Source organism: Haliotis asinina, chromosome 12 (genome assembly GCF_037392515.1).
Source record: "Haliotis asinina isolate JCU_RB_2024 chromosome 12, JCU_Hal_asi_v2, whole genome shotgun sequence".
Lineage (NCBI taxonomy): Eukaryota > Metazoa > Mollusca > Gastropoda > Lepetellida > Haliotidae > Haliotis > Haliotis asinina.
In genome coordinates, this window is record NC_090291.1 from 3,566,625 (window position 1) to 3,710,803 (window position 144,179).

At 40.3% G+C, this 144,179-nt stretch overlaps 1 protein-coding gene across 1 annotated transcript; it reads left to right on the top strand.

Annotated features, from left to right (window-relative positions):
* Positions 1–15,687: 15,687 nt before the first annotated feature.
* Positions 15,688–77,756, top strand: LOC137258147 (sodium- and chloride-dependent betaine transporter-like). The gene is made up of 15 exons (XM_067795714.1): positions 15,688–15,787; positions 59,332–59,595; positions 60,044–60,266; positions 61,435–61,566; positions 62,870–63,173; positions 64,232–64,364; positions 64,677–64,811; positions 65,157–65,260; positions 65,458–65,582; positions 65,767–65,879; positions 66,725–66,856; positions 67,623–67,722; positions 75,415–75,515; positions 76,242–76,409; positions 76,560–77,756. Exons 3-15 carry the CDS (start codon positions 60,044–60,046, stop codon positions 76,728–76,730), a joined length of 1,941 nt encoding a protein of 646 aa, XP_067651815.1. The 5' UTR covers positions 15,688–15,787; positions 59,332–59,595; the 3' UTR covers positions 76,731–77,756.
* Positions 77,757–144,179: the final 66,423 nt, after the last annotated feature.

Below are 144,179 nucleotides of genomic sequence, written 5' to 3' on the forward strand. Positions count from 1 at the left end.
AATTTAGGTACATAATTAGGACGTGTGTTTAGCAAGGGTTTCACCCAGTTTATTTGCAATATCTGACTTATCCGTAAGTAACTGATCTCCATGTTTAAGATGATGGGCACTAGATTTAGTACCTTTAACTTTAATTTCCTGGACCATATTCCGTACCTTTAATTTTCTGGACCATGTTCCATACCTTGTTCTGTTTAAAAGTACGCCGCGCTTTAGCATTTCAAATTTGAAATTTATTTAAATTATGCACGATAGGATGGCGACGGAAATAATGTTCTCCTTTTTTCCTTGCCTTCCTAACTTGTTTGCAGTCATCATTGAACCATGGTTTTCGAACATGTGGAACTGCAGAGGAATTTGGTATACACTCATCAGCTATGGAATTCAACTCATCAGAAAATGTATGTAATAGCATCAGGAACGTCAATTAAACGTTCCGGTTTAAGCTTTGCAGCACACAGTGTTTCATATAAAGCCCAGTTAGCCTTTTTAAAATTCCGCCTTGATGATGGAGGAACATCAGATGGAGTTACCGATTATAGCATAGTAGGAAAATGGTCACTTCCACAGAGGTCATCGTGGACTGACCATTCGAATTCATTGTGTAGTTCTGAATTTGTCAGTGACAGGTCGAGAGCAGAATAGGTCCCTGTACCAGGGTGTAAATATGTGTTGGAACTCATCATTGTAAATACATAAATCATTGTCAGAACAAAAGTCCCCCAACAATTTACCTTTAGCGTTTGTAGTTACACTACCCCAGAGTGGGTTGTGCCCATTTAAATCTCCCATTATAATACAGGGCTTCGGGAGTTGGTCATATAGAGCTTGAAGATCAGTTTTGGCAAACGGCGAAATATAAAGAGAGCATAGCGTAAACGCTACATGTAAAGTAATTCTCACTGCAACAGCTTGCATATTAGTAATAAGTGAAACAGGGCTTTGAATAACGTTTTGTCTGACTTGAATGGATGATCCGCCAGTGGCCCTATCACCCGGAGGGGAAAAACAATGATAAAATTATGCATTAAAATGACGAAGGTCAAATGTATCTGTTTGTTTTAAATGTGTCTCTTGCAGACATATCGCTGAAGGTGCAAAATCTTGGACTAATAGCTGTAATTCATATAAATTAGTCCTCAATCTTCTGCAATTCCACTGTACAATATTATTGGAATAACCTTTTGGGAGGATTTATTGGGGATCTACCCCGCACTCTTTTGGAGGGCGACAAGCTATGTGCCCTAGAATGGACGTTTTCAGAAACGCCCATGTCTTCAAGAGACCCGTATTTGTTGAACAATTGAATTTTATTTTGTGACCCTTTAGGAGCTCTGCCACTTTCTTGTTTTGAAGCATCAGGTTTAGGCTTAAGTTTACTTTTAACAGTTTGCTGACTATCAGCTGTCGACTGAGACTTTGAATGTGACTGAGATGATGCTGATTTGTGATCAGAAGAAGACTTTGATGTACTAGGAAGTGATTCGTCAGTCTGAGATGATATAGAAGGGTACAAAAGCTGTGGAGAATCGCAACTTACCCAAGTCAAGGTAGTTTGGCAGCCTGTGGATGATGTTTTATTTTAGAGCTAGACTCGGATGATGTTTTTCCTACCGTAGCATAACTTGTCGTAAGAGGCGACTAACGGGATCGGGTGGTCAGGCTTACTGACTTAGTTGGCACGGTTCCATGTCATCGGTTCCCAATTGCGCAGATCGATGCGCATGTTGTTGATCACTGGATTGTCTGGTCCAGACTCGATTATTTACAGACCGCCGCCATATAGCTGGAATATTGCTGAGTGCAGCGTAAAACCTAAACTCACTCACTCACTACTGTAGCATAACTTTCTGGAAGATCAGATCACTTTACCATTTTTTCTGCCTCCGAAAAAGAGATATTTTGAGTGAACTTTATTCTGTTTATCTCCATTTGCTCTTTCCAAATAGGACACTGTTTAGTAAATGAGGAATGGTCGCCTGAGCAGTTGGTACTGTCACAATCTTCTGTTGTGTGTGTTTTCTCACCACAGGGAGCACACACAACAGACAGTGTGTAAGTATTTACACCGTGTCCATATTTCTGACATTTAAAACACCTTCGCGGGTTGGGGATGTATGTATCAACTGGAATGTTACAGTAGCCTGCCTTCACTGATTTGGGTGCATTTGGAGACGGCAAAGTAAACAGATACGTATTTGTTTAGATGGTTTCGTTGTTTTTCCGAGTTGAAAAGCGCTTGACAGAGCACACCTTGATATCTCATTTCTGATACTATATCAAGGTCCGACATATCATCAAATAATCCATCCCGATCTCTCACAATACCTTTACTCGTGTTCAAGGTTTTGTGTGCTGGGACCGTGACCGGAATGCCCACGTAAGATTTCATGTTCATCAGGTTAGTTGATTTTTGTTTTTTCGCACACTCAACGAACAGCGCACCGGAACGTAAGCGTCTAATGTTTTTCACATCCAAAGCAATACCTTGAATACCCTTGGACACAGCAAAGGGGTTCAGTTTTAACGGTGTTTTGTCAGGAGGCTCAATCACAACGAAAGGCGGCCAATACTCAATCGATGCAGATGGTCTGTGCAGAAGGATACCCGGATGATATACTCCAGCAGAAGAATTATAAATAATTAGTCTACCAGATTGACCCATTAGCCATCGCTTTCTGACATAAGACTCTAGGCAAAGTTCATATGATCACAATTCACAATACAAAAAATTACAGATTAACAATAGTGCCAAGACCAAAATTCAAAACAATTCCAAATCAGATTTGCGCAATGACACATACGTAGTCCATTCATAGAGCTTGGCATGACCAGCCGATTGGTTGAATCGGGCCCATTCAACCACCCGCCAAGGTGAAGTAAGGGCCAAAAGAGTGTTTTGGGCAAATGGAACGCAAGTAAAATCCCAACTGCCCTCAACCACCAGGATCCCGTCCTCCACCGACACGGGACGCAACCCACGGCAAATAGGTTGCCCAATTTAGTCGCCTCTTACGACAAGTAGTGGGGTGCTGTGGACACATTCTGTCCCGGGTCCACACGGGAGAAGAGCACTTAGCGTTACCCAGCACCCACCACGAGGAGGTGGCTCTTCATGGGTGCCCCTAGCATCTGTAATTTCAGGAGGAACATCTTCATCCGAAGAAGTAGAGTCTACATGTCGGCGTTTAATTGTCTTGCCAAAAACAGAAGAATTTGTTTGAGACATGTTGTGATAATATAATTCAGCATCCCTGCTCCCCACCCGCCACGGGGTGTCAACAAGGACGGTGTCAAAGTGGAAGCCAACTTCAAACACCAGGGCTACCGGGATGCCATACTCCAGCAAAAGAGACAGAGGTAGCTACAATTGCCAAACAGAGAAAATGCAAAGCTGGTCCCGCCCTAGACACTCACCTGAAGACAAATAGAACCCGGAGGTCAATAATGCCAGATTGGCCCATGAGCCACCGCCTTCTGGCATAGGACTCTAGGTGAATACATTCGCTCGAACAGTTCATGGTAGAAACACATCATAAATCATTGGAAGTACTATAACGATATTTGGAATAGTAATATTTCCCATGCACAGGTCACGACGTGACCAGCCGATTGATAGAATCGGACCGATTCTTTCACCCGTCTAGGTGAAGTAAGGGTCAAAGTGGTGTGTTGAGCAAATAGGAACACGGCTCAGGCTCCTACTGCCCTCAAACACCAGACTACCGTCCTGCACTGACACGCGACGGAACCCACGGCAAACAGGTTGCCCAATTCGGTCGCTCCTCGCGACCAGCAATGGGCTGCTATGGACCTAGTTGACCCGGATCCACAAGGGGGTTGGCGAGCTCTTAGCGTTACCCAGCACCCACCACGAGGAGGAACATAATTGTAAGGCTTCTCTATGTTCAGGGTATGAAAATGCTAAGTTCAAAAGTATATGATATGTCAGTAATGTGTGGGCTCGCATGTAACGACATAGTCCTGGATTAGCGGATACTTTATGGGGACACATTTTTTCTTCATATTCATATGTTTTGTTTGTTTCCATTTGTGTTTTGGGGACATGAACCACTCTTTGAATAGGTATGTAAGTTATTTCTAAGATTGCATTTGCACAAGACAGAAAGAAGATCCCACAAATAGTTGATTTTCAGGGCGTGACAGCCATGGAGGCACGCAATATGTGTTTTATGAGATTGTCACTGCTAGTGTTACATAAACAGTCAAAGAACTGGTGTTTGCTTTGATCAGTGTAGCCAATCATGGTCCACAAACCTAAGTTTGCAATAGTGGATTCAGACGGAGATCTCTTACCTAGTCCCTGAACACTGCAGGCTAAGTGCCGCTGTATGTTTTCCAGCAAGCAAAGTTGCTTCCCTTTAATGCAAAACAATAGTTCACAGCTATAAAAACTGGTTTTCCAGATCAGTCCTTGCCATATTTTAACACTGGTAACTGGATGTAGGTCAGTATCATTAAGCCCCAAGCATTTAAGTAAATTTTCCACATTTTCCACATTTTGCAGTTAACGGCGTGCCTATTAGCTGTTAGTTGACCCCGGGGAATATTGGATGTCGAGGGAGTTAGCCTTCAAAACGAGAACAGCACATTCAGTTGAAGCAATGATGGAACTCTATTCATAACACATTGCTATCAATTTATAAACATCATAATGCTGAAACTGCATGCGATAATTGGTAATTGGAGATATCCGATTGATGAAATTATACTTATACATTCATTATTAATGTGTTCTTATAATCTTCTACATAAACACATACAACAATATGCATGGTTGGATACACATATATGACAATTATTATTCACATTCAGTCAACAATCAACAATCAATTAACAAATATTAGACTTCCACGATCTATTGTAAAATGTGAATATATAGCTTGTATAATAGCGGACGTATTTGAGGTACTAGTGAACGTTATTTATATTAGGTTGAATATGGTATGAACTTGACTGCTTATGTGTCTTAACTGGCGCTACCATTTGATTCCTAATTCGATACATTATTTGTCTGTGAAAGTTATGCCTAATATTACATAATGGAATATACTGGAACACGAGGTTATTGAACAGAAAACAATACATTCCAAATTAAATAATTCGGTGACATGGATGATTGGTTTTTATAGTTAGAAGAGACCAGTCACAACGTTATGTTTCACTTGTTGTACACGATAGTTAGCTTGCATGATAGTTAGAATCACAACAGGTGTAGATTTCGCTAGAATACCAAATTTTACTTGGGAACTAATGAATGCTGAATGGAAGCGCAACAACATACTAGGCTACTGACTAGTCTACCGACCAATCTACTGATGTAAACGTTTAGTTGGTCGTGATAATTACTGTCCCACAACCTCACTTCAGCTGTAGCTTCTGAAGTGTGCGGCAACCCAGTAAGCATAATACTAGGTACTTATAATTAGGTAGTAGTGCTTTATATGCTGAATCAGCATCGATAGGCACATGATAACCTAAGTATATTAATGCATTGGTTGATTGCTAAACGAATACATATCACAAATACAAGAATGAAATATAGGTATTACAACACTAGAATGTAGACACATGGAAATATGGTGCTTGTTATACGGTTACCTTGAGCAGTATTTTATATACACATATCAAATATTATCCATTTCCTTATCTAGGCATGTTCATGCATAATAAATTCACACACGTTACAATACAACAATACACTGAAATAACAAGAGAGTCCAAGAAACTACCATGACGCTGATATTCATTTTTGAGATAGAGGTTTAACAACCTTTATATAAGCCATGTTTCTAACCTAGCTGATGTACTGGAAAAGTGCCAAAGTCTAAAACGCTTTATCCTAAAGTTTCAAAGTTACAGTTAAAACTAAATATAGACCTGTAAAGTAGGCTTACCTTCAAAACGAGAACAGCACATTCAGTTGAAGTAGAGATGGAACTGCCTTCTTCCTGAACGAAGATAACTAGGTGTTCACAATCTGGAGTTGCAAACTAGTTTTGGCACTCGTAGTCTAAATTAGACGATAGTACTAAATTACTGTGGTCTGCAGCAAATTGTTTGAGGTTACGTGATGTGATGCTTTACTTAGCTTTTCAATAAGAGCCTGTGCGACAAGTTTCGAAAGTAGCGTCACTGGCCTATGAAGTAAATTATTATATATGCTTTCCGGCTTCGGCTGATGTCGAGTATATTTGCTGATATAGGTCGGTGATTTTCTAGCTGTAGGTACAAAAGCAGCATTTTATAGTAAAAGATTGACGTTGAAATAATGTGAACATTTTTTAACTGTATAACCAAAATGAAGAAATTCTAACACGTTGACAATACCAGTGAGCTCCTAGGAACTCTTGTCCTTAAAAGCGATGACAGTTATGCATGGCAAATAACATAGATGCATGGCAATTTACAGTCATACATGGAAAAGAATAATGAACGAATAGTAATGTATTGAAGGACGTACTGTCCGATTATCTCAATGAACTGCACAACAAAATAAATTACAATGTGATCACATGACGGAAGTGAGGTCGACAATGTTGACATAACCGTGGTGTGATAGGAGAATATAGGCGGTAAAAGGTTCCCTAAATTGGCGTTGGAGTTTTCAGGTGGCAAAGAAGGATGTGCAAGAGGAGTGTGGGACAGTGAAAGAGCGGTGAGTAAGCTTGTTTGTAAGGGTGAAATTGGGCCACTCAATGGTAAGGGCCGGAGAGAAAAGACCTGAGATTTGGAGATTATCAACATGAGATGGAGGACAGATATTCCAGGAAGAAGGACACATGCATGGAAGGTGAGGTGCATTATAGGCACAATGAGGCATTGAAAGCCAGTAGTGACCTGAAGCAGAAGACAGTTTCGGTTAGAAGATTGTAGTTTGAGCACCAGAAGAATGAGGGGAGTAATGAGAAGAATAGTGATAAAGCCTGTTAGTAATGAAACATGATGATCAACAAGATCTGAAATAACAAATGTAGGGGAAGACGTTGTGGTAGAGAATTGCTTGTCATAATTAAAAGAATGTACCTGAAGAGCTTTAGCGGGAATGGTATGGGGCATCATAACAAATGCAGCTGATCTTAATTTTGAAAAACATCCAAGTGGTGAATATATATATAGCAAGAACAGATAGACTAGTGCTGATAATGGCGATAATGGCGATAATGGCAGACATATCAGGCCAGGATTACTGGTGGTCTAAGAAGTGGCTCAGCTAAATCTTGAAAGATTTGCTGGTCTTTATTTGCATTAGTGACCATAATGTTTTAGACGTAAATGGCCATGGGTTTTGGTGTCTTGGGCAGTTACGTTGCTACGTTGTTGAAGAACGTGTGGAGAAATGAGAAGGAGAAAACTTACCCTGTATTAAATCTAAAATGCTGGTTTAGTTGATTTACCTCAAATTGTATGGCAGATGCCTCTTGGATCTGAGTGGTCAGGATAGTGGTTAGAGTGATAAAGTTTCATGGAGGATTTCAAGTTCATTTTGGAGAGATTTGGCCATTTTAGTGATAGCTTTGTGATTATCTTAAACGTCCTGAAGTGAATTACGGAACCTATTGTCAACAAATTTCATGAAAGAGAGATGTTCAGCGTGGTGCTTTAATGTATTGGCCACAGGCGTCACTGTGTCGAAAAGCGTTATTGAAAAGAAGCCTACAAATTAAAGATATGACATTTAGATCTAGATTTAACAGACAGTTTACACTATAGAATGACGTCGGAAATTTGATCATTGGTTTCATTGACACAGAAGATACATTTAGCTTTAATGAGATTGGGATGAGTTTGAATTTGTCTGAGGACTGTACAAGTTGCATTGCCCGAATTTCTTAATGTGAGATGAGGAAGGACTAGAAAATTAGGCAATTTGATTTCATATGTATGTACCCAATGTTCAGTTGCTAAATAGGTTGGAGGGGTGGGCATGAATTAAGTCGCTGCACGGAACCTTTGCCAAGAACAGGTGACAAGAACAAAAGTGTCAAATAATCATACTGCGCCAGGAGTGACCTATGAGAGGAGAAGGCAAAGGTGACAAGAACAAAAGTGTCAAATAATCATACTGCGCCAGGAGTGACCTATGAGAGGAGAAGGCAAAGGTGACAAGAACAAAAGTGTCAAATAATCATACTGCGCCAGGAGTGACCTATGAGAGGAGAAGGCAAAGGTGACAAGAACAAAAGTGTCAAATAATCATACTGCGCCAGGAGTGACCTATGAGAGGAGAAGGCAAAGGTGACAAGAACAAAAGTGTCAAATAATCATACTGCGCCAGGAGTGACCTATGAGAGGAGAAGGCAAAGGTGACAAGAACAAAAGTGTCAAATAATCATACTGCGCCAGGAGTGACCTATGAGAGGAGAAGGCAAAGGTGACAAGAACAAAAGTGTCAAATAATCATACTGCGCCAGGAGTGACCTATGAGAGGAGAAGGCAAAGGTGACAAGAACAAAAGTGTCAAATAATCATACTGCGCCAGGAGTGACCTATGAGAGGAGAAGGCAAAGGTGACAAGAACAAAAGTGTCAAATAATCATACTGCGCCAGGAGTGACCTATGAGAGGAGAAGGCAAAGGTGACAAGAACAAAAGTGTCAAATAATCATACTGCGCCAGGAGTGACCTATGAGAGGAGAAGGCAAAGGTGACAAGAACAAAAGTGTCAAATAATCATACTGCGCCAGGAGTGACCTATGAGAGGAGAAGGCAAAGGTGACAAGAACAAAAGTGTCAAATAATCATACTGCGCCAGGAGTGACCTATGAGAGGAGAAGGCAAAGGTGACAAGAACAAAAGTGTCAAATAATCATACTGCGCCAGGAGTGACCTATGAGAGGAGAAGGCAAAGGTGACAAGAACAAAAGTGTCAAATAATCATACTGCGCCAGGAGTGACCTATGAGAGGAGAAGGCAAAGGTGACAAGAACAAAAGTGTCAAATAATCATACTGCGCCAGGAGTGACCTATGAGAGGAGAAGGCAAAGGTGACAAGAACAAAAGTGTCAAATAATCATACTGCGCCAGGAGTGACCTATGAGAGGAGAAGGCAAAGGTGACAAGAACAAAAGTGTCAAATAATCATACTGCGCCAGGAGTGACCTATGAGAGGAGAAGGCAAAGGAATCTCAGGATGATGACTTGGAGATGAATCATGTTTTAGCCAACAACATTTTCCATATCCTCTAGCTAGCACTACATGACAAGGGGCATTTTATGCCCGTAAAAGGGTTGGCCACTGATATTCCAAAGCTTTTCTGTCACAAAGATTGATATGAGGCCAGCATGATATTATGACATTTTGAAAAATTTACGTTTGCGTTTACAACATTTTCTTTGGAATTTGTAGAAGTCAGTGCTGGGTTTAAGTTGGAAGCTGGTTCCCATGTTTGGTCACTGTACCCTATCCACTTTACACAGTACAATGGAGCACCCTTGATGGTTTTACCTTTGATGATTTTATCAATGTAGTAGGTTTCTTCATCCTCGATGGCATTGGAGGTGTTACGTGTACGGTCAGGCTTGGATACGTGGATGGGATTCTTATGAGGAGTGGACTTGTCCGAGTGACATTTTTGTTTTGACTGGGACTGTTTTTGCTTGGGCTGAAGTGTTGGGTGTGGGTGGCTGAAAACTGTCAGAGTCTGGCTGATTTACCTTTTTGCACTTCAGAATCACCAACTTGATGTGAAGTTTCTTTGGCAATCTTAATTTAATTCCTGCGCAAATGCCATGTTTTTTGATGCCACAGATTTGGCCATCCTAAGATTGTGAAGCAAAGCATTCAGATGACCCTCTGCAGTTTGGAAGGAGAATTGAGTCAAGGAGCATGTGGATTTCTCTGCCAAACAACAGATAATGTGGAGAGTAACCAGTGGACTGACATGTAGTATTTTGCATCGCCATCCTATTGCAAGGAATAAGTTCACCGGAGTTTTTTTGTTCAGGGTTGACTTAAGTGCGAAGTGCCTCTTCCGTTGAACTTTTCCTGCGGTCACACATACCATTAGTTTGTGAATGATAGCTGGAGGTATAGAAATGTTTGATATTCCGGAGTTTGCATAGTGTATTAGATGTATACTGACGGCCTCTGTTAGTGAGCAGAGTGCGAGGTACACCATAGCATGAGAAAACTCTGTTGAATAGTAAACGAGCTACTTCACTAGCTTCTTCAGTGTGCACTGGAAAACCTTCATTCCAAGGGAAGAAAGAGCCCATGGCAAGTAGAATGTATTTGTAGCCTTCTTTGGTTTCTGGAACAGGGCCTAGAATGTGTACACGTGGCCTAGAGAATGTGCCACCAATTGGTAAAGGAACCATTGGGGTTTTCTGGTTGTGAGAACGTTTAGGAGGCTGACACATGGTGGCATGATTTGAGGTAATTCTCTATGTCTTGGTACATGCCTGGCCCATAATACTTGCCGGACAGCATATCTATCAAAATGGCAACCACCTGCATTAGAATCATGGTAGGCAGTAAGAAGATTTAGTACACAGGGGAACTGTCATCTGTGTGATAGTAGCTGGGATGCAGTTTGCATTGCCTCTGTGTTTAGCCTGGTAGAAATGGTACAAAATATACTCTAGAACATGACCTTTGAGACCTTGAACTTGGGCATCAGTGTAGTTCGGTGGAAATTCACCTTTGGACAAGTAATCAGTGACTGGCTGTAGATCAGGACTTTTAGGTTGTTTGTCTGCTAAATCTTCTGCACTGAGTTCTACATCTACAGACGATACAAATGTGTGAGTTTGACTGCTGTAGACAAAGTTGACTGATAACCCAATATCATACAGCTGATCCTGGTTTGTATCTGTGTGTGACATGGGGTTGGAGGGTAGAGGAGAGGAGTGGGTTGTTTGTGATGGGGGTGTGGTATGTCTGGAGAGGAGGATGAGGTCATAGTCAAACATAGAACATGATGGGTTGAGGTGGATGGATCTGATGAGGCCTTGGATGGCTTGCCAATATAGATCTGTGACGAAGGGGATGCTTCCTCACAAAAGGGATTGGTTGGACTTGATGGGTTGCACTGACTGGCATGGATTTGACTGGTTGGTGTGCATGTATGGGTTGGATTTGGTAGGGAAGGATGAGGACCTTGTATTACCATCGGGGGTTGGACCACGAGAGGCTTGAGTTGGTTTGCCTGTGGAGGCGTGGGTTTCGGATTGTAGGGCAGGCTTTGTACTGGCAACTTGTGCATATGTACACTTGGATGTGGGAACCTGAGTACTGGGGATTGGTGGAGTAGGTATCTCCTCAGTGTCAGGGAGGGAAGTCTTTGGAGGGTACTGAGTACTCCTCAGTGTCAAAGTACGAGATAGAGCATCAGCATTGGCATTTCACTTACCGGACCTATGCTCTATGTCAAAGTCATATTCCTGGAGCATGAGTGTCCATCAACCAAGACGCCATGTTTCAACCTTCATATTTTTGAGCCAGGTTAGCGCTTTATGGTCAGTGTATATCTTGAATTTGGTACCAGCAAGGTAAACCGTGTATGCTCTGATACCTTCAAGTACGGCAAATCATTATAACTATGTAACTCCCCAGTTTTTCTCAGCATTGTGTTGTGACAGACCACTGTACAAAATGATGTGTTCGAGGTCTTGAGCATCACACTGACTGAGAATGTAGCCGCAAGGGAGGCTTCAGTGGTCAGGATGAAGGGTTTATCTGGGTCAGGATATGCTAGAATTTGAGTTTCTCTTTAAGGGTGAGGACAGCTTGTCGACATTCAACACAACATTTGAAGGAGACATCCATTTTCAATAGGTTATACATTGGTGATGCTATGCGAGAGAAGTTTGAGACAAATTTCCTGTAATATGCTGCTAAACCCAATAAGTGCCTCACATCATGAATATTTGTAGGTAGGGCAATTCGGTTTACAGCATCAAGTTTTCCCATGTAGACTGATATGCTGTCTTTATTGAAAATATGGCCTAAATATGTTACTTGTTTCGAAGCAGACCCGTGAAGGTCCCGGGGTAGAATAGGCCTTCAGCAACCCATGCTTGCCCTAAAAGGTGACTATGCTTGTCGTAAGAGGCGACTAACGGGATCGGGTGGGCAGACTAGCTGACTTGGTTGACACATGTCATCGGTTCCCCATTGCGCAGATCGATGCTCATGTTGTTGATCACTGGATTGTCTGGTCCAGACTCGATTATTTACAGACCGTCGCCATATAGCTGGAATATTGCTAAGTGCGACGTAAAACTAAACTCACTCACTCACTCACTGTTTCGAAGCAAATCTACATTTACTGGGTTTTAGAGGTAAACCTGCTTCTTTGAGTTTTTGAAACACACATTTAAGATGATTGAGATGTTCATTAAAAGTTTGGGAAAAGACAATAATATCACCGACATAAATCAAAACATACTTCCAGTTCATTTCCTGGAGAGCTTGTGAAATAGTTCGTTGAAATGCAGCAGGAGATTTTTTTAATGGAAGATGAAGATGGTTCCATTCAAGAATTCATGCAGTGGGATCAGCCAAATTCCACTTGCACAATCTAAGACTGAAGAGATGGTTGCCTTTTTGTTACCAACCGCATCAGTAACATCCAGAGTTGGGGCGTCGATAATCTACCCCAACGTGATGAGAAGTATCTTTCGTCTTGACCTTTACAACTGTGGAATGCTATTCTGAAGTACTTGGTTTAATAATCTGAGCCGCTAACGTTTCTTGAATTTGGCAGGAGCATTCTTTTCTATGTTCTGGGTTTTGTCTATAGAAAGGCAGTCTAACAGGTCCAGGATTGCCATTGTGTGTTACATGTTGGTACAATGATGTCTTTCCTAATTGCAACCAGTTCTGAGCGAAAGCATCATGATTTGCTCTGAGGAATGTCAAGAGTTGTTTCTCATGAGGGTTAAGGTCTGATTTTCAGTAAGCTCAAACTCCAGACCTAAAGGTGTGTTGTGAGGGGATGATGGATGATTGACTGTGTTGTGGGATGGTTGACTGGAAGTATCTAAATTATTGACATGAGTGGGCATGGGTGGGTGGGGTATGGAGTGGTCAGGGAGCGTGCCCCTAAGCCTAATGTTTTGATCTGTTGCATTTAAGATGCACATGGAAACAGTCTTACCACTAAACATCTGGCACCTTGAAGATTTGGTTAGGAAAGGCTAGGAGAGGGTTCAAGGAGAAGAATTTCACCTGGATGGGTTTGAGAGATTTTGACAAGAATATCAGGTTCACAGTTGGGGGGAATAGTTAGATTTCTTTGGTCTGACATAACCTGCATTTGTAGAAACTAGAGCAACAGTCAGAAGACCCTCATGAATATGAAGACATTTGTTGGGGAAATCTATAATGACTCTGTTTTCGTCAAGAAAGTCAAGAGCCTGATGGATGTGTTTAAAAACATAGAAAGAGTGAGAGAGAGCAGATCTCTCACCATATCTGCCAGTTCTTTCACGGATAACGGGGGCCACCAGTGCATAGCGTCGAACCTCTTCAAGTGTCTTTGGTTCCTTAATGTGAACCCACTGTTTCAAGGAGGCAGTGAGTCCATTGACAGCGAGAGCCACTATGACAGGTTCTGGTAGGGCACAGCTTGCTGTTGTCTCTCCTGGGTGCTGCATGAGCTTCAGCAGACCAAGGTCAAATGAGTCCCTTGTGAACCTCTTGATGAAGACATCCTTAAGTCCGTCAATGAGTTTTGTACTGGGGCTGTGAGACCCTGGTGCCACATTCAATGTAGAATGTAAGGCGATAACATGTCCATTCATCCTGGATGTTGTGTAGTGTGGCATAATTAGTAAAGTCCTGCCACCAGGTGTTCCATTAAAACAATGGAGGGAGATGTTCATGATGACAGGTTGAGGGGGAGAGGGAGGAACTGCTGCAGGTGTAGATGATGGTGTCGATTCTAGTGTCGATTCATGGGGTGTTGATGTTGACGGTGGTGTTGATGTTGAGGATAATGACTCCGGCTCAGATGATGTTGACGCTGAGGTTGATGCTTGAGATGGTGGTGTTGTCTCAGTTGGTAGATTTGATGCTGTCTGTTTCCGAAGTTTCTGTGTATAGTTTTGAGGGCTAGCACCGAACATCCGGGATCTTCTCTCCACCAGATTAACGGTGTGCCCATTACCCGTTAGTTGACCCCGGGGAATATTGGATGTCGAAGGTGTTAGCCTTCAAAACGAGAACAGCACATTTAGTTGAAGCAGTGATGGAACTCTATTCATGACAAATTGCTATCAGTTTATAAACATCGTAACGCTTGAAGTGCAAGAAATGGTTGATTGGATTAATGAAATTATACTAATACGTGCACATTCATTATTCATGCATTCTTATAACCTTCTATATAAACACACATACAATAATATGCATGGTTGGACGCACATAGATGACAAGTATTATCTAATTTACATTGCAATGAATAAACAAATATTAGACTTCCACAACCTATTGTAAAATGTGAGGATAGAGCTTTCATAATAGCGGACGTATTTGAGGTACTAGTAAACGTTACTTATATTAGGTTGAATACGGTATGAACTTGTGTGTTTCTGTATTTTAACTGACGCTACCATTAAGTTCATTTGATTCTTAATTGAATACATTACTTGTCTGTGAAGTACGCTCTCTTATCAAGAATTCGGTGAATTGACATTATATTGTGACCCATTACTTTAGAACTGACTCATTTGCATTGTATATGAAACCTCTATTGTGTAACTTTTGTATCTTGCTGTTGTTTAATACAAATTATTGAAAATATCAGACTTCTCACTGTTGTATTTTGCTGTTTCTGAGGTTACTTCATAAAAACCTTTTGTCAAGGCAAATTTTAGCCGTGACACTCTGCCTTGGCCAACACCTTAACAGGCGTTTTCACTCGTATATCTTACAAAGGCATACCTATTTGTATTTGTATTTGTATTTTGTGCAGTAGTTTCCAGGTGTTTCCCCGGATGCCCAGTGGATGTAACTTGTAAATTAAGCCATATTCTGTCAAATGCCTTTTCGTTATCTAAAAAAGCTGCATAAACTGTAGATTTTCTGTCAATGTGATATTGGATACTTTCGATAAGAGCAAAAGCGCTCATAACTGCCGCCATGTTCCTTTCTAAAACCGAATTGGAGCATATCAGTGAAATACGGATTATGTTCAAGTAAAGTAATAGCTTCTTAAAACGTTTTCCAGTAACTGTTGACTTGTCAGTAATTCCCCTATAGTTTCAGGGATCGGATTGTCCCATTTTACCTTTATAGATTGGAATGACCATATCAAGTCTATAGGAGATTTGTTCTTGTAGAGAGATTTGGCAGTATCCCGTACCCTGTTTCCTGTGAAATCGCTTTCCAGCCCCTCTTAAACAAAATAAGCATCCAGTCCCTTCAATACCCTGAACACTCTGACACATTTCATCTTTAAATTTTTCATCAAACATCAGTGATGTGTGTGGCTGAGCTAAGTTTGAGTAATATCAACCCCACAGTCTACATATAACATAGTGAGAAGTGGAGTATACATTCAAACAGTGTATCAGTGTTCTCCACACGCAATTGTCCTCTAACATTGCGAGGAGTGGAGTCTCTGTTCATTCAACCACTTGACGACGTCACGGTTTTGGAATACACGTCACGTGTCAAAACCAAACAGGTATATATGTAGGTTGCTTGACATTACTGATCAGTTTGTTATGATGATGCCCATGCTCGGGTGACATAGAAGTGATGTCAGTGAGCAGACGCACTTCATTTACGGAAAAATTACTCTTGTTTGGAAATTCAGGTGAGTTGTCGGTCATTACATACCGCTTTTATTAAGGGTCATTTCAATGTGGGAACTTGCAACACCTTTCTTCTCATGGGTTATTAGTCGGTGGCGAAATTACGTTTAGTCAAATGTAAATACATCTGAAAGTTAAAAAAACTGATCGATGTTAACTTCCCTGTTTTGAGGAACAGGACGTTTGGGAGTGTTTCTTACTCCTTTATGAATGACGAAATAGGAAACAGTATCAAGCGCTAGGCTGCTGTATCGACTGAGTTTCCATGAAATCGTGCTTATCACCTTCTGGGCTATTTATGCCTGGATTTTCTAAAAAGTTCACAATCTCCCCAGACTTGGCCTGCCGCTTCCATCATCACAAAAGGTTTCTGTAAATGATCTGGTGCACATCCCTGCTTGACAACAGTATAAAAATCCATACCGAAACGTCGCATCACATATAATATAGAAGTCATACTTTCTTATTACTCACCAACTTTTAAAAAACTAAGCTTTACTCTCTTTTGATTGATGCATTATCTGCAAACTGTTTTCCGAATGTTTTCCAGTTGGAAATCGGACATAACATATTATACCCAAATATTCTTTACTTCAGAATCATGACTTGCATATTTCTGTCTGTAATTCTGTAAGGGGAAAGCCTATATGTAACAGGGAGGAAAATAATCTTAACTGCCAATCTTACAACCTTTACAAAGAAGAAAAAGATAATTATAAAAAGTGATCACTTGTGCATCAAGTATGTCATCTAGTGTTCACGCTGTATACACAATGTCACAGTGGAAACAGTGAAACCTTTACAATGATTCGGTTTCAAATGACTGTAATTATAATTCGCAGCAGGGAGCAAAAGCGATAAAAGGTTTTTCAGAAACACAATAGACATCTGTATGACTGAAGTCTGAAGGCCTTCAGGCTATTAATATTGACGTCAGTGGGTAATACAATATTGCTTAAAGTCGCACCAGCAGTATCACAGCTACACCGTCAGTTATGGAAATAACCACTCACCAGTGAGGTTCTCCTTTATGTAATGTCATACAGGTTCTTCAGCTTGATCTGATCAAGTGAATACTAATGCATTGCGTGTCACAACTGGTTGGGTATATTACTGTGAAGGGGTGCGTCTTTGTCAGGTAATTGTGAACGTGTCCAAACAGCCGAGACAAGGTCGTCGTTTGACATCTCAGTGTTGAGATACCGTCTGTGATGTCCTAACTTTCTTTACACAAGAATCTACAGATCTTTGTATCTTTCCTACTCAGGCTTTTAGACAGCGAACAGCAGCAGTGAACCGGATTCTGAAAGTGACTGACTTTATGTTGTAAATGATTTTAGTTAGTAAACCAAACCAGATACCTCATGACTATAAAGTTATGAATTGTAATAACCATTAAATTAAAGGTCACATATACGCTAATAGGGTATAAATGCAAAATCACCTGCTGACATCGTTATAAATGAAACCCCTTCATTAAAACTGCTCATTTCGATCTTTAATTACCTTAAATAATTAACAGTTTTGTCAACAGTGCTCAGTTCTCAGGCGCAAACGAAATTTCAACCAATCAGAGCGGCGCGTCTCCGTGACGTTATAGTAGGTATAGAAATGAGGGTCTGTGCAGTATTCATCTACATTTCAGGGGTTAAACTATTTCGTTTACAGGTTTGTACAAACCTGAAATCGCGAAAGCTGTTGAGAAAAATGAAAGCTATATGTTCTCACAATCTACTATCATTTAGTTTTGTCTCCTGCTTTACCTCGTTCCCGAGTTACAACCCTTGTTTTCATAGACGATTCTGTGAAAATCACCTGGTGTCGCTTGGTTGTAATCCGTGTTAGGTGGTATAAACCTACACGTTATTTGTCATCATTCAGTTGATGCTCAGTTAATGAATTTATAACAGGTATAATTAGTGGTAACGCCAATTAGATTACCCGACAAAGGCCCCCATTTGGCATTTCTTTTGTCCCGATCGATCCACGGATTAACCGATAACGCGCTGATTGATTAATTAGTTTTATGGGGATTTATATGGGGGATTTGTCAAAAGGTTTATGTATGTACATTTACTAATCTATACTAGATACACTCTGTCGTGTATGTGTCTATGTAAAACAACACCCTTCTTTCAAAGGATTAACCGCCAATACATTGATTGATTGCTCTTTATTGGCTAACTAAATAACTTTTTTAAAAAGAATGACGTACATTATGCAATTAGTATCGCGCAGTATTTTCGCTTCGACCCCGACCTCGCTTAGGTTGTGTCATGCAAACTGCTTTTGGTAATGATTCAAATACATATTTATGTAGTTTTGGTTTCCTAACTTGATGAGAACAAACCATAATCTCATTAATTCATATGGATTTGACTTCACGATTTTCAAAAATGGCGGCGCCCTATCTTGGGATGAATGCTATTTAAGTTTCTTTTCACCGACTTACAAAAGCAAAACTACTTTCATGTCATGCAAAATCCTTTCGGCCATGATTCAAATGCATATTTAACTGCCAGTAAGAAGTAGGTTTGATTTTCTAACTTGATGAGAACAAATCATAATCTCAATAATTCTAACGGACTTTAGCCCGTGACTTCACGATATTCAAATATGGCGGCGCCCTGTCTGAGGATGAATGCTATTTAAGTTTGTTTTCACCGACTTACAAAATCAAAATTACTTTCTACTGGTAGAAAAAATATGTATTTTATTGGTGGACATTAGGATTTTACATGACATTGCTTATAACATAACAATTTTACTCTTGGAAGCGGTGAATATAAGGAGTCAATATAATATTACTTACGATGATATTGTCACTTCGACCAAAACCTCGTTTCCGAGGAAGAAAGCGTTATATCCATGCAAAATCCTCTTGTCAGCAATGTGTAGTATGCAGTCTTGATTTTATTAACTCGATGAAACTTGAACTCCATTTTCTATCCTGGAAGCATGGTAGGGGGCGAACCATCCGATTTAGTATATACCACAGGCTTCTACAATGCTCACTTCGCACACGCTAACAACCAATTTAAGCACAAACTACGGAGTCTGGTGGAAATATGTGCATAGTGACACATCACCCGACCCCAAGGAACAATTGACGGCAACACAACAATTCGGCATGTCTTTGGTGACGTCGAGAAATCAACAAAATGACGAGCTTCCTACACATTTTCTATACATTTAATTGGATATCGTTCCTTCTATGACGTCACAACAGGGCTCTGGCGACTGAGCTACGTAACCTGTCTGCGGTTTCGTTTGCTGGCGAGAGAGAAGCAGGTGGCTTTTTAGCAACTTTTAAACGCTTTCTGTTAATTAACCACACGGTTAAAAAAGCGGTATGTACCACAAACACAAGATGGCGAGATCGCGTTCTCGTAATAATATTTTATTCGTTGCTGTGTCATGTTGAACAGTAGATAGTACATATGTCATAGTCAGGATCACAAGAACAACACAGTATTTACACAAGGCGACTATGACATGACATACACAACACATATTACATTCAGCAGCATCAGCAATGATAACTGGTATAACAAATGTATAGTTGAGTAAAACAGTCATGCTAAGTGATGTGGCTGGAGTGCAGTTTAACGGGCGCGCGATCCGGGGACTGCTGAGCGTTAGCTAATGAGCGCGCTATAGCGAGAGCGTTCTGTAGAGCTACTGATCTGTCTCACTGTACCGCGCTGCTGCATCCTTGGCCCTAGGGCACCCCCATTCTAGTTCCTTAGCCCTTGGTAAAGTGCACTATTCCCAGTCATGTTTAATAAAGCATTAAAACAAATATAGCACTCGGAACAGGTTTTGAGAGAAAGTTGCATAAAAATAACATTGAGATAAATGCCTGAAGTCGAAGCTACCCACTTAAAATACAGAAGATAGTAACACAAAAGGATGTAAAATGTGAGGCAGACGAATGAAAATGAAACCCGATAAAAGGTCAGAGTGACTTTACTGGTTTAAGATGGCGATGCTAGTTGCATTAAATGACTTTGATGCCCTGTTCGTTCTGAAAAGTGGAGTTTGATTTCGGCTTCCGGAAGGTAGGAGAATCAATTCTTTATGAAGAAAATGATGGGAGTCGGAAGCAATTTGGAAGCTAGTTTTCCAAAATGCCGCGTACCTCAGAGAGTTCCAAAGACTCCTGATAATTTGCTGGTTTGATGAGTGATTTTGGACTATTTGTTTTTATTTTGTAGTGAAAGAGAACCAAACCAGCCCTGTATGCTAAAACAATAAAAGTGTTGCAGTATAAAACGAGTGTGAAGGAATTGCCATTAACGGAGTTGAGTTTCCGTAATAAGCACAACCTTTGTGGGCATTTTTTGTAGATTCTGTCAGTAACACTGAGCTTTCCATCAATGAATGTGCCGAGATATTTGTATTCTGTGACAACTTCGATGCAGCTGTTATGGACCAAAAGGGGCTGTACAAGGATTTCTTAATTCTAAAGTCTATAACCATTTCCTTTGTTTTCTTCGTGTTAAGACTCCCGTGTGGACCCGGGACAGAATGTGTCCACAGCACCCCATTGCTGGTCGTAAGAGGCGACCAAATTGGGCAACCTGTTGGCCGTGGGTTGCGTCCCTGTGTCGGTGGAGGACGGGATCCTGGTAGTTGAGGGCAACTGGAGCTTGGAACAGTGTCCCTTTGCCCAACACACCACTTTGGCCCTTACTTCACCGTGACGGGTGGTAGAATCGGCCCGATTCTATCAATCGGCTGATCATGTCGAGCCCTGTGCTTTACTTGTTTTGCACAATTTATATTCTTGCCTGTATCTTTCACGTTAGGTCTTGGCTCGTATTGTTTTGAAATGTATCACTTTGAATTTGGAACATGTCTAATGTAATTTGCCTAGAGGTATAAGCCCAGAAGGCGATGGCTCATGGGCCAATCTAGTGGATCAATTAATTTGCAATTAATTCTTCTGCTGGAGTATACCATCCCAGTATCCTCGGTGCTGCCAGTCGGAGACCCACTGGCACTAAGCATCGTCTTAATGACACTCCGTGGTGGGTGGGGAGCTGGGATGATGAATCATATCCAAACTAACCATGGCACAACCCAAAAAATCCAAACGTGTATTAGATAATAGTTCTTCTGAAGAAGAGTGTTCTCTTTCCCCTCTAGATAGTTGGAACAGATTTATCCACTTATCCAATGGAATTGCAGAGGTTTAAGGACCAATGTCAGCGAATTACATTTATTAGCACAAGCCTTTCGACCTTCAGCGATCTGTCTCCAGGAGACATATCTCAAGCCAACAGATAAGTTTGAATTTCGTCAATACAATTCTTATCATTCTTTTTCACCTCCAGCGGGTAAAGCTTCTGGTGGGTGTTCTATTTTGGTGAGGCAGGATGTCATCCACAGTCCTGTTCCTCTTACTGTCAATCTCTACAGGCTGTTGCAATTCGACTCACATTGCACATTACTTTTACTTTGTGCTCATTGTATATTCCACCCTCTTCAGCTCTTCAGCGATCCGAACTACAGTCATTATATGATCAGCTCCCGAAACCATGTATAATCATGGGTGACCTAAATGGTCATAACCCTTTATGGGGAGGTACCAACACTAATTCAAAGGGAACAGTCATTGAGGACTTTATCAGTGATGACAGTCTATGTATTTTTAACGATGGCTCAAAGACCTACTTACATCTTGCTAGTGGTAGCTATTCTGCCCTGGATATCTCACTGTCAGATTCCAGTATGTTAAGTGAATTTTCCTGGTCAGTCCACGATGACCTCTGTGGAAGTGACCATTTTCCTTCCATTCTTATGCCAACCATCCCTGCTGATGATCCACCTTCAACGAGGTGGAACTTTTCAAAGGCCGACTGGCCTGCTTATAAATCAATGTGTGAAGAAATATTGCAACCGGATCTTTTCATGAATGTTCCTGATCCCATTCAGCTGTTTACAGATAAACTTAATGCCATTGCTGGAGAAACTACTTCAAAGTCCTCTGCAGTTTTGCATATCCGTAAACCATGGTTTGATATAGATTGTAAGAAGGCTAGGAAGGCTAGAAAAAAGATAGAGAAGTATTTTCGTAAACACCCTACAGTGCATAATCTCAATACCCTTAAAATAGCAAATGCCAAGGCACGGCGAACGTGTAAACAGAATAAACGTCGGTCTTGGAGAAATTATGTATCTAAGATAAATTCTAAAACGCAAGAATCAAGGGCAAAGGTACAAAATCTGCGGTTCATCATTTGAAAGACTGAGATCAATTACTTACTGACAAAACTGACATTGCAAATAAAATAGTTGAAACTCTGGCTAAACATTCTTCGGCATCGAATCACGTACCTCAGTTCCAAAAATATCAAATGCAACAAGAGCAGAAGACTATTAACTTTTCTTCCGATAATGGTGAACACTATAACGAAATATTTTCAATTCATGAGCTCCACACTGCACTTGTCCAAGCACACGATACTGCAACAGGTGTTGATAACTTGAAACATCTGCCTGACTCGAGTCTGGAAACTCTGCTTTCTATATTTGATGGCATCTGGACTTCTGGGGACTTCCCATCTTCTTGGCGTGATGCCATCGTGGTATCAATACCTAAGCCTGGTCGAGATCATTCCGATCCTTCTAATTATAGACCTATATCTTTAACCAGCTGTGTCTGTAAATATATGGAACGTATGGTAAATAATAGATTAGTATGGTACTTGGAAACTAATAATTTTATCAGCAACATCCAATGTGGTTTCCGTAAACACATAAGTACTATTGACCATTTAGTCCGTTTGGATTCATTTGTACGAAATGCCATTGTTAATAAACAACATACGGTGTCAATATTTTTTTTATTTAGAAACAGCATACGATACCACATGGAAGCATGGTATTTTAAGAGATTTACATGATTTTGGCCTGAGAGGTCGTTTGCCACATTTTATATCTCAGTTCTCAAAAGACAGACAGTTTCAGGTCCGTGTGCGCCCTACCCTGTCTGACCAATATTATCAAGATCAGGGTGTACCACAAGGTAGTATCTTGTCCGTTACCTTGTTTAGCATTAAGATTAACAGTTTGTCAAAAGTTTTAAATGAGTCAATAGATGGGTCATTATTTGTCGATGGTTTCAACATTTCGTGTCGAGGCAAAGATATGGGTACAATTGGACACCAGTTACAGCTGTGTCTTCATAACATCCAAAATTGGTGTCTCGCGAATGGTTTCAAATTCTCAAAATCTAAGACAAATTGTATTCATTTTTGTCGGAAATATAAACCACATAAAGACCCTGAATTATTTCTTGATGGAACTCCCATTAAGGTTGTTGAACAAGCAAATTGTTTGGGTCTTGTTTTTGACCATCATTTGACATATTTACCGCATATAAATCAGCTGAAGACTAAATGCTTGAAGGCATTAGACCTGTTGAAAGTCGAGTCAAATTCAAAATGGGGAGGGGACCAAAAACCCTCCTCCACTTGTACAGGGCACTTATTCGCTCCAAATTAGATTATGGTTCAATTGTATATGGTGGGGCATGTAAAAGTAATTTACAAAAATTAGATACAATTCACCATCAAGGTTTAAGATTGTGTCCAGGCGCTTTCAGAACATCACCTATTGATCGCCTTTATGTAGAAGCGGATGAACCGTCTTATCAGCGACGCATTGAATTATCCTCTCAATATATCACTAAGTTATGTTCAAATCCATCAAATCCTGCTTATAATATAGTGTTTAATCCACAGTATGAAGAACTGTTTACACAAAACCCAAAACAAATTCCACCTTTGGGAATTCGGATGAAATCTCATATTACAGCTGCAAATATTGAACTGGAGACTATATGTTCATACAGGCTTTTCTCAGCGCCTCCATGGTAATTAGTGCGGCCTAGAGTCATACTAGATCTTACTCATCATAAGAAATCTGACACGAATGACTTACTATACCAACAGGAATGCATCCAGTTACGGAAGCAATGTACTTCCCATCGCTCCATATTTACTGACGGATCTAAAGATGGCGGCAATGTGTCATGTGCCACTGTTATCGGATCACACAATATCTCTTTCCGACTACCAGGCGATAGCTCCATATTCACTGCAGAATCCATGGCAATATTGACAGCCTTGGAATATGTTAAACGTCAGTCCCATCATAAACAATTTGTATTATTTTCTGATTCATTGTCATGTCTTCAGGCACTGAAAAACATGTCTTCTGACCACCCTGTCATTCTGGACATTCTGGAACTATACAATGATCTTGCCACTAGCCAATATGACATCGTCTTCTGTTGGCTGCCAAGCCATGTTGGCATTGTGGGAAACACAATGGCTGATGACGCACCGAAAGCGGCGAAATCTGTGACACCACTTCTTCTGCCATCTAGTGATTTCTAACCTGTCATTAGTTCTTATACGTGCCCTAATGCAAAAGAAGTGGGACACCAAGGTAGGTTTAAATAAATTACATGAAATAAAACCGAATATTTGTTACACCTACTTGGGCTGTCAGTCCAGATTTGAAGAGGTTATCATGAGACGATGTCGTATAACTATCTATTGAAAGGTGACGAGCCTCCATTTTACATCCCTTGTGATGAAAGAATCACAGTCAAGCATGTTTTGCTTGACTGTGTTGAATACTCGATCACAAGGGATAAATATTTTACATCACGAACTATGAAGGATCTTTTTAGCAATACAAGTACTCATGTGATAATTGCGTTTTTAAAAGAATTAGATTTATTGACTGAGTTGTAAATAAATAAATATTTTATGATTGGAAGTTTGAATTAATAACTCGGATTGGTAGTGGCGGTATCCTCGAAGGGGGTTGAAGTACCGTAAAATTATTGTCCTCCTGAGAGGGTACGTAAGTCCCAACACATTTCAAGTCAAATTTAATCTTCCACTGTTTCAGTTGTAGTGTTATTGTCATTTTAATTTCTGGCTAAACTTGCATACAATTGCCAACAGCTGAAGGGAGGGTGTAAACCCAGCTAGGGTCCATGCAGGTAGCAGAAGCACTGTAAGTCGGCATGGATCCTAGTATGGTGATTTACCTTCAGTAGTTGGTGATGAAAAGCCCATTTTAGATGGTTTTGTCTAAAATAGTTTTCTGCTTTTAAAGATACATACTAGCTAGTTTTAATTCCTTTTTGTGATACTCTAGTTATTTTACAGTCCATCGATGACTGGTTCTTTAAGTACCTATATTTTTGGATATCTACAATACCTCTCGTCACTATATGGCTGCAACATTGCCGATGTGACGTTAAATTTTAACTCACACACTCACTCACTCACTCACTCACTCACCCAAAGCCCTTTATACTCGTCGGTAATTTGAATGGGCATAATCCTTTAGGGGGTTCATCCAGTTATAATGGTAAAGGTAAAGTTCTCGAAGATTTTCTTGGTAAACAGAATCTTTGCATATTTAACAATGGTACTAATACGTATTTACACCCAGCAACGGGAACGTAATCGGCACTGGATTTATCGGTGACTGACCCTTCTCTATATAATGAATTTACATGGTCCGTCCATAATGATTTATGTGGTAGTGATCATTTTCCCACAATACTTAAGACTATCAGTCCTTCACAGGATCTACCCACATCAAAATGGAAATTTACAAAAGCTGATTGGCAGACATTTAATACTCTATGCCGTGTAAATTTGAATCCTGAAACTTGTTGATAAAATGGATGAGATTCAAACATTTTCCGAAACACTGCTTACTATTGCTACCAAAAACTGTCGCTAAGACCTGAGTTAATCCACGAGTTAACACACCATGGTTCAATGACGATTGCAGAAAGGCCAGGAAAACGAGGAAAAAAGCTGAGAGAATATTCAACCAATCTCCCTCCCGCTTAACAAAGTGTGGAATATGATTCGCAAAATCAAAGGTAAAGGTTCCGGTAACACTGTACAACATCTCAAGATAGATGGCAATGTAGTAACATCTGAAAAGATCATTGCTAATAAATTGGGCGAAACGATCAGTCAGAATTCTTCTTCTAATTACGATCCTGCCTTTCAAAAATACCAGAAGCAGCAGGAGAAGAAATATCTGAGTTTTCAGTCTGATAATTCAGAAGATTATAATGAACCTTTTTCCCCTTAGTGAATTACAAGAGGCTCTTGAGAAAGCTCATGATACAGCATCAGGTCCTGATGATATACATTACCAATTACTGAAACACCTACCTGATGAATCTCTCATCACGTTATTAAATATTTTCATTAATATCTGGGAAACTGGAAAATTTCCCCCTTCCTGGCATGAAGCAATGATTATACCAGTGCCAAAACCAGGCAAGGATCATACAAATCCTACTAATTACCGCCCTATAGCTCTAGCTAGCTGTGTTTGTAAGACCATGGAACGTATGATAAATGCTCGCCTCGTCTGGTATCTGGAATCAAATCACCTTATTACAGACATTCAGTGTGGCTTCGGATGCCGGAGGATCATATTGTCAGATTAGAGTCATTTATTCGTGATGGTTTTATTAAAAAGCAGCATGTTGTTTCTATTTTCTTTGATTTAGAAAAAACATATGACACTGCTTGGAAATATGGTATTTTGAAAGATCTCCATATGATGGGCCTTCGTGGTCGCATGACTGATTTTATTTCACGGTTTTTAGACGATAGACAATTCAAGATAAGAGTTGTATCCACCCTTCCGGAAATCTATGATCAGGACATGGGAGTTTCACAAGGAAGTATTTTATCTGTCACTCTTTTTAGCATCAAAATCAATAGTCTGGCTAAAGTTCTCAATGGCAATGTCGATGGCTCTCTATTCGTTGATGATTTTAATATGTCATGTCGGGGTTCCAGCAAAATAGTATTGAAAGACAATTGCGACTTTGTTTAAACAAGGTACATAGATGGTCAATGGAAAACAGTTTTAAGTTTTCGAAAACTAAAACACGTTGCATGCATTTTTGTACCAAACGTAAAATGCATAAAGATCCTGAGTTATTCCTTAATACCACTCCCATAAAAATTGTCAGAGACGCTAAATTTCTAGGCATTACGTTTGATCAGAAATTATCTTTTATGCCCCACATCAAAAATCTCAAAACAAAGTGTTCAAAGGCTCTTGACATTCTTAAAGTTGTTTCCAATATCAAATGGGGTGGAGATCAACTTACACTACTTCACCTTTATAGATCATTGATCAGATCCAGATTTGACTATGGCGGCTTTATCTATGGTTCCGCTCTCAAATCGTATCTCAGAGAGCTCGATTCCACTCATAATCAAGGTATTAGACTGTCTTTGGGAGCCTTCAGAACTTCCCCAATCGAGAGTATGTTGGTTGTAGCAAACGAACCGTGCTTAAAGTTACGGAGAATCAAACTAGCGCTTCAGTATACCGCTAAGCTTCCCTCAAGTCCATCTAACCCCGCTTTCAACTGTGTATTCCTTCCTTCCTATAAGGATTTATATGCTAATAAACCCAAATCAATCCCACCTCTTGGTAGTCGTATACAGTCCCATATCAGGGATGCCCATTTAAATTTTGAGAATATATCACCATTCAACATTTCAGAAATACCGCCATGGCAGTCCATACAGCCGGATGTCAATTTAGATATGACAACACTGAAGAAAGCTGCTATAAATACATTATTGTACCAACAAGCATTCTTAGAAATTAAAGACAAATACTCCTCTTACCAAAGCCTTTACACAGATGGATCAAAAGATGGCAATAAGGTGTCAACAGCTGCTGTTGCTGATGATAACACCTTATCCCTCAGACTGACTGATGGAAGTTCCATTTTTACAGCTGAGTCTATGGCAATTTTATTAGCACTGCAGTTTATTGAAACATCTCGAAACAACCATTTCATATTTTTTTAGATATTTTGTTCTGTTTACAGGCAATCAAAAACCGTAAACATAATCACCCGTTTTTAGACAGAATTTTAAGTCGCCATTTAGACATATTTATGACTTGCAAGCCCTTCTGGTATAAGAGGTAACTCTCTTGCGCATTCCGTAGCTAAAGAAGCTCTACAAAGTTCAGTTACCAACACTACCCTCCTTTTTTCTGACCTCAAATCTGCTATTCGACAACATATAACAGATCAGTGGCAGCAGAACTGGGATGGTCAAGCCTCAAATAAACTTCAATATTGGACGAAATTCATGTATTGGACTTAGACTACGGCGATGTCGTATCGGCCATAGTTACTATACACATTCTTTTCACTTGAAACGTGAAGATCCACCATTTTGCATTCCATGCCATAGACCGATTACTATCAAGTGCATTTTGCTTGAATGTATTGACTGTGCTCATATCAGGGAGTGTTTTTATGACGATGTTCCTACTTTATGTGCACGTTTTAACAAAGTTTCTAGCCACTTAATTTTAGCATATTTGAAAGAAATCAAACTATATGAAAAAATATAGCTTTTATTTCAGAGATCAGTTCTTACCCTTACATGTGATACGTAACTGATATTTTAGTGATTTTCAACATCACTTTTTATTATTTTCCAAGTGTTGTACGAGAGACTTTTTCTCGCCGCGAATAGCTGCAATATTGCTGATGCGGCGTTAAAAAAACATTCATTCATTCATTCATTTTTCGTGTTAGGGACTAGGACGTTGTCATGACACTAATAACAAAACATTTCTATTGTTTGGTGATAATGTGAATCATCGTCGTTAATTACAAATCTAACTAAGATCGCATCATCGGCAAATTCTATCGTACTTTTGGAGTTTTTAGCTTGTTTAAGTCAAATCGCGAGAATACCTTCCAATATTCCACAGTCACGCGTCTGTACCCCTCTTAGGGGACATGTTTCTGCACAGCTTCTCTAACAGTGTCTTTGTAAATAATCGAGTGCGGACCAAACACTCCAGTGATCATCACCACGAATATAGATCTATGCAAATGGCAGCTTCTCATCTTCAGAATCTCCTGCAACTATGCATGCAGCTCTAGTGGCTCCCAAGATATTTAAACAGATTTACAATGGGAGTTCATATTAGAGCCACCTCGCAGAGTATACGATAGCTTTCTCATATGTTATAGTTGGGATTGCACTTTCTTATTAGAGTACATATTCTAGTACATTTTGGGGTTGAGTCCCATCCGTGGTTCGAACCACACCCTCAGTCAGGCACGTAATCGCCAGAACACAATATTAGCCGCTCAGCGATCGCGGCTTCCCCAACAATGGTAGTCGGACAACTGGTAGTCCAGACTGTGGATATCGGCAACATTTCTGCCATGCCGTGATTAAAACTAGTTATAAAGTAAGAATACATACATATAATAAATACTATCCTGAAAACGAAGGGCGGTAAAGTACCAGTTTATCACAGAATGACTTAAAACTAACTAGAGACTTTTTTAAAGGTAGAAAACTATATAAACTGTGTAACAATACAATGTAAATATGGGCTATATATCACCAACAACTGATGGAAGATCAACACGGGCCCATGGCGACTTACAGTCCTTTTGCTACTACATGGACCCTAGCTGGATTTACACCATCCCTTCAGCCGTCTGCGTTTATGCTGTGACTAAGCCGTACATGAAAATGACAAACAATACTGGTAGACTTAAATTTACATCACATATTTTGGGACTTATCAGATGCCTCCTGAGAGGGTGCATAAGTGTAAATTGGCACGGCTCCCACGCTGGAAGGCTTATACTGCTCATTGCCATTTAGACATGTTTTATATTTCTGATTACACTTTCTTAGTAAAGTACAGATTTTAGAATTTTTTAGGCTTGAGTCCATATGTCCATCACCGTCACGCCAATGAACCCTTCGCCATGTTCTCGAGTTCTGATTCTTGGTGATCCAACTTTACTCCCGACTGGGTGCTACCAGACCAGGAGCCTGCAGCTTCTTTCCTATGGTACTGTTGGAAAGTTCTTTCTTTGCATCTTCCCAAAACAATTAAGACTGGTCATCCGCGTCATTGTTCTTCGTCTGTCTTCATGGTCGCGGGTGATCCTTTATTTCAATGGTGACCACGGGATTCCTCACAATGCGACGTTGCACTGCTGGGTCATGCCAATACCTCTGTTTATAGTATGATGGCGCAGACTGCTTAGGGACCGTTCATAATATATGACGGGGGAGTCCTGAGAGTTCGACCTGTGGGTCAATGTAAAAATCCTTTGATGTTTTGTTGTTGTTTTACGTGATTACAACACTGGTTTGCTACAAAACGTAAAATGTGTCTACTCAGGTAACTATATATGACATAGCAGAGGATTGACATTTAGTGAGTGCGTTTAGTTCACTTAATTCATTAGTAGTGGATTCTTCATTTGACATAACTTCGGTTACTTGATACTTCTTGTGATGGAAGACACGTATGTGTAAATGCATATATGTTCATTGTGTACATTGACATCGTGGAAGGTGAATTCAGAAGGGAAAATACCCAGAGACCACAACTATGGACTTATTCGGAACGAAGTGAATTCCTTTCAACTGTACAAACAACAACCTTGAGTGTTTGACTATAAAAAGTTATAACTGCATGAAAAGTACATATATTTCAATTCAGGAAAATATATTGACAGTCAGATTAGACTGACCAGCATTGTGCTGATGTGTTACAGATGAGTCGCTTCGATTACCGATAACTTGAAGGTACTCTTTGGAAAGCATACGGCTGTAGTTGTACTGATGTTAAGCAGGAATTGGAAGGACTGACATCGCAAGCTTGGGAGTCAATAGTAGACCTTAAAATGTGACCTGTCCAGGAAGCCTGTCCTGATCTGGATGATGGCCCACAAGAGAGATTACCGCTAGATGCTCTGAAAAGCGCAGGGGACAAATGTCCATTTCCCTGACAATATGAGAAACTGTTAAAAGTCCCAAAATACAAGTTTTGTATTAAAAGTCCGCGCCAAGAGATCAGGAGGTACCAAACCAAGGGCACCGAGAACAATGGGGAGCCTGACGACAGTGTACTTGGGATGCAATCGAGACATTTCAAAGGCGAGGTCCGCATATTTATCATGCTTTTCCTGAATCTTGCCAATCACATTGCTGTCAAAAGGGACAGAAAATTCTATGATATAAATAATTTCATTGGCTTTATCAAAAAGGACAAGATCAGGTTTGTTGGCTGGAATTCGTCTCAGGCTGTATATTGGCCTATTCCAGAGAATTTTGTAGCTGTCATTTTCCAGGACGCCTTGGACATGCTCAGGGTCGTACCATGGATGGACCTCAGAGTCAAAGCCACAGGCATGGCGGAGACGATAATAAAAGCAGTGAGCCATGCCATCATGTCTTTTAAGATATGCTGTTTGTGCCAAGGAAGGGCATCCACTAACAAGGTGTTGGACAGTCTCTGTAAATTCATTGCAAAGACGACATTTCATATTGATATTTTCTTTAAGAATGACATTCTGGCGATTGCGAGTGGGAAGTGACTGGTCCTGAGCAGCAAAGGAAGCCCTCAGTTTCACATTTGAGACCAGCCGACTTCATCCAGGCGAAGGAGTCGGTTGGATTGCTGTTCTGTTCCACACACTGCATGTACACACGATGCAATGGCTTCTCAGACAGCTTCTCCACAAAGGACCGACTCTGGGCAGACTTGGTAAAGGACTTCACCTGGTTTACTCCCATCGCTGTACCGTCCAGCAGTACATCACCGTGAGCAAAATCAACTTCAAATTTCAGATTGTGTCCAACAACCTTGGCACGCTTAAAATAGCTGTGGAATTCCTTGCTTTCATCATGAGTCTAGACGTGCATCGCCAGAGGATCATCCGATAAATAAATATGTGCAAAAGTGCACAATAGAATTCTATCATGAAGAACTTCCACATTAATTAAACCCCGACCTCTAGATATTATTATTATTATTATTTTTTTAACACGACAAGTAGTGGTTGATGTTACAGGCGGACCAAACGTTTGAAGCACCACAACTTGAAGAGTTGAAGTACATTTTAAGTCAAAACGTGTCATGCAGGTTACAGTGGTGTTAGAACGGGTTCAAATCCTAGTGGCAAGCAGTCAAATACTTTTAAGTCTAAGCCTAAGACTATCAATGGTTCTGGTCCTGTTTGTGCATATTGTAAGAAGCCAGGTCATTTGATTTCAACATGTTGGAGGATAAATTTCCGGGTATTTTTTTCTTTTTGGGCAGTGACTCGTTCAATGTCAAAAGACATTTCTTCCACGACTTCTTTGCAGAATGATACCATTTATGATTTGTCAGGTACATTTATGGTTCATTCTTTATGTTGGGTAGAGACTGATGACTTATCTTCAAAGAGTAGTAGCTCTTCAGGTCTCCAGGAAGGGTGAGGATGTTGAAGTGCAGAAGTTGGCTAGTAAGGCTGTTTCTGTTGAGGGGGTTAGCAGGGTTCCAGTTTGTTATTACTACAAGGATGGTGTTCTGATGAGGAAATATAGGTCGCCGGATGTTCCTGCGGATGATGAATGGAAATTGTACCATCAAATTGTGGTACTGAAATTATTTCGAAAACATGCACTTTCATTGGCACAAGGCAGGTCATTTGGGTATAAACATAACTTGTGAGAAAATTTTGGAACATTTCTTTTGGCCCAGTTTGAGATGTGGCTGTGGCTTTTGAGGAACCTTTCAGTAGAGTTATTATTGATTATGTTGGTCCACTAGCTAAGACTAAGTCTGGTTATCAATATTTACTCATAATCATGTGTGCTTCTACCAGATTTCCTTAAGCAATTCCATTTCGCAGGATTGTTGCTCCTGTGATCTTCAAGGCTTTGATCAAGTTTTTTACCTTAGCTGATTTGCCAGATGTTGATCAGGGCTCAAATTTATGCCTAAGGTGTTTCAACAAGCTATGTACCGGCTCCACAGGGAGCTTTAGAAAGCTTTCATCAAACTTTGAAAAAATATGATCAAGCCATATTGTTTTGAGACAGAGATAGACTGGGATGAGCGGTGTGCATTTGTTGTTGTTTTTTGCTGTCAGAGAGTCAGTTCAGGAACGTTTAGGCTGTAGCCCCTTTGAACTTGTATTTGGTCACAATGTGCGTTGGCCACTAAAACACTTATAAGAACAACGACTCAATGACAGACCTGAGATCAATCTCTCAGACTATGTGTCTACATTTAGGGATAGACTATCAAAAGCAAGTGAGTTGGCCAGAAACAAACCAACAACTTGAAAGTTTCACAAGAAAACATGAAGCTAAACTATGACAGAAAGTCAAAAGAGAGAAATTTTCCTAGTGAGAAAGTGTTACTTTTGCTTCCCATTCCTGGTCAACCACTGACAGCAATATATCAAGATCCATATATTGTTGACAAAAAGGTATGTGACGCAGACTATGTCGTCCTGACGCCTGGTCGTCGTAAACAGAAGAGATTGAGTGAGTGAGTAAGTAAATATTTATCGTCACATCAGCAATATTGCAGCCATATCGTGACGAGAACAATAATGAGAAGTAGTTATAGAATGAATAAATATGAGAAACTATAACCCTGTTGACGGAGAACAGTAAAACCACTAGTATATATCACAGGTACCATTTAAAACTAGTAATTAAATCTAAAACAGTTTAACTATAGAGGACAATACAATATGAAAATGGGATATAGATTGTCAACAACTGATCACCATACTAGGGACCATGGGGACTTACAGTACCTTTGCTACCTGCATGGACCCTAGTTGGATTTACCTCATCCCCTCAGCTGTTAGCAATTTAGGCACAACTAGACAAAAATTAAAAAGACACACATGCTACGATTAAGAACAGTGGAAAGTTTACTATGAATGAATGTTTTGGGACTTACGATAGAAGAGATTGTGTCATGACAACATGGTTAAGAAATATCATGATAGTTTAGAAACCAAACAAGTAGTATAGGGAATGACAGTTCTGGACCACTTTCAAGAAATGTCTCTACAAAGCCTTATTTAGTAAATAAGGCTTTGGTTGGGCCATTAGCTTTTACCGTGTGTTGGTAGGAGGTAACACTGTGCCGTACGGTACGATCAATAATTCTTCTCTTACAAAACCCCTACCCGGGCCATCCCTCAAGTAGTACAAGTTAGGTTCGTTGGCTTTCATATCCACTTTATCTATGTTGTAAGTTTTGACTGACCATATAGGATCGGTGGCCTGCTTACGGCTATCACCCTCGTGTTCCCCCGGCTGGTATAGATACCTCACTAGGGCCCTATCTGGTATCTGTTTCTCCTTCCCACGCAATGGAGCGGCCGACTCTGCAACTATTGATTTTAGTTTGATAGCGTCTGCCGGTTTCTTACCGGTGAGACGGGTGACTTCATGGTTGATTGCCGACACCACCTTGGGTAACCTCGTGACCCATTCAGTCGATCGTTTTCCAGGGGTGACCATCTCCCTAGCATACTGATGGCCGAACAAGCGCTCAGCCAAAGTCCTATTAAATCTCTCAACTATGGCTTGGCTGCGATGGGCTCCGGCCGTGCCACGCCTGACCATTGTATCGTGTTTGGCTAGCAGTTGTGACACGGCACCCATGAACTCCCGTCCGGGGTCAACTTGCAGCTCTGTTGGCCACGTCAGCGGACTGCGTTTGTATATGCGTTCGAATCCTCTGGCTACCTGGGCCGAATCTTTCGTGGTCAAGGGTTCGGCTTCCTTGTAACGACTGGCTACGTCCACTACGGTTAAGACATACTTGTACCTCTTGTCGTGGGGTAGGAACAGTAGGTCTGCCTGGTGAACGCTATTAGGTATGTTAATACCGAACCTCCTTCTAGGCACATAGCGTGGTGCCGGCAAATAGATCTGCCACAGGGCTTGTTTTTCAAGCCACGCTTTGGCTTCCTCCGGGGGTACTCGCGCTATTTTAGCTAGCTTATCTACTGCGCTAGCTCCTTTCCAGTACCCACGCGGGCCGTAGTAAATAGCCTCAAATTTTTTCATGTCCATACGCGTATGTGTTTATCCCATCAATAGCTATCCAACGTTTTGTGTCCATAGGCGACAGGGACGTCTTGTTTATAGTCAGTCCGTATATCTTATGTCCATCACTTCTAAGTGTGTTCATTTTATGTCTAAAGGTACGGGTCTTGAACAGGGCTTCCTTGAATCTGGCGTGTTTGATGTGTTGTTTCACCACATACTTCTTAACCCCCTTAGCCTTCCGGATCTCACTATTGTCGGCTTTCAGTATGGAGTACATCTTAGGTCTCAAACCTGTGTACTCGGCTATGGGCGTGCCAGCACACTCGTCCTTCATCTTACCTAGGACCTTTTTATTTACCGTACTGTGTATGGCATGGGTCTTAGGGTAGTCGCTGGTGTCGTATAAATCGAGGTGTTTTTTCATGTCCTCGTACACGTCCTCGGTTCGAATCTCCATCAGCAGGGAATCCGTGTCAGTGTACAGCACTTCACACCTGGCACCGTACTGTTTCTTGAGCTCGTTGTAGTAAAAGTCGTACATCAGGTGTTTGGATAAATCGAGGATGCTCATCCCCACGTAAACAGGCCGGTTGAATTTTATGTGGCTTTTCTTCATGTGTAGGGCAACCAGGTTGTCTGTGAATATCTTACTACGGTTGAATGCCGGACTGGCTATCAATCTCCTGAGCTTGTCTTCCTCACTCGACCGAACCAGCTTCACGGTCACGCGTTTCCTCAGGTTCTCCATAGTCTTACCAAACACCGAGTTGTTCATGAGCTTGTAGAGATTTTTCTCAAAATCACTGGTGGCTTTTTTTCGTAGGTCTGTGTTCATTCTGATGTAGGGCTCCATCCATTGGCTCTGGTCGAACATGAGCACCCTGTGTATTTTGGTCAGCCTCATACCCAACGACAGGTACAGCTGTAGGTTGCGATAGTGAACGATGTACTTGGTCTTATTCATTAAGTTAGGCACGAGTTTTTCAACGTCTGTCACACGCCCACCTAACAAGTTATGTTGGTACTCAGACATCCAGTCTGGGTTAACCCTCATACATTCGGGGGCCAGGGGGTAGCTGTTGTGTGATGTGTGTAATTCCTTGGTATACTCTAAGTCAACCTCGAGGATATACCCTTTGTTCGAATCTGGTGCAACCCCCATAACATCAACGTGGGGTACCCATTCGAATCCCCCTGTAGGTAGATACTGGCTCATGGCCCAGCCGTACAGGTTGTTTGCGTCGAGGTAGAGAATGTGATTGGTTGGCTTGTTAGGATCGTAACCTTTCACGTATTGATTATTTGCTTTCGCGTATCGTTTGGATGCCATAGAAATCCCACCTCGCAAGCCTTTCTCAATGAATAGGTGCATGTCGTAATCTGTGAGCAATTCCAAATTAACTCCGGTCTTTTTAAGCAAGGCGTCCCACGACAGACCTGGGCTGGTGTAATACCATGCGGGGTCGAGTTTATACTGCTTGAAACACGTCCGCCTAAACGTTTCAAACACGTCGGCTAACAGCAGTACATCTGTCCTCAAGTACAGGTCGTGATAATCACCCAGGTTCTTACAACCCAGTTTATTCCATACGTTAGTCGCGTGCGAGTAATCATCTCGTGAGACGGACGCCTCATTCAGCTTGCTATAAAAGCAGTCAATAGGGGGTAGTCTGGTCTCGGTGAACTTGACCCAACTATCCATGTACTCATAGGGGTACACACCCTTCCTCATAAGCAGGGGTCTAGTCTCGGCGTCTGTGTATCGATCGGTGATAGGGAAGGTATTGTTGGCCTTGACCAGACTGTCGAGTGACGACAGGAGGAACTGAAACGAGTCAATGAACCTAAGTCCGTTTAAGCTGAAGGAGATGTATCTCTCCATGTTGTTGGGGATGCACGTTATATTACCATCGATTTTCGCGATGGCCTGCATGATCAAGTGTGAGTCGTACCCTCTCAAGTTGTGAAAGACAACGGGGATGTTTATTGTCTTAGGGTTGATTTTAAGCTTGAGGTTGCACGCGTTGTGAGCGGCGCCTCTATACTTACCAGTTATGTGGCAGTGATCTCTCACCGAATCACCGTTAAGTGGTGAGTCACACACGTGACAGTTAGTGCTACTAGTGTGGGCTAGCCTGTCGACTCGGGTCAGACGCATGGGAGCGATTTTATACAATGCATTCCTAATAATTTTTTCTTCCTCCTGCAAACACTTTAGAAACCTTTCAGCCGCGTCAGGCCCCCTATACACTACCGGAGCTTTCGTTTCCCCGTCACAACGGACGACAATGTATCCAAACGAACAGGCTTTATGCTCTTGTGTCTTGTGGGTGAAGCTACCACTGGGGGAATCCCCACCCACAACCAAGGCTTCGAAGTCGGCGTATATGATATAAGGCACAGACATTTGGTTCTTGTGGTTACTGAATTTTAGGATATTATCACCTTCCTTAGGCATGTCGACTCGTATGGCCGTCTGCCCCACACCTTGACAATCATCCAGGTGGGATTCTAATAAATCAGCTCGACTGAAACCGTGTAGGCATCGTACACAAAAGTGTTTTTCCCCATCGTGTTTCGACTGGTCGTGCAACAACCGGCTGAGATGTTTTATCCACGTGTAGTGATACTTTTCACCTCGTTGGATCATGAATATATTGATAACTTGGCGATCCTTCACCGGGCTGACCCTGTGTACTATTGTTGTGTTACCTTCGTGCCCAAAGACATTTATAGCCAGATTATTCTGTTTTTCTACTTTAGTGATCTGGGATATGGGGGTGGGTTCATCTATACCATCCCAGTTGAGCCCATCGTCTTGGGGATAGCTAGAAAGCCTATCTGAATGAGTGCCAGCTGGAAATAAGGCTGACCTGATAGCTAACCTCAGGCAATCGTTTCCTCTATTCTTAACGTTTACTATGGCATGTTTGTTCCTATAGTAGGGAGGCAAGGCTAGGTATGACCCGCCTCTGAACGGCACGTAGTTAGCTATGTCTAGATAGACATTATCGATTTTATCTACAGCCCACCCGGACCCCAAGTGTGTGTAGCGTTCTAGGTATTCTCGTATCTGCTGAAAACTGGTATCGATTGATGTATCAATGGTCTCTGTATGTGTGACGACCTCTTGTTGACCTCGGAAGTAAGGCTGAACATATTCAGTGGTACTCCCAACCTGCTTATCGAGCGACATTTTCACTGTGATCTGAAACTTGATACTTCCTAGGTTATTTAGTTCCTGGTTGACCTTATCAGCTACCAGAGGCTTGATATCTGTAATGTCTATGTTTCTATCAACGTGCATGCGCCAACCTCTCAAATAGTTGCCTACAGCGCGCTCAGTGCGCACGAACTGCAGGTCAATAGCTCTATTCTGTCGTAATAATTCTAAAAGTTGTGGTTTTCTCATACGGGAATACCCACCTAAACCCAAATCGTGTGCCTCGGCTTTCAGTTGTTTTACAGTGGGACGTGCTACGGGGGCATGTGATAACAATGCTGTTAACCCGGCTCTCCCCAGGTTTGAATAACCCGTGTATCCAAGCTGTTTTGCTTGAGCTTTTAATTGTTTTACTGAAGGAGGGGCTTCTAAACCTAGTAATCTCAACAATGCTGACTTCCCCATTCGAGAATACCCGATCACACCTCTCTGTTTTGCGACCCGCTTGAGCTCGCGTACAGTAGTCATAGTGTTTACACCTAAGAGAACCAATGTCTAATTGGTTCACAGTAAAGGGAGGTAACCCTTTCACGCATTGGAGTCTATCTTGAGCAGTCGCCTACGTTCTTTTATGTAGCCTTTTTTATTCTCGTAGATGAGTTGATGTCTGACTACGTTCGCTCCGTGAGCTTTACATAGACAGTAATGTCCTTTAACCCCGATACCACACACAGAACACGTGTAGTTAGGACTTCCCATATGGAAACAACAGAACCCCTGATTCCTGCATTTCCTACCACAGGCCTCGGTCTTCCCCATAAGTATGTATTCGCATCGGTATGGAGCGGGTCTCATGTTTACTTATATAGGTATTTTAATTTAATTGCTTCGCAACCAACGCAGTAGCTGCTATACCCAACACTATGAAGCCCAGTTCACGATTCATTTGTCCCTTGGATGGTGTGTAGTACTGAGCGAGTGTGGGTTTATTGAGCGGTTCCAATTGTTTACCAGTTAGTAGGTAGTATTCTTTCATTGCTTCATCAACATCGTTGAATGTTTGAACGGCATGGTTTTCACGCTGGAGTTGTTCATTAATGAAATCGATCCTCTGGAGGCGTTTTTTAGCGTACTCAGCCTGTGCTCTTTGTAATTTCTCAGTAGCAAGATCGTGCCGCTTCCTTTCTTCCTGTATTTCAGCCGCGTGATCATCTCGTAGTTTCGAGAAGAGGAAATTACTCCCGGAAAATGCCAGGGCATTCACTAACGCCCCACCGACCATCATAGCTATCGTGGCCATCCCTATATTTATTTCATTATATTATCAGGTATTATTCCTTGTTTTACTAGGATGTCTTTTGTGGCCATCGCCATACCAAGGTTCATTATGAGCATACCCATATCCTGCAGGTTGAAATCTAGCTTGATAGTTGGTTGTTTAAGCACCATTTTAGTCAACCGAGCGTACCCTACGGCTAGACTGGCGACCACTGTGGCGTGGTATGCGTCGTTGACGAACGTTTTCCCCTCAGACATTATGTATATATAAAAAATATTTAAATTATAACATGATATGCGGGTCGACAGTGGGGGTGGGGGGCTCACTGTTGGGGGGTACCCCCACGTTTCCCTCACGTCCCTCACGTGTATATAACCATGTTATAACCACGACAGCAGTTACGCCTACAGCCAACAACAGTCGGGTTGGGTTGGCCACTTTATGTTGGTTACACCACCGTTTTTTACCGGCAGCTACTCTCTTAGGATTCTTCTGCCTGGTTACTGTTGGGGTCACTTCCCCCACTGGTTCCCTGGTCTCCTGTGAAGGAGTCACTTCCCTCACCTCGGGAGGGGTTTCCCTCACTGTGGGGGGTATCACCTCGGGAGCAGCATCCATCTATACTATTATTATTATTTTTTCTCTCAAATTGACAATGCTTTGCCGTGATAATCGCCGCCGTCACTGGGGCCAACAACATACCATATTTGTGGTACAGCTCGCAGCTGATAGAGCTCTCGGCGTGTTCGATAAAAGGGTCTTTATCTAGGTCCTCCCACAGGTAAAGTCGGCGCTCTGGTGGAATGGGAAGGAAGTATGACACAATACCGGTGTATATCTGGGTCATAGCCGATCCTATTGTCTTTGTCATTTCTGCTCCGAGCCGGGACTCGTATCTAGCGTACAGCTTATCGATTTCTTCGGCTGACATTTTGTGAATTTTATCCGGAGTGTAGTCTCCAAAGTAATGTTTGGCTTTGCCGCCAACAGCCAACGCCACCAGTTTCTCTCGCTTGGGGGAATCCCCCACACCCCCAGTGGGGGAACCCTCCAACGACAATTGTTCGAGCAATTCCTCACACTCCATCTTATAATATAACAAGTAAGATTTAGTTTTAACTATATAATACCCGATGCAGACAAAACACAGAGAAATGAAGGTTAAGTTGCACACGACAAACACTTCAAATATCATAGCTATATGCTTAGCTTTAGCTTAGCTTTGCTTAGCTTTGCTTAGCTTTAGCATACTATATATGCTACTGGTTGGTCGGTCTTTAGCACGAGCTTAGCGTGTTTAGTTTCAGCGAGCTGTTTCTTCACCCGTTCCCGTTCTAATTTGCTCATCACATCGTTCTCTCTCAAACACTCCTCGAACGAATCCCTGTCCTTGCAGTGAAATAAGGCCACCCATCGCGTCTGCTCCCTGAGGTCTATCAACACCGAGTTGAACTTCTGCGTTAGCACCCAGACACTGTGATTTGCATGCCGGACGGAGAAGGCCAGGTACGATAGCATGTCTCTCTTTTTTGTTATCTCGCGATTAGCGCTGCAGTCGTCCAGTATAAACAGCGTCGGTTCCCCTTTAAATTTCTCGTGAAGAGCTTTCAACCAGTCCTACAGGCGTGTTCCAGGGTCGATTTTGTGTACGTCCGGGTCCGTCATCACCCAAGGTCGCGCGTACGTTTTATTCATGCTCAGAGTAGGGCACATGATAACGATGTTATCGAACACATCCTTGTAGTAACCCTCCAACATATCCAAGACGAAAACGGTCTTCCCACAGCCAGTCTGCCTGCACACTATGGCGCAGTGTGGGTCAGTGGGGAGTGGGGGGTACCCCCCATCAGTAGATGGCTTGCACGAATCTCCCATTGTCTATATTAAGTTGCGCGTCCATAATAACGTACAGATATAATTTCAACTTACCAGCGGGTTGAGCCTTCTTAGTAATCTGGATGGTTATCCCTTCGCTGCCGTTATCTATACGGCGCCCGCTACCGTGCAGTTTATCATCATCCGTGGATCGCATGTCCAACCATAGGGCGTACTTGGTGGTCAGGTATTCACCGATCTGCACGGAGCCGAGGTCCAGGTCCTTTGTTATGTAGTCCCCCACTAGTAGCTTTTTTATCTCATCCCACTGCTGGTGTGGTCTCATACCATGACTGAACAGCTGGTTGGGCACGCCCTCGATGGTCACTTCTACCTTTTCAATCTCGGGGTTGAAAAACTTCTCGCTGTCCCTCCGGAATGGCTCGTAATCCTCCACGGGGACGACCAGGATACCTTTCATCGATCGCGCCGGCACGTTCAGGTTGATATTCCACACAGTGTCGCTCTTATCTCGCACGACTGATCTATGCCTCAGTACGCGATCGTACAGGATAGCCATCTTCCCAGAGTACTGACTTCGAACCTGCCTGGCCAGCTCCGGGCTAGTGACCATGTCGAACTCCAGAGAGATGTTGTCTATGGCATAACTGGCCTCATCACCGTTCGGCGTACGCACTACTTTGCTATAGTCGTTAAACGTGAGCTCGTATTCGAACCTATCACCCAGCGCAGCCTGGTAAAACGGCGCGTGTCCCGTGAGCAACTCGAAGTCGAGCGGCACGCAGAATCGATTCCCGTATGCTCGAGCGATGGCTTTTTCACCGTCCGATAGCTTGTCTAGCTGGTCTTGCGTGAAGGCATACCCTATGCGCGACCGGGTTGATTTGCTGATGCCCTGGTACACATCATTGACTCGTTCTCCCTCGCTTTTCCAGAGATCCCTGTAGCAGTGAAACACGTCGCTGTCGTCGACGCTCAGCACCTCGTTACCGCTGATCTTGACGGTCGTTTTCTTGATGATAGCTCGACCCACGTTCCGCACTAGCTCGCGTTTGTCGTTGTCGGAGGTCAACGTGATATTGAACGCCAGTCGAACAGTGCCTGGTACAATGAGGTCATTCTCACCAAGGTTTGGAAATCTAACCAGCAGAGTTTGATTCTGGTCTATCTTGCTGGGATTGTTGGTGATGGTCACCGACTGGCGCACGGCTCTGGCTCCTAATGGCTCTCTCAATCTTCTGAAAGGATCTAATTTTCTGCCGTACATTGTTATATATAAATAAAATATATTTAAATACTAATGGATGAAGACATAGATATGACGGAGATACCGGGCGCTAGTGCCCAGGTATCTGATGAGCAGGAGACCTCATTTACTAGTTCACCATTGAACCAAGAACTTTTGGCAACAACGGTAGATGATTAGTACGAAAGTTTAAGAAGTGATAAATACTACGTTGATCCACAGGGCCGATACCTTGATAATTTTTTTATTGATACAAAGGGTGTTCTACGCCTTAAGTCTAAACCAGAGGTTGACCTCGTTAACAAGCGCAATAAAAAACCACTGGCCTTGTCAACTCTAGCCAGACGCCATGGTGTTGAATTTATCCGTGAACATCTAAACATGCATGATTACGTTGGTGCAATACCTAAGGCCGTTGTTGAAGATCTGCAAGCTAACAGATCCCACCTCACCACTAGAGATGAAATGACACCACAGCGTGCTACAGAAGCCTCGGACAGCATAGAAAAACTGTTGAGCACCTACTGGGACAAACCGTTACCGGGGTTTGACTTTCCGGTAAGGGAACTGCGCGGCTTAGACGAAGCCGTGAAACGAGTGCGTGGAGAACTCGTGAACAACATGGGGAAACTGAATGAAATCGACGAGCACATCGCTAAGGAAAAAACCAAACTCAACGAAACTGAAAACGATGATATGAAGCGTCGTATCAATGAACGACTACGCGATTTAGAAGACGAGAGACGTACACGATTGGAATCCGCTTCCTCGAATCGTGAACAGCTTCGATCCCAGATCAGTCGTATTCGGGAAACAATCGATAGAATACTGAATGAGGATACAACTTTAGCCAACAGGATTCGGATATTGTTCCGGGAGCAAGGGATCATCATCGCCAGCATTCTGACTGCATTGGGTTTCATCATATCAACCCTGGTGGTGTCACTGGTGGGAGGAACCCCCACACCTGGCGGCGGGGGAACTCCCACAGGCGGTGGTGTTAAAGACTGGATAAAAAAACTCGGGGAAGGCCTAGCTAAACTGGCTGGTAAAGCCGCCGAAGCCCTTCCCGGCATCCTGGGTAGTATCGTCTCGTGGTTGTTGGGCGCTCTGGCTAAAACTGCCATGTGGCTCAGTCAAAACATGTGGGCAGCCATCGTCGCCGTGGCGGGTCTGGTGTACGTAGCGGCTAAGAAATCTTTAACCAAATAAGTCCCAAAGTTACCCCACCAACCACTAGGGCCGTTTTACTATCAATATGCTGCTGATAGGAGGCCTGAATATGAGGGGCCACCTCCTGTGGTGTTGGTTGAACTTTAGGCTCCGGGGGTGGCGCCACTATACCCGTTTCACGTGGTGGGATGTGTGGGATATAGGGGGTGTTAATATCGGGGTTGATACCCAACTTTTGATCCGCCGTGGCTATGACTATTTTGTTGTTATAACCCACCACTTTTTTTATTCTCAACTGGAGAATTTATAGCATCCTCAACGTTGGAAACGAACTGTTTCTGAGCGTCGTAAGCAGTTCCCTTACCGAGGATGTTGGAACGCGTCATCGACTGCGCACCCAACAGCGCCCACACGTACGTTCGAATCGAGTCGTTCAAGCGTATTGTACCAGCACGAGTGAATTCTTTCGATGTTTTTGAGATCATTTTAGTCCAGGCTGTGGCTGCATCAGGATTGGTTTGCTTTATACAGCTGACATGGATCTGTTCATTCGTTGTGGGGCCTGTAAATGTATGACGGTGTGGGTTGTATGAACCATCTTTAGAACCGGCCTGATATGTTCCGGACCTCTAGAAGTACACGAGAACTATACCGAGACCATGGTTCACACCAGGAAGGCGAAAGTCTTTATTCGTTGGAATCTCAAACTCCCCACAAACACGTTCATAAGCGCGTTTATCATAGGGGTTATTCGTCATACTCCACGCTTTATCTTGGGGAAGAGGAGCACTTATTTCCTTCAATATTCGTCTCGTTTGATAATAAATATGAAACAAAATGACCGCCTTACTCAGTTCGTCTATACCGTAGTCTGGTGTCACACCCGACCCTGTCGTCGCACACCACACAGCAAAGTTGAGTTGGTTCTGCCAAAACTGCATTGGGTTTTGATTCCAGTTTACCACCGCCTGCGCGTTATTAACGGACACGATATAGTTTTCAAAGATATTAATAAAGGTTGTTTTAAACCCCGTACTACCTTCCACCACGATTTTCAAGTGTGCTAAATCCATATTATAATATATAAATTATATATTATAATATGTACATAACACTTCCAGGAATAACGAGCGGTGAGGCCGTTCAGCTGACGCACGCGATCGATAACACGTCAGGTCAACTCAAAGTCGCACTCTGCGATATCACCTACCTACCGCAATGGACTAACATCAACGCCAGCAACAATAAGCTGTTCGTCAGTGGAACTCGCAGTCAGATAACTGACGGCTACTACAGCGTGTGCTCTCTAAACGACGAGGTCTTCAAACCCCTGGGAGCCGAACTCAAGATGAACGACTCAAACAGTACAGTGGTGTTAATCAACAACGGAAGAACCTCATTGAGGCTCGGCCGACCATTAGCGAGGATACTCGGTATGTCTCCTGACGAGATAAAACCAACAACAACCGTCACAGGCACGAAGTTACCCGACCTAGTACCGTACCGAGTGCTGTACATTCATCTCGGTCAGGTGAGCACAACGTACAACATTCAAGGAGGTCACCCTTCCACTATACTGAGAGCAGTGCCGGTGAAAACTGAGAAATACAACGACGGTAGAACCGAGTCGTTTTCACCACGGCAGTATAAGAGATTAACCCAGGGCAACATATCTGAGCTGACAATATCGGTGTTAGATATAAATCATAATCCTGTAAATATAGGATACCTCAGCTTAACGCTTCATGTAAAATGACCAGCGCACAAGGGCCCGGAGTTAAAAAATGCGTCAATATCGGGATCTCCGACCTTGGAGACACGCGCGGTTTCGACGCTCCCGGAGTAGATGGTAAATCGTACGCCTTGCAACTGAAAAACAACATTTACAAACGCGTTGAAATCCCCTCCGGTGGAACCCTAAGTGATATAGTAGATACCACAAGAGCAACAGTCAACACTAAGTACGCCCTTGTCAACACCGGTAATAATAATTGGATAATATACCCATCGTTCGGGGGTAAACTGTTCGACTTAGACGATGTTGAAAGCACTACCGTCGCCCGAAACAAACCATATATGCTCGTCTTCACCGAAGATGACAAGTGGGTGTTGTTACCCGATAACGACGACTGGTTTCTCAATATTAGACTCGTCTCTCCCTACGTGTTCACGGATAACAAAGACAACCACCTAAACAAAGTCGTGAACAATGGAACCCTGCTCGTGGCTTACGTCCCAACTCAGAGACGTAGCGTAGTCATCAGCCCACTCAACACTATGGCAGCCCACATGCTATCGAGTAAACCGGCCATACAAAACGTGACATTGCAGTTGGTGTCTGAATTCGAAGGCGTGGTCAGTATACTAGAGAGTCTACCGGCAAACTCAACACTGGTCATCAAAGTCTACCTAGGTGAACCATCGGGGAATGATGTCGAGATCGTGAAGGGAATCAAACTCGGGTGGGTGAAACGACACCAGTATCAAGTTTGCAACGTTTACGTGCGGGTGAATGTCGGCTCCAGCACCAGTCTGCAGGGGGTCAACGTGATCGTGGAAAACAAGATATCACTAACCAAGATCTTCCTGCCTGGCAACATACACTTCATGGGTATGAAGTTCACCCCTGAATTATTATCAGAAAACCAGTTGGAAATTATATCGTAATAGTATAATAATGACCAGTCATCGTCCCAACACTACGCTTAACGACCTAGGAGATACGGAGGGATTCGATCAGCCTGGTGAGGAAGACACCTTATATATCCTGCACTTCAAAGACAACGTGTACAGACGGGTGTCGTTATCAGATTTTAAAGAGCCCAAATGGCTGCTCAAATTAACACCCACCTCACCTTATATCACAATAGGCGCAGATACGGGGTTTATCTCTAAGATTAGGAACAACGGTATCTGGGTCGGGGATTTCATTCCGGGGAATCACTTAGCATCTCCGGTAAGTTTGTATACCGAAACAAATGGGTTAAGTTCTGGATTAGAGAATAAATTAACATTTAGCAGTAATCGTGCTAGAATATCCTCCCCCTACACACTCATCATAGAAGTCGTCTTTACGTATTTTGACCAGGTAAACTCCTCGAAAGGACGCCAAATTTTACCCGGGTTGGTAATACACTGGTATACCGAACACTTAGACCAATATTGTCGTATTGTTATACAACAGGATTCCCCCACGGGTTCTATAAACCGCTTAATAAGCCTCAGTGGGGTTTTTATTACAACAGAAAAGTCTATTAGCCTCTCACCTATTATCATTGGTAATGATCTATCCCTTGTAGGCTTCAAATACATTGATAGACTTTTAACTGAAACCCAATTAAAATATCTTTCAAAATATATATTATAGGATGGGTCTGTACCCAGTCGTAGAGGAAGTAGCGAAGACGCTGGAAACCGTAGATGGGTTCCGCTTGAGGCAGTTATGTGATGTGAAACGTCAACTAAAACAAGACCGTGACACGCGGAAAGCACTATGTAAAAAGTACAATAGAGCTTTCAATATCGTGGACGGGGCTGACACTACCCTTATGGCAACCAGCATGGGACTAGGGGCGGCAGGCGTTGGGTTGTTGGCTACCATCGTGGCTGCACCTATAGTGCTAGGTATTGAAATAACGGCAGGGGTGGCAGGGTTAGCAGGATTGGCGCTTAAGTTAGTATCACGCAGACTTCATCGTAAGGCATTGAAACACGACGAGATCAGGGTTCTGGCCGAAGCAAAGCTGAACACAGTGAGTGAGCGTATTTCCACGGCACTCTCTGACAGTAAGATCTCAGAAGAGGAGTTTCGTTCAATCCTCTCTGAACTCAAAAAATATAACGGAATGAAACAAGATATTCGATCCAAGTCTCGTAAGTCTGCTATCAGCGAGGACGAGAAAACAAAGTACAGAGAACAGGGGATACAAAAAGCCCAGCAAGCCTTTATTACGAACACCAAAGTGATCGTAGGCGGTTCACATTAAACTGTTTCATCGATATAAACGTGTATTGATCGTACCGTACGGCACAGTGTTACCTCCAACACACGTTAAGTAGTAGGGGTAATAGTAGCAAGAACTAATGGCCCAACCAAAGCCTTATTTACTAAATAAGGCTTTGTAGAGACATTTCTTGAAAGTGGTCCAGAACTGTCATTCCCTATACTACTAAACATGTCAGTTGTAATGCCACACTCTGCCCAGTTACTGATTGTACTAAAGACAATTGTGAAAATGTTGACAACATTGATAATGATGTTAGCAATGTGACGTTTGATGGTCTTAGTGATACTGTTTCACAAAAGTCTAGAAATGTTGATGTGTTAGCTCACCTTGAGAAACTATCACATTTATCCCCTGAGCAGAAAGCTTAAATGTCAGATTTGATTCATGAGTTCTCTCACTTATTTCCTGATGTGCCTGGTCAAACTGATGTTGCTAGCCATGATATGGATGAAGGTGATGCTGTGCCTGTAAAACAACATCCATATTAGATGAATCCAGTGAAAAGTGACTTTCTGCTGAAAGAGGTGAAATACATGCTTGACAATGACATTATGGAACCCAGTGACAGTCCATGGAGTTCACCATGTGTTCTAGTGGAGGTGGTTGGTGACACTGTGCTGTCAATGCACTCACATGAACTGATTTGTATCCTGTTCTGAGAGTGGACGACTGCATTGGTCAAGCTAAATTTTTAAGTAAGTTCGACTTACTGAAGGGCTTCTGGCAGATTCCACTCACAGACCTGCAAAGAAAATATTGGCATTCACTACGCCACATGGACTGTATCAATACAAGGTGATCTGATACAAGGTATTCTGATGAACGCGCCATCGACATTCCAGAGACTCGTCAGCAATGTCACATCAGGCCTTGATCGTGTCAAGGCTTACATGGATGATATCATAGATTATGACATGGTGTGGAATGACCATCTGAAGAGGACTTGTGCTTTCTTCGAAAGACTGTCTGAGGCAAAGTTCACTGTGAATCTAGCCATGTGTGAATTCAGAAGGCACAAGTTGAAATTTTGGGGCAGTTCATGCTAAAGTTGAAGCAGTTGTACATTTTCCAGTACCTCAATCTAAAAGAGAACGCATGAGATTCTTGAATATGGCTGGCTATTACAGAATGTTTTGTCAAAACTTTTCGGATGTTGTATCTCCACTTACCAACCTTTAGGGGAAAAAGGTAAAATTCAAGTGGGACGGCAGTTGTCAGACTGCATTTGAAAAAGTCAAAGCCATACTCATGAATTCTCCAGTATTACAGGCACCAAATTTTGAGAAAGCATTTAAGTTGCAAATAGATGCAAGTGATGTTAGTGCAGGTGCTGTCCTGATTCAAGAGGATGATTCAGGAATTGATCATCCAGTTTGTTATTTTTGAAAGAAATTTGACCAACACCAAAGAAATTATTCTACCATTGAGAAAGAGACATTAGGTCTTTTGTTAGCTGTACAGCATTTTGAAGTGTACCTTGGTATCACCACTTTGCCAATTGCAGTTTTTACTGATCTCAGTGCATTGACTTTTCTTCATAAAATGAAGAACAAGAACCAGAGACTTATGAGGTCGGGTTTGACCTTGGAAGGGTTCAATCTTGTGATCAAAAACATTAAAGGCAAAGGCAATAATTGTACTTATGCACAGGATGTAAATGTATGATGACTTGATGATGATGCATGCATGTATCTACATTTTGTTATAGTGATTCTGCAAGACGTTTCTCATTACTCATATTATTACATGACATGTTATTATGTTATTATTGTTATGATTGTAACGAATTTCGATTCCTCGAAACACTCTTTTCCACAAGGGGGAGAATGTTACGACAGTGTATTTTCCGTGATTTGAGTTGTTATTAATTATTGCGGTAGTTGTAATTGGGTCACAATATTTAAGGTTTTAGTGTTAGATATTATCGGTCACATTTCGTACAGAGAATTATTTAAGCGGCAAACCTCAGTGCTTTAGAGTTACCTCCCTTTAAAAAACATTTGACTACGATTGTTCTAGAGCTTTCCACTTTGGTGGCGATGGTTGTAATTGCTTGAAAGTTCTTGAAACTATGACAGTACTTATAAATGGTAGTTGCCGTGTTGGGACGGACACGGACACATTTACTGGAGTATACATCATCAGTATCCATCAACGCCTGATCTACATAGCCGCTGCCGGACCGCTCGCTGTTTTACATTCTGCATAACTGTTTCTCACTCTCTGTGTAAATCAAGAGTTTGGTGAGTTTGCTATATATGTTGTCACCCATTGCCTTGGATGTTGTCTCATTTGTATTGTATTTGAAAATGACTTGTAACTTTGTATAACTTGTTCTCTTTGCTTGATAATGCAATATTTGAATGTTTAGACTTGTTTTTGTCTGTTTTGATGGTTCACCGGGGACTTCTGAGATCTTTTGTCACGGCAAATGTTTAACCGTAACATTATAAAAGAGCTGACGAAGGCTAGTCAGTGAATGTGAGACTTGGTGACAATTAACTCTTTAGTCATTAAGTGAATTAAGTAGCCGTCTTTGATATACTCATCATTCAGTCGAGTCATAACAGTACGTAATACCTTCTGGTACTGTACGATCTATGTACAAAGCGGTCTTCTCATAGATAATAGTGTTGTAAAATGGGATCGTACTCCACTCTGTTAATGTCTTTGATATGACCTTAACTGCTAGTAATGTCCTTGATATGAGCTTAGCTATTTATAAAAAAGCTAAGTTGTGAAAGAGTTGTCAACATCAATATATATGTATATTCAGGGCATAACATTGTTTAATTTCCACTGTAAAGTAATTGAATTATGCACATGCTATTTCTATCTTTTATCAATGTTGATTGTAATCAAGCAAGTATTTCATGCATGTTGATTTGATTAAATGTGATGAATGAATATATATTTGCAGCACAATATGTAGTCTGTGGTAAGAAAAACCCAGAGCACTATTTAGGCACCCGTGGCGAGCCACCTCCTCGTGGTGGGTGCCGGGTAGCGCCAAGAGCTCGCCGCCACCCCCGTTGTGGACCCGGGGGGATATTTGGTCCACCAACCTGTTTGCCGTGGGTTGCGGCCCTGTGTCGGTGGAGGATGGGAGTCTGGGGGTTGAGGGCACTGGGGGTCTGTGACCGCGTTCCCTTTGTTCAACACACCCCTTCGACCCTTACTTCACCTAGATGGGTGGTTGAATGGGCCTGCTTCAACCAATTGGCTGGTCATGCTAAGCCCTGTACATGTAAATTTTACTGCATGAATTTTTAGAAACCATTTTGTCTTTTGTCAGTTGTCACGGCTTTGTGATGATATGTCTATTTTATGATTGAATAACTCAAATTTCGTATCTTGCCTTGAGTCCTATGTCCAGAAGGGAGTGGCTCATGGGCCAATCTGGTGGAATAATTACTTGCTGATTATTCTGCTTGAGTATATCATCCGGGTATCCTTGGTGCTTGCAGGCTGGAAACCCACCTGCTCTTAGCATTGTCGTTGTGATAGTCCGTGGTGGGTGGGGAGCTCGGATGACGAATTCATACTAACTTTCCATGGAATACCAAACCCCAAACAAAAAAACGAAACGCCAACTCGATAATGATGACGATGAACAGCGACCCTCCAAATCTATTGATTACTGGCCTCGTTTTCTGATCCTTGAGACTCTTGATAATGCTCCTTTAAAGCTGAATCCATTTGCGATATCTAAGGGTATCCATGGAATACCAGGAGACATTAAAGATGTGAAACGCTTGCGTTCAGGATGTTTATTACTTGAATGTAATAGAAAACAGCAAGCAACTAACCTATTGTCCATTGAAACGTTTGTTGGAGTTCCGGTTAAGTTCTCTGCACATAGAACACTGAACATCAGTAAAGGTACTGTACGAGACCGAGATCGTCTATTTGCTGATATGACCGAGATTGACATTGCATCGGAAATGAAGGATCAAGGTGTGATGTATATCAAAAGATTTTTACTCGAAAAAACAATGAAAGTGTTCCAACTAACACATGCCTGTTTTCTTTTTCTGTGCCAAATCCACCCAAATCAATCAGGGCAGGTTACTACAGCGTTAATGTTGATGCATACATCCCCAATCCTCTGAGATGTTTCAAATGCCAGAAGTTTGGACATGGTGTGAACACTTGCACATTGTCTGTTACATGTGCTCACTGTGCTGAGACTACTCATGTAACAGAAGATTGTGAAAGTAGCTAAAAAAAATGTGCCAACTGCAATGGAAATCATTCCGCATTTTCTAAGGACTGTCCCACTTGGAAACCCAGATGGAGATCAACAGGATTAAATACACTAATAATGTCAGTTTTGCTGAAGCCAAAACGTTGATACAGTCAAGGGATACTAGTGAAACTTATGCCTCCATCGCCAGAAAACCATCAGAAATGAACAACAAAGAAAATACTTCTCAAGTCATTACCTTGTCACATGCCTGTCAAACAGACTTGAGGTGGATAAACACAGACATTCCTGATCAGCAGAACTCCCGTTATTAAACTTGGATCACAGACAGGTAAAACAAAAATCAAATCAAGATCAGACACTTCAAGATGAAATCGAGCTCCTAAAGGGTCAGACAAGATCAAATTATTTAATAAGTTTGGGTCACTAGAAGATATGGATGTGTCTGATAATATCCATCCTCGGGCACATAGCTTGTCGCCCTCTAACAAGGTGCAGGGTAGATCCCCACTCAACCCATCATAGTTTCTTCCAAAAATATAATACAATGGAATTTAGAGGATTAAGGACTAATTTTACTGAACTACAGCTATTAGTCCAAGACTTCGCACCATCAGCGTTCTGTTTACAGGAAAGATACCTGAAACAGACATACTTTTAATGTACGTCAGTTTGATGCATACAATTATTTCCCCCCCACCGGCACCTACTCTTCTCTAGATCTGACTCTTGTACACTCTTCACTACTTAATGAGTTTGAGTGGTCAGTCCACAATGATCTCTGTCGAAGTGACCATTTCCGTACTATATTAAAATCTATAACTCCATCTGATGTGCCTCCATCATCTAGGCGGAATTTTAAAAAGGCTAACTGGGCTTTATATGAAACACTGTGTGCTGAAAAACTTAAACCTCAACGTTTTATTGACGTTCCTGATGCTATTAAATGTTTTTCTGATGAACTGAATTCCATAGCTGATGAGTGTATACCAAAGTCCTCTGCAGTTCCACATATTCGAAAACCATGGTTCAACGATGAATGCAAACAAGCTAGGAAGGCAAGGAAAAAAGCTGAACATTATTTCCGTCGCCATCCTATGGAGCATTATTTAAACAAATATAAAATTTTAAATGCTAAAGCAAGGCGTACTTTTAAACAAAATAAACGCCAGTCATGGCAAAATTACGTTTCAAAAATAAATTCCCGTACGCCAATTTCAAAGGTATGGAACATGATCCAGAAAATTAAAGGTAAGGGCTCTAAATCTAGTATTCACCATCTTAAAGATGGGAATCAGTTATTGACTAATAAATCAAATATTGCGAATAAACTTGGTGAGACATTCTTCCTCATCAAATTATGTACCTGAATTCCAAAAATATCAAAAACAGCAGGAAAAGAAATATTTTGATTTTACTTCAGAGAATGGGGAAGACTACAATGAAACATTTTCAAAACATGAACTTCATACTGCTCTTGACCAAGCTCATGATACTGCTTCAGGAGCTGATGGTATTAATTATCAACTTCTGAAGTACTTGTCAGAATCCTGTTTAGAGACACTTTTACATATATTTGATGACATTTGGACAACTGCAAAATTTCCTCCCTCGTGGCGAGATGCCATAATTGTACCCATCCCTAAACCTTGACGTGATCATACTGATCCATCGAATTATAGACCAATTTCACTAACGAGCTGCGTTTGCAAAACCATGGAACGCATGATAAATAATCGACTTGTTTGGTATTTGGGCACCCGTGGCGAGCCACCTCCTCGTGGTGGGTGCTGGGTAACGCTAAGAGCTCGCCGACACCATCGTAGTGGACCCGGGGGGATATTTGGTCCACCAACCCAATTGGAAAATGACGATCAGCATCGACCCTCTGTACAAATTGATCACTGGTCACGTTTTTTGATTATTGAGACACTTGACAAGACTCCTTTGAAATTAAATCCCTTTGCAATTTCATAGGCATCTCTGGCATTGCAGGACCAACCTGTTATCAACTGATATGTTTGTCGGAGTCCCGGTAGTACTTTCTGCCCATAGAACACTGAATACAAGCAAAGGTATAGTTCGAGACCGTGAGCGTCTTCTAGCAGACATGACTGAGCTTGATATAATGTCCGAGATGAAAGATCAAGGAGTATCTTTCGTCAAACGTTTCACAACACGGAGAAATAACGAGACTGTCCAACCAACACATATCTGTTTTCATTTGCAGCTCCAACAGCTCCAAAGTCAATCAAAGCAGGTTACTGCAATCTCAATGTTGACATATATATTCCAAATCCTCTGCGCTGCTTTGAGTGTCAAAAGTACGGACATGGTGTTAATACTTGCACATTGTCTGTTACATGTGCTCACTGTCCTCAGAATACACATGTAACAGAAGATTGTGACAGTATTCACAAAAAATGTGCAAACTGTTCAGGAAATCATTCATCCTTTTCGAAAGAATGTCCCATCTGGAAAAGCCAAATGGAAATTAACAAAGTAAAATTCTCCAGGAACGTCAGTTTTGCTGAAGCAAGAAAGATTGTACAATCTACTGAGCACACTGAAACTTACGCCTCTGTCACAAAAACATCTGAAACTTTTTCAAAAGGAACAACTACGCCAGTACTAATTTCGTCAAGCTCATGTCAGACTGACCTAACATGGGTACATTCAGATATTCCTCAGTCTGTCTCACTGATCTTCCACATTCTATCTCAGAACAGTCTACTCAGACAGATACAGCTCAGTCTACGCAAAAGACTATATATCCATCGACTACAACTCCTTCACAGTCTGATAGAAATGATAAACAAACTGTAAAATCGAAATTCAAGACAAGGCCAGAAACTTCGAAATCAAATCGAGCACCAAAGGGGTCAGATAATAAAATCAAATTGTTTAACAAGTTTGGATCACTTGAGGAAATGGATGTATCGGATCACATCCATCCCAGGGCACATAGCTTGTCGCCCTCCAAAAGAGTGTGGGGTAGATCCCCAATAAATCCCCCCAAAGGATAGTTTATTCCAATAATATTGTACAGTGGAACTGCAGAGGATTGAGGACTAATTTACATGAATTACAGCTATTAGTCCAAGATTTTACACCTTCAGTGATATGTCTCCAAGTGACGTATTTAAAACAAACAGATACATTTGACCATCGTCAGTGGGTGATAGAGCCACTGGCGGGTCATCCGTTCTAGTCAGACAAAACGTTATTCAAAGCCCTGTTTCACTTAATACTAATATGCAGGCTGTTGCTGTGAGAATTACTTTACATGTAGCGTTTACGCTATGCTCGCTCTATATTTCGCCGTCTTCGACGTTTGCCAAAACTGATCTGCAAGCTCTCTATGACCAACTCCCGAAGCCCTGTATTATACTGGGAGATTTAAATGGGCACAACCCACTCTGGGGTAGTGTAAATATAAACACTAAAGGTAAGTTGTTGGAGGACTTTTGTTCTGACAATGATTTATGTATTTATAATGATGGTTCCAACACATATTTACACCCTGGTACAGGGACCTATTCTGCTCTCGATTTGTCACCTACAAATTCAGAACTACTTAATGAATTCGAATGGTCAGTCCACGATGATCTCTGTGGAAGTGACCATTATCCTACTATACTAAAATCTCTCACTCCATCTGATGTTTCTCCATCATCAAGACGAAATTTTAAAAAGGCTAACTGGGCTTTATATGAAACAGTGTGTGCTGAAAAACTTTCACCTGAACGTTTTATTGACGTTCCCGATGCTATTAAATGTTTTTCTGATGAACTGAATTCCATAGCTGATGAGTGTATACCAGATTCCTCTGCAGTTCCACATATTCGAAAACCATGGTTCAACGATGAATGCAAACAAGCTAGGAAGGCAAGGAAAAAAGCAAACCATTATTTCAGTCGCCATCCTATGGTGCATAATTTAAATAAATTAAAAATTTTAAATGCTAAAGCACGGCGTACTTTTAAACACAACAAACGCCAATCTTGGCAAAATTATGTATCTAAAAAAAACTCTCGGACACCCATGTCCAAGGTATGGAACATGGTCCAAAAACTAAAAGGTAAAGGTACTAAATCTACTGTCCATCATCTTAAACGCGGAGATCAATTAATTACTGATAAATCAGATATTGCTAATAAACTGAGTGAAACCCTTGCTAAACATTCTTCCTCTTCTAATTATGTACCAAACTTCCAGCAGTATCAAAAACAAGAAGAAAAGAAAACTATTGATTTCAACTCAGATAATGGGGAAGATTATAATGAAACATTTTCTATTCATGAACTCCATACAGCTCTTGATCAAGCTCATGACACTGCTACAGGAGCTGATAACATACATTATCAACTCTTGAAGCACTTACGAGAACCCTGTTTACAGACGCTCTTATCAATTTTTGATGATATTTGGACATCGGGTAACTTTCCTCCTTCATGGCGTGACGCCATAGTAGTACCAATACCTAAACCGGGACGTGATCATACGGATCCATCCAGTTATCGTCCGATTTCACTATCTAGCTGTGTTTGCAAAACCATGGAACGCATGATAAATAATCGACTTGTTTGGTACTTGGAAACAAATAATCTCATTACAGATATACAATGTGGTTTCCGGAAAAACAGAAGTACAGTCGATCACTTAATGCGTTTAGAATCATTTGTTGAAAATGCACTGATCAATAAATAACACGCTGTATCTGTCTTTTTTGATCTTGAGAAGGCATGTGATACAACCTGGAAATATGACATTTTAAGGGATTTACATGACTTAGGTTTGCGAGGTCGTTTGCCTGAATTTATTGCCAACTTTTTAAATAACAGACAATTCCAGGTCCGTGTGGGTTCTACCCTCTCTGATCATTACAATCAGGATCAGGATGCTCCACAGAGCAGTATCTTATCTGTCACTCTTTTTAGCATCAAGATCAACAGTTTATCAAAAAGTTTTAAACGATTCAATTGATGGATCGTTATTGTGGATGATTTTAATATTTCTTGTCGTGGAAAAAATATGCATAGTATTGAACGCAACTGTAGCTGTGTTTAAAGAAAATACATAAATGGTGTCTTGAAAATGGCTTTAAAGTTTCTAAATCAAAAATCAATTGTGTACACTTCTGCCGTAAATATAAACCGCATAAGGACCCAGAACTATTTCTAAGTGGCACCCCCCCCTATCAAAGTTATCAAGGAGGCTAAGTCCGTGGGACTTATGTTTTATTCATATTTGACCCTTTTGCAGCATATTAAGACCCTAAAAGCCAAATGCTTGAAGGCTCTCGATTTATTAAAGGTTGTTTCGAATTCAAAATGGGGAGGGGATCAGATTACCCTCCTTCACTTATATAGATCACTCGTGCGATCTAAGCTTGATTACGGCTCCATCGTATATGGTGGAGCTTGTCAAAGCAACCTAAAACTACTTGATCCTGTGCACCACCAAGGCCTAAGACTTTGTCTCGGTTCTTTTAGAACTTCTCCTATCGACAGTCTGTACGTCGAGGCTGATGAGCCTTCTCTCAACCAACGCCGTATAAAACTATCTTTACAGTACATTACAAAATTAGCTTCTAATGAGTCTAATCCTGCATTTAATTCTGTCCTTAATCCTCTTTATGAGGATTTGTATAACAAAAAGTCTTGTTCCGCCTCTTGGACTCAGAATTAAGCCATTTCTTGCTGCTTCTAGTATTTAGTAGGAAAATATAGCTCCTTCCCGACTTCTTTCTTCTCCTCCTTGGCAGTTGGTTAGGCCACAAGTTGACCTAACATTAACTACATTTAAAAAATCAGAAACTAATGAATTACAATACAAACAAGAATATAATCAATTAAAACATAAATATAGCAAACATAAATCCTTATTTACACAGTGGCGTGTGCCACTGTCATTGGATCCAGAACAATATCTTCCAGATAACCAGACAACAGCTCTATTTTCACAGCTGAAGCTAACGCCATACTAATGGCTCTTAAATATATTCAAAGACACCCTAAACATAAACAATACATAATCTTTTCTGACTCTCTTTACCGTAAAAATATTGTCCTCCTGAGAGGGTACGTAAGTCCAAAAACATTGAAGTCAAATTTAGTCTTCCATTTGTTTTTAGCCGTAGTATTTCTGTCTTTTTAAATTGTGGCTAATCTTGCATACAACCGCCGGCAGCTGAGGGGATGGTGTAAATCCAGCTAGGGCCCATGCAGGTAGCAGAAGTACTGTAAGTCCCCATGGCCCCTAGGATCGTGATCTACCTTCCGTTGTTGGCAATCTATAGCCTGTTTTTACATTGTATTGTCTGAATAGTGATATTAGTTTTAATTTTTCACTCTAGTTTTAATTCTTATTGTGATATTCTAATTGTGTTACTGTCCTTCGTTGACAGGTTTTTTACCATACACATAAATTCCTTCTTCCAAGAATCTTTTCGTCACGATATGGCTGCAATATTGCCGACGTGACGTTTAATATTAACTCACTCACTCACTCACTCACATCCGTGATCTTATGCAGAAGAGGTGGGACACTCAAGTAGGTTTCAATAAATTACATGAAATAAAACCCTATATTGGTTACACCAACTTGGGTTGTCAGTCCAGATTTGAAGATGTCATCATGTGACGATGTCGTATTGGCCACACACGATATACACATGAATATTTGCTTAAAGGTGATCCTCCGTTTTGTATTCCTTGTGATGAAAGAATCACAGTCATGCATGTCTTGCCTGACTGTGTTGAATATTCCATCACAAGGGATAACTTTTTAAAAATCAAGAACTATGAAGGATCATTTTAATAATGTTAGTGCTCATTTAATCATTGCGTTTTAAAAGAATTAGACCTGTTACATGACTGGTAAATAGATACATATTTTATGATTGGAAGTTGAATTAGCAACTAAGATTGTTAGTGGCTGTATCCTCGAAGGGGGTTGAAGATACCGTAAAATTATTGTCCTCCTGAGAGGGTACGTAAGTCCCAAAACAGTTGAAGTCAGATTTAATCTTCCACTTGTTTAGTCGTAGAATATGTGTCATTTTAAAGTGTGGCTCATTTTGCATACAGTCACCATCAGCCGAGGGGATTGTGTAAATCCAGCTAGGGATCATGCAGGTAGCAAAGGCACTGTAAGTCCCCATGGTCCCTAGTATGGTGATCTACCTTCGGTTGTTGGCGATCTATGGCCTGTTTTTATATTGTAGTGTCTAAATAGTGATAGTATTACTTTTTAAGTTTCCACGCCAGTTATAAATACTGACTGTGATAATCTGGTGGTTTTACTGTCCTTCGTCGACAGGTTCTTCATTATATGCACATATATTTGGTTTTTAATGTCACACACGTTCTCGTCACGATATGGCTGCAATACTGACGATGTGACGTTAAATATTAACTCACTAGACGTTCCTTAACTTGGTTTCTTGTCTACATGTGGATCAGATGGACAATTACGCGGCGTTCTTGTGGCTGTTTGCTTTGTAGCACCGGCTGTTCCAGGTATTCCAATGTGATTATGCAAATCAAACGCCTCTGTTACAATTAATAGACTACATACAGTAATGTCAGATCCTTCACATGTCGACTGTAGCTCTGTAAGCTGCAATAGAATGGATGATTTATATTAATAATAATGAGGAATACCGTGGATGATTACCTCTGTCTTTGTATTTTCAGTAGAGCCGATAACTGCTGCAAGAGTGAACTCTCTCGGCGACACATTGTCTCATGTAAAGTACGATCGCCTGTGCAAGGTGTCATGTCCTGCTACACAATAAGTGCTCTATTTTCATGAGAAAAGCGTTTGCCGTTTTACTGCAGTCGATTCACAGTGGAGGAAGAAACGCAAGTGCCGACTTTTACGAGAGAGACCCATTGTTAGGTCAATAGCTACTGAACGACTTAATACTGCTGGTGACCGTGAGCAATCACAATCCTGAGGTAAGTCAAATGACCTTTATTTAACCCTAAACAACCTAATTCATTAGTGTCTGATTATGTTGAAGACGTATTTTGTTTGACACAGGCAGTTAGGTTAAATTTAATTGCCTTCCTGGCTTGTGCTATAATTATGATTGCAGCAGAATGCTTTGTAACACTACGAGAACACACAGTAGTATAGCAAACTGAATTTCCCAGACATATTACGAATATTTGTGATATAGGATTTAGGCATGGCTCCTGTGTACAATGAGTATTTGCCGTGGATTTCTGATGTCATTACTGTCATCTACAGTGCATACTCAGTGTCGTAATTGACATTTTCGCTATTATTTCGCTTTGAGACAGAGATTAGTAGTAGAGGTCTTGTAATCTGTATATTGCACAATGTCGTTTGAACTCTGAATAATGTTAGTTTGGACTTCTGGGTAAAATTACCTTTCTGCAGATGTCAGACTCTAAGGTAACCAATGATGGCCCCAAAGATGCTTCACCATCAACCAGCGATGTAGGGCTGGTGGAGATGACCGAGGACACTTCCGGTGGCGATGAGAGACACAAGAGAGAACACTGGTCATCTCGATGGGACTACATCATGTCCATGATAGGTTACTGTGTGGGATTTGGTAATCTGTGGAGATTCCCTTACCTCTGCAACAGAAATGGTGGAGGTAAGACCTCATGAAAGTCGCCCTACATATTTTTAGCCACTACTGACTACAGCAGCAATGAATATTAAAAGTTTTAGGCACATCAGCACTATTTTAGCCATATTGTGACGGAAAACAAATTACAGTATACATAATAATCGGCTTCTGTTCAATCCGGCAAGTTGTCAACACCAGCATACAGTCTCATTTTCACCCGTGGCTTGCACATGTATCACCAGCTCTACAATCCAGCACTCTGTCCTGACCGGACTATTTCTTCAGTCCCGATGAGTGCCGGTTTAGACAACCTCTTAAAGAAAGAAATTAAGGGCAGTAAACAACTACACCATCACAGGTTTCAAAGAAAATGAACAATTAAATCTAAAACATGTAACTATAGGTGACAATAACATATACTGGACAAAGTAAGTTAGGGATATTGCTATTTTTATGATTGATGTTCTATCAGTATATAAGGAATAAATACATCATTATTCATTATTTCAAAATTTACAAATGTTACTAACTATTTTTGTCCTATATAAACAGGCCATATATTACCAACAACGTTAACCAAAGGTAGATCACTATACCAAATACCATAGGGACTTACTGTACTACTGCTTCCTGCATGGACACTGGCTGGGTGTACACCATCCCTTCAGATGTCGGCAATAGTTGACAATCTAGCCATAATTTAAAATAACCTATATCCTGCGATTACCAAAAGCTGTTTTTTTTTAAATTTACTTAAATGTTTTGGGGACCTACGTATCCTCTCAGGAAGACATTAATTTTACTGTACTCTACGAGGGGTTACAGATGCAGGATGCAATAAAGAGAGATATTTCCTATATTAGCCGATGTCACGGAACGGATGTGGGCCTTTGCTTAAAGACACGGGATTCGTTTAGTTCGTAACATTCACTGAAACATTACATTTAGTTAAGCAGTATCACTGAGGGGACAACGGAAATGGGCTTCACACATTGCACCCACGTGGGGAAACAAACCCGGGCCTTCAGCACGACGAGCGAACGCTTTAACCACAAGACTACAACCCCGTCACATCGGCATTACTCGGTCATATCGTGTCTTGGAGAGTTATATATATCAACAATAAGGTTAGACAATAATAATATTTATTCCTATTTTCTCAACCGTAACTTGCCATTATTCTTCCATACAGGTGCATTTGTGATTCCCTTTTTGGCATTCATCATTATCGCTGCCTTGCCCGTATTTTACCTTGAGGCCTCTCTGGCTCAGTTTTCCGGAAAAGGTGCTGTACAGACGTGGCATTTCTGTCCCCTCCTGAAAGGTATGTGTGTTGTTTTTACTGAGATAGGAAGAGTCTGTCTTTCATGACACTGCGTTTCATACTAGTAATTTATCCCCATAAGTACGAATGTATTTGGACGAAGTACTGTTGCCAAATATGGTCAAAAGTCACATGAGCACCCTACAGCCTGCAGGAAACACAGTTTTAATTCAATTTGTCAACACTCTAAACATCACTATCACAAATGAATTCGTCACTTATGCAGCCTGGAAAAACGTTGACACCGACGGACATGTCCTTGTTGATCTGTTTCTCGGATTGGGAAAATCAAAATCAAAATGTCTGGCCCAGCTCTTAAACAAGGTGAAATCGGTGTCTGACATCCTCCAGATACGAACAAATAATCAACTCCCATCCACCGTCCTGCCTGTCTGACTAAGAGACAGAACAATATTTGCAACCGTGTCCCCAGGATTATAAGATCAACGCAAAAGATCAGATTTTGACTCTCCACACGACTGCATGAGAAAAAAGATTACCTCACTTTTCCAAATACCTTTCTGCTATGTGGAGCAGAACTCTTTCGGCTCCTACCTTTGGTGCCTCTGTTTTATGAATCTGTTGAGCACCGCACACCTCTTGAGGAAGAAATGTTAGAACGGGGTTACATTAGTCAGTAAACGCTGTCAAAACATGTGACATTTTCAAATTTGACACAACACTGGCGACACCATGCCATTTCAACATGGCTGGTCAGCATATATTGCACGTGCTTAATCGCCAATCTGCCTGAAACAACCAAGTGTATTCGTCCAGATTACTTGCCCCCACCCCCTGCTTGTCACAAACACGTTCACTGGACTCGCTCATCTAATACTTGTCAAGCAGTGGTCATGGGTGCCAGCGGTCAGGTAACTTTGTTTCACAAACACTTATACATCCCACATAATAATGATTCAAATATGTCGCATTGAAAAGGTCGGAATCGTCCATTCCAGTCATGTCTTAGAATAGATTACATATGCTCAAAGGTTATCACCTTCGTCCTAGTGATGAATTTGAAGGGAGTGCCAGTACTGGCATGAGTATATATGAATATGTAATCTATTCTAAGACATGACTGGAATGGACGATTTCGCCCTTTTCAATGTGACATGTTTGAATCATTATTATGTGGGATGCATAAGTGTTTCTGAAACAAAGTTACCTTAATATGAGCATATATATGTTTCCGAACGACCGCGCGTCTCAGACTTAAGCCATGGTAATGCACTCGCTAAACCATTCAGCAATTTGTTCTTGTTTTGCAACATTCTCACATCTAGATTATCCGCCTTTGTAGGTGTCGGCATTGGAACGGTCATCGTAGTAGCACTTTGTCAACCTTATTTTCAAATCCTTCTGGCCTGGCCAATCTACTACATGGCGAAGTCATGCTCAAGTGTCCTGCCCTGGACAACATGTGGTAACTGGTGGAACACAGACCTGTGTGTGGAGGACATTTCCACTTTGAAAGGACTCTCTATGAACAATACGCACGTCCTGAATTACTCGGACGTTGCTGGGATCAATGGCACTCGCACCAGCGTTGCAGAACTGTGGAGGAACAAGACCTTGTCACACACAGCTGTGGAGGAGTTCTACCAGTGAGTTATGCTGTGTAGAATTTGTGTAATCATCTTATGTCCATATAGATATTACTGCAAAAAATATCTACATTTACAAGCTTGTAAATGTCTTCAATTTTGTAAAGATAAGATTTACAAGCATTCACAATTCCGTAAGTACTGATTAAGGAGATAATTGCTATGTAATGACATTTCTGTGTGATCTGTAGTTGCATGTAACATATCTGAAATTTGCCCATGAGTGCTACATGGTGGGATAACATACTCTCCTTGAAATGGTATTGGCAGAAGAGATTAGTGTCTGTTTTTTGTCTAACAAATGCATCTGGTGAGTGAGTACACATGTATGGCCTGATGCACTCAGATAATTGCAGATTGAGTAAAGTTATACCAAATTTACAGAACTCGATCCAAGTTGATCACAGAGAACGGAAGAAATCATTAAAGAATGTACCCAAAACATTACAAACCCTGAAAATATAAAGTATGGAAAATGTGGAGTTTTCTTTACAAATACGAACTTTTCGAACTTCAGTTCAGTAAATCAATGTGTATTTAAATCCGTTATAATACAATGTGATGGGTATCTATGTGCTCTCCTGACTGCAGTTACATACTCTACGATGCTGTTGATCACTGGATTGTCTGCTCCAGACTGCCGAAATGCAGCTTGAACATTGCTGGGTGCCGCGTAAAACTAAACTCACTCACTACTACTCTACTGTTCTTTTGGTATAAGCATACAGCGTGTCGTCATGTTGAAAACCCTATTTTAGTAAACACGTCTGTCATATTGAAGCAAACATGAAATGGGTGAATTTATATGACTTAACTGGAACTGTTGAATAACCATGGTGCTTTATCGTGTTTCAAGAGCATGTAGAACATGCTCTTCCAGGCGTTCCTGTGGTAATTAAAACCGAGTATTTAACGCCTGTAAGATAAACGTGAACAGTATAGAAAGAACTCTTTTTCCTAAAGACATGCATGTGTGAAAATATAGCAAAACAGTTAATGAAAATAGAAATTATGTCCGTTGCACATACCATATCTACATATAACATACTGTTCTTCAGATACCACGTCCTTAACATATCACATGGAATACGCGAAATTGGTTCCATTCAGTGGCACATCCTGGGCTGTCTATTTGCGTCGTATGTGTTAATTTTCCTGAGCCTGTTTCGTGGAATCAAAGCTAGTGGGAAGGTAAGACGAAAGCACCATAATCATGTTGCTGGTGGGAATTTTGACTGATGGATATTCCGGTGTAAGCATGTAGATCACTATCAACCTGTGGTTGCGGACTCATATCGATAACGTGTTCTGTCACACAACTTTCATGAAGTACAGATCCATGATGGCATCGTTATCAAGTTACTTATTACATCTCGTAAAGTTTGGAAGGCATGTTTAATGAATAATTAGTCTTTGGTCATATTTACCTGGTCATACTGCTCCATAATTAACTTCCAAGATTCATATTGAGAAGACATGAACATTAATTTTGGCTTTTTAAAGGTTGTATATGTAACGGCCTTGCTTCCCTACATACTGCTGGTGGCGATCTTCATTAGGACATGTACGCTGCCAGGAGCTGTTGATGGGATCCTTCACTACCTTCAACCTGATTTCAGCAAACTTCTCACAGGGCAGGTGTGAATTGTTATACCATCAGTCATGTAGTGTCGTCAGTACATGATGTTAAATCCAGGACTTGGCTTAAATGTATTAAACAATGGGATTAGCTAACATGTGTAGTGTATATATACAGTGCATACATTATTTAATCATCTTTCGCTGTGATAACGGTACTACACGAAAAGTGATAGAATGGTGCTGTGAGATAGGAACTTCATAAAGCATTTACCGTATAGATGAATCCAGTTTTGCAATCCACACAGCACATCAGACAAACATTCGAGAGAAGTATTCTACTGAAACGTCTGTAGGTATTGTCTCAGAGCACAGCTGTATTTCGCAAATACGTCATTTACACAGGTGTGGTCGGAGGCGTGTATCCAGGTGTTTTACAGTCTTGGCCCAGGCTGGGGGATTATCATGACAGCATCCAGCTACAACAAGTTCCGGGAGCCCACCTTAAGGTGATGTGGCTCTAATCTTAAGGGTTACCCTATAACGAATGCCCGTGTCATCACTGTTCACACTGTCTAAAAACAAACTCATTCGTTCTTGTACCGTGGATACATATGCCATGGGTGGAATCATAATACTTACCATATTTTGTTTATGTATGTGCTACCATTCTCCTCTGAACTTAACAATTGCTCTTGATATTCAGGGATTCCATCATCTTATGCACAGTGTCAGAGGGAACGAGCATACTCGCTGGATTTGTCACGTTTGCCATTTTGGGTGTTATGGCTGAAAGGGTCGGTGTCCCAATATCTGAAGTCGTGTCATCCGGTGAGTATTAAGAAGTGTTACTGTGATTCCCAGTTTGCATTTCTCTGCAATTTTAACATGCTTTTGTGGACTGCACAAAGAATAGAGCAATACCTTCACTGTGCTAATCGAGGATACTTAAAGGTTGAATATGGTTACATATGCAATGTGTCTGTGAATAACGAGAAAACATCATTTTTCAAAGGACCAGGATTAGGGTTCGTTGCCTACCCAGAAGCCCTGTCACATCTTCCACTTCCACAGCTGTGGTCCTTCATGTTTTTCCTGATGTTACTGACTGTAGGACTGGACGGTCAGGTGAGACAATATGGATGTGAAACACACATGACAGCTTAACCATGTCATTTATGCCCCTGTAATAGGCTTTTCTGCCCAGTGACAGCTGAAGTTGGCTAATCTCTGGTTTGGGACCTTGCGTAGTGTATTTTTTATACGGTGATGACAACTTGGCCAATTTCAGGTAGGCTCTATGAATCGGGCTTTATTGCTGGTAAAACATAACAAATAGAGAAGGGAAAGTCAATAATTTAGTCATAACAAAATTCCTGAACCTATCCTTACCCACCAACCTAACCTACTCTATACCTTACCTAACCACCTAACCTAACCAATACCTAACAACCTGAGCTGACCCCAAATCCTGCCAAGATATGGCTCTGATTTCAAAAGCCTATGCCCAAAACAAATAAACAGATTAATGCCCTGTGGTAAGAAAAAAATATCTTCTTGGTCTGGATTACCAGGACTCAAACAACTTGCGGACCAGTGGCCTAAAGACATAGAGTGCTATGAAGCTACTCCTTTCATAGGGCAAGAGACAGGCAGTGCATGGGCTGCACATGCAAAACAGACCACACTACCCTGCCGGGTGTGTTGTGGCTATGCATATCAGCATAGCTGGGAACACACTAATAGCCCATATTGAAATATCCAACCCTAAATATCCTTAACTGCCACACCTTTATTAAAAAACTCCAAATACAGGAGACATAACTTGTTCACCTGTTTCTGGACTAGGTGACTCAGTTAAAAGATTACATCACACTGTTCATGGAGTTTAGACGAAAGACTAGTGAAGGCTGTATTGTATTGTATTGTCGCAACTGAAAACTGGTGAAGTAATCTATCATTTTGATTTGCAGTTCATGTTTGTTGAGCTTCTGACAACAACGGTCATAGACCAGTTCCCCGCAACACTCAGACATAGACGAGGCTGGGTCACGCTGGTGACATGTGTCCTCACCTTTGCTGCAGGTATCATCATATGTACACAGGTAAGATACACAGAGTTGGTGATGTTTCATGTGCATCGTGAGAATTATTGACCATGAAAAGGAAAAAACATGAGGCGGAAATGTTTCACAGTGGCCAGCAAATCTATTTCCACCCAATCAAAGTATATGTTTAGGGCAAAATGATACATATTATTCTGTTTTCTTCTCATAGGTTTACCAGAACACGAACACAGTTAATGCATGCGCATAAAGTCATGTTTCCTGTAACATTTTAGCGGTTGGACTTGGTTATGTACGTCAGCTACTTGCAATGTCAGCAACATTTCCACAGAGCAAATCGTCTACAAACGGTATGAGTGAGTGAGTGAGTTACTATTTAACGTCACATCGGCAATATCCCAGCCATGTCTACAAACGGTATGGATAACTTTGACATATTTTGCTGTCAATCTATAGCGAGATCGAATTTACGTTTGACTGGAATCTGAGGTGGGAAAGCAACATATTTTCCCTGTGAAGCAGAACCTTTCGCACTAATGTGTCATCCACATCTGTACCATACATGCATGTCCAGGCTTTACTAAGGTCTTGGATTTGTAACCCTGATCAAGCAGTAAGTAAGCTGAATATGTTTGATTTGATTTTAAGATTACTGAACAGAAAGGACAATCGATTGTACTTCAAAATATGTGAAAAGTAGGCATCAAAGACCAAACTTACAGTAGGAAAGCTACATCATCACTCTTTTCACTTTGATAAGTTTGAGGAACACATTATTACAAGCTAGTCTTATCAACATTTTCAGGGTGGCCCGTACATCATGCAACTGATCGACTGGTACCTGGTAGCGGTGTCGCTGTTCCTCTTCTGTACCCTGGAGTGCGTTGCTGCTGTCTGGTTCTACGGTAACACTATACACATCTAGTCCGGCAGTAGTAGGTTTTCTGGTAGATTATGCACGTTATGACCACCGATATCAAGGGTAAGTTTACTGGAGATCCGTCAGTCCTACCAAACTAAGGTAAGTAAACTGACGAGCAAAAGAAACACAGGTGTAATTGTTGCTGCAGTAACAGGCGTGGTTCTGTATCTCTTGTGTAAACTTCACTATATGTGTGTTTTCCTGTTTTGCATTGTGTATTTTCCTGTACTGTTGGGTATGGTTACCACAAGAGTGTCACTCCGGATGCAACCCTATTCATCCATCAACAGAATTCTTTTCCACGCTGTTTCCCCCACTGTTTCTGGATGTGGCCTTGTGATTCAGGACATACAAGGTGTTTCATTTCACCATTTTATTGAGAAAGAAAACAAAGCTCAAGCTAAACAATACAAAATACATCACTTGGGAAGTGTATTGCAAAAATCAAAGGAAATTATCAGCAACTCAAACCCATTCCCAAACCAATAAAGGCCTGAAAAAATCATACTGCTAAATATATTCTAACACTAAATACCTTTATTCCCCGCCCATCTATCTATACCTATGTCCACCTCCGCTATGAGAGCAGGGTCATCTGTTTCATCACGAAACATGGGCTAGTCCTTCTCGGAACCAATTCTCGAAACAAGAGCTCACCTATCCTTGGGTGTCTCCGACTAAGACAAAATAAATACCTGTCACACGCTCCTTATATATGCCTGACCCACTAAGTGCAGCTCACACCTGAAACGGCATGCGAAACCTCACAAACCAGCGACAGCTACATGTCTCCACGAACAACCATTTGATAATACGAGAACTTATGTTTCCTACTTTAACTAACTTATTAACGTTCTAACGTAAAAAGAAAACCCACAAACACCTATAATAACTTAGTCTAGCTAACGCTGCACTGCAATCCCAAACATGCGGTCTCACTAGTAGAATTATTGAAAAACATTGATTCTATAGAATGCAACCAGCATGTTTCCTTTGTCAGAGTGCAACCAAAAACATTTGTATGTGATTTGTATGAGGTTTTGCAAAATTGTAAATATTCTTCCATGCACGGGCAATATTTGTACAGAGGGTATAAAACACTTTTGTCGTGAAGACTGAAAAATCGCGAGACGAACATCTCACGAGAAAATTCCAGTACTGGAACGAGCACGGGCCACAGGAATGTCACCAGGACATTGGACTGCTCAAGACAAAACACAATTCGGCTGTTTAACCGTTTCCACATGACAGGGCAGACATGTGATCGACCCAGAGGTAAACGTCGCAGAGTCACAACACCCCCAGAAGGTCGCTATTAGCGAGTTATTCACCTACACAATCAGATGCTGACGGTGACACATGTCATTAGCTGTCACACGACTGGGTCGTGGCATTAGCCGATTCACAGTGACAAGACGATTTCGTGCTGTTGGTATTTGGGCCAACCGACCGCTGCGTTGAGTAGCCTTGACCATCCAACTTCGTATGTATCGTCTACAGTGGTCATCACTACGTCAATGTTTATTGTTACAATGTCATTTTACTAACAAAACACGTGTACTGCAGTGTGCTTCAACGTGCATTTTCCATTTCATCTAAAAGTTTTGTTATTTATATCTTACTGGAAGAAACACAACCTGTGTACTTTCTTTTGTTCGTCAGTTTAATATAAAAAATGGCCACCGTTAGTTAAAGTGATGGCAATATAATACTCTCCAAAACGTGAAATATGAAAAGTCATTCGCACTAAATGGCAATGTTATTAATGTGATGTTACTGTTTGTTCATTGTAATATGCATTGTAATAAGTATGGCAAGCACAGAACCTTGCGCATGCTAGTTTCACATGGTTACATTCACATGTTGAAGGCTAGCATGGAGTTTCACTTGAGCAGGAACACCTGATAATCTATAAAATCTTATTGAGAATGTCTGCAGGTACTGTTGTGTGCCGTAATGACTGCATACTTCTACTTCATCTATTCATAGACTGTGGCTTGCAAATTCTGAGATCAAGTTGCAGTGCTTCTTCCAAAGACAGGTTTGCAAATGAAGTCTCTTGACATTCTCAGTGAATTCTTTAGTAGCTGGTGGCAGTGGGGCAAACTTGGGAAAAGGTGTTGGTCCAGGCTTTCAGCTGTCCATACACTAACTCTTGCTTCTGACATGGAAGTATTCATTGGCAGTCCATAACATCCAGCGGTGAATCTGGTCGCTTGTGTTATCACATCAGACCGATCTGCTTGAATGCTGCCGAAATCTTTCACTGCCTGTAGGTGAAGAGGCCGGCCAGCCCTTACATACAACATAATTATGAGGACTGATTTTGTGAACAACCCATCATCAATCTAAACTGATCAAGTCTGTGTAGAATCATAAGGATTTGAACTCAGAGATTAGTGACATGTATCCAACATGCAAGCAACATTGCCACGTTCTGTGACATCAGTGGTGTCGTCAACCCCTGCCCTTGCAATCGTTCAAAAATTTAAACGGCTATTGAAATGCATAGCATGCACAACGACATGGGGCCGTTTTAATGGTCCCTGGGGGGATGTCTCAACGACAAGAGGCTGAACATTTCACTGCCGTCGGAAAACAATTCCTGCACGTTTGAGGAGATGCCAGAACACAAATGACGTCATCGATCGGCCACATTCTGGCCGTCCACGTGTAACAACGCCAAGACAAAACAGATGGAAAAGGGTGACCTATCCTCCCCATAGGTTTCAGACGGCAGTGATAAATACCCGGCCCATCCAAGAACTTTGCCATATTCACATCAGCACAGTTTAACAACATTTATGTCATCACCAAATCTGACACTTCATCGACAAAGTCGCCGAATGTGATGCCAAAATCATGTCTGGATTGCCCAGCTTTAAGTCCAGATTTAAATCCCATCGAACATGTCTGGGATGAGATGGAAAGACAAGTTCACCAACAGCGAGTATGTCCAGTTAACTGGTAAGAATTGCAAGAGTTTCATTGCGGCTTACACCAACATCCCCAGGAGGTTCATTCAACGTCTTATCAACATCATGGAGAAGAGATGTGCTGTTACTGATGCCAATGGAGGTCACAACAGTTATTGACGTTAACTCATTCAGGCCGAGAGCCGCGTATATGCAGCAAATTAATTAGCTTCTCATAGCGACAGCCGTGTATTGGGGGTAATAAAGCACCTCTCATTCAGCGAGAGCCGCGTATTGGGGGTTTTACATTTTAAATTCGTACTGTACCTATAATTTCAACCAATAATCAAAGATTAGCATTTCTTACGAGGGAGGTTACTTTCTGTGTTAATCAGAAGAACTATTAATGTGTTTTGATAATAATCACTTGCAATGTCGGGGGCTTATACAGGCAAATGAACACATGTCTGCGAGAAAGGGGATTATGAGATGTTGTTGCAGGAGGTAAGTGTTTGTTACTCGTCATTGGGAGTGAATACTAAGATACTATGTTTCCACATTGATTGAATTAACGGTGACAAGGTTACAAAACCTTCTTCTAAATTAAATCATTCATCCATTCGTTATGATAGTTCATATAAATAAATAGCAATACTGTATTACACTCATGTTCGTGTAGATTTGAAATAAACCAACTTACTAATTTAGACCTAATTCATTTGCGACTATTGATTTTTAAAGTTGACAATAATACATAATCGAATATGAAGTGATAACTCTTGCATCTACTCATAATATACATATATAGTACACATAAATCATACAAGGGTAACTGTTGTTCAAGCTGTTTCATGCTTTTATGAAATGTGATTGTTCAATGCAATTTACATAAGCATTGTGTAAGAAACGTTTGTATTTGATCCCCGTAATTATCTTATCCTCTGTAATGATCACGTGTCTCAGATCCATCGTCAATAAAAGGAGGATAATATATCAGTTACGTAAATGATGCGTGTAATCATTCAATCAGACAACACTAAATATATGAACACCTCTTTCAACCTCAAAATAACAGGCTCTGGTCGAATGCATGTCAAGGTAAACTTTTGTCCCGTGACAAGTGTATAACAAACCTATGTGCTGTTACATCATTGGACAACCTGTTTTGTGGATCACGCCCATTGTCAATCTTCTGAACCTCGTTTGCTTTCAAAACAAATATAAGTATGCCCATCTTCATAAATATTTGGGGAGATTCAACTACAAGTGTATACATCACAATAAATCAGTATCGTGTTACTTTTTTAAAATTCCCTAATACATGTACTTGAATTATGATATTTATTCGTAACAATGTACAGATTATATTGAAATGTACAGCAAGCCATTATGTTTGATGTACAAGTAGTGTGCGCAAAAAGTATAAGCAAGTAAATGCTATCTCTACACAATGATTGGATTGAGTTATTCGGGGTGAAAATAATCGGATTGTAGCGCTTTGAGGGCTTCAAAAAAAAAAAACTAAAACCCTTCAAAGTGCTTGTTAGTCCTAAGTGTACATTTCAGGCATCCTTAGGATTATGTATGTTCACGATATACAAAGTTTTTCATGATAGCCAGAGTTGATAAAGCCGAAATCTAGCATATCGATTGGTCAACGATCTAACCAATAGTTAATCTGTATCCAAGCTGTCTAGTGACCGAACGTACTCTTCAGAAATTTAGCCCACGCCCCATCACCTGTCATTTCCAATGTGACAGGTATCTCATGATACGATTGGTCATAGATAACAAATCAGGGACTATATTGAACAGGTAAGATACAAAAAGTCCTATTCGGGAACGTTGATGACGCCCATCCCACGACCCTTTGTCTTATGTATGTGCAAGGAATAGCATTATACAATATATATGCATGTATGTTCGTGCGATAACGTATATTTTCTGCGTTAAATCTAGATGAACCAAAGCGACAAACTGAATCTGTTATATGTAAGTCACAGACTAGCTTATTAGTACTTTCCTTAAAATATTCAGTATACACTAGCTATGTATCAGCGAAAACGCTTCTTTCATAGATTATTACGCATGTGCGTAAATTCGTCTTTACTGCCATTGACATAGATGTTTTGAACAATTTAATCTCTCACAATGATATGAGAGGGACATCACTTGGTTTAAGTATGTCTTACATACAATGAAACGGACTGGCAAACGTCGAGACATTTTCAAGCTGTGATGTGTTTTTGTGCGTTGACTGTTTTGAGGCCTACAATAAAGACTTGTTCCAAGGACGATAACGCTTTATGCACTAGTTGTGTTGTACAAATGGTACCAAATACCATTCTCGTCAGTTGTTGGGCACAATGTGTGAAGCCCGCGCGATACTGCTGGAATATAGCTAAAATCGCCGTAAAACTAAATTCACTCATTCTCTTCAATTGTTGCATTTCAGTCGTTATTCTTTTACATTTCCAAAATACTAACACATGTGTGTTCACCATCTGAGAACAAATACATTCATCATAGTGTCAGTCTACTCCCATATGTCTTATGTGTTTCTTTCATACATCATTACAGTAACTGATGTTATGTTTACAATACACAAATTGTTGCATGATAGTTGATACAGGCGAAACACAACATAGCCATTGGTCAACGATAAAGCCAATAATCAATCTCTACCCTATCACTTTGAGTGTCCAAACGTGCTCTTCAGAAATGTAGGCCATGCCCCATCACCTTGCCCTTCCAATGTGACAGGTTCTAACCATACGATTGGTCAAAGTATCAGCCAATATAATGAGTAACTGAGATATAATGCGTTACATTCGGGATATTTTATCCCATCACATGGTGATGTATGTTTGCAGCGTTAAGTTAAGATGAACAAAGTGACAAACTATAAATCTCTGTATGTTCCATGTTACTTACACACCTGTTGATACTTTCCTTGAAATAGTCAGTAAGCACGAGCAATGTATTGGCAAAAAATATAGACGATTATAATGCAAGACCCCCTCTTTTTAAACCTTATTATAAATACGATAATAAATTATAAATTATAATTCAGTCCATACGATGAGATAGACAAGGGGAATTTGTATATTTGTTCATCTCGTACGTACAAAGACCGCGTAGGTGTTGATAAAAATACGGCACATACTGGCAAAGGGGTATGAGAGACACGGGTAATAAATTACATGAAATGCTGTAATATATGTATTCACATCGGCCTCTTTTCCATTTACACCTTTACGACACAATGAAATAATCAGTACTTGTTTGTGAGACTAGACAGTTTCCTGTCATATCCGAGACCTGCCAGGGAAATCAGGCATGATTAGCACTAATTAGCCTCGTCGCAGCAATCGGGCAGTCAGCGAGGGGTGCCAGGTGTTGGGGAGTGGAGCGGCTCCGGGGCTTAATGAGTTAATGTTTGTTTCCCTATAAGGGACAATACCTAAGCCTCATGCGTTATGTGGATTCCATATTGACGTAAGACACTAAGGGCTTTGTTCCAAGTTACAGTTAGTAGGAAAACGTGGTTTTGCATATCAGTATGGAGCTAATGACCTAGTATAATGACCAAATACATTGTGGTGATGATAGCGAAGCTACTCGATTAGGCCATTCAATTCTTGAATCTTGTGGAAACACCTGTAAGAGAACTGTCTCTCAAAGAGAAAGAGTGGTAATAATCACTGGTTTGATGACGACTGTGACCAGTCTAGAACTGCGGCCATGAGGCTTTTACGTGTGCTTGACTCACATGAGTCGATGGCTAGAAGCATGGACTAAATACATACATGTGCGAGCTATAGGAACACGTCTCGCAAGGGGAGTTGACATTTTGACTTCAGGAAGCATTGTCAAATAGAGACACAAAACTTTCTGGAAAATTCTCAAGGTACGTTCTTCACAAAATTATTACACTACCAAAGCATCTGATTGGAACCTACATTGCGAGAAACATTTCCAAGGTGTAAAACAAGGTATAAAAACTTATGGTGTCAAGTTCAGGTATCTACTCAGAGTTTCATTGATTCATTATATTGAGTGATAATCTCCGATGAAATTGGAGGTGAGAGTAATATCTCAGCAGGAAATCGTAAGTGCTCTAAACAGTATCTCCCCTGGCAACGCTCCAGGATACTGTCGCGTTTCTGTGGAATTCTTCCAAAGTGTTTAAACATGCTTGTGAAATTATTAAATTCTATCCACGGTAATTTATCCAAAGCAATGGACACCAGGGGTAATAATTCCATTGCATAAAACGAGTAGTATAAATGACCCGGCCAATTTGTGGACCTATCACACTCATGGAAGTGTGTCCATTGCCATGAGACTGACAGTGTGGGCAGAACACGATCATTCTATTACTTCAGAACAAGCAGGATTTAGATCTGGCTTCCAGACAGTAGACTCATATATTCATCTTTGACATTACTGTAGGAAGGAAGACTGCACTTTTGTTTTATTGACTTAAAATCTGCTTTTGACACTGTTGATAGACATAGTTTAATACACAAGACAGTGTTTAATTTACAAACTTTGCCTGGGGAATATTAAAGTACCTGCCAGCTGTATCATCTCGTTTACTGATGAAGTGGCATGATCCTCATCTAACCCTTTGGGCTATTTTTTTAAACATCTATGACTGATTCTTTATCTGGGATCGGGTCATTTGAATTAAGACGGAAAGCACCCAGTATTTCATTGTATACCCGTTATCGACACAAAATTATTCATTATTTAAGGTATCGAGCAGCTGAATGAGGACATTTATATGATGAGTGGACGTCCTCTTCCTGTTCTGACTAAAGTCCTGTGGGGCATCGTCACCCCAGCAATACTGATTGTAAGTAGAATCGTTGCCAAACTAGCACGACCTAAGTGTTGGTGTAATGTTTCTACCAATAATAAATACCGGTGTCAAGGGGTTGTGGACGTTGTCAATAATCGTTGTCATCAGAATCATTACCAAACACCAAGCTTTGACATGAAATTCCTACACCACGGTCAGAGTATTGTGGGGCGTCATCACTCACGCAAACCTTGTTGTCAGCAGAACTATTGCCCGATTCACTAACTGTGGGTGTTATCCGTTCGTGACATTTATAGTTATATGTTTAGAGTTCTTTGAACGAGATCTTCACGAAAACAAATATGCATCTATCATAAGGTATAGTTTGTAGTCGGGAAAGGTTTCAACACCTTTTGTGATTGACATATAGAGGGCATTTCTAATTTATTCTTTTGCGGCAGTGTCCAATATGTGTTCAGGCCAATAATTGGTTTGCATGCATTTCTGAAGGGTAACTCTTTTATTCACTTAGCTTTCTTGGCGGTGTTACTTTTTGGCAGTGATTAATGAACACACACATACCTTATACCGTATACGTTATTGCCGTAAAAAGACGTCATCAACAGGAAACATAATCGGATTTCCCTTTTATGAAATGGATTTGTTGTGCCTCAAATCGACTTCCATTTAAGGTGTTTTAGTTCATACAATTTGTACCACCACTTTGAGCAAGGTAGTGGTAAACGTATTCCACTTTTGCTTTTATTGTACATCCCACAGATTGTGTTCATCGTGACGATTTCCCACTACGATTCTCCCACCTACGGGAAGTATACCTACCCTGTGGAAGCCACTGCGATTGGATGGCTGATTGCCCTACTTTCAGTTGTTCCAGTGATCATTGTTATCATAAGGACTTTGCTGAAGCAGCCTGGATCACTAAAGCAGGTACGACTTCCAACGTTTACAAGAAAAGTGGGTAATTGTTCCAGAATATATCTGTTCTTCCATCTTATATATTTCTAACTGGTCAAAGGCCATGTCATCTCTTACATATTAGGTATAGTCATGTTTTATTCATGGATCATACTGTTCCAGAGACTGATGTTGTCCCTTCGACCAAATTCTGAGTGGCGTCCAGCAGACTATTCACTTGTAAAAAGACACAGGGAAGCCCTTCTGCGCAATAGACGAACATTCTCAGAGAGCTTCAGATATATTTTCAAAACTCAAACACAATCAAAGAGATCAAACATTGGTTTCAGTTAATAATCAGTTGACGAAGTCACATCTTGAGGTCCTAAGTTCCAAGATAAGATATCACTATATCTATTTATCTAAGAGAAAAACTACAATAAAATAAGAAAGAATAACATATCTATTCTTTAACAGAAGGGGACTCCTTGGAACTGCCGCGGGAAATCCAAACCATCCATCTTTTCAGTAGTTTCAATCTTCATGTTGAATAAGGTCTGAACGTTTATATGAAATAGATAGATAGACATATAGATAGATAGAAAGATAGATAGATAAATAGATAGATAGAAAGATAGAAAGAAAGATCTATCTATCAACTATCTATCAACTATTACATGTATATATATGTGTGTCCTGAAATGTGTGTGTGTCTATATATATATATATATATATATATATATATATGTGTGTGTGTGTGTGTGTTTGCTTATATATATATATCTGTTTGCAAACAGTTTTCGTTGTAAATTTCATGCAATATTCACAAATGTCTGAAACGTTGTTTGTCCACAAAAATCCTGAAGTTCACATATGCACATTTCACCGGCATTATTAGGTTCACGTTTGGGACTAGTTAAAAACGAAACCAGTGCCATAATGTATTCTACAATGTGTTTGTTTTATGTGGCAATGATATTTATTGTTTGGCAGTGATGGAATGCTTTAGAATTCATCGGTTAAGATCTGCATATAGAGCAAGTTGTAATCAGGTATATGTTTGAAGGACAGCTGATTTGTCTGGTTGGGGATGGGAAATGCCATGTATATGTGATTTCACATTACCCAAAGACCATCAGCTGTGTGAAGATCACGTTGTCTGGATATATGTTTTGAAAGCTTGAACATCTGTTGCTCCTAAATGTATATACTCAACACTCATAACTTGCCAATAATTAACACAGCTACAGTTTTGGTTTTTTTATATCGCTATTCGATTTTGAACTACCACTCTATTGTGTACTGGCTATATAATTACTTTGTAGCAATTTGTATTGTTCGAGAAACCTTGATTATTTCGAAATGCATTTGTAAATTGTACTATGGTATTTTGTTATTTTGTTGCTTTACCACTGAAAGTTTGTGTCCATCTTGGATAACGTTCAAACTGGAATGTAACTGTTGTGAGACGTAGGCTGATATGATGTCGACAATTAGCATACAGATTTGAGTCTTTTTGAAGTTTTATTTCAATTCTCACACACTCGAATTTCAATTAGTTTCTGCTCACTTCGATTATATCTTTATAATTGTGATAATTTGTATCAGTTGGAGATACTCAGATTTTGAAGATACTTACCTTAGGCCGAGAAAATTACAGAGTTAAAGAGCATATTCTCTTCGTGTACCTTTAAATACTCAAAAGAACATGATAAGTTCGAAATACTTTTAATGAACTGTATTTCGTCATTAACTTTCAAAGGCTTGTAATGTTACTTGTGATGATTCACAAGAATGGCAGAAGATGAAAGTATATAATGACAAAAATGTGAAGACAGAAATGTCAGTACCAGAGGTAAGGTTATAGTGATATCTTTTTCATATCATGTTAATGGAAGTCAGTGATGGTAATGGGTATGGCTGTAAGGAGGTCCAACTGTGTCATGTGAATGTGGTCAGCAACTATCATTGATGTTCTGGCTCTGGCTCTGAATGTTTTCCACTGAACAAAGAGGTAAAGAATCATACTTAATTCCAGTGTCCAACTGTTTCCAAATATATCTGACTGCGCAGATTTAGTGCGTTGTGATGAAGATATAAATTATGTAGGTTCAATCAGGCGATTCGAAGAATGATTTTGAATACCTCCTGGACAAATACATCATTGTAGTAAGTCATAGTGTCCTTGTATTCTTGGGATGCAGCCCGGGGAAAGTATAGATGTTATACCGACATAAAACACTTACACAGTGCAAACCATGGATGACTGCATTGACAAAACCGGTTGGGCTAGGTACATCGGCGAGTTTGAGTTGAAGGAGTATTGGAAGCTTCCACTGATAGAGCGTGCCTCCAGATGGACTTTAGTGATACAAATATGGATGCAACAACACAAAACTAGTACTTGTATCAATATGTTCAGTATATATAGTGACTTTTGGCAATAGTGCAATGGCATTTGATGAAAAGATTTGAAGACGTCAAGCGCTGTTATGCTTGTTGAGGTGTTGAGGTTCCGATGACTACAAGAAGAAATTTTTAGAAAATATTCAACATTATGCATTGTACTAAGTGACTTTAGTACATTCCATAGATGATCCACAGGAATATAATGGATGCGCTTTACAAATATGTAACAAGTGTTGATAAATGTGTAAACACTTCACAATTACCAATCACTATTCTCCCATATGTACAACAGAGCAATGAAAGAGTAAGGTACTTACATTTATGACTTCATATAGTTGAGATTACAGCCAGCTATTGCATCATTGAAGTCCAAAATACACTGGGAATCATGTGCTGCAAACTCTGTAATCATCATGGCGTGAGATGTGAGTTTAGACATTTGTATTTGGGATTACACTTCTTTAGTAAAGTACACATTCTAGTACATGTTTTAGTTGAATCCCATACGGGATTCAAACCCACACCCTCAGAGTCAGGCACTTTAATACACACAGTCAGCAACCCAACCCGCTAAGCCACCGCGACTTCACCAAGAAAGAAAGTAACCCTTATCAGAGGGGTACACAAAGCCCGCAGTCTAGACTACCAATTGTCCGACTTTCACTTTTGTGGAAGTCGCGATTGCTGTTCGGGTTAGGCAGCTGACTACTAACACAGACTTTTGTTTTAAGATGACGCTCCCGAGATGTCCATTTCCATCAGGCTCAATTCTGGTAACATCACCCACTGACTGAACACTTTCAGGGGTGTGTCTTTTAAAGGAAATAAACCATAAATAGCACTTTCGAGTGTGCCATTTGTGACAAGGCGTAATTGGTACATTCTTTTCGAACGTGAGCTAAGACATGTGTTAAATGTTGAGTGCCTTCCCACAGATAAACAACCATAATCATCATTCACCAGGTGGGAGAACGAAAACATTTCATATTTTCATGAGAAGGTCATTTGGTCTGAGTTCGGTGAGTGAGTGAGTGAGTTAATATTTAACGTCACATCGGCAATATCTCAGCCATATCGTGACGAGAACATTCAACAATGAAAAAGAGCATATATACATCATAAAAACCCGTCAACGAAGGACAGTAAAACAACTAGAATATCACAATTTCAATTAAAACTAGCATGGAAAGTTAAAACTAATAGCACTATTTAGACAATACAATATAAAAACAGACTATAGATCGCCAACAACAGAAGGTAGATCACCATACTAGGAACCATGGGGACTTACAGTACCTTTGCTACCTACATGAACCCTAGTTGGATTTACACCATCCCTTCAGCTGCTGGCGATTGTACGAAACGTTAGCCGAAATTAAAATCACATGAATACTACGATTAAAATCCTGGTAGACTTAAATTTACTGTGAATGTTTGTGGACTTACGTGCCCTCTCAGGAGGACAATAATTTTACAATACTTCAACCCCCTTTGAGGGTACAGCTACCAACAATTCAAGTTACTAATCCAAACTACCAATCATTAAAATACATCTATTTACACAACATAACATTCAAAATTCCACCAAAAAATCAATCTCTTTTAAAAAACCAATAATTAAATATGAATTAACGCTAGTAAAAAGATACTTCATTGTTTTAACTGTAAAATACTTATCCCTTGTGATGGAGAATTCAACACAGTCAAGCAGAATATGCTTGACCGTGACTCTCTCATCACAAGGGATACAAAACGGAGGATCCTCACCTTTAAATTTCAAAAGGTTCACATGAGTATATCTAGTGTGGCCAATACGACATCGTCGTAAAATAACCTCTTCAAATCTGGACTGACAACCCAAGTAAGTGTAATCAAGATACGGTTTTAGTTCATGTAATTTATTTATACCTACTTGGGTGTCCCTCTTCTTCTGCATCAGATCACGGACGTAAGTTCTAATGCTAGCTTTATAATCAGAGTATGGAATAAGAAGTGGTGTCACAGATTTGTTGACTGCTGCCTTGGCAGCAAGATCGGCCATTGCGTTACCGGAAATACCTACGTGGCTGGGTAACCAACAAAAGACGATGTCGTATTGGCCAGTGGCAAGATCATTGTACAATTCAATAATTTCAATTAAAAGTTGATGTTTACAAGAGATATTTTTAATAGCCTGAAAGCAAGAAAGAGAGTCGGAATAGATTATATATTGTTCATGTTTAGGGTGTCTTTGAATATATTTAAGAGCCGTTAGTATGGCGTTTGCTTCAGCTGTAAAAATAGAGCTGTTATCTGGTAGTCTAGAAGATATTGTTCTGGATCCAATGACAGTGGCACAAGCCACAGCGCCACCGTCCTTGGACCCATCTGTAAATAAGGATTTATAATTGCTATAATTATGTTTCAGTTGATTATATTCTTGTTTATACTGTAATCCATTCGTTTCTGATTTTTAACAGTCGTTAATGTTAGGTCAACTTGTGGCCTAACCAACTGCCAAGGAGCAGAAGAAAGAAGACGGGAAGGAGCTATGTTTTCCAGCTCAATGCTGGCAACAGAAATAAGTAGTTTTATTCTTAAACCAAGAGGCGGAACACGAGAAGATGTCTTATTGTATAAATCCTCATACAGAGGATTGAGGACACAGTTATATGCAGGGTTTGACTCATTTGAATATAGTTTTGTTACATACTGTAAAGCTGCTCAAGAGATGGTTCATCAGCCTCGACATACAGGCTGTCAACAGGTGAAGTCCTAAAGGAGACAAGACAAAGTCTTAGACCTTGATGATGGACTGAATCTAATAGTTTTAAGTTGCTTTTGCAGGCTCCACCATATACGATGGAGCCATAATCAAGTTTAGAACGAACGAGTGATCGATATAGATGGAGAAGGGTAGCCTGATCCCCTCCCCATTTTGAATTTGATACCACTTTCAACAAGTCAAGTGCTTTCAGGCATTTACTTTTAAGTGATTTAATATGTGGTAAAAACGGTAAATGTGAATCAAAGATACGACCCAAGAACTTGGCTTCCTTCAGAACTTTAATGGGCGTCCCATCTAGAGACAGTTCAGGGTCTTTATGGGGTTTGTATTTACGACAAAAATGTATGCAATTAGTTTTCGATTAAGAAAATTTAAAGCCGTTTTCAAGACACCATTTATTAATCTTGTTTAAACACAACTGCAATTGTCGTTCAATGGTATGCATAGTTTTACCACGACAAGAAATATTAAAATCATCCACAGATAACGATCCATCAACTGAATCGTTTAATACTTTAGATACACTGTTGATCTTGATGCTAAAAAGAGGGACAGATAAAATACTGCCTTGTGGAACACCCTGATCCTGATTGTAATGATCAGACAGGGTAGAACCCACACGGACCTGGAATTGTCTGTTATTTAAAAAGTTGGCAATAAATTGAGGCAAACGACGTCGCAAGGCAAAGTCATGTAAATCTCTCAGAATGCCATATTTCGAAGTAGTGTCACATGTTTTTTCTAGATCAAGAAAGATCGACACAGCATGTTGTTTATTAATTCGTGCGTTTTTCACAAATGATTCTAAACGCAAGTGGTCGACTGTACTGATGTTTTTCCGGAAACCACATTGTATATCTGTTATGAGATTATTTGTTTCCAAGTACCAAACAACTCGATTATTTATCATGCGTTCCATGGTCTTGCAAACACAGCTAGTAAGTGAAATAGGTCGATAATTGGACGGATCCGTATGATCACGTCAAGGTTTAGGTATTGGTACTACTATGGCGTCACGCCATGAAGGAGGAAAGTCACCCGATGTCTAAATATCATCAAAAATATTTAGAAGAGTTTCTAGGCAGGATTCTGGTAAATGCTTCAGCAGCTGATAATGTATGTTATCAGCTCCAGTAGCAGTATCATGAGCTTGATCAAGAGCAGTATGGAGTTCATGAATAGAAAAAGTTTCATTATAATCTTCCCCATTATCAGAATTGAAATTAATAGTTTTCTTTTCTTGTTGTTTTTGATATTGCTGAAATTTAGGTATATAATTAGAAGAGGAAGAATGTTTATCGAGGGTTTCATCCAGTTTATTGGCTATATCTGGTTTATCAGTAAGTATTTGATCTCCATGTTGAAGATGATGGACACTAAATTTAGTACCTTTACCTTTAATTTTCTGGATCATGTTCCATACCTTGGACATGGGTGTACTCGAATTTATTTTGGATACATAATTTTGCCAAGATTGGCGTTTGTTCTGTTTAAAAGTACGCCGTGCTTTAGCATTTAAAATTTTAAATTTATTTAAATTATGTACCATAGGATGGCGACGGAAATAATGTTCTGCTTTTTTCCTTGCCTTCCTAGCTTGTTTGCATTCATCGTTGAACCATGGTTTTCGAATATGTGGAACTGCAGAGGACTTTGGTATACACTCATCAGCTATGGAATTCAGTTCATCAGAAAAACATTTAATAGCATCAGGAACGTCAATAAAACGTTGAGGTTTAAGTTTTTCAGCACACAGTGTTTCATATAAAGCCCAGTTAGCCTTTTTAAAATTCCGCCTTGATGATGCAGGAACATTAGATGGAGTTACAGCTTTTAATATAGTAGGAAAATGGTCACTTCCACACAGGTCATCGTCGACGGACCATTCGAATTCATTAAGTAGTAATTTGTAAGTGACAAGTCAAGAGCAGAATAGGTCCCTGTCCCAGGGTGTAAATATGTGTTGGAACCATCATTATAAATACATAAATCATTGTCAGAACAAAAGTCCTCCAACAACCTACCTTTAGTGTTTGTAGTAACACTACCCCAGAGTGGGTTGTGCCCATTTAAATCTCCCATTATAATACAGGGCTTCGGGAGCTGATCATATAGAGCTTGAAGATCGGTTTTGGGAAACGCCGAAGACGGTGAAATACAAAGAGGGCATAGCGTAAATGCTACATGTAAAGTATTTCTCACAGCAACAGCCTGCATATTAGTATTAAGTGAAACGGGGCTTTGAATAAGGTTTTGTTTGACTGGAATGGATGATGCGCCAGTGGCTTTATCAACCGGAGGTGCAAAACAATGATACGCATTAAAATGACGAAGGTTAAATGTATCTGTGTGTTTTAAATATGTCTCTTGGAGACATATCGCTGAAGGTGTACAATCTTGGACTAATAGCTGTAATTCATGTAAATTAGTCCTCAATCCTCTGCAGTTCCACTGTACAATATTATTGGAATAAACTTTCTTTTGGGGGGATTTATTGGGGATCTACCCCGCACTCTTTTGGAGGGCGAAAAGCTATGTGCCCTAGAATGAACGTTTTCAGAAATGTCCATGTCTTCAAGAGACCCGTATTTATTGAACAATTGAATTTTGTTCTGTGACCCTTTAGGAGCTCTGCCACTTTGTTGTTTTGAAGCATCAGACTTCGGCTTCGGTTTACTTTTCACCGTTTGTTGACTATCAGCTATAGATTGAGACTTTGAGTGTGACCGAGATGATGATTTGTGATCAGAAGAAGACTTTGAGGTATTAGGAAGTGATTCCTCAGTCTGTGATGATATAGCAGTGCACAAATGCTGTGGAGACTCGCAATTTACCCAAGTCAAGGTAGTTTGACAGTCTGTGGTTGATGTTGTTTTAGACCTAAACCCCGATGATGTTTTTGCTACTGTAGCATAACTTACTGTAAGTTCAGATCTCTTTACCAGTTTTTGGCCTCAGAAAAGGGGATATTTTGTGTGAATTTTATTTTATTGATCTCCATTTGCTCTTTCCAAATTGGACACTGCTAAGAAAAGGAAAATAAAATGAAGAATGGCCGCCTGAGCATTTGGTGCATTTTTTATAATCACTTTCACAATCTTCCGTTGTGTGTGTCTTTCACCACAGTGAGCACACACAACAGAGAATGTGCAAGTATTTACACCGTGTCCATATTTCTGGCATTTAAAACACCTGAGCGGGTTGGGGATAGTAGTAGCCTGCCTTCACTGATTTTGGAGCATTTGGGCATGAGAAAGTAAACAGATATGTATTTGTTTGGAACGTTTCATTGTTTCTTCGAGTTGAAAAGAGCTTGACATAGAGTACACCTTGATCTTTCATTTCCGATCCTATGTCAATTTCGGACATATCAGCAAACAATCGATCTCGATCTCTGATGATACCTTTGCTAGTGTTTAAGGTCTTGTGAGCAGAGACCGTGACCGACATCCCCACGAAAGATTTTATGTTCATCAATTTGGTTGCTTGCTGCTTTTCCCCGCACTCAACTAGCAAAGCGCCCGAACGTAAACGTCTTATATTCTTCACATCCCCAGCAATACCTCGAATACCCTTCGATACTGCAAAGGAGTTCAACTTTAACGGTGTCTTGTCAGGAGTCTCAATGACAACGAAACCCGGCCAATATTCAATCGATACAGACGGTCTATCGTCAGTATCAACAGGGTCAATATCAAGTGGACGTTTTGTTTTTTTGCTTGGGGTTTCATACGCCATAGTTAGTATAATATGGTTCATCATCCGAGCACCCCACCCACCACGGAGTATCACAAGGACAATGCTAAAGCAAGCGGGCCTCCATACCCGAATGATATACTCCAGTAGAAGAATTATAAATAATTAATCCACCAGATTGGCCCATGAGCCACCGCCTTCTGGGCATAAGACTCTAGGCAAAATTCAGAACATAAAGATACATTTCAAAACCAGGAAAATCGATGATAAATTTAGCCAAGACCGAAATTAAGTATCCAAATCAAAATTGTGCAATGACATATATATATATATAGTTAATGCACAGGGCTTGGCATGACCAGCCGATTGGTTGAATCGGGCCAATTCAACCACCCGTCTAGGTGAAGTAAGGGCCGAAGTGGTGTGTTGGGCAAATGGAACGCATTTAAAAGCCCAACTGCCCTCAACCACCAGGATCCCGTCCTCCATCGACACAGGACGCAACAACCGGCAAACAGGTTGCCCAATTTAGTCGCCTCTTACGAGAAGCAATGGGGTGCTGTGGACACATTCTGTCCCGGGTCCACACGGGAGAAGAGCACTTAGCGTTACCCAGCACCCACCACGAAACACTAAACATCAGAAAAGAATGGAATTCATACCCTCCTTTCTGAATCCCAGATGATGATTCTTCTTATGATAATTTTCGAGCATAAACGACAATGCATTATTATCAAATGTGTCTCACTGCCGTGTTAGCGACGACCCTAATAAACATTACAAATATTACGCCAAGCTGCCATCAGACTGGGCGTAAACCTTAGTTTATATTCAAACAGTACATCAATATTTTGTAGTCATTTTAGTCTAACATTGCGAGAACTCGAGCTTTTGCATATTGAAGCACCGTCACGTGTCACCACCTGCATAGGTATATATATTTCAACGTACGTGTGAGTGTGACAACGAACCGATTTCAGTGAAAAGCCACGCTTCAGGGAAGGACAAACTCCTGCTTGCTCGTTTAGGTAAGTTTTCGCTCAAATTAACATTCGTATTTCATAATAGTGGCACAGGAGGGGTGGGGGTGGGGGTGGGGGTGGGGGTTGGGGGTGGGGGGCGTTGGGCATTTTTCTTGTGGCTAACCTCTAAGTCCTATGGCGAAATGTCCTTTTTCAAAAGAAACAAGATACCTTTAAAGGAGGACGAGAATTTATGGATAGATGCATAAGGTCTCTATTTGCAGAAAAGAGATGTTTCTGAGTATATTCGTAAAATTAAGAAACACATGGCACATTTGACACGACAACTGAGATCAGATAACAACAAAGGAAGTCAGTAGTTAATTGGCAACGGTCATAGAAGACAGAAACATAAACGGTTATTTTTATGAGATTTCATTTTTTCGACACTTGCGTTTCTTTTTCTGTTCAATGTATGGACACGTATGTTATATTGTCTGTGTGACAATAGGTGAGTTTCGGTTACTCTTTGCCGTGTGATATTGCCAAGTCATTTCTCTTTCAATCCTGTTCGTGTGTGACACAAATGTTGTTGTGCAACATTGTCGGGCATATGTCAAGCTCGTCAAAATAGGCCGAGTATGTCCATGAGAACTGCTGACCTAAGCAGATAATGTCCACGAGAAGCAGGACGATGTAGACTATTGGTAGTACAGTTCTCCAAGCTGTGCCTTAAGCAATAAAGGCTGCAATGCTTTATTGATACAAAGATGTCTGCAATACCCTGATGTCTCTAGTGATGTCTCCTGATGTCTCACAGGGCCTGCCGTTATAAATGCAGTAATTCAATCACTACAATAATGAAAATTGAACTGATTGTGAAAGAGAAACTGAAAGCATGTCAAAATATAAAAACAACATCAACGAAAACAAAAACATCGTCAATAATGGCAACAAACACTTTTCTGAATCAAGGGTCATTTAATTACCTACAAGGACGAAAATGTTCATATTTTTCATACGATGCTTCTGAGGATAATAACAATTTGGCATGATGACGTGACGTTATGAACAAAGCTTGTCACGTTTCTTTTATGACGTTGCGGTCTGCAAGCAGCGAAGGTGGCTAGATACCCATAGTTTTAAAAGACATTTGCGCATATTTCCTCAATTTGACTGTAAGAAACAGAACAGAGTATTTGTGCCCATATCATATTATGTTTATGCTCTCGCTTCGGAAAAACCAATATTCAGGCACTCGTGTCGTAAACATAGTATCCCCTATTCAATGTTCTTCCTATGTTTATCAATCACTAAACTGCATTATCGCCTTTAGAAATGGTCGATTTTCGCGTCCTGCTGTCAATTATGAATGTCATTTTATATGGTATGAACAACTGTTACTGTATCTGATACTTACTCATGATGAATATTTTCAACTAGAATTAGTTATGTTTGATGTTGATACAGATTCAACACTAATGAAATTCGAGTAAATTGTGCGGGAATTCGAGTAACTGTGCATCAACAAGGAGGCAAAGTCATCAATATCCCCCGCAATTAGCAAAATGTACTTTATGAATATGTCAAATGTTTTGGCGTGTATACAGCATAGAGGAGGGACAGTATTGAAAGTTACAGCACACTGGAAGAAGAAAATTGAACGGTTTTCACATTCTGCTCTAGAAAGGAGCACTAACACCCACTTCAGTCAAAGTTGTTGCCATGGGAATGCAAAACATGATTTACTCTGAAATACCAAGCTACCAAAAGGTTCAGTACACTGCCATACCTATCTGTGTGAGAAGTTTGGTGAAGACTTATTGAACGGTTGTCACGTTCTGCTCCCAAATAGGGCACCAACACTAATTTCAATCAACGTAAAGCTGTTGTCATGGAAACGCAAAACATGCTGTATTCAGAAATAACAAGTATCGAAAGGCATATCTACACCACCATACCTATCCAGGAGAGACGTTTGGAGAAGATATATTGAACGACGAACTGACGAACTGAGTCCAAAATAACACACCTCCCAAAGGGGAGGTGCAGGGGATAATACAACGCAAGTTGTGGGGATCAAAGCAGGTACACGGAGTCAGAAGAGACTGTGTACACCTTTTGTATTGATGCAGGTTTTACACTATTCGGGGAACATACATACAATGTATCTTTACGTGACTAGACTTCCTGGGTAACTGCTATTTCAAGGGCGTTGTAAACATGTCACGTCTGTGATAAGATAATGGTTACTCCTTCTTGGGCAGTCAGTCAAGAGTTGAAGAGGTCATCATGCGGCGATGGCGCATCGTCCACACTAGTACACTCTCAAAACATTTATTAAATGGTGAGGATCCTCCATACACCATCCCTTCTAACGAGACAGCCACGGTCTGTATTGATTTTTCCATTACAAGGGATAAATTTTTCACTGTACCAAAGCTTACAATATGAACTGTAGCTTAACTGTTGATATTTTAAGAGACGGAGAACTCTTTGATAAATCATGATTTATATGTTTTGTAGACTGCATATAATTGTTAATAACAACTTAAAACCATTATGTTAGTATCTGTATAATCAAAGGGGTTTAAGTGTCGTAAAATTATTGCCCTCCTGAGACGTACTCATATCCTGAAACATTCCAAGTACATTTAGATCTGTCGCTATCTTTAACTGTATTATTTAATATGGCTACATTTGTCGCATCCTCGATATCTCTAAGGCATACGCTCCAATAAGTCTCCACTATACTCTGGATGCACCTACTGCTAAACCCAGTAAATGTATTACCTGCCTTGGCTGGCTTTTTATCCATTCAGGTGTCCACGCTGGGAACTTGAGAGAACCAATCACAACTCACTTTCGCTTTTTAAATTATCTAGCCGATTAAACTTCGCAAGACAGTCCATGCGAAGGTCTTGAAAGCGGTGGAAGGAGTTTTTGCATATATTTTGTTAACGTTTCGGATCTATCAATTTGTCTGATTTCCTCAAAATCTGAGTGGCACTGAGAAGAATGAGTGAGTGAGTTAACATTTAACGTCACATAGGCAATATTGCAGCCATATCGTGACGAGAAGGATTATTTATGAAAATACAAATGAATTAATAGCAGATACATTGTGAAAACCTGTCAAGCGCTTTCCAACTCGGAAAAACAATGAAACCATCAAAGCGAACACGTATCTGTTTACTTTTTCATGTCCTAATGCTCCCAAATCAGTGAAGGCAGGCTACTGTAACATTCCAGTTGATACCTACATCCCCAACCCGCTCAGGTGTTTTAAGTGTCAAAAATATGGACACGGTGTAAATACTTACACACTGTCTGTTGTGTGTGCATCACTGTAGTGAGAAGACACATACAACAGAAGATTGTGACAGTGACTATAAAAAGTGCACCAATTGCTCAGGCCACCATTCTTCATTTTATTTTCTAAACAGTGTCCTATTTGGAAAGAGCAAATGGAGATCAATAAAATAAAATTTACTCATAATATCTCTTTTTCCGATGCCAAAAACTGGTCAAGAGATCTGATCTTCCAGAAAGTTATGCTACAGTGGCAAAAACATCATCGGGGTCTAGCTCTAAAACAACATCAACCACAGGCTGCCAAACTACCTTGACTTCGGTAAATTGCGATTCTCCACAGCTTTTGTAAGTGAGTGAGTGAGTTAATATTTTACGTCACATCGGAAATGTTTCAGCCATATCGTGACGTGAACATTTAATTCTGAAATGAAATATATCTATAGTATAAGAAGCTGTCAACGAAGGACAGTAAAAACACTAGAACATCACAGATATGAATAAGAAAGACAATACATTATAAAACACAGGCTACAGATCGCCAACAACCGAAGGTAGATAACCATACTAGGGACCATGGGGACTTAATGTACCTTTGCTACCTGCATGGACCCTAGCTGGATTTACACCATCCCTTCAGCTGGTGGCGAGTGTACGAAATGCTAGCCAAAATTAAAATGACAAGAATACTACGATTAAAAACCTGGTACACTTAAATTTACATCGAATGTTTTGGGACCTACGTACCCTCTCAGGAGGACAATAATTTTACAATACTTCAACTCCCTTTCAGGGTAGAGCCACAAACAATACAAGTTACTAATCTAAGCTACCAATATTTAAAATACATTTTTTTACAGAACATATTACTTAAAGTTCAACCAAAAAATCAAAATCAAATTCCTTTAAAAAACCAATAACTAAATGAGAAGCAACAATGGTAAAAAGATCCTTGATGGTTCTGACATTGAATATCTATCCCTTGTGATGGAGAATTCAACACAATCAAGCAGGATATGCTTGACCGTGACTCTCTCATCACAAGGGATACAAAATGGAGGATCCTGACCTTTTAACAAGTACTTATGGGTAAATCTTGTATGGCCAATACGACATCAACGTAGTACGACCTCTTCAAATCTGGACTGACAACCCAAGTAGGTATAACCAATGTAAGGTTTTATTTCATGTAATTTATTGATACCTGTTTGGGTGTCCCGCTTCCTCTGCATCAGATCACGGATATAAGATCTAATGGTGGCTTTGTAATCAGTGTAAGGAATAAGAAGTGGTGTCACAGACAGCAAGGTCAGCCAGTGTGTTCCCAGAGATTCCTACATAGCTTGGTAACCAACAGAAGACGATGTGGCACTGGCCAGTGGCAAGATCATTATACAATTCAAGAATTTCAATTAAAAGTGGATGTTTACAAGAAATATTTTTAATAGCCTGAAGGTAAGAAAGAGAGTCGGAATAGATTATATATTGTTTACGTTTAGGGTGTCTTTCAATATATTTAAGAGCTGTGAATATGGCGTTAGCTTCTACTGAAAAAATGGAACTGTTGTCCGGTAATCTGGAAGATATTGTTCTGGATCCAATGACAGTGGCACAAGCAACTGCACCACCGTCCTTGGACCCATCTGTAAATAAGGATTTGTAATTGCCATAATTATGTATTAATTCATTATATTCTTGTTTGTATTGTACTTCATTAGTTTCTAAATGTTTTAAATGTGGTCAATGATAGGTCCACTTGGGGCCTGACCAACTGCCAAGGAGGAGAAGAAAGAAGACGGAAGGGAGCTGTGTTTTCCAGCTCAATGCCGGAAGCAGAAAGAAAGGATTTAATTCTATGTCTTAGAGGCATGGAGCCATATGGAGCCATAATCAAGTTTAGAACGCACGAGTGATCGATGTAGATGGAGAAGGGTAGCTTGATCCCCTTCCCATTTAGAATTTGAAACCACTTTCAACAAGTCAAGTGCTTTCAGGCATTTAGTTTTTAGTGATTTAATATGCTGTAAAAACGTTTAGTGTGAATCAAAAATTAGACCCAAGAACTTGGCTTCTTTAACAACTTAAATTGGCGTGCCATCTAGAGGTAGGGTCTTTAACTGGTTTATATTTACGACAAAAATGTATGCAGTTAGTTTGCTATTTAGAAAATTTAAAGCCGTTTTCAAGACACCATTTATTAACCCTGTTTAAACACAACTGCAGTTGCCGTTCAATGGTATGCATATTTTTACCACGACAAGAAATATTAAAATCATCCACAAATAAAGATCCATCAATTGAACGTTTAAAACTTTGGATAAACTATTTATCTTTATACTAAAAAGTGTGTCTGACAAAATACGGCCTTGTGGAACACCCTCATCCTGTTTGTAATGATCATCAGACAGGGTAGAGTGAGTGAGTGAGTTTAGCTTTACGCCGCACTCAGCAATATTCCAGCTATATGGCGGCGGGCTGTAAATAATCGAGTCTTGACCAGACAATCCGGTGATCAAGAACATGAACATCGATCTGCGCAATTGGGAACCGATGACATGTGTCAACCAAGTCAGCGAGTCTGACCACCCGATCCCATTAGTCGCCTCTTACGACAAGCTGAGTCACATTTTATGGCAAGCATGGGTTGTTGAAGGCCTATTCTACCCCGCAGACAGGGTAGAACCCACGCAGACTTAAATTTAGCTATGAATTCAGGCAAAAGATCTCGCAAACTGAAATCATGTAAATCTCTCAGAATGCCATATTTCCAGGTTGTGTCATATGCTTGGTCAAGACAAAAAAAGATAGAGACAGCATGTTGTTTATTAATCAGCGCGTTTTTCACAAATGATTCTAAACGCAATAAGAGATCGACAGTACTTCTGTTTTTCCGGAAACCACATTGTATATCTGTGATAAGGTTATTTGTTTCCAAACAGCAAACAAGTTGATTATTTATCATGCGTTCCACGATAAACGTCTTGCAAACACATCTAGTTAATGAAATCGGACGATAATTGGATGGATCCGTATGATCACGTCAAGGTTTAGGTATTGGTACTACTAAAGCATCACGGCACCCGTGGCGAGCCACCTCCTCGTGGTGGGTGCTGGGTAACGGCAAGAGCTCGCCGACACCCCCGTTGTGGACCGGGAGGATATTTGGTCCACCAACCCGTTTGCCGTGGGTTGCGGCCCTGTGTCGGTGGAAGACGGGAGTCTGGGGGTTGAGGGCACTGGGGGCTTGTGACCGCGTTCCCTTTGCTCAACACACCCCTTCGACCCTTACTTCACCTAGACGGGCCCGATTCAACCAATCGGCTGGTCACGCCATGCCCTGTGCGTAGAACTAGTTTTTTGCACAATTAGTCCATTTGATATTGGTGTCTTTGATATCTGTTATACAGAATATTTTCAAATTATTCCTGATTTTATATTGCCTAGAGTCCTATGCCAGAAGGCGGTGGCTCACGGGCCAATCTGGTAATGTCAACCTCTGAATTCTGTATGCCTCCAATTACCTGTTTAGGGCTGAACCAGCCTGACTGTGCTTTTTGGTAGGCAAATATGGCTATTCACGTTGTATCTGCTGGAGTATACCACTCTTGAAGCCCTGATGTTGGATGTTGTAGATGGTTGCCTCTGCAACATCGTCCTTGTTGACGCTCGATGGCGGGTGGGGGTCAAGGGTGCTGAATATTACTCACACGCCATGTCTCAAAACCCCAATCCTGGTTCATTGAAGACAAATAAACGTCGCCACGTAGAATCGTTATCCTCCGATGAAGAAGTTTCTTCAGATGTAGCTAATTCTTGGCCAAAGTTCATTGTTATCTCTTCTTTTGACGGAAACCCACTGAAACTTAATCCTTTCGCTGTGTCCAAAGGCATTCAAAGTGTATGTGGAGAGGTGAAAAATGTCACTGTTCTCCGAAGTGGTTCACTGCTTGTTGAATGTGCACGTAGGCAACAATCTGTCAATTTGCTGAACCTTCAGCAATTTGTTAACACCAAGGTTGTTGTCACGGTGCACAAGTCACTCAATTCATGTAGAGGAATGGTGCGGGATTATGCAAAGTGTCTGTCTGACATGACAGAAGATGAAATATCAGCTGCTTTAAAAAGTCAAGGTGTTACATCTGTAAAACGGTTCACTAGGAAACAGGATAACACTATTGTCAAAACACACACATACCTCGTTACCTTTGCCTTGTCCTCTTTGCCCACATCTATAAAGGCCGGGTATTATAACATTGCTGTGGAAGTGTACATACCAACACCACTGAGATGTTTTAAATGCCAAAGATTTGGTCATGGTACCAAGACTTGCAATCACGAGGTTATCTGTGTCCGTTGCAGCGGGGCGCATGAGAGCTCTGACTGCAATAATGAAATCAAGTGTGCTAACTGTCACGGACAGCACTTAGCGTCATCCAAATCATGTCCCAGTTTTGAAACCCAATCTAAAATCCTCAAAATTAAGTACACAAACAATATCTCTTTCAGTGAAGCAAGAAAATTAGTTTCCACTGTCACACAGTCTACTGCTTCTACTTACTCCGCTGCAGTTTCTTTAACTCAGCAAACTCAATTTTCACATGTTGTCACAAGACAATCAGTCTCATGTCAAACAGATTTGTCTTGGGTGACAGATAAGCAGATCAGCCTTGGTAACTTTATCTCATCTCCAACTTTGCAGAAATGTTCATCAGCCTCTCAGACGGACGATCTCCCTGAACCGCTATCTGTCCATACGCTTCATTCTACAAGTGACCAAGAAAATGAGAAAAGTCAACTATCAAGAAATAAAAAGAAACATTCAAAGAAAAAGGGTAAAACGCTAATGCATTTGGAGCTGCCTTCCACTTTGGAAACCCCTGTGACGGTTCATAACTCATTTGAACCGCTTGAGATGGATATCACTTCCTCGCACTGTATCGTGCCTGGGTGTGGTCCTTCTACATGTCATAGATCCCCAGTTCAGCCACCATGAGTGGCTCAAATCTCATTCAGTGGAATTGCAGAGGACTCAGGAAAAATTTCAATGAGATACAATTATTAGTCCAAGATATTCAGCCCATAGCAGTTTGTCTCCAAGAGACGTATCTTAAATCTACTGACGACTTGGCTTTAAGAAGATACAACTGCTACCATTCCTTCTCTCCACCAGGAGATAAGGCTTCAGGAGGATCTTCTATTTTGATTCTTCAGGATGCCATAAGCAGCTCCATTCCTCTTAAGACAAATCTCCAAGCTGTTGCTGTACGGCTGACAATGCACATTGTATTTACTCTGTGTTCACTGTATATCCCTCCATCTACGACACTGCAACAATCTGATCTTCAACAGCTATACGATCAGCTTCCTAGGCCCTGTATTATCATGGGGGACCTGAATGGACACAACACTCTTTGGGGAAGCATAAGTACAAACACCATAGGGAGAATACTCGAGGAATTCATAAATGACAATAATCTGTGCATATTTAATGACGATTCAAACACGTACTTACATCCTGCCACTGGAACGTATTCAGCACTGGACGTTTCTCTTACAGATGCGAACTTATTAACTGAATTTGAATGGTCCGTTCATGACGACCTTTGTGGCAGCGATCATTTTCCCACTGTTCTGACAGCGACCAGCCCACATGCTGATTCATCGTCATCTAGGTGGAATTTTAAAAAAGCAAACTGGCACCTGTATGAGGTATTGTGTTCTTCAAATCTAACTCCTGACCATTTTAATAATACCGAAGATCCAATTCAGTTATTTTCAGATAAGCTCAATGCCATAGCTGATCACACAATAAACAATAAACAAGCCAGAAAGTGTAGGAAGAAAGCTGAAAAATACTTTCGTCGACATCCCACAGTCCATAATTTAGACAAAGTAAAACTTTCAAATGCCAAGGCTCGACGTGCATTCAAACAAAATAAACGTCAGTCTTGGCACAACTATGTTTCCAAAATCAGTTCTCGTACACCGATTTCAAAAGTGTGGAATATGATTCAACGTATCAAGGGTAAAGGTTCGAAATCTTCTGTTCATCATCTCAAGGATGGTGACTTTTTATTGACAGGAAAGGCTGACATTGCCAACAAACTTGGTGAAACACTATCTAAGCATTCCTCTTCAACCAACTACGTCCCTGAGTTTCAGACATACCAGAAACAACAAGAAAAGAAAAGAATTAATTTTAACTCAGACAATGGTGAGGATTACAACGAACTATTTTCACTGCATGAGCTACATATTGCCCTTGAGCAAGCTCATGATACAGCAACAGGAGATGATAATATTCACTATCAGGTCTTGAAGCATTTACCGGAATCATGTTTGGAAACACTTCTACACATTTTTGATACTATCTGGACTTTGGGGAATTTCCCATCTTCGTGGCGTAATGCCATTGTCATCCCTATACCAAAACCTGGCCGGGATCACTCTGATCCGTCTAATTACAGATCAATTTCTTTAACGAGCTGTGTCTGTAAAACCATGGAACGAATGGTAAACAATCGTTTAATTTGGTATCTTGAAACCAACAATCTTATTACAAATATTCAATGTGGTTTCAGGAAAAATCGAAGTACCATTGATCATTTGGTACGTTTAGAATCCTTTGTCAAAAATGCTATCGTCAATAAACAACATGCTGTATCAATTTTCTTTGATCTCGAGAAAGCTTATGATACGACCTGGAAGCATGGTATTTTAAAGGATTTACAGGATTTGGGTTTGAGAGGCCGTTTGCCTCTTTTTATATCACAGTTTTTAAAAGACCGGCAATTTCAAGTCCGAGTGGGTTCAACCCTGTCTGATCATTACAATCAGGATCAGGGTGTCCCTCAAGGTAGTATTTTGTCTGTCACTTTATTTAGTATTAAGATCAACAGTTTATCCACAAGGTTTTAAATGATTCCATTGATGGATCATTATTTGTGGATGATTTTAATATTTCTTGTCGTGGTATCAATATGCACACTATTGAGAGACAACTGCAGTTATGTCTCAACAGAATAAATAAATGGTGTCATGAAAACGGCTTTAAATTTTCTAAATCCAAAACTAATTGCATACACTTTTGTAGAAAATATAAGCCACATAAGGACCCTGAACTATTTTTAAATGGCACTCCCATCAAAGTTGTAAAGGAGGCCAAGTTTTTGGGTTTAATTTTCGATTCTCATTTAACGTTCTTACCACACATTAAATCCCTTAAAGTTAAAAGCCTGAAGGCACTAGATGTCGAGGCTGATGAGCCATCTCTTGACCACCGCCGTATAAAATTATCTTTGCAGTATATCACAAAACTATGTTCCAATGAGTCAAATCCAGCGTATGACTGTGTCTTCAATCCTCTCTATGAGGATTTGTATAATAAGAAGTCTTCTCTTGTTCCGCCTCTTGGACTCAGAGTAAAACCTTTTCTTTCTACCGCTGGCATTCAGCTAGATAATATAGCTCCTTCCCGTCTTCTTTCTTCTCCTCCTTGGCAACTGGTTAGACCACAAGTTGACCTTACATTAAGTAAATATAAAAAATCAGAAACTAATGACTTACAATACAAACAGGAATATAATCGATTAAAAAGTAAGTATGGTACCTATAAATCCTTATTTACAGATGGGTCCAAGGATGGTGGCGCAGTTGCTTGTCCCACTGTCATTGGATCCAGAACAATATCTTCTAGATTGCCAAATAGCAGTTCCATTTTTACAGCAGAAGCACATGCCATATTAACCGCCCTAAACTATATTAAAAAACACTCTAAACATAAACATTATATCATTTATTCAGACTCTCTTTGATGCCTCCAGGCTATTAAAAATGTATCTTCTCAACATCCACTTTTAGTTGACATTATTGAATTGTATAATGATCTTGCTACTGGCCAATGTGACATTGTCTTTTGTTGGTTACCCAGCCATGTTGGAATCTCTGGTAACACAATGGCCGATCATGCTGCCAAGACACAACCTGGAAATATGGTATTCCACCTCTAGGTCACAGAATGAAAACCTTTCTTTCTTCAGCCGGCATTGAGCTGGAAAACATACCTCTCTCCCGTCTTCTTTCTTCTCCTCCTTGGTAGATGGTTAGGCCACAAGTTGACCTGACATTAACTACATTTAAAAAATCAGAAACTAATGAATTACAATATAAACAAGAATATCATCAATTAAAACATAAATATTGCAATTATAAATTCTTATTTACAGATGGGTCCAAGGACGGTGGCGCAGTGGCTTGTGCCACTGTCATTGGATCCAGAACAATATGTTCTATATTACCAGATAATAGTTCTATTTTTACAGCAGAAGCTAACGCCATATTAACATCTCTTAAATGTATTCAAAGACACCCTAATCGTAAACAATATATAATCTATTCCGACTCTCTTTCTTGTCTTCAGGCCATTACAAATTTATCATGTAAACATTCACTTTTAATTGACGTTATCGAATTGTATAATATTCTTGCTACTGGCCAAAACGATATCGTCTTTTGTTGGTTACCAAGCCATGTCGGCATTTCTGGCAACACAATGGCCGATCTTGCTGCCAAGGCTCAAAACGTATTGACATCCCCTCGTATTATTATGGCAGCATACACTACAATTCTTTTGAAGAGGAGTCAGTTTATGTTCTTCATAAGAATCATCCTCTACTGCATTTGTTGACTCTTGTTGCTCAATATCTTCCATGAGTTGATTGTAATCCTGTCACCAGTTGTTTAGGGTAGATTCAACAGGTTGACAGTCAGCTACGAAGGTGTCTTCGTCTGCTGGCAAGTTGACTTCAGTGGAGATATCTAAGTTAGCTTCGGGTGGGGGTGTAATAGGTTCTATATCAAGTGATGGTAGAGTTGAGTTGCTGTCCATTACCCTACCAACAAAAAGAAAGGAAAAAAGATATGAATATAAAAACATGATTGATGTTACAAATTAAATAGGTAGAGTCGCATGTAACACAAATATGTACTTACTTTGCTTTCTTGATACTCTGCTCCTTTGAAATCTTCTTCTTTGGTTTCTTTACATCAGGTTGAAACAGATCATCCTCCATTGTTTTTCTGCTCCTCTTCTTTTTCCTATGAGCAACTGTTTTCTGTGCTGTTCTGCTCTCTGAAGTTCGGTCCTCAGTAGCAGCAGAGGAGAAAGACCCTATGAGATCAGTGCAATCCGTCAACCATTTCAAGAAAGCAGGCGACATTGGTTGAAACTTCCCTTCTAGTTCTTTGGTCTTCTCCAGTATGTCCGTATAATTGGTTCTGTACAACACACACGATCTCATCATAATTTCATGTAGATAAACTTGACTATCCAGAATATCCTTCATTTTCAGAAATGTATTGCCAAATCTCTCCACTGTCGAAAGAGCAACACACATCCACACTTTTCTGCGAAATGACGAATATGTAAGAGATAGACGATTTTCAACACCTTCCTGCTCGTAGCAACTGACGAAACTGATTTGAAATAGCTAAAACGTTTGAGTGTAAGATAGGAATGTGTGGAAGGTTTTGATTGGATGCTGAGTAATACACATTTAGTTTGATTGGATAAGAGATATGGAATGATGGGAATTTAGCTTCAAATGATTGAAACAGATGCAAATTTAAAAAGCTATGTCATTGTTCCATTGAGGAATGTAAACAATTCTTTTATATGAGTGAAGGATAAGTTAAACATATCCCACACCAGTGGAATGTGTATTGCATGCGTTCGCGAACGTGAGCCTAGGAATGTGAATTGTATGCATTACCGAGTCTGTGAAATTATTCACATGTCTTATCACATTCCACACATTTGAAATTATTCACGTGACTTGAAGCCTTACATTCCAAAGCTACTGTTAAACCTATGGAATGTAGGTTACTGAGACTGTATGCACCTGAGAGCACCTGCAGGAATGTCTGAAGGAATGTGTATTCTCATTCTTGAACCATTCATACATTTTTTCAGGTTCTGTCTGTAGGAATGTCTTTGTGAATGTCTTTGTTTGATACTGGAATGGCATTCATAGTTATGGAATGTTATTGTGTTTTGCTTAGGAATGATATTGTTTGTGGGTACTTTCAACTATTATTTTCAATGTACCCCGCTCACAAGCGAGTAACATTTTCTCTGTAACTCTGCCTCTTTTGTTGAACTATTGCTGTGGTCACACATACCATTAGTTTGTGAATGATAGCTGGAGGTATAGAAATGTTTGATATTCAGGAGTTCGCATAGTGCATTAGATGTATACTGACGGCCTCTGTCAGTGAGCGCAGTGCGAGGTGCACCATAGCATGAGAAAACTCTGTTGAATAGTAAACGAGCTATCTCACTGCCTTCTTCAGTGAGCACTGGAAAACCTTCATTCCAGCAGGAGAAAGAATACACTGCAAGTAGAATGTATTTGTAGCCTTCTTTGGTTTCTGGAAGAGGGTCTAAAATGTGTACATATAGCCTAGAGAATGTGTCACCAGTTGGTAAAGAAACCTTTGGGGTTTTCTTGTTGTGAGACCGTTTAGGAAGCTGACACATGGTGGCATGATTTTAGGTAATTCTCTATGTCTTGGTACATGCCTGGTCCATAATACTTGCCGGACAGCATATCTATCTAAATGGCAACCATCTGCATTAGAATCATGGTAGGCAGTAAGAAGATCTAGAACACAGGGGAACTGCCATCTGTGTGATAGTAACTGGGATGCAGTTTGCATTGCCTCTGTGTTTAGCCTGGTAGAAATGGTACAAAATACCATCTAGTATCAACTTGGGCATCAGTGTAGTTCGGTGGAATTTCATCTTTGGACAAGTAATCAAAGACTGGCTGTAGATCAGGACTTTTAGCTTGTTTGTCTGCTAAATCTTCTACAGTGAGTTTTACATCTACAGACAATACAAATGTGTGAGTTTGACTGCTGTAGACAAAGTTGACTGATAACCCAATATCATACAACTGATCAGTTTGGATCAGTGTGTGACATGGGGTTGGAGGGTAGAGGAGAGGAGTGGGTTGTTTGTGGTGGGCGTGTGGTATGTCTGGAGAGGAGGATGAGGTCATAGTCAAACATAGAACATGATGGGTTGAGGTGGATGGATCTGGTGATAACTTGTCGATATAGATCTGTGATGAAGAGGATACTTCCTCACAAAAGGGATTGGTTGGACTTGAAGGGTTGCACTGACTGGCATGCATGGATGGATTTGATTGGTTGGTGTGCATGGATGGGTTGGATTTGGTAGGGAAGGATGAGGACCTTGTATTACCATCGGGGGTTGGACCACAAGAGACTTGTGAGACTTGCACCTTCAAAACATGATGAAGGAAAGAAGATAAGCTGAGTCACAGACTTTGGGCGTCGGTAATCTACCCAACGCGATAAGAAGTATCTTTCTTCTTGACCTTTACAACTGGAGTACTTGGTTGAATAATCTCAGCCCCTAACATTTCTTGAATTTGGCGGAAGCATTCTTTTCTAAGTTCTGGGTTTTATCTTTAGAACGGCAGTCTAACAGTTCCAGCATTGCCATTGTCAATTACTTGTTGGTACAATGATGCCTTTCCTAATTGCAACCAGTTCTGAGTGAAAGCATCATGATTTGCTCTGAGGAATGTCAACAGTTGTTTCTCATGAGGGTGAAGGTCTGATTCGCTAAGATCAAACTCCAGACCTAAAGGTGAGTTGTGAGGGGATGAAAGATGATTGACTGTGTTGTTGGATGGTTGATAGGAAGTATCTAAATTATTGACATGAGTTGACATGGCTGGGTGGGGTATTGGGTGGCCAGGGAGTGTAGAAATATTTTGAGTATTCACCTCTGCTGCAAGGGCATGCACTTGTGTGCCCCTAAGCTTAATATTTTGATCTGTTGCATTTAAGAAACAGTTTTACTACTAAACATCTGGCACCTTGAAGATTTAGTTAGGAAAGGCTAGGAGAGGGTTGAAGGAGAAGAATTTCACCTGGATGGGTTCGAGAGATTTTGACAGGAATATCAGTTTCACAGTTGGGGGAATAGTTACAGATTTCATTGCTCTGACATAACCTGCATTTGTAGAAACTAGAGCAACAGTGAGACGATGGAACTCTATTCATAACAAATTGCTATCAGTTTATAAACATCGTAACGCTTGAACTGCAAGCAATGGTTGATTGGATTAATGAAATTATACTAATAAGTGTACATGCATTATTCAGGCGTTTTTATAACCTTATATATACACACATACAATAATATGCATGGTTGGACACACATACATGGCAATTATCATCTAATTTACGTTGCAATGAATAAACAAATGTTAGACTTCCACAACCTATTGTAAAATGTGAGGATAAAGCTTTCATAATAGCGGACGTATTTGAGGTACTAGTAAACGTTACTTATATTAGTTTGAAAACGGTATGAACGTGACTGTTTCTGTATTTTAACTGGCGCTACCATTAAGTTCATTCGATTCTTCTTGTCTGTGAAAGTATGCTCTCATATCAAGAATTCGGTGAGTTGACATTATATTGTAACCCATTATTTTAAAATTGACTCATTTGCATTGTATATGAAACCTTTATTGTGTAACTTTTGTATCTTGCTGCTGTTTAATACAAAGTATTGAAAATATCAACACGATATTCTCAGTGTTGCATTTTGCTGTTTCTGAGGTTACTTCTTAAACCTTTTGTCAAGGCAAATGTTTAACCGTAACACTCTGCCTTGGCCAACACCTTGCTTAACAGGATACCTATCAGAGTTTTCACCCGTTTATCTTACAAAGACATACGTATTTGTATAACTGCAGTGCAGTAGTTTCCAGGTGTTTCCCTGGATGCCCAGTTAATGTAACTTGTAAATCAAGCCATCATGCCATATTCTGTCAAATGCTTTTTCGTTATCTAAAAAAGCTGCATATACTGTAGAGTTTCCCTCAATAATAATAATATTGGATACTTTCAATAAGAGCAAAAGCGCTCATAACTGCCGCCATGTTCCTTTCTAAAACCGAATTGGAGTATATCAGTGACATACGGATTATTTTCAAGTAACATAGTTTCTAAGTGTTAAAGTAATAGCTTCTCAAAACGTTTTCAAGACATGACGTATCAGTAATTCCCCTATAGTTTCAGGGATCGGATTTTCCCATTTTACCTTTATAGATTGTAATGACCATATCAAGTGTGTAGGAGATTTGTCCTTGCAGAGAGATTTGGCAGTATCCCGTACCTCCCTTTCCAGCCCTTCATCAATCAAATAATCATCCAATGTCTTCAATACCCTGAACAGGCTGACACATTTCATCTTTAAATTCTTCATCAGACATCGGTGATGTGTGTGGCTGAGGCAAGTCTAAGCAATGTCAACCCCACAGTGTGCATATAACATAGCGAGAAGTGGAGTATACATTCAAACAGTATATCAGTGTTCTCCACACGCAATTTTCCTCTAACAATTACGTTTAGTCAACTGTAAATACATCTGAAAGTGTGAAGGGTGTTAACTTCTCTGTTTTGAGGAACAGGACGTTTGGGAGTGTATTCTTTCTCCTTTATGAATTGCAAAATAGGAAACACTATCAAGCGCTAGGCTGCTGTATCGACTGTGTTTCCATCACTTATCACCTTCTGGGCTATTTATACTTGGATTTTCTAAAAAGTTCATAAGCTCCCCAGACTAGCCCTGCCACTTCCCTCATCACAAGATGTTTCTGTAAATGATCTGGCGCACATCCCTGCTTGACAACAGTATAAAAATCCATACCGAAACATGCATCACATATATATACATATACATATTCTAAAATACTAAGTTTTACTCTCTTATGATTTGTGCATTATATGCAAACTGCTTTCCGAATGACAGCGCCAGTTGGAAATCGTACATAGCATATTACACCCAAAATTCTTTTCTTCAAAATCATGACTTGTATAAATCTTCTGTAATTGTGAAAGGGGAAAAACTATATGTAACAGGGAGGAAAAAAATCTTAACTGCCAATCTTACAACCCTTCCAAAGAAGAAAAAGATATTTATATAAGGTGATCAACTGTGCATCAAGTATATCATCTGGTTGGGGCTATTACTGTGAAGAGGTGCGCCTTTGTCAAGTAATTGTGAACGTGTCCAAACAGCCAAGACAAGGTCGTCCTTTGACATCTCAGTGTTGAGATATGATCTGTGATGTTCTAACTTTCTTTAAACAAGAATCTACAGATCTTTTTATGTTTCCTATTCAGGCGTTTAGACAGTGAAGAGCAGCAGTGAAAGGGATTCTGAAAGTGACTGACTTTACGTTGTGACTGATTTTAGTTTGTAAACCAAATCAAACACCTTATGACTATACAGTTATGAATGGTAATAACAATTCAATTAAAACATGAAAAGACTGGGTTCTTTTCAAAATGAAGTTAACTCGGTCATGCATATGTAGCCTAGCTCAGCTCAAGCTGAACAACCCCTATGTGGCTGGCATGTTCATTCAAACACAATTCTCACCGACCTGTTTGTAGCATCCGACTAGTGTACGATGTGGGTTTCGTGTTTTTACAGCCTTATTTGATGCTCATGCTCATGCTGTTGAACACAGGATTATCTGGTCCAGACCGCCTCCATACAGCCAGAATATTCCTGCATGCGGCGGAAAACTAAACTCACTCACTCATTTGACAAGTCGAGGTTGTCAGATTTGACATGTACAAATGTTGCATTCTCACTTTGTCAACTTTTGACAAAAATGCGGTATGTACCAAAAACACAAGATGGCGTTCTCGTAATAATATTTTATTCGCTGCTGCGTCATGTAGAACATTAGATAGTACATATAACATCGTCAGGCTCACAAGAACAACACGCTATTTATACAGGGGGACTATGGCATGACATACACACCACATATTACATTCAGCAGCATCAGCAATGATAACTGGTATAACAAATGTACAGTTAGGTAAAACAGTATCATGGTAAGTACTGTATAATATAAGCATAAAAATGTAGTATTCGGAACAGGTTTTGAGAGAAAGGTGCATCAAAATAACATTGAGATAAATGCCTGAAGTCGAAACTACCTACTTAAAATACAGAAGACAGTAAAACAACTGGATGTAAAATGTGAGGCAGACAAATGAAAATGAAAGCCGATGAAAGGTTAGTGTAACTTTACTGGTTTAATATGGCGGTACTAGTTGCATTAAATGACTTTGATGCCCTGTTCGTTCTGAAAGGTGGAGTTTGGTATCGGAGTCCGGAAGGTAGGAGAATAAATTCTTTTTGAAGAAAATGCTGGGAGTCAGAAGCAATTTTGGAAGCTAGTTTTCGAACATGCCACGTACCTAAGAGAGTTAGATTTTCCAGAGAGACTCCTGATAATTTGCTGGTTTGAGTGATGATTTTGGACAATTTGTTTTCATTTTGTAGTGAAAGGGAACCAAACCAGCCCTGTATGCTGAAACAAAAAAAGTGTTGTAATATAAAACAAGTGTGAAGGAATTGACATTAACGGAGTTGAGTTTCCGTAGTACGTACAACCTTTCTTGGCATTTTTGTAGATTCTGTCAGTGTTCGCAGTACCACTGAGCTTTCCATCAATGATGGTGCTGAGATATTTGTATTCTCGGACAACTTCAATGCTGCAGTTATCGATCAAAAGGGGCTGTACAGGGATTTGTCAATCCTAAAGTCTATAACCATTTCCATTGCTTTCTTCGTGTTAAGATCTAAGGAGTTGTCATCACACCAATAACAAAGCATTCCTATTGTTTGGTGATAATGTGAATCCTCGTCATTAATTACAAATCTAACTAAGGCCACATCATCAACAAAGTTTGTCGTACGTTTGGAGTTTTTAGCTTGTTTCCAAAGGTCAAATACCTTCCAATATTCCACAGTCCGACATGTTTCTGCGCAGCTTCTCCTACGGTGTCTTTGCTACAGCTTGTTTTGCGAATGATCTTAAGTTTAATGAGTGTGTCAGTATTCAGTCAAGTGGTGGTAATTTATTGGTCTTGTCAGAGAGATATTTCAATTAGACAGTACTTACACCAACAATTATTATCACCAATTAGCATGTTTCTGTGGAGTTGACAGTTTGTCTATCTCTAGTTCTATGGGTAACGACAATTTGTTTATGTGCGATGCATAATATTAAAGGTGCCACAAATGAGGCCGAATATGTTCACCTGGCTGGCTGGCATTTTGTTTAACGCCGCACTCAGCAACAATCTGTCTATATGGCATTAGTCTGTAAATACTCGAGTGCGCACCAAACATTCCAGTGATCGTCATCACGAACATAGATCTACGCTTATGGCAACTTCTCATCCTCAGAATCTCCTGCAATTATCCATTCAGCTCTAGTGGCTCCAAAGATAGTTGAAACGATTTTCAATGGGAATTCATATCAGAGCTTCCTTGCAAATATATGATAGCTTTCTCATATGTTATAGCTGGGATTGCACTTTCTTATTAGAGTACATATTCTAGTCCCATCCGGGATTCGAACCACACCCTCAGTCAGGCACCTAAACGCCAGCACACAATATTAGCCGTTCAGTCATCGCATCTTCCCCAAAACTGGTAGTCGGACAACTGGTAGTCCAGACTGTGGACATCGGCAACATTTATGCCATACCATGATTAAAACTAGTTAAAAATTCAGAATACATACATATAATAAATAATACCCTATAAACGAAGGGTGGTAAAGTACCAGTTTATCACAGAATGGCTTAAAACTAGCTAGCGACTTTTTTAAAGGTAGAAAACTATTTTTGGGCAATACCATGAAAATATGAGCTATATATCACCAACACGGGCCCATGGCGACTTACAGTCCTTTTGCTACTACATGGACCCTAGTTGGATTTACACCATCCCTTCAGCCGTCTGCCTTTAAGCTATGATTAAGCCTTACATGAAAGTGACAAACAATATTGGTACTAAACTTAAATTTACATCACATATTTGGGGACTTATGCACCTTCTCAGGAAGCATCTGATAAATGTAAATTGGCACGGCTCCCTCGCTTGAAGGCTATCATTGCTCATTGCCATTTAGACATATTTTATATTTCTGATTACACTTTCTTAGTAAAGTACAGATTTTAGAATCTTTTAGCCTTGAGTCCATATGTCCATCACCGTCATGCCAATGAACCCTTCGCCATGTCCTCGAGTTCCGATTCTTGGTGATCCAGCTTTAATTTACTCCTGACGGGGTGCTACCAGACCAGGAGCCTGCAGCTTCTTTCCTATGGTACTGTTGGAAAGTTCTTTCTTTGCGCCTTTCCAAACAAATTAAGACTGGGTATCCGCGTCATTGTTCTTCGTCTGTCTTCATGGTCGCGGGTGATCCTTTATTTCAATGGTGACCACGGGATTTCTCACAATGTGACTAATGAAAATGTGGTAAACAGCAATATTGCGACATGGCACTACTAGGTCATGCCAATACCTGTTACACTTTCTGAAGTTATATGTTATATTTTAAAATATAACAAGCACGAGAGTTCAGATTGCTTAGGGACCGTTCATAATTTATGACGGGGGAGTCCTGAGAGTTCGACCTTTGGGTCAAGGTAAAACTCCTTTGATGTTTGATGTTTTGAAAACGTTGTTGTTTTACATGATTACGACACTGGTTTGCTACAAAATGTAAAATGTGTCTACCCAGGCAACTAAATATGACATGGCAGAGGATTGACATTTAGTGAATTCGTTTAATTCACTTAATTCATTAGTAGTGGATTTTTCATTTGACATAACTTCGGTTACTTGATACTTCTTGTGATGGAAGACACGTATGTGTAAATGCATATTTGTTCATTGTGTACATTGACATCGTGGAAGGGGAATTCAGAAGGTAAAATACCCAGACCACAACTATGGACTTATTCGCAACAAAGTGAATTCCTTTCAACTGTACAAACAACAACCTTGAATGTTTGACTATAAAAAGGTATAAGTGCATGAAGTGAGTGAGTGAGTGAGTTAATGTTTAACGTCACATCGGCAGTATTGCAGCCATATCGTGACGAAAGCAGTCTTAAAAAGGAATCTATGTATATGATAAAAACCTGTCGACGACGGACAGTACAACAACTAGAATATCACAATAAGAAACTAAACTAGTGTGAGAAGTTAAAATTATTATCCCTATTCAGACACTACAATATAAAAACAGGCTATATAGATCACCAGCACCTGAAGGTAGATCACCATACTAGGGGCCATGGGGACTTACAGTGCTTCTGCTACCTGCATGGTCCCTAGCTGGATTTACATCATCCCCTCAGCTGCTGGTGATTGTATGCAAGATTAGCTACAAATTAAAATGACAGAAACACTACGGCTAAGAAAAAATGGAAGATCAAATTTGACTTCAAATGTTTTGGGACTTACGTACCCTCTCAGGGGGACAATAATTTTACAGTGCTTTAACCCCCCTCGAGGATACAGCCACTAACACTCTAAGTTACTAATTCAAACTTCCAAGCATAAAATATTTATCTATTTACAATTCATTTAGCAAATCTAATTCTTTTAAAAACGCAATAATTAAATGAGAGCTAACATAATTAAAAACATCCTTCAAAGTTCGTGAATTAAAATATTTATCCCTTGTGATGGAATATTCAACACAGTCAAGCAGGACATGCTTGACCGTGATTCTTTCATCACAAGGGATACAAAACGGAGGATCTTCAGCTTTTAATAGATAATCGTGAGTATACCTCGTATGGCCAATGCGACATCGTCGCATAATGACCTCCTCAAATCTGGACTGACAACCCAAGTAAGTATAACCGATATTACGTTTTATTTAATGTAATTTATTTATACCTACTTGGGTGTCCCACTTCTTCTGCATTAGATCACGGATATAAGATCTTATTCTAGCTTTATAATCTGAGTATGGAAAAAGACGTGGTGTCACAGATTTGTTGAGTGCTGCCTTAGCAGCAAGGTCGGCCATTGTGTTACCAGAAATGCCAACGTGACTAGGTAACCAACAAAGGATGATGTCGCACTGGCCAGTGGCAAGATTATTGTACAATTCAATAATTTCAATTAAAAGTGGATGTTTTTAATAGCCTGAAGGCAAGAAAGAGAGTCTGAATAGATTATATATTGTTTATGTTTAGGGTGTCTTTGTATGTATTTAAGAGCCGTTAGTATTGCGTTAGCTTCTGCTGTAAAAATAGAGCTATTATCTGGTAATATAGAACATATTGTTCTGGATCCAATGACAGTGGCACAAGCCACTGCGCCACCGTCCTTGGACCCATCTGTAAATAAGGATTTATAATTGCAATATTTATGTTTTAATTGATGATATTCTTGTTTATATTGTAATTCATTAGTTTCTGATTTTTTAAATGTGGTCAATGTTAGGTCCACTTGGGGCCTTACCAACTGCCAAGGAGGAGAAGAAAGTAGACGGGAGGGAGCTATGTTTTCCAGCTCAATGCCCGCCTAAGAAAGAAATGGTTTAATTCTATGTCCTAGAGGCGGGACAAGAGAAGATGTTTTAGTGTATAAATCCTCATAAAGGGGATTGAACACACAGTTATATGCAGGGTTAGATTCATTGGAGTATAATTTAGTAATGTGTTGTAAAGACAATTTCATACGGCGTTGTGTAAGAGATGGTTCATCAGCCTCAACGTAGAGACTGTCAATGGGTGAGGTTCTGAAGGACCCAAGACAAAGTCTTAGACCGTGGTGATGGACAGAATCTAATAGTTTCAGGTTGCTTTTGCAGGCTCCACCATATACAATGGAACCGTAATCAAGTTTGGATCGCACCAATGATCTGTATAAATGAAGGAGGGTAGTTTGATCCCCTCCCCACTTAGAATTGGAAACAACCTTCAGCAAATCTAGTGCCTTCAGGCATTTAACTTTAAGAGATTTAATGTGTGGCAAGAAGGTTCAATGAGAATCGGAAATTATACCCAAGAATTTAGCCTCCTTTACAACTTTGATTGGAGTGCCATTTAAAGATAGTTCTGGGTCCTTATGCGGTTTATATGTCCTACAAAAGTGTATACAATTAGTTTTTGTTTGAGAAAATTTAAAGCCGTTTTCAAGGCACCATTTCTTTATTTTATTTAAACACAGCTGTAATTGCCGCTCAATGGTGTGCATATTTTTACCACGACAAGAAATATTAAAATCATCCACAAATAGTGATCCATCGACTGAATCAGTTAAAACCTTTGATAGACTGTTGATCTTAATACTAAACAGAGTGACCGACAAAATACTGCCTTGTGGGACACCCTGATCCTGAGTATAATGGTCAGACAGGGTTGAACCCACTCGGACTTGAAACTGCCTGTCATTTAAAAAGTTGGATATAAATTGAGGCAGGCGGCCTCGTAATCCAAAGTCATGTAAATCGTTTAAAATCCCATGTTTCCATGTCGTGTCGTATGCTTTTTCTAGATCGAAAAAGATTGACACAGCATGTTGTTTATTAATTATGGCATTCTTAACAAAAGATTCTAAACGCACTAAATGATCGATGGTACTTCTGTTTTTACGGAAACCACATTGTATATCTGTTATTAGGTCTCCAAGTACCAAACAAGTCGATTATTTATCATGCGTTCCGGCACCCGTGGCGAGCCACCTCCTCGTGGTGGGTGCTGGGTAATGCTAAGAGCTCGCCAACACCCCCGTTGTGGGCCCGGGGGCATATTTGGTCCACCAACCTGTTGGCCGTGGGTTGCGCCCCTGTGTCGGTGGAGGACGGGATCCTGGTGGTTGAGGGCAATGGGAACCTGCAACCGTGTTCCTGTTGCTCAACACACCACTTTGGCCCTTACTTCACCTAGACGGGTGGTAGAATTGGCCCGATTTTATCAATCGGCTGGTCACGCCATGCCCTGTGTATGGACAACATGTAGTTCACAGATATTGTTCATGGCAGGTCTATCACACAGTGTTTACTAATGACCTTTTGTTTTATTACACTGCCTAGAGTCCAATGCCAGAAGGCGGTGGCTCATGGGCCAATCTGGATATACGAACCTCTGAATTCTGTATTTCTTGGGAATGGTGTCATGGGCCGAACCAGCCTGGCATTTATTCCTTTAGTCCTTACAGCTTTTCATGTTTTTATATCTGGAGTATAACACCCCTGTAACCCTAATATCGCAGATTGGTTTCCGCTGCGACATTGTCCCTGTTGACACTGCATGGTGGGTGGGGAACAGAAGTGTCGAATCACATTACTATAACCATGGCTCTAAATACTTTTCCTGGTTCATCAAAGCACAAGCGCCGTCATGTTGATGGTTCATCATGTGACGAAGAAATTATTCAACCTGTCACAGATTCTTGGCCGAGATTTCTCATCATTGCATCTGAAGATGGCATTCCGTTAAAACTCAATCCATTTGTCGTTGCTAAAGGCATTAAAGGTGTCTGTGGCGATGTCAAGAATGTTTCACGGCTTCGAGGTGGTTCTATCCTAGTGGAATGTGCAAGGAGACAACAATCAGTTAATCTACTGTCCTTAAAACAGTTTGGGAACACTAAAGTTGTTGTCTCGGAGCATAAGACGCTTAACTCATGTCGAGGGATCATCCGAGACCGGGCTCGTTGTCTGTCAGACATGAGCGAGGAGGAAATCGCAGTTGAACTAAAGAATCAAGGAGTTACGGCCGTTAAACGCTTTACCAGAAAACAAAATGATGAAGTTGTCAAAACAAACACTTATCTCTTTACCTTTGGTCTTGCAGTCCTTCCAAAATCAATTAAAGCTGGTTATTTCAATCTCGTCGAGGAAGTTTATGTTCCAAATCCCCTCCGATGCTATAAATGCCAGCGATTTGGACATGGAACAAAAACTTGTCGAAATGACACGGTGTGCTCTCGTTGCAGTGGTAGCCATGAAAGCACTGTGAGTGAGTGAGTTAAGATTTAACGTCACATCGGCAATATTACAGCCATATCGTGACGAGAACAAGTAATTATAATACTACAAATACATTAATAGCACATACATTGTAAAACCCTGTCAACGAAGGACAGTAAAACTAACTAGAATATCACAGAGTAGAATCTAAAACTAGTGAATAGACCTAAAACAATGCATCTATACAGGACAGTACAATATAAAAATGAGCTATAGGTTGCTAACAACTGAAGGTAGATCACCATACTAAGGACCATGGGGACTTACAGTACATTTGCTTCCTGCAAGGACCCTAGTTGGATTTACATCATCCCTTCAGATGTTAGCAATTGAGACAAATCTAGCCATAAAGTAAAAACACACTTATTCTACGATTAAAAAGCTGGAAAACTTAAATTTACTCCAAATGTTTGAGGACTTATGTACCCTCTCAAGGGGACAATTGTTTTACGGTACTTCAACCCCCTTTGAGGGTACAGCCACTAGCGATTTGAGTTACAAATTTAATCTTCCAATTTTAAAATATTTATATATTTACAATTCATTTAACAAATCTAATTCTTTTAAAAAAGCAATAATTAAATGACCACTGTTATTGTTAAAAAGATCCTTCATAGTTTGTGAATTAAAATACTGATCCCTTGTGATGGAATACTCAACACAGTTAAGCAAGATATGCTTGACTGTGATTCTTTCATCACAAGGGATGCAGAACGGGGGATCCTCACCTTTCAAAAGATATTCATGAGTATATCTCGTATGGCCAATACGACATCGCCGCAAAATGACCTCCTCAAATCTGGACTGACAACCCAAGTGGGTATAACCAATATAAGGCTTTATTGCATGTAATTTATTTATACCCACCTGGGTGTCCCACTTCTTTTGCATCAGATCACGAATATAGGATCGAATTGTAGCTTTATAATCAGAGTATGGAATAAGAAGTGGAGTCACAGATTTGTTGAGTGCTGCCCTGGCAGCAAGATCAGCCATTGCGTTGCCAGAAATGCCTACATGGCTTGGCAACCAACAGAAGACGATGTCGTATTGGCCAGTTGCAAGATTATTATACAATTCAATTATTTCTATTAAAAGTGGATGTTTACATGACAGGTTCTTAATTGCCTGAAGGCAAGAAAGAGAGTCGGAATAGATAATATACTGTTTATGTGTAGGATGTTTTTCAATATATTTAAGAGCCGTTAATATAGCGTTTGCTTCTGCTGTGTAAATAGAAATGTTACCTGGTAATCTGAAAGATATTGTTCTGGATCCAATGACAGTGGCACAAGCCACAGCGCCACCATCCTTGGATCCATCTGTAAATAAAGATTTGTATGTGTTATAGTTACTTTGTAATTGATGATATTCTTGTTTATATTGTAATTCATTTGTTTCTGATTTTTTAAACTTTGTCAGTGTTAGGTCAACTTGCGGCCTCACTAATTGCCAGGGAGGAGAAGAAAGAAGACGGGAATGAGATATATTCTCCATCTCAATCCCAGCAGCAGAAATGTATTGTTGGATTCTTATCCCAAGAGGAGGAACAAGTGAAGTTTTAGTATTATACAAATCCTCATACAGAGGATTAAAAACGCAGTTGTGAGCAGGATTGGATTCATTTGAATATAACTTTGTAATATATTGTAAAGACAATTTGATACGGCGAAGTTTCAAAGACGGCTCATCGGCCTCAACGTAAAGACTGTCAATGGGAGATGTTCTGAAAGATCCAATACATAGCCTCAGACCTTGGTGATGTACAGAATCTAATAGCTTTAGGTTGCTTTTGCAGGCTCCACCATACACAATGGAACCGTAATCAAGTTTTGATCGAACCAGAGATCTATATAAGTGAAGGAGGGTACTTTGGTTTCCTCCCCACTTTGAATTAGAAACAACTTTTAACAAATCGAGCGCCTTCAGGCATTTGGCTTTGAGGTACTTAATATGAGGCAGAAAGGTCAGATGTGAGTCAAAGATGAGACCAAGAAATTTAGCCTCCTTCACAACTTTGATGGGCGTGCCATTTAATGATAATTCGGGGTCTTTATGGGGTTTGTATTTCCTACAAAAATGGATACAATTTGTTTTAGTTTTAGAAAATTTGAACCCGTTTTCCAGACACCATTTATGAATTTTGTTTAGACACAATTGTAACTGTCTCTCAATAGTTCGCATATTTTTACCACGGCAAGAAATATTAAAATCATCCACAAATAATGATCCGTCAATTGAATCACTTAAAACCTTTGAAAGACTATTTATTTTAATACTAAATAGAGTGACCGACAAAATACTGCCTTGTGGAACACCCTGATCCTGATTATAATGAGCAGACAGGGTTGAACCTACGCGGACTTGAAATTGCCTGTCGGTTAAAAATTGAGATACAAAGAGAGGCAAACGACCTCTCAAACCAAAATCATGTAAATCCTGTAAAATGCCATGCTTCCACGTAGTATCGTAGGCTTTCTCAAGATCAAAAAATATAGATACTGCGTGTTGTTTGGTGATAATAGCATTTTTGACGAAGGATTCTAAACGCACTAAATGATCAATAGTACTTCGATTCTTCCGAAAACCACATTGAATATTGGTAATGAGGTTATTGGTTTCCAGATACCAAATTAATCTGTTATTTACCATTCGCTCCATGGTTTTACAGACGCAGCTGGTTAAAGATATCGGTCTGTAATTTGATGGATCCGTGTGATCCCGGCCAGGTTTTGGTATTGGCACAACAATGGCATTACGCCACGAAGGAGGAAAAATTCCAGACATCCATATTTTGTCAAATATATCTAAAAGTGTGACCAGACATGGTTCAGGTAAGTGTTTTAATAGTTGGTAATGAATATTGTCATCACCCGCTGCAGTGTCACGGGCTTGATCAAGAGCAGTATGTAGCTCATGTAACGAAAACACTTCATTATAGTCCTCACCATTAGTGGAATTGAAATTAACTTTTGTCTTTTCCTGTTGTTTTTGGTAACTCTGAAATTCAGGGACATAATTTGCCGAAGAGGAATTTTTTGCAAGAGTTTCGCCAATTTTATTTGCAATGTCCGCTTTTTTAGTGACTAATTTATCACCATCTTTAAGATGGTGAACAGCGGATTTTGAACCTTTGCCTTTTATTCGCTGAACCATGTTCCACACCTTAGACATAGGTGTACGTGAATTAATTTTTGAAACATAGCTCCTCCAAGATTGGCGCTTGTTTTGCTTATACGTGCGTCTTGCCTTCGCACTAGTGATTTTAACATTGTTGAAGTTATGAACAGTAGGATGTCTGCGAAAATATTTTTCTGCTTTCTTCCTACGTTTTCTTGCCTGTTTGCACTCGTCAGTAAACCATGGTTTACGAATATGAGGAGTTGCAGAGGACTTAGGAATGGTTTCATCGGCAATTTCATTCAGTTGTGTTGAGAACATCAGGATGGGATCTGGTACATTACTGAAGTAATCAGGTGTTAATTTTTCAACGCATAATTGTTATACACAGGCCAATTTGCCTTAGCGAAATTCCACCGCGATGAAGGTGGATTGTCATCTGGTGTTATAGATTCCAGGAGAGTAGGGAAGTGATCGCTTCCACAAAGGTCATCATGTACAGACCATTCAAATTCGATGTAAACATTCGCATCTGTGAGGGACAGATCAAGTGAAGAATAGGTTCCAGTGGCAGGGTGTAAATAGGTGCTGGATTCATCATTAAACACACATAAATTATTATCAGAAATAAAGTCTTCAATGACCTTGCCTTTATTGTTTGCACTTGTACTGCCCCATAGAGGGTTGTGCCCGTTTAAATCGCCCATGATGATACAAGGCTTCGGTAGCTGATCATACAGCGTCTGAAGATCAGATTGTCTTAGAGAAGATGATGGTGGAATGTATAAAGAGCACAGTGTAAGTGTAATATGCAAAGTCAGTCGAATAGCAACGGCTTGAAGATTAGTATTTAGATGAACAGCACTATGGGTGATATTCTGTCTTACTAATATACTAGAACCTCCAGTCGCTTTATCTCCTGGAGGAGAAAATGAATGGTAACTCATGTACTGCCTTAAATCAAATGAATCGGTATGCTTAAGATAGGTCTCTTGTAGACAGAAGGCCGAAGGTTTAAAATCCTGGACTAACAACTGTATCTCATTAAAATTCTTTCTAAGTCCTCTGCAATTCCATTGGACTATATTAGATGAATGACTCATGGAGGTTCAATGGGTGATCTCTCACGTGAGCGTGATGACGCAGAACTCCTCACAGAACTCTGTGATAATGGAGTTACATCCATGTCCACAGCACTGTAGGTGTTGTGGACAGGTACCTCGGATGAAACGGGATTCCTGGGAGATTGGTTTCTATTTAACTTTTTTCTTTTACTTTTTGTGCTTTTTCCACTGGATGGGTGTTCCACGACTGGTTGCGTCTGACTTTCAGCCTGAGCAGTAGAAGATGAAGTCGATGTTTGGCTATCAACCATGATGACAGGTGGTATTACAACAGGTTGTTCCGAATTGATCCAAGTGAAGTCCGTCTGACATGAAACAGACGAAGTTGGAGCCGCCTGAGAAACAGCATTAGCATATGTGAGTGTGGACTGAGATGTGGATTGAGAGCCTAGTTGAGAAGTCAATAGCTTCCTGGCTTCTCCAAAAGTAATGTTGTTCTCACATTTTAGTTTTAAGATTTTTGATTCGGTTTGCCAAACAGGGCAGGATTTGGATGAGGCCATATGTTGGCCACCACAATTTGCACAGTGCAGTGCTTGTTGACAGTCGGTGTAATCATGATTATCGCCACAGCGTTGACAAGCTACGGAGCGAGTACAAGTCTTTGATCCGTGGCCAAACTTCTGACATTTAAAGCATCGGAGTGGAGTGGGGACATACACCTCCACTCCGATGTTGACATAACCAGCTTTGATAGAGCGTGGTAATGAAGATCTGGCAAACGTAAACAAGTACGTATTTGTTGGTTCTATTGTTGAATCTTCCTTCCTCCGAGTAAAACGTTTAACAGAAGACACTCCTTGTTGTTTTAATTCATCAGTTATTTCCTGCTCCGACATACCAGACAAGGAACGGGTCCGGTCACGTACTATGCCTCGGCAGGAGTTGAGTGTCCTGTGTTCAGAAACAATCACCGGAATATTGGCAAATGTAGTGATGGATAACAGATTGAGGGATTGTTGTTTCCTCACACATTCTACCAGTAAAGAGCCAGAGCGCAGCCGGGTGACATTCTTCACCTCGCCACAATGTCCATGAATAGCCTTAGAAATGGCAAAGGGGTTCAGTTTAATTGGTAAGTGGTCTTCAGCTTCTATCACGATGAATCGAGCCCAGGAATCAAAATCTGTAATACTCTCGTCAGAAGAAATTGATTCTAGATGCCTGCGTTTTGAACCAGTGTGATTATGAGCCATGGTGACATATATATAAATTCAACAACCCTGCTCCCCACCCACCATGGAGTGTCAACAGGGACGGTGTCTAACTGCATCGGATTTCCAGCATGCAAACACCAGGGATACAGGGTTGCTATACTCCAGCAAATATGACTTGAATAGCAATACTTGTTTACTAAAACGATTGCCAGGCTGGTTCTACCCGTAACAACTATTTAGAAACAGAGAGTATTCAGCGGTCAACATCGCCAGATTGGCCCATGAGCCACCGCCTTCTGGCATAGGACTCTAGGCAAACGGATAGTTTATAAGTTCAAATACAAAAACAGTCAGTTTCAGAAAAATGCACAATAAGATGCATTAGGTGCATTAATAATGTTGTCCATGCGCAGGGCATGGCGTGACCAGCCGATTGATAGAACCGGGCCAGTTCTACCACCCGTCTAGGTGAAGTTAGGGCCAAAGTGGTGTGTTGGGCAATAAGAACACAGTTGCAGGCTCCTATTGCCCTCAACCACCAGGATCCCCTCCTCCACCGACACAGGGCTGCAACCCACGGCAAACGGGTTGGTGGACCAAATATGCCCCGGGTCCACAACGGGGGTGTTGGCGAGCTCTTGGCGTTACCCAGCACCCACCACGAGGAGGTGGCTCGCCACGGGTGCCCCATGAAAGCACTGGGTGCACAAATGCTATCAAGTGCGCTAACTGCAATGGAGAACATTTGGCCTCATCCAAGACTTGTTCCTTTTTCCAGCGAGAATCCCAAATTCTTAAAATCAAATATACCCAAAATATTTCTTTTCTTGAAGCGAAAAAACTGGTTCCAAATCCTTCTGAGACTCCTACCATTAAATATTCCACTGTCATTTCTTCCCCACCTCCTGTTGTTAAAGTTGCCACCACCTCCGTCATGTGTCAGACATCAATTTCTTGGGTTCCGGATAGACTCCTTTTAGATGACGTTTCTCAGATATCCATGAAACAGACAGACACATCCGTATCATATTCTCAGACAGAATTATTGTCGGACTCCATCAATGACGTTACATCTGAACCAGATTTTCAAAACGGTAAAGATGCCAATAGCCATGCACAACTGTCAAAGAGTGAAAAGAAAAAAAATAAAGAGAAACACCAGGGCTCTCCAACACGTTGATGTGCCCTCTGGGTCATCTATTGTAGAGGTTCACAATCCGTTTGAACCTTTAGAGATGGAGGTCAGTCCCACAGTCCCAAGCCATGGGAACAGACCCCACTCCCAATCTAGAACTCCTATTAAGCCTCCATGAGCTCCAATGCCATTATTCAGTGGAATTGTAGGGGACTAAGGAATAATCTCAATGACTTACATTTACTTATACAAGATTTCAAACCATCAGCATTTTGCCTACAGGAAACCTATTTTAAAGAAAATGATCACTTTGATGTACGACAGTATAATTCATACAATTATTATTCCCCTCCAGGGCCAAAGGCCACGGGTGGGTCTTCGATATTAGTGAGACAAGACATAATACATAGTCCTGTTCCTCTGAATACTGCACTTCAAGCTGTTGCGGTTCGTGTGACCATGCATATTGTTGACGAGGAGGTGGCTCGCCACGGGTGCCCCATGAAAGCACTGGGTGCACAAATGCTATCAAGTGCGCTAACTGCAATGGAGAACATTTGGCCTCATCCAAGACTTGTTCCTTTTTCCAGCGAGAATCCCAAATTCTTAAAATCAAATATACCCAAAATATTTCTTTTCTTGAAGCGAAAAACTGGTTCCAAATCCTTCTGAGACTCCTACCATTAAATATTCCACTGTCATTTCTTCCCCACCTCCTGTTGTTAAAGTTGCCACCACCTCCGTCATGTGTCAGACATCAATTTCTTGGGTTCCGGATAGACTCCTTTTAGATGACGTTTCTCAGATATCCATGAAACAGACAGACACATCCGTATCATATTCTCAGACAGAATTATTGTCGGACTCCATCAATGACGTTACATCTGAACCAGATTTTCAAAACGGTAAAGCTGCCAATAGCCATGCACAACTGTCAAAGAGTGAAAAGAAAAAAAATAAAGAGAAACACCAGGGCTCTCCAACACGTTGATGTGCCCTCTGGGTCATCTATTGTAGAGGTTCACAATCCGTTTGAACCTTTAGAGATGGAGGTCAGTCCCACAGTCCCAAGCCATGGGAACAGACCCCACTCCCAATCTAGAACTCCTATTAAGCCTCCATGAGCTCCAATGCCATTATTCAGTGGAATTGTAGGGGACTAAGGAATAATCTCAATGACTTACATTTACTTATACAAGATTTCAAACCATCAGCATTTTGCCTACAGGAAACCTATTTTAAAGAAAATGATCACTTTGATGTACGACAGTATAATTCATACAATTATTATTCCCCTCCAGGGCCAAAGGCCACGGGTGGGTCTTCGATATTAGTGAGACAAGACATAATACATAGTCCTGTTCCTCTGAATACTGCACTTCAAGCTGTTGCGGTTCGTGTGACCATGCATATTGTTTTTACTTTGTGCTCACTCTATGTACCCCCTTCTTCTTCACTCTTTCACGCTCATCTTCAAGAACTCTATGACCAACTTCCCAAGCCATGTATCATCATGGGTGACTTGAATGGTCACAATCCCTTATGGGGAAGTACCCATACCAGCTGTAAAGGGAAAATACTGGAAGATTTTCTTTGTAACAACAATCTGTGTCTCTTTAATGATAACTCTAACACATATTTACATCCTGGAACGGGTACATATTCTTCTCTCGATCTATCCATAACAGATTCTGATCTCCTGAATGAGTTTGATTGGTCAGTCCATGATGACCTATGTGGAAGTGACCATTTTCCAACCATTCTAAAAGCTGTCACTCCGTCTGATGTTCCCCCGTGTTCCAGATAGAATTTCTCAAAGGCTGACTGGCCTTTGTTTGAAATGATGTCTTCAAACATATTACAACCTGAACTCTTCAGAGATGTCTCTGACCCTGTGCGATTGTTTTCGGATGAACTCAAAAAGATTGCTGACGAATGTATTCCAAAGTCCTCTACAGATCCTCACATACGTAAACCGTGGTTTAACAATGACTGTAAACAAGCTAGGAAGGCACGGAAAAAAGCTGAACGCTATTTCCGTCGCCATCCAACGGTGCATAATTTGAATAAGTATAAAATTTTAAATGCTAAAGCCCGACGTACAGTCAAGAACAATAAACGCCAATCCTGGCGAAATTATGTGTCGCAAATCAATTCACGAACGCCTATGTCCAAAGTATGGAACATGATCCAAAGAATTAAAGGTAAAGGTACTAAACCGAGCATCCACCATCTTCACAATGGAGATCAATTATTGACAGACAAGTCCGATATTGCGAATAAACTGGGCGAAACTATTGCTCAACAGTCTTCCTCCTCTAACTATGCGCCTCAGTTTAAAAAATATCAAACACAACAAGAAAAGAAGATTATTAATTTCAATTCAGATAATGGAGAGGATTATAACGAAATCTTTTCTATTCATGAACTCCATGATGCTCTCGACCAAGCTCATAATACTGCTACAGGAGCTGATAACATCCATTACCAACTCCTGAAACATTTACCAGAACCATGCTTACACACCTTGTTAAATATATTTGATGATATTTGGACATCTGGTTCATTCCCATCATCATGGCGTGATGCCATAGTTGTGCCCATACCAAAACCTGGACGTGATCATACTGATCCCTCAAATTATCGTCCTATTTCCTTGACTAGTTGCTTTTGTAAAACTATGGAACGGATGATCAACAATAGATTAATATGGTACTTGGAATCCAATAATTTACTTACAAATATTCAATGTGGATTTCGGAAAAATCGAAGCACTGTTGACCATTTAGTCCGCTTGGAGTCATTTGTTAAAAATGCAATTATTAACAACCAACATGCAGTATCCATCTTTTTCGATTTAGAAAAGGCATATGACACTACATGGAAATATGGTATTTTAAAGGATTTACATGATTTTGGATTACGAGGTTGTTTGCCTCACTTCATATCCAACTTTTTATCTGACAGGCAATTTCAAGTGCGAGTGGGTTGTACCCTGTCTGATCATTATCATCAGGATCAGGGTGTCCCACAAGGCAGTATTTTGTCTGTCACTTTATTTAGCATTAAAATTAACAGTTTAGCTCACGTTTTAAATGATTCAATCGATGGTTCACTTTTTGTAGATGATTTCAATATTTCCTGTTGCGGCAAAAATATGCATACAATTGAAAGACAATTGCAGTCTTCTCCTCCTTGGCAATTGGTTAGGCCACAAGTTGACCTAACATTAACTTCATTTAAAAAAGCAGAAACTAATGAATTACAATATAAACAAGAATATCATCAATTAAAAAACAAATATAGCAATTACAAATCCTTATTCACAGACGGGTCCAAGGACGGTGGCGCAGTGGCTTGTGCCACTGTCATTGGATCCAGAACAATATCATCTAGACTGCCAGATAACAGCTCTATTTTCACAGCGGAAGCAAACGCCATATTAACAGCTCTTAAATATATTCAGAGACACCCTAAACATAAACAATATATAATCTATTCAGACTCTCTTTCGTGTCTTCAGGCGATTAAAAATTTGTCATGTAAACATCTACTTTTAATTGAAATTATTGAACTTTATAATGATCTTGCTACTGGCCAATACGACATCGTCTTCTGTTGGTTACCCAGCCATGTTGGAATCTCTGGTAACACTTTGGCTGACCTTGCTGCTAAGGCGGCACTCAACAAATCTGTGACACCACTTCTTATTCCCTATACTGATTATAAAGCTTCCATTAGATCTTACATCCGTGATCTGATGCAGAAGAAGTGGGACACCCAAGTAGGTATCAATAAATTACATGCAATAAAACCATATGTTGGTTACGCCTACTTGGGTTGTCGGTCCAGATATGAAGAGGTCATTATACGACGATGTCGTATTGGCCACACCAGATATACGCATGAATAGCTTTTGAAAGGTGAGGATCCTCCGTTCTGCATCCCTTGTGATGAAATAATCACAGTTAAGCATGTCTTGCTTGACTGTGTCGAATATTCCATCACAAGGGACAATTATTTCAAATCAAGAACTATGAAGGACCTTTTTAGTAACGTAAGTTCTCATTTAATTATGGCATTTTAAAGAGAATTAGATTTGTTGTCTGACTTGTAAATAACTAAGTATTTTATGCTTGGAAGTTGAATTAGTAACTGAGATTGTCAGTGGCTGTATCCTCGAGGGGGGTTGAAGTACCGTAAAATTATTGTCCCCCTGAGAGGGTACGTAAGTCCCAAAACATTTGAAGTCAAATTTAATCTTCCATTTTTTGTAGCTGTAGTATTTCTATCCTTATAATTTGTGGCTAATTTTGCATACAATCACCAGCAGCTGAAGGGATGGTGTAAATCCAGCTAGGGACCATGCAGGTAGCAGAGGTACTGTAAGTCCCCATGGCCCCTAGTATGGTGATCTACCTTTAGCTGTTGGTGATCTATAGCCTGTTTTTATATTGTATTGTCTGAATAGTGATATCAGTTTTAACTTATCACACTAGTTTTATTTCTTACTGTGATATTCTAGTTGTTTTACTGTCCGTCGTCGACAGGTTCTTACTATATACATAAATACTTTTTTCAAAAATGTTCTCGTCACGATATGGCTGCAATACTGCCGATGTGACGTTAAGTATTAACTCACTCACTCACTATCATGCGTTCCATGGTTTTGCAAACGCAGCTTGTTAGTGAAATTGGTCTATAATTCGATTGATCAGTATGATCACGTCCAGGTTTAGGGATGGGTACAATTATGGCATCTCGCCACGAGAGAGGACATTTTGCAGTTGTCCAAATGTCATCAAATATATGTAAAAGTGTCTCTAAACAGGATTCTGGCAAGTGCTTCAGAAGTTGATAATGTATACCATCAGCTCCAGAAGCAGTATCGTGAGCTTGGACAAGAGCAGTATGAAGTTCATGTATTGAAAAGGTTTCGTTGTAATCTTCCCCATTCTCTGAAGTAAAATTAATATATTTCTTTTCCTGCTGTTTTTGATATTTTTGGAATTCAGGTACATAATTTGACGAGGAAGAATGTTTCGCCAAAGTCTCACCAAGTTTATTAGCAATATCTGATTGATTAGTCAATAACTGATTCCCATCTTTAAGATGGTGAATACTAGATTTAGAGCCCTTGCCTTCTATTTTCTGGATCATGTTCCATACCTGTGAAACTGGCGTACGTGAATTTATTTTTGAAACGTAATTTTGCCATGACTGGCGTTTATTTTAAGTACGCCTTGCTTTAGCATTTAAAATTTTAAATTTGTTTAAATTATGGACCATAGGATGACGACGGAAATACTGTTCAGCTTTTTTCCGAGCCTTCCTAGCTTGTTTGCAGTCACCTGTAAACCATGGTTTACGTATGTGTGGATTTGAAGAGGACTTCGGGATACATTCATCAGCTATTTGAAGAAGTTCGTTAGAGAAGATTTTTATCGGATCAGAAACATCAAGAAAAGCATCAGGTGTTAGTTTAGCAGAGCAGCGAATTTCATACAAATCCCAGTCTGCTTTAGCAAAGTTCCATCGTGATGATGGAGGAACATCAGAAGGTGTCACAGATTTTAATATGGTGGGAAAATGATCACTCCCGCAAAGGTCATCATGAACTGACCATTCAAATTCACTCAGTAAAGTGGAGTCCACAATGGATAGATCCAGACAGGAGTAAGTTCCAGTTCCTGGATGTAGATATGTAGAAGCACCATCATTAAATATGCATAAATCATTGTTCAAGAAAAAATCCTCCAGTACCTTACCTTTTACATTGCTGTCAGAACTACCCCAAGTGGGCTATGACCATTTAAATCTCCCATTATGACACAGGGTTTAGGGAGTTGATCATATAGCGCTTGAAGATCAGACTGTTGAAGGGAAGTCGACGGTGGAATATATAAAGAACATAATGTGAAAACAACATTTAATGTCATTCGAATAGCAACAGCCTGGAGAGGGGTATTGAGAGAAACGGGACTATGGATGATGCCCTGCCTCACTAAAAGAGAAGAACCTCCAGTAGCTTTATTCCCTGGAGGGGAAAAGCTATGATATGAACTATAATGTCTCAGGTCAAAGTTATGTGTGCTTTTGAGGAACGTTTCCTGCAAACAAAGTGCTGATGGTTTAAAATCCTGTGTTAAAAGTTGAAGATCATTTAAATTGTTCCAAAGTCCTCTACAATTCCATTGTATTATACTGGAAAAGCCACTCATGGCGGCTTAACTGGAGATCGTGAGCAGTTAGATTTCCCCCTATGCTGCATGGGCAGCGATGGATTGACTTCCATGGCTAGAGGTTCAAAGACATTATGAACCTCCAGAGGGGATGTTGAGGTACACAGGTCCTGAATATGTTTAACTGACCTAGCTTCTTTTTTCCGTTGTAATTTTCGTTCTTTTGCGGTTAGAATTCTATTTGTTTTCCATTCAGTTATACTGCCGGACGCAATCACAGGGTCAGGAACAGAGTCTGTCTGCGAAGCTGATGAAGTATTGGTAGCTGCAGTATCGATTGGGTACAGTAGTTTTTGGTCGGTAGACACCCAGCTAATAGCAGTTTGACAGCCAGTATCAGATGTGATAGGAGTAGAGGAAACTGCGTCGCAATACGATCGTGAAGGAGAGGAATTTGTTGATGCGTTTGTTACCAACTTTTTTGCCTCAGCGAGTGAAATGTCATTGGTGTATTTTAATTTCAATATTTGTGTTTGTGTGACGAAAGAGGGACAAGATTTGGATGAGGACATGTGAGGACCACTGCAATTTGCACACTTGATTTCATCTGTGCAGTCTGTGCTGTCGTGTTGTTTACTGCAACGGGAGCAAACTTGGTTATTACGACAAGATTTAGCTCCATGTCCGACCGCTGACATTTAAAGCATCGAAGGGGGTTAGGAATATATGCATCAACTCCAATGTTGAAATACCCAGCTTTAATCGATGAAGGAGTCTTCGTGAGGGCAAAGGTAAACAAGTACGTGCTGGTATTAACAATGCTGTCACCATCTTTCCATGTAAATCGTTTCACTGATGATACACCTTGGGGCTTCAGTTCTGTGACAATTTCCTCTTCGGACATGTCTGAGAGACACTTAGCACGATCGCGGACAATGCATCGACATGAGTGGAGACTTTTATGCAGCGACACAACAATCTCAGTGTTTGCAAAACGATGTGCCTTTAAGAGATTTTGAGACTGCTGTCTTCTTGTACACTCCACAAGCAGGGAACCGGAGCGGAGACGAGTGACATTCCTAACTGTACCACAGATTCCTTCAATAGATTTCGAAACCACAAAGGGATTGATTTTAAGGGGTTCACCATTAACCCCTTCAACAACAAGAAAACGTGGCCAAGAATCAACATTTTGAACAGATTCTTCATCAGAAGATGTTGCTATATCAGCGTCAATGTGATGTCTTTTCGTTTTAGAACGAGAACGAGTCGAATGCGTGGTGTCCATAATGGAACAGAGGTTATTCGGCATCCCTGCTCCCCACCCGCCATCGAGTGTCAACAAGGACGATGTTGAAGTGGAAGCATGCCTACAAACACCAGGGTTACAGGGATGTTATACTGAAGCAAAAATGACGCAGATAGCTATTTCTGACAAACAGAATAAAGGTCAGGGTGGTTCAGCCCAAGACAGATACCCGAAGGCAGATAGAATCTGGAGGTCAAAAATGCCAGATTGGCCCATGAGCCACCGCCTTCTGGCATATAGTCTCTAGGCAAAGGTGTTTTCTTTTTAAACTGTTGTCTATTATTTCCATAAAAAACAGGTATGGATGGAACAATTACAAATACAGAAGTCACATGCTCAGGGCATGGCGTGACCAGCCGATTGATAGAATCGGGCCCATTCTACCACCCGTCTACGTGAAGTCAGGGCCAAAGTGGTGTGTTGAGCAACGGGAACACGGTTGCAGGCTCCCATTGCCCTCAACCACCAGGAACCCGTCCTCCACCGACACAGGGCCGCAATCCACGGCTAACGGGTTGGTGGACCAAATATGCCCCCGGATCCACAACGGGGGTGTTGGCGAGCACTTAGCGTTATCCAGCACCCACCACGAGGAGGTGGCTCGCCACGGGTGCCTATAAGTGCATGTAAAGTACATATATTTCAATTCAGGAAAATATATTGACAGTCAGATTAGACTGACCAGCATTGTGCTGATGTGTTACAGATGAGTCGCTTCGATTACCGATAACTTGAAGGTACTCTTTGGAAAGCATACGACTGTAGCTGTACTGATGTTAAGCAGGAATTGGAAGGACTGACATCGCAAGCTTGGGAGTCAATAGTAGACCTTAAAAAGTGACCTGTCCAGGAAGCCTGTCCTGATCTAGATTGTGGCCCAAAAGAGCGATTACCACTAGATGCTCTGAAAAGCGCAGGGGACAAATTGTCCATTTCCCTGACAATATTTGTTTTAGCATGACAAGTAGGGGTTGATGTTACAGGCGGACCAAACTTTTGAAGCACTCAGGTCTGTGAGAGCCACTGCAAAACCACAACTTGAAGAGTTGAAGTACATTTTAAGTCAAAAAGTGTCATGCAGGTTACAGTGGTGTTAGAACGGGTTCAAATCCTAGTGGCAAGCAGTCAAATCCTTTAAGTCTAAGCCTAAGACTACCAATGGTTCTGGTCCTGTTTGTGCATATTGTAAGAAGCCAGGTCATTTGATTTATAATAGAGTTTAAAAATAGGGGGGGGGGGGGAGGGGAGGGGGCTTGCATTATAATCGTCTAGATTTTTGCCAATACATTATATTGTTCGTGCTTACTGACTATTTCAAGGAAAGTATCAACAGGTGTGTAAGCAACATGGAACATATAGAGATTTATAGTTTGTCACTTTCTTCATCTTAACTTAACGCTGCAAACATACATCACCATTCATACACATATACTGCATGATACATTTATCATTACTCGATGCTAAACAAAGCTTCCCTTCATGTGAAGGGATAAAATATCCCGAATGTAACGCATTATATCTCAGTTACTCATTATATTGGCTGATACTTTGACCAATCGTATCGTGAGAACCTGTCACATAGGAAGGGCAAGGTGATGGGGCGTGGCCTAAATTTCTGAAGAGCACGTTTGGACACTCAAAGTGATAGGGTAGAGATTGATTATTTTCTTTATCGTTGACCAATGGCTATGTTGTGTTATGGCTGTATCAACTATCATGCAACAATTTGTGTATTGTAAACATAACATCAGTTACTGTAATGATGTATGAAAGAAACACATAAGACATATGGGAGTAGACTGACACTATGATGAGTGTATTCGTTCTCAGATGGTGAAGACACATGTCTTAGTATTTTGGACATGTAAAAGAATAACGACTGAAATGCAACAATTGAAAAGAATGAGTGAATTTAGTTTTACAGCGATTATAGCTATATTCCAGCAGTATCGCGCGGGCTTCACACATTGTGCCCAACAACTGACAAGAATGGTATACCGTACCATTTGTACAACACAACTAGTGCATACAGCGTTATTGTCCTTGGAACAAGTCTTTATGGTAGGCCTCAAAACAGTCAACGCACAAAAACACATCACAGCTTGAACATCTGCATTTGGTGTCTCAACGTTTGCTAGTCCGTTTCATTGTAAGACATACTTAAACCAAATGATGTCCCTCTCATATCATTGTGAGAGATTAACTTGTTCAAAACATCTGTGTCAATGGCAGTAAAACGAATTCACGCACATACATAATAATCTATGAAAGAAGCGTTTTTGCTGGTACATTGTTAGTGTATATATACTGAATATTTTAAGGGAAGTACAAATAAGCTAGTCTGTGACTTACATATAACAGATTCAGTTTGTCGCTTTGGTTCATCTAGATTTAACGCAGACAATATACGAACATACATGCATACATATTGTATAATGCTATTCCTTGCACATACATCAGACAAAGGGTCACAGGGTGGGCGTCATCAAAGTTCCCGAATAGGACGTTTTGTATCTTAACTGTTCAATATAGTCCCTGATTTGTTATCTATGACCAATCGTAGCATGAGATACCTGTCACATTGGAAATGACAGGTGATGGGGCGTGGGCTAAATTTCTGAAGAGTACGTTCGGTCACTAGACAGATTGGATACAGATTGACTATTGGTTAGATCGTTGACCAATCGATATGCTAGATTTCGGCTTTATCAACTCTGGCTATCATGAAAAAATTTGTGGATCGTGAACATACATAATCGTAAGGATGCCTGAAATGTACACTTAGGACTAACAAGCACTTTGACGAGTTTATTTTTTTTTTGAAGCCCTCAAAGCGCTACAATCCGATTATTTTTACACCGGATAACCCAATCCTATCATTGAGCAGAGATAGTATTTATTTGCTTATACTTTTTGCGCACACTACTTGTACATCAAACATAATGGCTTGCTGAACATTTCAATATAATCTGTACATTGTTATGAATAAATATCATAATTCAAGTACATGTATTATAGAATTCAAAAAAGTAACACGATACTGATTTATTGTGATGCATACACTTGTAGTTGAATCTCCAAAAATATTTATGAAGATGGGCATACTTATATTTGTTTTGAAAGCAAACGAGGTTCAGAAGATTGACAATGGGCGTGAATCCACAAAACAGGTTGTCCAATGATGTAACAGCGCATAAGTTTGTTATACACTTGTCACAGGGCAAAAGTTTACCTGGACATGCATTCGACCAGAGGCTGTTATTTTGAGGTTGAAAGAGGTGTTCATATATTTAGTGTTGTCTGATTGAATGATTATACGCATCAATTCCGTAACTGATATATTCTCCTCCTTTTATTGACGATGGATCTGATACACGTGATCATTACACAAGATAAGATAATTACAGAGATCAAATACAAACTTTTCTTACACAATGCTTATGTAAATTGCATTGGAAAATCGCATTTCAAATAAGCATGACACAGCTTGAACAAAATACCCCTGTTACCTTTGTATGGTTTATGTGTACTATATATGTATATTATGAGTAGATGCAAGAGTTATCACTTCATATTCGATTATGTATTATTGTCAACTTTAAAAATCAATAGTCGCAAATGAATTAGGTCTAAATTAGTAACTTGGTTTATTTCAAATCTACACGAACATGAGTGTAATACAGTATTGCTATTTATGTCTACGATTCATTATATGAACTATTACAATGAATGAATGATTTAATTTAGAAGAAGGTTTCGTAACCTTGTCACCGTTAATTCAATCAATGTGCAAACATAGTATCTTAGTATTCACTCCCAATGACGAGTAACAAACATGTACCTCCTGTAACAACATCTCATAATCCCTTTTCTCGCAGACATGTGTTCATTTGCCTGTATAAGCCCCCGACATTGCAAGCAATTGTTATCAAACACATTAATAGTTCTTCTGATTAACACAGAAAGTAATCTCTCTCGTAAGAAAGGCTAATCTTTGATCATTACTGCTAAATTGATTGAAATTATAGGTAATGTCTCGCTGAATAAGAGGTGCTTTTTATTACCCCCAATATGCGACTCTCGCTGTGAGAAGCTAATTAATTTGCCGCATATATGCGGCTCTCGGCCTTAATGAGTTAAGCAATTCCACTTCGCAGGATTGTTGCTCCTGTGATCTTCAAGGCTTTGATCAAGTTTTTTTCCTTAGTTGGTTTGCCAGATGTTGTTCAGTCTGATCAGGGCTCAAATTTTATGCCCAAGGTGTTTCAACAAGCTATGTACCCGTTAGGTATTAAGCAAGTTAAGTCTAGTGCGTATCATCCAAAGTCACAGGGAGCTTTAGAAAGCTTTCATCAAACTTTGAAAAAATATGATCAAGCCATATTGTTTTGAGACAGAGCTAGACTGGGATGAGCGGTGTGCATTTGTTGTTGTTTTTTGCTGTCAGAGAGTCAGTTCAGGAACGTTTTGGCTTTAGCCCCTTTGAACTTGTATTTGGTCACAATGTGCGTGGGCCATTAAAACACTTACAAGAAGAACGGGTCAATGACAGACCTGAGATCAATCTCTTAGACTTTGTGTCTACATTTAAGGATAGACTATCAAAAGCATGTGAGGTGGCCAGGAAAAAAACTTGAAAGTTTCACAAGAACACATGAAGCTAAACTATGACAGAAAGTCAAAAGAGAGAAATTTTACTAGGGAGAAAGTGTTAGTTTTGCTTCCCATTCCTGGTCAACCACTGAGAGCAATATATCAAGATCCATATGTTGTTGACAAAAAGGTGACACAGACTATGTCGTCCTGACGCCTGGTCTTCGTAAACAGAAGAGATTGATTGAGTGAGTGAGTAAATATTTATCGTCACATTAGCAATATTGCAGTCATCTAGTGACGAGAACAAGTAATAATAAGAACTAGTTATAGAATGAATAAATATGAGAAACTATAACCCTGTTGAAGGAGAACAGTAAAACCACTAGTATATATCACAGATACCCATTTAAGACTAGTAATTAAATCTAAAACAGTTTAACTATAGAGGACAATACAATATGAAAATGGGATATAGATTGCCAACAACTGAAGGTAGATCACCATAATAGGGACTATGGGGACTTACAGTACCTTTGCTACCTGCATGGACCTCAGCTGTTAGCAATTTAGGCACAGCCATCCAAAAATTAAAAAGACACACATGCTACGATTAAGAACAGTGGAAAGTTTAGATTTGCTATGAATGTTTTTTGACTTACGATAGAAGAGATTGTGTCATGACAACATGATTAAGAAATATAAGAAATATTAGAAACCAAACATGTCAGTTGTAATGTCACACTCTCCCCAGTTACTGATTGTACTAAAGAAAATGTGAAAATGTTGACAACATTGATGAAGGTGTTAGCAATGTGAAGTTTGATGGTCTTAGTGATAATGTTTCACAAGTCGAGAAATGTTGATGTGTTAGCTCACCTTGAGAAACTATCACATTCATCCCCTGAGCAGAAAGCTGAAATGTCAAATTTGATTCATGAGTTCTCTCACTTATTTCCTGATGGGCCTGGTCCAACTGATGTTGCTAGCCATGATATAGATGAAGGTGATGCTCTGCCTGTAAAACAACATCCATATTGGATGAATGCAGTGAAACGTGACATTCTGCTGAAAGAGGTGAAATTACATGCTGGACAATGACATTATTGAACCCAGTGACAGTCCATGGAGTTCACCATGTGTTCTAGTGGAGGCGGTTGGTGCTACTGTGCTGACACGAAAGCTGTCAATGCACTCATACGAACTGCTTTGTATCCTGTTCTGAGAGTGGACGATTGCATTGATTGCATTGGTCAAGCTAAATTTTTAAGTAAGTGGAGGGCTTCTGGCACATTCCACTCACAGACCGTACAAAGAAAATATTAGTATTCGCTACGCCACATGGACTGTATCAATACAAGGTGATCTGATACAAGGTATTCTGATGATCGCGCCATCGACGTTCCAGAGACTCGTCAGCAATGTCACATCAGGCCTTGATTGTGTCGAGGCTTACATGGATGATGTCATCGATTATGACATAGAGTGGGATGACCATCTGAAAAGGACTTGTGCTTTCTTCGAAAGACTGTCTGAGGCAACGTTGACTGTGAATCTAGCCATGTGTGAATTCAGGAAGGCACAAGTTGAAATTTTGGGGCAGAACATGCTAAAGTTGAAGCAGTTGTACATTTTCCAGTACCTCAATCTAAAAGAGAACTCATGAGATTCTTGAGTATGGCTGGCTATTACAGAAAGTTTTGTCAAAACTTTTCGGATGTTGTATCTCCACTTACCAACCTTTAGGGGAAAAAGGTAAAATTCAAGTGGGACAGCAGCTGTCAGACTGCATTTGAAAAAGTCAAAGCCATACTCATGAATTCTCCAGTATTACAGGCACCAAACTTTGAGAAAGCATTTAAGTTGCAAATAGATGCAAGTGATGTTAGTGCAGGTCCTGATTCAAGAGGATGATTCAGGAATTGATCATCAAGTTTGACAAACACCAAAGAAATTATTCTACCATTGAGAAAGAGACATTAGGTCTTTTGTTAGCTTTACAGCATTTTGAAGTGTACCTTGGTACCACCACTTTGCCAATTGCAGTTTTTACTGATATCCATGCACTGACTTTTCTTCACAAAATGATGTGTACCTTGGTACCACCACTTTGCCAATTGCAGTTTTTACTGATCTCAATGCATTGACTTTTCTTCATGAAATGAAGAACAAGAACCAAAGACTTATGAGGTGGAGTTTGACCTTGGAAGGGTTCAATCTTGTGATCAAAAACATTAAAGGCAAAGGCAATAATTGTACTTATGCACAGGATGTAAATGTATGAGGACTTGATGATGCTGTATGTATGTATCTACATTTTGTTTTAGTAATTCTGCAAGAAGTTTCTCATTACTGATATTATTACATGTCATGTTATTATGTTATTATTGTTATGATTGTAATGAATTTCGATTCTACGAAACTTTCTTTTCCACAAGGGGGAGAATGTTACGACAGTGTATTTTCTGTGATTTGAGTTGTTATTAATTATTATTGCGGTAGTTGTAATTGGGTCACAATATTTAAGGTTTTAGTGTTAGATATTATCAGTCACATTTTCTACAGAGAATTGTTTAAGCGGCACACCTCTAAGCCAGTGCTTTAGAGTTACCTCCCTTTAAAAAACGTTTGACTACGATTGTTCTAGAGCTTTCCACTTTGGTGGCGATGGTTGTAATTGCTTGAAAGTTCTTGAAACTATGACAGTATTTATAAATGGTAGTTTCCATGTTGGGACGGACATAGACACATTTAGTGGAGTATACATCATCAGTATCCATCAACGCCTGATCTACATAGCTGCTGTCGGACCGCTCGCTGTGTTACATTCTGCATAACTGTTTCTCACTCTGTGTAAATGAAGAGTTTGGTGAGTTTGCAATATATGTTGTCACCCATTGCCTTAGATGTTGTCTCATTTGTATTGTATTGGAAATTGACTTGTGACTTTGTATAAGTTGTTCTCTTTGTTTAATAATGCAATATTTGAATGTTTAGACTTGTCTTTGTCTGTTTTGATGGTTCACAGGGAACCTCTGACATCTTTTGTCACAGCAAATGTTAACCGTAACATCATGAAAGAGCTGATGAAGGCTAGTCAGTGAATGTGACAATTTACTCTTTAGTCATTAAGTGAATTCTGGTAGCCGTCTTTGATATGCTCATCGTTCAGTCGAGTCATAACATTACGTAATATCTTCTGGTACTGTACTTTTCGATCTATGTACAAAGCGGTCTTCTCATAGATAATAGTGTTGTAATTTGGGACAGTGCATCGTACGTCACTCTGTTAATGTCCTTGATATGACCTTAACTGCTAGTAATGTCCTTAATATCAGCTTAGCTATTCATAAATAAGCTAAGTTGTGAAAGAGTTGTCAACATCAATATACATGTATATTCAGAGCATAACATTGTTTAATTTCCGCTGTAAAGTAATGGAATTATGCGCATGCTATTTGTATCTTTTATCGATATTGATTGTAATCAAGCAAGTATTTCATGCATGTTGATTTGATTAAATGTGATGAATGAATATATCTATGCAGCACAATATATAGTCTGTGGTAAGAAAAACCCAGATCACTATTTGTACGACCTTATGTGATTTTGGAGAAATAATCGATTGACATGACATGGTTGTGTTTCAACATGAGAAACCAAGAACAACCTCAGCACTGAGGGTACTTTGTGCAAGTCGAGTGGCTACACGAATTGAAAGACATCTATATGCAATCTAGACCGAATCTATATCATTATCAAATAAGTGTTTGTCAAAGGCACTCGTGAACGGCCACCTCCTCGTGGTGGATGCTGGGTAACGCCAAGAGCCGTCCACCCCCGTTGTGGCCCCAGGGGGATATTTGGTCCACCAACCCGTTTGCTGTGGGTTGCGGCCCTGTGTCGGTGGAGGACGGGAGCCTGGGGGTTGAGGGCACTGGGGGTCTGTAATCGTGTTCCCTCTCCTCAACACACCCCTTCGACCCTTACTTCACCTAGACGGGTGGTTGAATGAATGTTGATAATTGTTATGTATATTATTAGGTCTTGGCCGATTTTTGATTTTCTGAATTTCAATTTTACAAATTCATGTTTTTGCCTACAGTTGATTTGCCCAGGAGGCGGTGGCTCATGGGCCAATCTGGTGGAATTAGTAATCTCTTAATTTTTCTGCTGGAGTATGTCATCCGGGTATCCTTGGTGCTGTAAGCTGGAGGTCCGCTTACTTTAGCATTGTCCTTGTGATACTCCGTGGTGGGTGGGGAGCTCGGATGATGAACCGGATTAAACTAACCATGGCTTATGAAATTCCACCCCCAAAAAACGAAACGTTTACTTGAAACTGAGCATGATGATACTGACCACAGACCGTCTGCATTGATTGAGTATTGAGGCTCTTGACAAGACACCGACACCGTTAAAGCTTAACCCCTTTGCTGTCTCCAAAGGTATTCAAGGTATTGCTGGAGATGTGAAAAACATTAGACGCTTACGTTCGGACGCGCTGTTAGTTGAATGTAGTAAAAAACAACAGTCAACTAACCTGATGAACATCAAACATTAACTACATTTAAAAAATCTACTAAAAAACTAACGAATTACAATATAAACAAGAATAAAATCAATTAAAAACTAAATATAGCAATTACAAACCCCTATTCACAGACAGTTCCAAGGACGGTGGTGCAGTAGCTTGTGCCACTGGCATTGGATCGAGAACAATATCATCTAGAATTCCAGATAACAGCTCTATTTTTACTGCAGAAGCTAATGCCATATTAACAGCTCTTAAATATATTCAAAGACACCCTAAACGTAAACAATATATAATCTATTCAGACTCTCTTTCTTGCCTTCAGGCGATTACAAATATTTCTTGTAAACATCCACTTTTAAAAGAAATTATTGAATTGCATAATGATCTTGCTACTGGCCAACGCGACATCGTCTTTTATTGGTTGCCCAGCCACGTAGGCATTTCTGGGAACACACTGGCTGACCTTGCTGCTAAAGCAGCACTCATCAAATCTGTGACGCCACTTCTTATTCCATACACTGATTATAAAGCTATCCATAGGTCTTACATTCGTGATCTGATGCAGAAGAAGTGGGACACCCAAGCAGGTATAAATAAATTACACGAAATAAACCGTATATTGGTTACACTTACTTGGGCTGTCAGTCCAGATTTGAAGAGGTTATTTTAAGACGATGTCGTATTGGCCACACACGATATACACATGAATATTTGCTTAAAGGTGAAGATCTTCCGTTTTGTATCCCTTGTGATGAAAGAATCACAGTCACGCATGTCTTGCTTGACTGCGTTGAATTTTCCATCACAAGGAACAACTTTTTAAAATCAAGAACTATGAAGGATCTTTTTAATAATGTTAGTGCTCATTTAATCTGTGCGTTTTTAAAAGAATTAGACCTGTTACATGACTGGTAAATAGATAAATATTTTATGATTGGAAGTTGAATTAGCAACTAGAATTGTTAGTGGTTGTACCCTCGACGGGGGTTGAAGTATCGTAAAATTATTGTCCTCCTGAGAGGGTACGTAAGTCCCAAAACAGTTGAAGTCAGATTTAATCTTCCACGTTTTTAATCGTAGAATATGTGTCATTTTAAATCGGTGGCTAATCTTGCATACAGTCGCCAACAGCTGAGGGGATGGTGTAAATCCAGCAAGGGACCATGCTGGTAGCAGAGGTATTGTAAGTCCCCATGGTCCCTAGTATGGTGATCTACCTTCTGTTGTTGGCGATCTATGACCTGATTTCATATTGTGCTGTCCAAATAGTGATAGAAGTTTTAACTTCCCATGCTAGTTTTGATTGAAATTGTGATATTCTGTTTGTTTTACTGTGACTGTTACAGATTTTACCACAAGCATATATTTCATTTAAAGGTTCTCGTCCCGATATGGCTGACATATTGCCGATGTGACGTTAAATTTTAACTCACTCACTCACTCAAAATTTCTGTTTAATAACTTTAGCACCGTGTATTATCGTTTTCGTGAAGAGCAGTTCACTCACACTCACCATAATGTTTTCCATGCACGTGCACTACTTGCTCCTGAAGTTACATGCACTTAAATGTACACGTTACATGTATGTGCACTGTCAAACACAACGGTTATTAACAGTACTTAACGTAACACCGAAATGGGAGGCAATTGGCATGGTTAATGGTGGAAGCTCATTACGACAGGTTGCAACAACTTTTCACAAGTCTGTTAGCGTGATATCCAGACTTTGGAATCTCTCTAGAGGGACTGGTGACGTCAAAATGAGGCGTGGTCGGGGACGGGAAAAGAAAACCACCCCAGTGGATGACCAGACCCTACGCCTTATTGCTCTGCGGGACAGGTTCGAATCCTCCTCCAAAATCAATACGTAATTTAGGCGAAGAACAAACGTCAGAATTTGTTCACGTACAGTGTGCAATCCTGTCAGTCCCCATGGTCCCTAGTATGGTGATCCACCTTCGGTTGTTGGCGATCTATGGCCTGTTTTTATATTGTACTGTCCAAATAGTGATCATATTAGTTTTTACGGTCCTACGCTAGTTTTAAATACTAACTGTGTTCTCGTCACAATATGGCTGCAATATTGCCGACGTGACGTTAAATCATAACTCACTCACTCATAGTGCGCAATCGTCTTAAATCGGCTGGTCTAAAAAGTCGCCGTCCATTGGTTGGCATCAACATGACTGTACAACACAAGCGCTTGATACTGCAGTGGGCACAGAACCATGTTGGATGAACCGTACGTCAATGGAGAAACACCATAGTGACGGTAGAATTCGAGTTTGGAGACGTGTTGGGGAACGTCACAGTGCCTGCACCATTATACAGCATGATCGTTATGGTGTGGGGCGGGTTTACCTTTGACCACAAAACAGATCTTGTGCGTGTTGATGGCAGGATAACGGGTGTACGATATCGTGACGAGATCTTGAACCCGATTGTGATCCCCTTTGCGCCTACAGCAGGTCGAATGTTCGAGTTCCAGCATTACAATGCCCGCCCTCACATCGCTCATATTTGTCGGGACAGGATGAGGGCTGCAGGTGTCCGGGTGTTGCAATGGCTGGCTAAAAGTCTTGACCTTAATCCCATCGAACATCTTTGGGGTGTTCTTGGCCACAATGTTCAGGACAGAGCTGTTCAGCCCAACAATTTGGATGAACTTTTCGTGGCTCTCCAGTAAGAATGGCGTAGAATTCCGATTGGTACCATACGTACACTCATTCGCAGCATGCCACGACGATGTCAAGCAGTTCTCCAGAGACACACGTGACACACCCGATATTGATTTTCATCACTTGAGCCTTTTCATCTGTATGAACTTTTCTCTTACTGATTCAAAGATTATATGTAACAGCTATTTCATGCGTTCCCTTAAATTTGTCCATGAGTATATATATTAATTTATATTCATTTCGTTTTTACCTTTTTCGAATTCAAATGGCACTTTCTCAGTTAGACCTTCATACATACACAGAATCTGCATCTTTATGACTAATTGGTGAGTGCGTACACATACCTCACTGTACTTTATTGTAGACCTGATTCATATTCAATCAGGGCACCCGTGGCGAGCCACCTCCTCGTGGTGAGTGCTGGGTAACACCCCCGTTGTGGACCCGGGGGCATATTGGTCCACCAACCCGTTTGCCGTGGGTTGCATCCCTGTGTCGGTGGAGGAAGGGATCCTGGTGGTTGCGGGCAATAGGTTCCTGGAACCGCGTTCCTCTTGCCCAACACACCACTTTGAAACTGACTTCGCCTAGACGGGTGGTAGAATGGGTTCTACCAATCGGCCGGTCATGCCAGGCCCTGTGCATAGTGATTTATTATTGCACAAATTTAATATATTATTTGGTCTTTGCTTTTTGAAATTACAATTTTCCTGATATTATATTGCCTAGAGTCCTGTGAAAGAAGGCGGTGACTCATGGGCCAATCTGGTTACTCCTCTGGATTAAATGGAGTATACCATTCCTGTAACCCTTTGGTGTCAGTTTGCTGGAAGTCCGCTTACGTATGACATCGCCCTTGTTGGCGCTCCATGGCGGGCAGGGAACAGCTTTGCTGAACCAATATACATTTCAACATGGGTAAACACAATCCAAAAACCCAAAACGTCAACTTTCAGAATCCGCTTCTGAACTTGATTCTGATGAAGATGAAATCGTTACCAAATTATTGTATTCCGAAAGGGATACTTGGCCACGCTTTCTTGTGCTGGAAGCAAAGGGTGAGTGTGCCCTTTCTTCCCACTCACCATTTCTTTTGGAAAAGGGTCTACAAGGTAAAGCCGGTGTCTTGAAAGACGTTACAAAATTACGCTCTGGAGGTCTTTTGGTTGAATGTGCCAGGAAATCACAAACCATTAATCTTACGACTTCAACCAAATTAGCAGACATTCCAATTACCTGTTCTGCAAATAAAACCCTTAATTTCTGTAAGGGTCCTATCCGTGATAGAGACCGAACCCTCGCTGATGAATCTATTGAAGAAATCGTATCAGCGCTTAGAAGTCAAGGTGTCATTGATGCCAAGCGGTTTACTTATCGTAAAAATGACCGTGTTTTCCCGTCAAATACATACCTTTTGACTTTTGACAGTGCTGCCAAGTTCTGTTAAGGCTGGATGTTTCTCTATGCCTGTGGATCTTTTTATTCCACGCCCTACCGGTTGTTTCAATTGCCAGAACTTTGGTCATGGGCACAATTCTTGTAAGAATAAACTGACTTGTTTCACACAGCAAAAATAAGCTGGTTTCCGGAACACTGAAACCGAGAAGAAACGTCATGGAAACCAACATTTTCAGTTGGTTTCCAGGGAGTTTCCTATAGTTTCATTGTGGTTTCCATGCAACTGAAACTGCACCATTTCAGGATGGTTTCCAGTTCGTTTCATTACCCACTCCTCCAAGCGGGATCCAGTTGGTTTCCGTGTACGAGTTTATTGTAGGTTTCAACCTGGTTTCCATGTACGAGTTTATTGTAGGTTTCAACCTGGTTTCCACGCATGAGTTTATTGTAGGTTTCCATGTATGAGTTTATTGTAGGTTTCAACCTGGTTTCCATGTATGAGTTTATTGCAGGTTTCAACACGGTTTCCGTGTTGTAGTTTCCAACCTTGTTTAATACCTAGTTTCCATGAACTGAAACTTGCTCGTGTCGGCCCTTTACCCGGTCCTCCGGAAAAGATGTTGTTTGATGTCTCACATGTAGCAAATCAGGTATTTTAAACAATTGCATAATGGTAAAAGGCTTCAGGATGACAAACAACAGAATAAAACACAAATTCATTAAAAGTTTATTTATATTCAACAATATGTGTGTAAACAAATAATATTCGGAATATTCAAGTTAGCAAATGAAACAAAATCAAGGGAATAATTAGCAGTGAGTACAGAATATTTTTCTTAAACACACTGTAGACCAGCCCATATCACTTGGCTTCCCTTTTTGAAAAATGTTAGCTCTTTCCCCAAGAGAGGAAGAACTGTGTGCTTCTTCTCCTCCGGCCAGTCAATCGTTTCACAGCCTTCCTGCTTTCCAACTTCTGAAATTTAGAAAACAAACTACCAGTACAAACAAGCATTCGTCTACGATATCCATGGCTAGAGAAAAGAAAACTGTCAAACATTGCTTGAGGTGAAATACACTGCACCCCATGTCCGATAAGTGAAGAGATCAAAAAGTATAAACTGAGCATTTGACATCAAAAATTTTAAATGCAAAACAGCTTATTGATATATGATAGAGTGCAGAGACAGGAAGAAATTCTCCTTTGAAAGCCATAATTTATTTTCTGAATGTTACTTACAATGCGCATTATGAGCATAGAACTACGATATATCCGTTATTGTGAAAAGACATGTTTTCTCAACCAATAATGTGGAGTCATGCGGGCAGACAAGCTATGAATATGGGGTCACAAGCATACGCTGCAGCATAATGTGCTACATAGTATTTAAAACTTTTTAAGCTGTATTTTTCAAAGGATAAATTGCACATTTTAAACAGTGTTCATTTTGAAATTCTTTGAATGTACATAGAAAGAATCCAAATTAACTTGATATTTTAAAGGTTTCCTAAAAATTTTAAATCTCTGTAAGATGTAAAATGACTAGAATACGTTTACTTACTCTGAACTTTTTGCCGTTCTTTGCGTACAAGCCGTGGGCCTCTGCTTTCCCTAAACCTTCTTAAGTGATCCATCTTGTTCATCCAAACCCATCAAAAAGCTTCTGAAAGGAGACATGTGCATGATGCATAACTATAAGTGAAACATGTTTCCAGTTGGAGGTTACAAGAATAGTGACATGCGCCATGCATTTTTACTGATTCCTAGGATTTACATTATTTGGTTATGTTGTATGTACATTATGTACTGGACGGTTCAGGTTATACATACCTTTTGTATGTCAAAATGAGTTGGTCCTGGCTGCCTTCTTCAGTTTTTCCAACACTGCCCTCCGTTATGCTGGAAACGTAGAAATGCATCGATTAAAAAAGTCAGGAACTTGTCATATTGCACTCTTGATAACAAAAAAGTGTCGAATAAAAAGAATAAATATCAATTTGCAAAGTGTAGAATATGCTAGATGAAAAGAATCCAGGTCAGCAAATTCATATACTATTTTGGGTTGGCAATCCATCATTGTATACCCATATATTCTTTATATCAAAAACTCTTCGTAACCTTTTCTGTGGGACTAACAGAATCCACATTTCTTCATTCAGAGTTCGTTAAATCTTGATATGATAAGCATAACACTGCTTACATCAGATGGCAAATCTAAATTATCTCATAAATCAATAATATAAAAATATTCAATATTAGTTTGAAAACATTGTGAAATTTCAATGTTGCCTTTGTAAAATGTCACGAGTTCGCGTGCCCATGGATTACCGGTTAATTACTTCCGGTTTTGTCTGTCAATACCTGACTCAGGTAAGTTCTATTGTTTTTACAGCTAGCTAATTTTGATAATAGGAGCCTGTTAAGTGGGGACTGCCCCAATGAAGCCGACACACGAACCCCGACACACTAATGACCTGACACTGATTAGCTGTCAAGTATTTGAACTCAGTGTCAAAGTATGCCAACTATAAATGCTTTTAACGCTAAACTTTACGCACTGCCTCAGTTTATTGTATAATTCACGTATATTCTGCATAAATATCATCATGTAAGTACCGAACTGACAATTGTTTTAATGACTTATACTAATCTTCCTAAATTTTACATTCCCAGGAGTTGGCAGTCTATAACCTGTTTTTTTATATATATATTGCATCATTTACCTTTTAATTATTAATATATATCCGAACTATTGCTATTGCTAAAGTGGCTTTAATTTTATTTATTTTTATACAATATATTTACTGAAAGGAATACAAGCCCGTACACAACTCAATGATCCAATAAGTTATAATTAATATATAATAAAAGTTTGAGCAATGTTTCTATGCAGAGTCAACTCACCTTTTATTCTTGTATATAGATATCACTGTTTTATTATTTCTTTTCAGATAAAGAAAGCGTCTGATCCTCAATTTGACAAAGCAGACAACCGAAACCTGGACTTGCCCCATTCATCCCAATCTAGAGAAACGGAACTAAGTGTGCCTCGCGCACATAGCTGGGCAAAGGCCATTTATAGCCATTCGTCCTTTCACCAATTGCATGTTTAGTACGGTTATTGTGAAGTTTGTGTGCATGGTAGTTGGAATATGATGCTTCACTACATTACGAATAAACAAGAATGTGAAGGAAAAAAGTGTATAGTTTTTTTCTTGTATCATCAGTTTGAAGCCACATTTAATATTGTGATATCCACAGAATGATGCGTCAACAATTCACTTTTGTTGTCTTGTTCATCTAAGCAATGATACGAATCTACTATTCCGTCCCCAGGCACATTGAGATTGAATTATAACACCTCGTGAAAGCTAAGTTTCAGTCAGGAATGGAAACTAACACATGACCATAGCTTTGTGTCAGTTTCCATCACCTGAGCTTAGAGTATCCATTATGGATTCTATTTGGAAACTAGGTCACCCAGTTTTACTGAATGGATGCCAACTGGATGTCAGGATGGTAAACAATTACACATTTTATGTTACTTAGTTCAAAACAGCGCAATGGAAACCAACATGAAACTACATTTTCTATTTTTATGTTGGTTTCCATTTAGTGAGATCTGAGAGTTGCAAATTCCAGGTATGGAAACCAACAAGAAACCCCCGAACTTAGTTTCATTTTGGTTTCCATTTACAGAAATACCAAAATCACATTTCCAAAATGGAATCTAGTTGGAAACTCAGTTAGTGAGTTTCAGGGAATGGAAACCAACTGGATTCCGCAATTACCCACATTACGGATGGTTTCCAGGTTTCTGGAATCCAAGTCATTTTTGTAGTGTCAGATGTGGAAAATCTGATCATGATGGGAAGATGTGCACTAACACCATTGAATGCTTACATTGCAAAGGCGATCACATTTCATCATCAAAAGACTGTCCCATGTGGAAATATGAAGCCAGTGTGCAGAAACTGAAACGTGAGAAGCGAATCAGTTACTCTGATGCCAGACAACAAGCCCGATTACTTATACCTGAAAATGCTGAACGTCCATCTTATGCTTCAGCAGCCAAAAAGGTGACCACGTCTGTTCCTTGTCAAACTGATTTAACTTGGGTCACATCGGACCATCCAACATCCCCTTCCGAAACAGCACTGATTAAAAAAGCAACCCCAGATTAAAAAGCCATCGTTAAAACCAACAGGAACAACATCATCTACACAAACAGAATCCCATCAAATCAAAATGTCAAAGTGTGCCAAAGTAGATATTACGAAAAAGCAGAGCCAGTCAGATAGATTGCCGAAGGCACTGAAAGACACTGTGCTACTTCACAATAAATATGGATTGCTTGAAGATATGGATACTGAGGTATCCACCCGTGTGAGCGCTGGTGGCCATCCAACTGGTAAGTCACCGAAAAAGAAAGGGAGAGCAGTATCTCCTGTTACTGCTCCTTAGATATTTAAACCATCATGGGTTATTCACCTAATCTATTACAATGGTATTGCAGAGGACTTAAAAATAACTTAAATGAAGTACAGTTGTTGGTTCAAGACTTTAAACCGTCAGCACTATGTCTCCAAGTGACGTATCTCAAACATACCGATGCATTTGATTTAAGGCAGGATTGTTCTTATCATTCATTTTCTCCTCCAGGCGATAAAGCGACTGGAGGTTCAACTATACTAGTTAGACAGAATATCATTCATAGCGCTGTTCACCTGAGTACAAATCTCCAAGCCGTAGCTATTCGCCTCAGCTTGCACATTGCGATCACTCTATGCCCCTTGTACATTCCACCCTCGTCTGCTCTTCGACAAACTGATCTTCAGAATCTATATGATCAGTTACCTCTATGGGGAAGTACAATACAAACAATAAAGGCAAGGTTATTGAGGATTTTATATCTGAAAATACCTTATGTTTTTTTTAATGACGAATCAAACATTTATTCACATCCTGGTACAGGCTCCTATTCTGCTCTTGATCTGTCCCTCGCCGATTCAAATGTGTACAACGAATTTGACTGGTCTGTTCATAATGACCTTTGTGGAAGTGACCACTTCCCAACTGTAATAAAAAATATCAAACCCAACGATGATCCCCCTTTATCACGGTGGAATTTTAATAAGGCCAATTGGTCTTAATATGAAACATTGTGTATGGAAAAATTAATACCTGAAAATTTTATCAACATATCAGACCCGATAGAGTAGTTTTCTGCTCAGTTAAATGAAATTGCTGACCAGTCTGTTCCTAAGTCCTCTGCAGTTCCTCACATTCGTAAACCGTGGTTCAATGATGAATGTAAACAGGCAAGAAAGTGTAGAAGGAAAGCTGAAAGGTATTTTCGCCGACACCCCACTGTACATAATCTAGATAAAGTAAAAATTTTAAATGCCAAAGCTAGACGGGCATTCAAACAAAATAAGCGTCAGTCGTGGAGAAATTACGTTAGTAAAATAAATTCACGCACGCCAATCACAAAGGTGTGGAACAT

Coding starts and splice junctions, on each gene's coding strand:
- LOC137258147 (XM_067795714.1), top strand. CDS start 60,044: ATGTCAGACTCTAAGGTAACCAATGATGGCCCCAAAGATGCTTCACCA. Junction 61,567..62,869: donor TTTCTGTCCCCTCCTGAAAG/GTATGTGTGTTG, acceptor CCGCCTTTGTAG/GTGTCGGCATTGGAACGGTC. Junction 76,410..76,559: donor AGCCTGGATCACTAAAGCAG/GTACGACTTCCA, acceptor ATACTGTTCCAG/AGACTGATGTTGTCCCTTCG.